The sequence below is a fragment of the Gavia stellata genome, chromosome 14 (assembly GCF_030936135.1).
Source record: "Gavia stellata isolate bGavSte3 chromosome 14, bGavSte3.hap2, whole genome shotgun sequence".
NCBI classification, from domain to species: domain Eukaryota; kingdom Metazoa; phylum Chordata; class Aves; order Gaviiformes; family Gaviidae; genus Gavia; species Gavia stellata.
Window position 1 is genome coordinate 20653124 of NC_082607.1, and position 115552 is coordinate 20768675.

The window sequence follows — 115552 nt, forward strand, 5'->3', positions numbered from 1 at the left end:
GGGCTTGGCTCTCAGTCTGTACCATGTGCAAAGGGCTGGACCATCTTTCTGTCCTACATTCTTCTTCTGGCCACTAAAGCTCTAATTATGTACTCCAACTCTTATGCCTAAAGAAAACCAAAAACAGATTTCCACAGTTCTCCATCTTAATTTAAGTGACAATACTTGGGCTGGTATTATTGTCTTTGAACTTCGTATTATATTTCAGGGAACTGAATTCCCAGAAGCAGCAAACATTTGCAAATAATTGATGAGAATTTAAAAAAAACCCCAAACTCACAACAACAACAACAAAAACCCCAAACAACTTACTCTCAGGCCTTAGCTCCCAGAATCGCAACTATCTAACCTGGCAAGTTTATGGTCACAGCCACAGAGCTCAAATAAATTGCTTAAGAACATTCTACAAATCAGAAATCAACTACAAAAATAATTCAGGATAGTTTGAAGTCTGGGGGATGTGAGGGATGCTACCACCTTTCTAAGGTGCTATTTCAAGAGGGGGAGTGGGGAGAGTATCTGAACTTACTCTGGTCAGAATGCTCCTGTGTGTCAATTCTTCTCCTCTTCCTTCCCACCACAGGTTAGAGATGTATCTCGCCTTCCTTGAGTTATCTACAGCAATAAAGACAAATGCAGGTTGTCCTGATGTCAGATCATTTCTCTCTCTCTCCCCCTCGCCTCACTCGTCTCCCCCCCACCCCAAAATAAATTAGATGGTCCTTCAAGGAGGAGAAATGCTGCTCTAATGCCTTCACTCATGGGAATGTGGAGAGTATTCAGGAGTGTTCTTCTACCTTGTTGTCATTCTTGCACCCATTAAAAAGCCTCCTAACCACACTCAGGGTAATCTACCCATAAGCGTAAGCACCATCTCTACCAGCAGAATCTTACACGGCAAAGCGATAGGAAAAAGAATCAGTTTATTCTTGATATTTCAACCACCGAAATCTTCAAATGCCAGCTCATTCTCCATCCTTTCTTAGGGCAAAAATCCAGCAATAAATTTTGTGTACATCACTGTAACGACTTTGAGTCAAATCCTGATGCTGCTGGAGTCAATGGAAAAAGTCCTATGCCTTCAGCCAGGGGCTCCCCCATCCGGAACTGGGCCATAGAGTCCCGTAGTGACTGTGTTATCCAGTTTCAATAAAACAAAACTCCACTTAAATGAGCTGTTCAAAATGGCTCACTGATACTACGCCATTTTTAGCAATTTCCTTTTTCTTAAGGGCTAATTTCTTGTTAATTATGTCCCTCAAAAAAGAAGTCACAAGGCATCTCACATGGCAGATGGCCTCCCAAGACAAGGCAAATAGACTTGCTTTCCCCCACAAACCAGTTCGTCAAATTCAAGTGCAGAACAACTCGTCAATTATACAAAGATAGCTCAGGGACAAAAAAAAAATTAAATAGTTTGGCTAATTTGGGTGGGATATAGATTATTTCATGATAACTGGCATTGTTGCTTATTAAAAATTCCCTACGAGCTAACTAACATTCTAAACTGAGCCTATATGCAAGATATGCTTGTTTTTAAAATAGCCCCTGGGTGATAAGGTTTTCAGTTGTCACTGCCTAATTCATAGAGATAGGTCTTTAATGACCTCATTCCCCCACCCTTTCTCCCCTTCTATCTGCCGGCCTGGAACGTGAGTCCTTCCAGGATTACCACCCCGTTACACAACAGCCAGTCTCGCAGCAATGCACAGAACACGGTCATAAAGCACAGCACATGAAATCAAGCTGCTACCTGCCTCGCCCTGGGCTCCACGGGGCCGTGCTCGCCAAGGGGAATGCTGACAAGGAGGAGGCTTCTCCTGCCAGGCTGTTAACCACCCCTCTCCAGGCCCCCTCTGCCATCCTGGGCGAACGACTGAGTGCGTGTCGTAGAGCGGGGCTCGGGCTCCCAGGGCTGCCCAGCCCGGCTGCTAGCTGCTTTCCACCCACCCAGGAGACAACGAGCTCTGGAGCTGAAGTCCCATCACCATCTGGGGAACTAGCAGCAACCTGCTTTTGCGGGAACCCAAGCCCACCCTTTTAAAACACAACAGAAGTCTCTTTTTCTTGTTGGAAAGTCCACAGTAAAGAATATAAATGCAGTTTCTATACAATAGCGTGGTGGTTTGAGCACTGAGGATGGAGGACCACAGCTGAGCCCCTCCTCTCCTGGGGTGTTCACCTCGCAGGATACGGCCTAACCTCGCTGAGACGGACAGCAGGCACCCGGCTCCCGCTCCAAGGTTTATTTTTGACGCAGCTCCCAGTTTTTGACCCTCAGTTGAACATCGAAGCTCCCAAACTAAGAACCACACTCCCTCCTCCGTTCTCGAGTTCGCAGGACGCAGTAGCACAGCTTCCTCTGCTCTGCACCCAACAGATTTACCTCTGGTTCGGCTGACGCTCGTAACGTACGGCTGTGCTGAGGAAACACCAGGCACGGCTTGGCAGCCGCTCTTTCCAGGGCTCCCTACGCTGTCATGTGATACAGAGCGAGCCCTGCACAGAGTAGCGAGGGCTAAGAAACACGGTCTTAAAAATACCATACCCCAGTTCGGAGACCCTCTGCTGCTCTGTAAAGAGAAAGGGACCACTCCAGGGGAGAGACAGAAGAGAGAGGAATGGGGAAAAAAACCCCAAACAGCTCTACGGGTCAGCCGTTTTTATATTTTTTGGTTTATTTCCCTGACCGTATACAATTACAGTTTTGCTTTTTATCTTTTCCAGCCTCTGAGCTGAGCTCCCCAGCACTTCACAACAGCTCCACAGCTGACCCCAAGGTTTCTACAGCACCATGGCAATCCCCTTTGTATCAGCAGGAGTACAGGAGGTCTCACATCTCTCAGCTTTCAACCACTGAGCTTTAAACTCTTTCTCTGACCCTCTCTTTTTCCAATGAGATTCCTATTTCGATCGGAAAAGGATTTCAGCAGAACAGTGAAGACAAGCGAGTGCAGGACCCCTTTTCAATCAGGCTCTACTCGCAGACTCCCCTCCTCAGCCTGATAACAGCAGCATTTCATTTTTACTTACAGTTAATACTCAGAGATGCTTCCCCTTGTCAGAGCCAGCAAGAGTACGGCTAAATCACATTCAACAGAGTGGCAAATACCAGCTCCTGGCGTTATAAGCAGCCTCAAATTAAAGGGACATTCACTTGAAATCCAGTTCTTCACTAAAGCATTAAAATGAGCTTCAAGTATTATTTCCACTACCCAATAGTCCTTCTTTACACTCACATTTTCCTGTCTTGAACTTTCTTTTCCCCAGCTGCTACATAGATCCACAACAAATACGACTGACTAACTGTCCAGACAGGCGTGTGAGGGAAAATTACACCCTCGCTACATTAAATTCATGCAATAAGCACACAAAAACTCACAGAAGAAGCCATCTCTTCTCAGCCCATTTGTGTTACTGTGTGTAACTAAGCGACACACAGGGTAAAAAGTCAGAGAGAGAAGTTACTGCAGCTGTTAAGCCAACTGCACCCCTCAGCAGCGAGCTAGCTTGCATGCGAAAGCATCCCTCCCACTCCCATCCCTGCAGGAAGGGCGCAGGGACGGCGCGGAGCTGGGTTTGCCTTAACAAAAACCAGCACTTTCAGTCCCAAAGACAAACTGTGAAAAAAACCCAACCAGTGACTTTCAGTCCCAAGCAGCTGCAGCGAACTCTGTGTTCTAGGTGAAACTCCTCTTCAGGGAAGAGGCTTGGCATGCTGTAACACATAAATTTTGTCACGCACCCCACTTTGCTGTTCCAATTGCAGGACTCAAAGGAATTTCCATGCACAGCACCTGGACTAAAAGGGCAAAGTCCATTTCTAGCCAGTACTTAAGGCCACAGTTGAACACAGCTTTGACTGTGACGCTGCTTCTTCCAGCAAGTGAATCCTGAGATAAAACTGCCGAAGCTCAGGCACACCCCAACCTTGGGACCACATTCCTGCTGTTCCAGGAGCCCCCATCTGGGAAACCATGGAGGGATGCCAGAAAGGATACAGACAGCATATGCTGTGCTCTGGGGTAGCATCCCGGTTTTAAGTTTATTACCCATTTGCAGGTACCAAGCTTGCTTTTGTTTCATGCGAACAGTAGCCTTACCAATAATAATAACCACCAACACCTGGTTCTTGGGTTTCTCTTTTGCAACGGCAGTTGTGTGCCTGTCTTGACAATGCACAAAAACCTCCCAACTCTAAACTCTGTTCTTTCAATACTCACTTATCACCAAACCTCAAAGCCACTGTTTGGACTGCGACAGCAAAACAGGGACTCAAGTATTTAACTGTTTGCAAACATAGTTTAGTATTTTCCCAAACATCTCTTTCTCCAAACACGTAGCTTGCTTCAGAGCAATTAAATCAGTGAGTGCTTCCAAAAAAGCAGCCCTGCAGCCAAAAGCTTTAAATTACTCTGAACTGGTTTTCTGTAAAACTAATTAAAGGCACTTCCAGGGCTCCAGCTGGAAAAGGTTATTGACTTCTCTTCCTGTGCAGAATGATCACAGGTCCTTACAGAGCAGTGACTTCGCAAATTTGTATTGAGTGCGGGGGAATTTAAAGCAGTTGAAAAGCTTCCACTTCATGTATGCTGTGGTTTCACGATCTTGGCTGTTCCACTGCTACTGGTGCATCAGAAGCATCACTGCTCATAACACAGAGCATCGCTACTGCAGAAATTTATTCATTCGAACTCTTTAAACAGTTCAACACGCTAACTGTGCTGGGAGTCTTTATGCTGGATTGGGTATCCTCTCTTCTTCCGCATAAGCCAATATAAAAGTATAAAGTCAGTGTTTAATCTGTTTTGTGTGGATGTGCAATTGCATTAGTAAAAGCATATTCAATTTGGATCAAATTTGCTGCCCAGGATAATTTAATAGCACCCGGTCCAGCATTAACGACCGTGGGCTTCTCAGTTGCTTTGGATGGCAGTGCTCTCCCTGCTTGGATGAAATATCAAGTTTTATTGCATGCTCTGGGAAAACCATGATTGTGCAGCATTAGCCTGTCTTTCATCCAGGTTTTGGATTTTTCAACAAAATAAGGTTAATTTGACTATTTTATGGCCTTTGTAACTCTGTACTTTAATAGGCATACAAAGGTTTCTCTGTCTAGCTCAGCTCAAGAATTGGCTAAGGGAAGGCGACACAAGCACTTGTTTTCTCACAGAAACAGGAAGGTGCCAACATCATTCTGCTGTGCAGTTTTGCCATCCTTAGCATTAAAATTGAGAGAGGAAAACTCACATATTTTCATCTGAGAATATCTGCCCATATCCTATCACTTCTGAGCAGAAATGCAGGGGAGGCTAACTGGACTCCAGGAACAGGACTGGCCACAGCCTGTTTGATTTCATGGATGGCATCAAGGACTGGCAGAATCATCTGGCTATAAACCAAAGCTTTACTACAATAAAATTAATCACAACACTTGTACTGCAACATCATGGTGCTTAACCAGGCTTTTCTTTCAGGTCTCACTGGGACAGAGAGACTTTCTATAGCACTTTAGCTGAGAGCCAGAATGCAGTTGGTGCTGCAAAGCCTGTGTTGAAGCAACTCGGCTCGGGAGAGTGAGTGTTGGTTCAGGACCAAGCTTGCCGTTCCCATGAGCCCGGGAGCTGAGCAGGAGCTCTGCCAGGAACCCTGTCACAGAATCACAGAATCATTAAGGTTGGAAAAGACCTGTAAGATCATCAAGTCCAACCATCAACCCAACCCCACCATGCCCACTGAACCATGTCCCGCAGTGCCACATCTACATGTTCCTTGAACACCTCCAGTGACGGTGACTCCACTACTTCCTTGGGCAGCCTCTTCCAGTGCTTCACCACTCTCTCAGGATAGAAATTTTTCCTAATATCCAGCCTAAACCTCCCCTGGCACAACTTGAGGCCATTTCCTCTCGTTCTATCACTTGTCACTTGGGAGAAGAGACCAACACCCACCTCACCACAACCCCCTTTCAGGTAGTTGTAGAGAGCGATGAGGTCTCCCCTCAGCCTCCTCTTCTCCAGACTGAACAACCCCAGCTCCCTCAGCCGCTCCTCATCAGACTTGTGCTCCAGACCCCTCACCAGCTTCATCGCCCTTCCCTGGACACGCTCCAGCACCTCAATGTTCTTCTTGTAGTGAGGGGCCCAAAACTGAACACAGTTCACTGATTTTCACAGCTTATTCTCTCTCCCACCTCTCTTCTAGTTGATTCCTGGTGAGATAAAACACAAGCCCACTCTTACCCCTCAGGAAGGGAGTGCTGGAGTCAGGGCTCATGCCCGGCAAATGCTCTGCAGCCCTTTGGGGTGTGAGGTGCTGGCTAACTGCGGGCTGCAGCCCCCCATCCCAGAGCGAGAAGCACAGCTGCTCCAGCGTTCGGGGGCATGAATCGATGGGGCTGGGGCTGGACAGGTAGAGCAAAGAGCAGCTGAGAAAAGCTGCACTTACGGGTGATTATGCCCAAGGGGGAAGGACTCCATCTGGCATGAGCAGAAGTGGGCTGAATTTGTAGGGCTGATGGTTGGGGGGTGTGTGATCTTTTCAGCTTGAAAACCAGGTGAAATCAACACACGTGTGTACATGGGATTACTCAGCAGTACAATGCTGATTTCATGGTCAAAGTCCTGGCAGAACACCCTCAGAGAGGATAAACTCTGGCTTTACTCCCTCTCTCCCCTCCTTGCCTTTTCTGTGAGAGTTTATCCCAGTGTAGTTGCCTGTGAAATAGCTATTAACCATTTTCTCTCTCCCCTTGGGCAAAGGCAAAGATGTAAAAAGGAATGGAGCCAGCAGCAGCGCAGACTTTTGCCTCCAGCTGATCAGTTTGCAGGTGAAACCTTCTATAGCTAAAATGCTTAAAGATCATTGTGAGCAGAGACAAAAACCCAGGGCTCCTTTCCTTCGATTCAACTAAATGCTGTAAGGACCAAGCTACCGGGGACTGAGCTCAGCCACACTCCCAGCTCACCTTCCCCCTGCCATGCACACCCACAGCTGGAAGGGCTGCGGCTGGGTGCCAAGGTCGGTCCCTCGAGGGGAGCCCGGCAGCCTGACTCTGCTCACACCGAATGGAGAATTACTTCTCAGCGAGTGGTCTCAGGCAGAGGCTACTGCTGTCAAAAAGCAGCACATGCTGCCTTGCTGCCTGCAACCAAACTAGAGAAGTGGGGGGTTTTGCTGCTGTGTTTTGTGTGGCTCTAGATCCTGTCCATCTGTAACAAGCAAACTGCTGGAAGGCCTCTTGCACCAAGACCGAGGGGCTCAGCCAGAGGCAGAACTTGTTTGGAAGCCACAACTGGAAATCCACAGTGCACTGAGCAGCTCTGTTGTACTGAACATGTACTAAGTTAAGGGCACTAAGTTAAGTCCACAAGCTATAGGCATATATAGCACTTAACAGTTTAGGCATTAAGCAGTAGCTTGAGTCAAGTTTTTTTAGACTACATCTTAGCCTTAAGGCCCCAGCTTTTTGCCTCTGTCCCCACTGCATATGCTCAAGTCCCTTGCTAGATCCCAGCCAGCATTCAGAAATCCCAAACTCTCTGTACATCCGGACTCTGAGGGTCTCTGACTCCTAGAGCAGCCAGGGTGACAGTACAAGAACGAATATACAGCGCTACAGATCAACGTGCGCACATTTGCCTGCAGCTGACACGCAAGGTTAAAATGCTTTTCTAAACAACCGTGCACCAGTACTGTAGCACATGTACCTTTTCAACAGGATTCCGAAGCAAGTACTCCGGGTGGTCATTTCTGTTTCAGGACAGCAATTGCCACTTGCTCATTTTATGCTGCCACTTTGTTTCTCTAGTGAAAGGAGTCCTGTTTCGGGCTGTGTATAATGCACGGGATCCAACCTTAGCTCAGCTTGATCCTTTAGCTAAACTAATATAATTACTTTCTTTTTAGTGAAGACACAAAGTGGCTATGGAACCCATTTTTAAGGGTATGCAGGCAGACAGGATTTTCCAAAGTCCACAGGTGTCTGCATACTTCAAAAAACTTGACCTTCAGTGGCTTCCACTATAGCCTCAAGACCAGGCAGATTTGCAGCTAACTACAGAGAGGCACAATTCCAGTTTTGAATTTTAAAAAAAGTAATTTAGTATTGTAGATGCCAATTGCCACAATTAACATCAATCCAAGTCAAGAGATCTGTAACAAGCTCTAAAGAAAACGCTAACAGCAACGTCGGTTGATTTGTTCAAGCTAAGCTTTCGTGCTGAAACCATGGGAAACAACTTTCTTCAGAATTCCAGTATCCCTCCATTCTGCCTTTTCATAAAAGTTAGTTTAAAAAAGTCAGTGTTTGCAAATTAATGGGTAGCTCCCTATCAGGCCACTCCATTATTTTATGTATCCACTTATCTATTATTTTAGACACAGTGTAAAAATCTCTCCTTCACAAGAACAACAACAATAACAAAAAAGTAAAATACCCACTTCAATTTCACAATGAAAGAATCCCCAGCGAGAACTGACAGTATCTTGGAAGATCAGAGACAGTATGGAGAATGGAATTATATGAGCACTGAGATCAAATCACACTTTATCAGTCTGGCCCCTTTATTCGGTATAACTGTTAATGATGCCTGTAGAGAGGAGACTAGCATTAGACTGGTTGTCCCAGAAGAAATGAGAGCAACCATGCTTCTGCAATAAATCACAATGAGCAATTGGCTCAGAGTTAGCATACAGTCGAGATGTGACTTTCTGAAAGAAACGTACATCACTGCAGCAGACGAAAGCATTTCCTTGCTGTGCTGGCTGAAGTGCTCATTACTAGTAATACAGGGAGTCTTCATCCTGATGATAAAGGTGCAAATCAAGTAAATACCAGTTTACAGGCTGCCTCTGGCACTTACCTGGCTGAGGTCCGTCCCTGCTCTGAGGCACGTCAAACTCCACAATGACTTCTGCAAACAAAGATCCCTTCGGCTTCTTAACCTGAAACTCTTTGGGCTGTACCAAGATCACATCACCAGGGGGGAGTGTTTCGGGATGACCCTTCCAGTGGTGAGTCACAGGGACACCAGGAAATTTTCTGAGCTGACCCAAAATGCGGAGCCTTGTTTACTCCCGGTAAACCGTTTGTTAGCTGCGATTGTGGCTGCAACTGTGAATGAACTTTTAAAGAAGGAGAGGAGGCAAGGCTGTTTGGCAAGAGTTGCAGGCATTTTTTTGTATGGAAAACAGGGCAGAATAATGTGCACCATGAAAAAAGTTATATTCCTTATTAGGCTGCACGCTGTTCCTCGCTTGAATAAAGCCAGTGTCAATGCCTCTGCCTCAGCGTGTCCCTTCCGATAACGGCCCGTCCAGGCCGGAGAGGAAAGTCGCACAGGGCTTCTGTGGGGCTCACAGCTGGATGGGGTTGCGAAGACCAGGAGATGCAGCAAAACCCAATGGGTGGCTTTGCGCCCTTGACTCCGAGCACCGCGACGAGCCTGTAGCAGCCTCAGGGACAGCTCTCGCACGCTGCCGGGTACTTCCTCCTGGCTTGACTGTTCACAGTCTAGAACTCCTGATTTTGCTGTTCCTGTTTCACCTGTGGAGGGGATAACAACCTGGATGACGAAGAAGCCCTGTCTGGGAGAGCCGCAGAAGAGACTCCAGAGGTCCCCAGCCTCAGCCCCAAGGAGGCTGAGCTGCTCCTGGGCTCTGCACCACTGCCAACCAGCTCTCTTGATCTCCGATCCATCACGGACCTGCCCATGCTCACTCAAGCACACATCCTGTCTTGCTCCTCTCCCTGTGCTAGTAAAGGAAGATATATTGCTCCATGGGGGGTAACGACATAGTTTAGACCTCAGAAAATAAAACAATTCTCTCTGCTGTGGCAAAATAAAAAATAGGACAAAAATAAATTCTCATGAAGAAATGGTTTTGGTGAAACAAACTTCCCTCCATACTCTGCTCAGCCCCAGTTTCACTTTGGATAAAAGCTAAACATTTGGATTAATTTGACATGAAATTTTTCTTATTTGAGGATTGTAACACCTTTATTTTACTGTTATGTGGCTTTTATTTATATTTTAGTAAATGTAGTCCAATTTTTGGACAAGCACCATTTCAAAATACATTACAAAATTTCATTTGTATCAGTAGTTTTAAATATTCTCCCCAATTTGCTTCCTCCATTTAGTCCTCCTTATTTTAGCAAAACTGGTCTAAGTTTACAAATAGGTCCATTCATTCTCCCAAACCTTGCTATTTAGCAAATCTCCTATTTGCCTAAAGGAGTTTGGATCTCAGGGGATGAGTTACATCCAGAAAATACCCTGAAGATGAAGTGTTAAGTAGTATCATAAATTTCTGTACTGCAAGGTTCGCTGCAGGACTGTTTGCTCTCCTAAAAGGACTTACGCGACTTCCTTTTGAAGGAATGCTGAAATTTGGACAGAAAGTCCCTGGAAGCTGCCACTACAGTTTTAACATTTAATGAGTAAAAAAGCCCTACATACTAAAGCCATGTGTTTTCAATTCATGACTGAGTAAGTAGACCAGAGTTTAAATCATAATAAAAAGCTGACGTCCGCCTATATATACCACGTGCACTGTGATTCATCTGCGCAGTTGAGGAAAGAACATGAAAAATCCCATACGAGTACAACAAAATTCTACTTTTTGCGAGCTGATAATAAATATTGACAGCTTATATAGACGTGTCCTCACAGTAGCTGCCTTTGATCCAATGTGGAACAAAACCATGAGAACTTTTTCATATGAGTATTAAATCTGGTGGTGTAATCCAAGAATTTTATGCAATTTGTCCGGGCTGAGGAGGAGCTCTTGCTGGAAGTCTTGTCAGAAACAGGAATTCCTTTAGACAGGCAGCAAGATCAGCCACACAGGCAGCAACCAAGGGCAATCAGACAGCTCTGGTCTCACTGCAGAACCATAGCAGAAAAAGCTTGTAATTCAGAGGGGCTATTCAAAGAGACATGCCCATGTATACTGCTGTGGTCTGGGAAGAGGTCTCACTTATTGTGGACAGTTTAACCTTCCAACATAGTACCTGAAATCCTTGGATGTTCCCAGGAGCCTTTAGCCTCCCTGTCGGAGGTGTCCTGAGCATCATCGCATGCTCCTCCAGACTGGTTGACATCAGTGACTGTGTGGCATCTCGAGGTGTCCCTGATTTCCCCATTGCTGTCTTGCACAGCCTGCTAACACCCCTCAGAGCAGTGACCCACCACACTCTCCTCTGCTCTACGCTTGCTGCTTTCCAAACCTGACTCATGCCTGCACCCTCAGCAGGCAAACAAGGGCCCAGAGCTGGCCCTTTGTGTAAAGACACATCACAAGTCAGCAACAGAACTTGCTCCTTCACAAGGCAGTGACTCCCACACATCTGTGCATTCAGCACCTAGCTCTGCCCCTGTGCTCAAAACCCATCCATACCTCCGTAAATACATGCCCTCCCCTACAAGGGGACACCTTGCCATCTGCACAATCCTGCATCCACAAGCAACTCCAACACCCCTCCATCCTCGAATCCAGGCACAGGAACCTCTCCTCACCCCCCTGCAGCACACTGGCCTTCCCAAGGCAGTCCAGCCCCGGCTGCAGCACGTGGCCTCATCAGTGCTTTGCCAGCTGTGCCTAATGCAGAATCACCCACAGCTGCAGAGAGGGCACGGCCCTGTGCTACAACCGGGCAGTTTATTACATGGCTGCCAGAGACTACAAGGGGCTGTTTTGACCCAGGCAGCGTCCTCTGGCTCTGCCTTCCTGCGGGGCCATCAGCAGAAGGTTTGATAGCAGGACACGCAGAACAGCTATGGGCTTACCAAGGCAACGGGCAGCACTTCTGAACAGTTATTGCAGTGGTTAAGAGGTGTCCCAAATAAGGATGCTAGTGGGTATCAGCATTAATTGTGGCTACTAGACTAAATGAACTGTAGTGACCAGACAAGAAGCTGTTCCTTTGGGAGCAACTTGACCCTCCATTCCAAGCAGTAAAAGTGGCACATTTCCCATTTGCATCTGGTTCAGCTCTGCTGGGGCTGCCATATCTCTGAGGTCTGAACAAGGCAAATGCTAGCAAGATCATAACAAGCCTGAACAACGCCCAAAGCTGGTGGTAGCAGCAGAATTTGAAGAGGCTATGGTCCAAAGCCACCCCATTTTATTCATTCAGTATCTGCAGCATCCTGCTATCTAGAACCAAGCATTGATCCTCTCTTCCCACCCAACCCTGATCCATGAGAGCTACTCTTATGGAAACGCTCTCTTCACAAAGAAGGATGTGACAGCAGGGTCTTCTTCACGCCAAAGGACTTTTTGGTTTCACAGTTCAGTCCAGTTCCAGATTGCTTTGCTCCAACAGCTGTTCTCATGCCTGTCCGAAGAGCTATTACCGCAAGGTGTCTAGGTGCCTTTGCCCCACTCGTGACTATTTATCACAGAAACCTGCAACCTGCCCATCACTTTGCAAACACACTCCACTCTCAGGTTCTCCTGTACCACCAGAGCTACATTCATCTATTATTCACTTAATTTCATGGGGCAATTTGTTAATAAAACATTAGGTGGTTTCCAGCAGAGATTCGACTTAAATCCTACATGTTTACTCTACCCCTTCTAATTTAAGCAGTTTTGTGCAGAGAAGAGCCCAAGAGGCAGAATCTGAAAACTAACCAAGATTCACAAAAAAACTTTCAGAGTTGTGTATCCAGCCGAGGTCTGATTCTGCTCAACAACAGCATTTTGAATCTGGATCACTCACCCCTTGTATCTGGAGATTTTGATAAAAGTGTCCTTCCTACTTTCTTCTGTAGCATAAATGACAGGAGAGATTGGAGTAGGGGATCAGTCCCAGACTGATGGTTTGCTGGCAGTAAACCTTCTTCTGCACAGCACTGAGTAAAAGGAGGAAACCCCCTAAAACAGGGAGTAGGGAAGGGGCTGTGCTTTGCCCCTGGCTACAGCTGTCAGAGAAGCTTTTTGCCCTCTGAGGGTACAGGGCAGGATTTATCCCCCAACCGCCTTAACCGCAATCACAAGAAGAATTTCTAAACCTTGAGAAATAAAAGGCCCAGTGCTTCAACTCAGAGATGACAATGATTTTAACAGAAGTAGCGAAAAACAAGGCAGCATTGCCATCTCTCAGGTTCCCTGGAGGAGCAAGGCTTGAGGCGGGTGTTCGGAATTATTTTTCAGGAAGGCCAGTCATGGGGGGAAAGGAGACTGAGCAGGGGCAGGGGAACACGGCTCCAGAGCAGACAGAGCCTGAGGGAATGGCCCCAGGGCGTCCCTGAGCAGACAGGAACCTGGCTTGCCTACGGCCCGTCAGGGCCCAGCTCTCCCCCAGGGCCCAGCGACGAGAGTTGCTCAGCACCCTGAGAAAACCATCTTTCCGCTCACCCACGGAGCGCCGTCGCTGCCTCCTGCAACCCCCTGCAAGACCCCAAAGAGAGGCACAGCCTATTGAGTGCACCCACAGCACCTCTCCCAGCGGGAAAGGCCTGGCGGGAATGTCTCCTCGGCGGAGGCGAGGGCACGTGGCGCCTGCTGAGCGCCCCGGCTGGAGGCAGGATGATGGAGGGTGAGCTGAGGAGGCTTCCCTTCAGCTCTCTGTGGGTGGGTGGCTGGTGGGAAGGGCATCCCACACCTTCCCAGCAGGAAACCCTGAGCAGCTGTGAGTAAACCAAGGCCGTGGCTTGCGGCTCCATCACCTTCCTGCTGCCCGACAGCGCTCGGTGCCGGGGCTCCAAGAGGAGTCCCTTCGGCAGCCTGACCCCAGCCCCTGCCACGGAGGGCGTTCTGCCAGGGCGGCCCCCCAGCCGGGGCTCGGGGAGAGCTCCGCGGCCCATGAGTGCCCCGGCCGGGAGGCGAATCTCGGGGCGGGAACGGCACGGCCGCCTCCCGGATCGGGGCCCTTGGCCGGCCGGCGCCGCCGCGGACCGCTAGGTGGCGGCCTCGCCCAACGGTGCGCGAGCGGCGGGCGCCAGGCGAGGAGGCCCCGCCCCGTCCCTCCCGGGGCACCGCCCGCCGCCATCTTGCTGCTGGCAGCGCAGGGGCGGTGGGGAGCGCCGGGCGTCTTCGGGGGAACGGCGGAGCTGCTGGCACCGAGTTCCAGGGATCCGCTTCTTTTGCGTGGTGGTCCCTTGGGCGCGGCGGACAGTGCCAGCCGCCTGCCTTGTGAAGGGCCAGGAGAGCCCCCGGCCTGTGGCCCTTGAGTTCACCTCAGCCTGGGCCTGGGGCGCGGGCGTGTCCCGCGACAGCAGGCCGTGCCCAGCAGTGTGCCGAGAGGAAGAGGCTGGGTCCTCTTCCACAGCCGACTGTGACCTCCGAGAAGGCGGGTTTGCCTTCCTGTGGTCCCGTGGATGAGGCAGGTTTTTTCCCCACGAGTGACACGGCAGATGTTGGCTCGGGGGTGTGGAGCTCGTGCTGGCAGGGAGGGCCCTGCGGAAAGGCAGCGAGGCAGATGTCTTTAGAGGCACACAGGAAAAGTGATATGCTGCCATGTACCATTTGTGTAGGCAGACGTCAATCATGCCGAAAAACACACATGAAGCGAGAACTCCCTGAGGAGCTTACAGAAGACAGGAGTTTCCTTCTCTTTGAATTGCCTTTTGTATTCTGAGTGTTGTGTAAACATTAAATATTTAAAACATTGCCCGTAGCACTCTTGTTTCTCGCTGGGATTTGGATAAAGCCATTCCTGTCTCAGGGTCATGAGAAAAGCTGTCAGGCTGAACTACTTTCCCTTCTCCATCTGAGCAGCTGAGACCTCTAGGAGCAGTGCCCCTCCGAAACAGGCTTAAATCAAAGCCTTGGTTAGCATTAGGAGGAGTTGGAAGGGGATTCGGTCACATTTGCTCTGTCACTCATGTTCTGTGGGATGATGCTGTTGCAGGAACACCATCTGAGCCTCTCCTGAGCGTGCGGTGCAGTGCTGCACTCCCGGGCAACAGGCCCAGGGCAGCGCGCTTTAGTTTTCCCAGTTAGGACACTTGCCCTAGCAATGCTCACTGCAATTCACATCTGCTTTGCAGCCCGTGAGGTTTTACCTTGAACACTTGACCAGATAATGACTTCTTTTTACTGTCTTGTGCAGTTTCACATCTCAGCTCTGCTACTGATTGTGCTGGTGATTTCAGGTGCTGGTATCTCTTAGCAGCTATTCTAGTTTCACATGTGAAACTCTTTACACAAAAGTGTGTGGAGTAGTGATTATCCTTCCTGCCGGTACCTGAAATCCAAAGAAATTCTAAGCCTGCTTTGGGCATCTGCCCTGTGTCTTGGCTGTGGCCCTAGGTGACTCCCCAGGTCACACAGGAACTTGTGGCCACATCAGGAGTTGAAACCAGCTCTCCTGGGCTGTAGCCTGCTGGTCTAATCACTCTTCTCCTAGTGCTGTTGCCTGACATTTTAAAAAGTCACAGCTGATCTACTTTTCTGACCAGCAGCAGAGTATCTTGAGTCATTTAGATTTAAAGATCTAAGGATATTAAGGGCAGACTTGTTTTTCTGTATCTAAATCTGTGTCAAGGGGACAGAAGGGTGTTTTTTAGTTTCTCCTTTAATGGAATAAGCCATGAGGGGGATGCTGTACTTGCCCATGTGTGCCTGGGAGCTTGTCCCACGGTGCTCTGTCATGAGACACTAGCATGAGGAAATTGTCCTTTCAAAGGAGCTATGAAGAGGGCACAGGAGGACACGTTTGCCCTTATTTTCAAGTTCTCTAGCACATAACTGCACTGCCTCCCCTTTCGGTTCCCCTCCCCACCCAAAGGACGACCTATTCATTGCAGAGCTACAAAAGCTTGGCCTCGTCTCACTGCGTTTGGCTCGTCTTCCTGCTGCATGTGCACAGTAGTACATGGGTGGGCGACCTCATTTGAGAGTTGATTTCATTATAGATCAAGTGTGTTCCTCCCCTCACGTATCTCATAGTTATCTTCTTCCCTGATGAGGACTTCTTAATTAAAGCATGAACAATTTGTGACAGAACAGCATCTTCCAAAGATTTTCTTTCCTGGGTGCACAAATGCATTGTTCTCCAAAGGCCAGGCTGGGAATCTGTGAATTTAAAATCAAGGTTTTATTGCTGTAGATTTATTGCGTCCTGCTGTAGGTGCTGGTCACCTTTCTAGGCAGTATAGCAAGAACCATAATTTACAGACTGATTACAGATTTGGCTGTGTATGCATCTTCAATGGGAATTTTTCTGGTTGTTACAGTCAGGCTGCTGTACTGTGCTAAGACAAGCTTAGGTTGGCTTTGCCACGTCATTTTTCAGCAAATCTGGGGCCATACATGTCGGAGAATGGCATCTTTGTCCCCCTCCTGTCCCCAAAAAGAGCAACTGAGTTCCCCAGTTCCACCAGCAATTGAAAACCCGAGGAGATCATAGTGCTTGTGTGAAGAAGGTCTTTCTGGTTGCTCTAGTGCTCTCTTCCAAAAGCCTCGGCAGTCTTACCATGATCCTACCCTGCGTCCCAAAGGCACCGAGGTCACATCAGTGCAGTGCTGCAGCAACCGGCTTTGCAAGGGAGCTGTGCTGCCTTCAGGACCCAAGCTAGTGTCTAGAGAGCAGCGAGCAGCCAGCCTGCGGTGACAACCTCTGAGAGCAACTTTTTAAATCGCAGGATTTTATGACATACGGTGAAAGGGTGTACCTGAGAAAGTGGCCAAACTCATGATTTGTTGCCCTGGGCTCAAGAAGACCAAGATCTGAACACAGATGCTGAACGTCATTTCCAGTGATCTAAAATCCTCCTCAGTCTCCACATACCACTAAAAGCAGTAAACCTGCTGTGAAACCTCAGTGGTGTGAGTGGCAGCCTCTGTCACCGAACTGACATGTTGCGGGGGACCTTTGGAGATAGCCTTTTTCTCCTCAGCTCCGGTTGCCTTCCTGGCTGTCACTGTCTCACGGTGACTAGAAGAATAGAGGTTTAACCAGCTTAATGGCACTTCCTGTGACTGTATGTGGGTGCTAAAAGCACACTCTGAACACTCAAATTAGAAGATGACACACGCATCGTGGACGGAGCGCAGTTGTCAGAAGAAACAACTCAAGTCTTTTCCAAACAGCTGTTCGGCTGCCAACACTCGTTTGGGTGCACCAACTGTGGGAAGACCTATGCTTAAAATAAATGAGTTTCCAGCACAAGCAAGCAGCGGATTTGACTTATTTAGCATCCTTTACTAGCTCTCACATTTACTGCCACCTTGCACCACACTGGTGGCCTGGCTGGTGGACTCTGCCCTGAGCAAAGCAGGAGAGAGAAGGTGCTTCTCTGTCCTTGGGAGAAGGTGCTTCTCTGCAATGGCAAACCACTCCAGTAAAACCCAGCTGTAGCTGGTGGCCTAGACACCGGAGTTTGGACAGGAGTGGGGAGGGGGTGTCACCGCCAGGCCAGCACCGTGTCTCCTTCAGTGAGAGGTGCTTCCCTGAAGGCTTTGCAGGCTCCGATTATCCCGCTGGTTTCAGGCTGTGAGCACATCACTGTAACTGTGTTCCTGATCGCTGCTTATACTGTCCAAAGATAAACATATTTTGCAAGATCTTTCCTGCTTTTCACCCCCAGACACATCAGTGGAGTTTGGGGCACTCAGTGCCTTACTACCCTACAGTGTAACCCCGGAAAAGCAATGTAAACCGAACCAAAATGTTTGCATCGTTTAATACACGCAGATTAGGGAGAAGTGGAGTCACGGTCATTGTGAAGTGGACTGTTTCTGGGATATCAGGGCGAACCGATTTATGTAAAACATTAATGGGAATTTTAGAATTCGGTAGACCTACTTGAGAATAAAAAATACAGATTAACAATGAATGATTATTGTTCTTTTCAGTGGCAAAGGTGTGTATATGGTGATTGAAGTCATGCTCCATAAAACATGACTCCTGCTCCCTTACACATGCACAGACAGTTGATAATCTTATCGAGGCTTAACACAAGGAGCCCAGTTGTTTGATGCATCGTACAGAGCCCAGGTGAGTATTCCTCATATTAACAAGACTGCAAATACAGAGCTGAGTGCCTACAATTTTAAGTCACTGGAGTTCTTTTGGGGGGCTGTAAAAGTAAGCCTTTTTGATTTGGTGCTTTATTTAAAAAAACCCAAACAGCTGTACTATGACTCTTTTTCCAGCGGACATCTGGACAGTCACATCTGTTTGCAGGTGTGCAGGGCCTGCATTATGGTAAAGGCGATACTTGCACGGAAAACTATACCTTTGAAGATTAGGTGTATTTGAGAGAGGCTGGGGTGGGGGAGCAGATGGCTGCAGTGGAGGACAAGGTACAGAGCTCAGACTGCAGGAGAAACCATGTAAATGACCTAGATTTGTTGACTTTTAAAGGTGCTTTATTTCCAGAAAAAGGTAAGATTAAATATCACCACATAAACCCTGAGCCATAGAGTTGATGCTACAACTGTGTTCAGCATTTCACAGAGCTAAGCTGACAGAGCCCAGTAAATGTCCTGTTACACATGGATCTGGCTGCCATATTCTGGGCTGCAATTCAAAGCCAGCAACCACAGAAAACTTGGATTATTTGCAGCTGAAAAGCCTGACGGGCAAAAAGTATGGTTTTTTGATTGGAACCAGGTTGTACAGCAAGCAATGGCTGAGCACCAAGTAATGGCGATTCAGTCAAGAGACCGACCAGCCAAAGGGTTTCCAACCAGGCCAAAACATTTATTTCAGTCCAAACAACCGACACCGCATAGGGCCAGGGCACTTGAACCTAGAGCTTTTGGAAACAAACACTGTTCTGCTGCTCTGATGAAGCAACATACTCAGGGATACCTGATGTTCATTTCTGTATAATCTGGGCTGAGTTAGCAGGAAAGCTGGACTTCGAAACTTAATTTTGCTCTCATTTACATGTCTGTAAATCTGTGGTGATTTCATATGTGTCAGTGGGATTCACACTAAGACAGCAGCATCATTTCCACTGGTTTGCAGTGTTGGATGTTGGTGCCACACTGTCACCATCTAGGTTTCCTCTTAACACTCTCTAGAGTACCTGGAGTGGCTGTGACTGATAGATGCACACAGCGGGTTGAGGGTTTTACATCTGCTATGTTCAGAACATTTTCATAGGCAGGAGCACTACCTCTTATGTTTTTAATTGACCTCATCTAATACGTAGCCCCTAGAAAAGACACCAGTGTGCTTTGGTTGCTCTTGGGGTGCATGAAGACACAAGCAGAATATTTTCTAAAGTACTTGTTCTGCTTTTCTGATAACATTTGCTTCAGTTTCAGTTCATGCACATTCAGATAAAGGCTGTTCTTAGGGGTTTTTTTCCTTCTACTGGTTTTATTCTGGGAACTGCAATCTCTTCAGTGTGGTCTTTCACTGCAAACAGAACCATACTGTATGTGCTGCTTCTGGCCTGTCCAAGCATGGCACGATAATCACAAGTGGTTGTCAGTAATTGACCAAGTGGGACGACGTGTTGGTCGCCCTGATGCTCTTTACCTGTTGGCATAGCATCTCCTCTGGACCTAGAGGGCAAATAGCACAGCCCTCTCCGGGCTGACGAGCAGTGACCACAGGGAAAAAAGGATAAAGAGCTCCATCCGAGCATGAAACATTGGGAAGAGCCTGAGCTCTTTCACAGCAGCCCAGTCTACAGCAGGGATTGCCAGAGCTGACTCACCACATTCACTTTTAATTCTGCAGATGTAAAGCAGAAACAAACAGAAAAGTGGCTTGTACTATATAATTAAATGAGGAGGTCTAAGCCTTATTAACATTTTTCAGGGCTTACAAGGAAGAATGTTATTGTCCTCACTGTGGTTCTGACAGGGTAGCTGTGAAAGAAGAACTTGGACCTTGTTCAGGCCTGTGCGGGAAGGCAGCACAAACACAGCATATCTCTCAAATCTCACCAAACTTCCCAAAGCTATTGTGAGACCAAACAGGCCTTGCCCAGGCCCTGGATGCCAAGGCAGAGTTCAGATGGGGGCCAGATCTTGCTGTTTGGAATCCACGGTTTTGACTGAAGTGCTGCACGTAGTGAAAGAGCTGCCCTTACCCGCACTGTATCTCCTACAGTGGGACCCACACTGAGCTCATCCCTTTAGTCAAAAGGGTGGGTCTTATACAGGTTGGGCTGTTTTCAGTCAGGGAGATGTGGGTCTTAATTTAGGGCCATCAAATTTCCTCCCCAGCCTTTCTTCTGCGTTTGTACAAGTGGGATTGTTTTGGGAAAGTTGATGAATCAAAATGAACGAGTACCGCTCTAACTCACAAGTCATAGTCAACACACACTTGCCAAATAAAAGCATCGGAAAGGTTTTTATCGGCCTAAATATTGAAACCAAATTTTATTTTTTGAAAATGACATTACACACATCTTGCAAATGTACATTTAGATGAGAAAACAATGAATAACAAATATTGAGAGCAAAGCTATAAAGTGGACAGGTTCTCTGCTGCATGGCATTGCATTACAAGAATACTCAGACCTGGGATGGTTATTACAAGTAGTAAAAACAGTTCACAACACCTCACGAAAATGGAATTTTTTTCTAGAAAGTCAAATCTTCTAACAAAAGGAAATTCTGCTAAGGGAGAAGAGGCGTGGGGGATAGACATGTGGATCTAGGTACATTTTGTGGTTTTGTGGCAGGGTTTTGTGGGGGTTTAAGTCCATTTCTTATAAAATCCATCTTTGTGAGTGACCCCCTCTTTTCCAAGACTTTGACTATTTTCTGTCCTCCATTGCCAACAGAACCACCGCTATTAAACAATAAGCCCTGTGTACTCAACTCAGAGCTTGGGAGTGTGGAGAAGGAGCTGTCTACAGAACCCCTAACAACGTAATTCCTATATACCATCCCCCACCCCCTTCCGCTGTATATCCAGGAAAATCAAAAAGTGTGTGCAAACTCCGCAAATCAGGGGCCGCGGGACTAGTCCCATGCAGAACAACCAGGTGTGGAAGCCACGGCCAATACACCATGTGCCACATGCCTCAGCTGCAATGGATCAGCAAGATCTCATCGTTTACCAGTAACGCAAACTTCCAAAGATTCAACTTGTTCCCCAGTTCAAGCAGAGGCAACAGGTGACTGATCTCCATCTGTTTTACCTTGAAAGTTAGAGTCTAATCAGAGTGCCAAGGCAAGGCGCTGTGGGAAAGAAGTTCCCCGAGAGAACCTGTTGAGAACTGCTTTTCAAATCTCGTTGTATATCATTTTATTTATGCCCAAATCTGTACTTTACAACCACGAGAGAGACAAAGACAGAATAAGAGAGAGGGAGAGAGAGAATCTTTCCAGGAGGAAAGGAAGAGCTAATTAAGAAGAGAGAGGTACAGGACCATGCATTTACTCTCAAAAGCTTGTTCACGAGCAAGCTAAGATTTCTAACACTACAACCACTCATCTACATCTGTTTGCTAAGTAACTGAGTTCTACCTACAACTAGGGAGCAGAAGGGGTTTTTTATTTTCTTCCCCCTCCCTTTAAAACGTCAATAAAAGTGTTTTCTGTACAAGTTGAATGGCACAAAAGGTGGTTAAAATGCTAAATAACTCACCACAAATGGAGAATGCAAAATCAGTTCAAAACATGCATGGACTGTGTACAGGTAAGCAAGGAATCATTGGCATAAAGCTGCAATATATTACAAGATGATACAGTTGAGATCTTTTGGAATAACCTCTGCTTGTTCTGTCCCTTTAAGAGAACTTCACATAAAAATTCAGCGTAAAGGGAATTCAAGGTATATATCCAAGCAGAAAGTTAACTATGGGCAACATTATTTGTCTGCAGAGAAAAGCATTTCCCCTCCCCTTCCATGCACTCCCCAAGGTACAAAAGTCAACATGATTAGCATTGCTGCAGGCTTGCCAAAAAGAAAGGTTAGATAGATCTGTTTTAGGAGAACAAAAGCACCATTTAAATTAATAGCTCTTTGTACAATGTCATTAATTAAATACCTTATTATTTAAACAAAAACAAACTGAAATTTACCAATCCCAACAAAATAACAACTGAACCCTTACCACCCACGTGTCCTCCAAGGTTATGTACACAGAGTTTAAAGTATACCAGCTAAACTTTAAACCCAGCTGCCCCTCCAACCCCCGCCCACTGAATGACAATAGAAAATACATCGTGGCCCCTCAGTTATATTATATTGCAGCTTTGTTATTAATGATGAAATCATACAAACTCAATGAATGACCTAAGACAGTAATCCATGATCAGGTTCCAGTTCAGCTGCATATCTCCCTCCCTCAACACAACTTCTCGGCAGATTTGCAGCTCGGAGTGAGCCGCGGAGCGCAGGGCCATGAGCGAAGGCAGTTCATGCTTTTCAGAGAAGAGTGGCCTGAAGAACTCAGGCGATGAGAGCCACTAACCCCAGCTTGTGATTATATTTGATTAAGAAAATAGGCAAAGGCTAGTAACAGCAAAGTCAGCAAGCTGATACTCCTTTCCTGTGCTTCTAGACTAGACAGTGTCATAAAATAGAGAGTATCACGGAGGGGAATGTGTCATCATTTCAGAGACTAGAAGGAGATTTGGCTAGACAGGTTTCCCCTTTCTAAAAGACCCTGGGTGTCTTCTAAAGTGATAATCACAGCTGTACTAGTACTGCCACGGTGGTAAAGCTGCTTGGATCACGCATCATTTAAATAAGAAGCAAACTAACAACAGTTTTACATGTCAGAATTCAGCATGTAATTATAACTCACAGGCTTTCTTGTTCTTACATTCAATACTTCTGCTTCACCTTATCTATAAACACCAATTAGCAGTGCAATTAATTCCCTAGACATTCTTCTTTTTAAGGGGATGCATCATTAGACATCACACTAAATCTGGAAAAAACTCTTCTGTTGTAAAAAGGGGGGGAAAAAAAGGAAAAAAAGCTGTGTGTTCTGCAACCCCTCAGTGACTGTGGTCAGCATAAGAGGGAGACAGAATATCAACCGCCACCTGCGAAGGGAAGTGAATTAAAAACCCATCCATATCTGCTGTGCAATGGTTGGAAGCAGATGGAGAAGAGCAGCCGTGCTGGAATTTAAGAAGAAACCCCAAAACAGAAAATCCCCCAAACACAAACCCAGAAAACAAACACCACCACCACCCCCCCCCCCCCCCTCCAAAATGTTTCACAGGGATTCTCTGAAGGTAAAATTCTTCATTTCAAGAACTGGGCCTGGACCTCAGCTCGGGGTCCATTTGGTCCATTACAGACATTTCCGAAGCTTGACTCTGCACATCGGCTTCTCAGAGACTCGGGGGTTCAGAACCAGGGTTTGGTTCAGGTCCATCCCGACCAAGCGCCACCGAGGCGTTTCATTCTGACTGCACATGCCAGGTGAATCACTTTGCTCTGCAACAACCCCGTTGTTCAAATGTGACTCAAATTAATCTCGATTTCCTATCTATAACTGTTGCAAATAGAAATGGAAGAACCAGCTTGGATAAAAATCAAAAGCAGCCTTGAGTTTAGATGAGTCACCTAAAATGAACTGAACCTTTCTTTTTTTATTTTCTGAGACATTTGGTGATATTTTTCTCTAAAAACCAAGCCAATCATAAATCTCTATTCTGGTTGGTACTAGCTGGGACTAGAGTAGAAAAATACTGGATGAAATAGAAATGCTCTTTCTAGTTCCATAAACCCGCTGGGCTCAGGGCATGTCTATTGGTAGACTGAAGTGAGAGTAAAGTGAGATAAAGCCAACACTCTTTAGAACCAGAAAATATAGAGGAGACCCTAATTTGCTAAAGTTCCTTATTTAATTTTCAATTCTAAAAGTTTTAAGATATTTCAACAAAGAAAACTATTTCAGCTTTATCATTAACTACAATAAAACTATACAAAATATCTCCCGTATATAACTTACTATTAGAGGTTCATACAAGAGATCACCTTATAGCTGGGGTCAGTGAGGTTTTCTTTGCAAAGTCTGCAGCTGTCACCCAGGAAACTGAATCTGCACTTAAGTAATCAATCACAGAAGAATTATTGACAGTCATCAATCTTTGAAATAGGAGACCAACCTTGGACCAAATGGATTCAGCCCCCTTAATTACAGAGGAGCTTCTGCCTCTTTAAAGCAGCAGAGAATTAGGTGTATTGGGTTTCACTTGTATTATACTGAGCATCCGAGAATCTACAGAAACAAAGAGGTGCAATCTTTATGCAAAAAAAAAAAATAAATCCAAGACTAAACAGCAAAAAAATGTGTTCAGATAAGTCAGTTGTTTTGCCTTTTAGGATTAAATTCACAAGCACTGTAACTCCACTGAATTTAGAAAAAAGATATCATGAGAAAAGTGGTGTTAAACACAGATCCCCTTGTTCAGCATGGACTTCCCATTGATTTATTGAATGCAGCAGCTCTCACATACGTGGCTAGGCGTTCTGTGGACAAGATCATTGTCAGCCCCTCTGCCTGCACAGCAGATTAAGGTAACCTCCTCCAGGAGCCTTTCACCCTGGTGCAAGTGGGTTGCTACTTTTTCCAGAGTTTGCTGGGCTCCATGGGAATTGATGGGAGGTTCCGAGATGCCCTCATTATTCTCTTGCACATGTCTTGCAATTCCCCAGTGTGTCAGGCCTGTCCTTCTCCGAGCCAGGGCATACTGATGAATTTCTACTTCTGATCTGATAGGGAGGAATAAAAATAAAACCAAACCACAGGTTGGTGCTGTCGTTCAATAAAGGGCTGGACCTTCCCTTCCCTCTTTTCGGGATGACACATGCTGGCAGAAGAGTAAAACAGGAGCAGGGGAGGAACTTCAAACCAAGTTCTCCTGCCTGCGGCCAAGCGTGACCTTATTTCTGCCATCGGCAGTGGGACGCACACTGTTGTGGCAGACAGCCTGCATCCTGGCTTAGATACCTGCAGGGGTAATAACTCTCTCAACATGCAGCCAGGAACCCCTGCTGCTTTTCTGTCCAGAACCAAGCTGTAGATCCGCAGCTAGCCCCAGCCTCCCCTTTTGTTTCTCCCTGGAATTTCTTGGCTTTTGTCTTTTATTATTCCCGCACATCAATGGCACTGACGTTTCCAGTGCTCTCCCTTCCATTTGATGTTCTGGGAAGTTCAAGCTCATTTCATTACTCAGTAAATATCTCCTAACAAATGCCCCCTACCATTTCTCTTAGAAACAAGTCTTTTTTCTTTGTTTCCCATGACACTGGCCATCATGGCATCTTTCTCTAATGATGCCAACTTTCTTTTTTCAGCTGACAGACTCTAATTACTGCAAAGATTTGTTAATTCTCTTTGGGCATCCTCCTTCTTCAGTTGTTTGAGTGATAAACTGTCCAACCTAGGGAAGCTCTAAACTGGCTCCAGAGTCCTGAGTTACAGTTCGTTGAGATATAGAGCAAGAGCCAGAATAGGTTAGTTCAACTAAGTGCATTAAGCGATGAAGCTGAAAGGCAGTTCTTTCCCATGAAGCCATCTGGCCATGAACACTTTCTAAACAAGAAAGCTTTCAACAACAGGCCCACTGTTTTCTTGGTAGAAGGCCACTGAAATCATTAGACTTATTCATCGCTTACAAATACAAGGCCCACATTTTGAATGGTAACACGAATTGCCCCCAATATGTACACGTACATGTAACAAAAAAAGGGGCAGCAGGGATCTGTATTCAGGCCAGGGGTGGCAACTCCAGATGAGAGAATTGGGTTGCTGGATGTGGATATGGCCTTGCTCTCAGGGGTGCTGCTGGCTCCTCCATGGGTTTTGAGGGAACTAAAAATGATGTGTCTTTCACCATCAGTAAAATAATGATGCAATTTTACAGCATAGTTTTCAGAGAGCCAGAGTTCCTGAAAAGACTTGCCAAAGACAATGGACCATAGTTTGCGTCCATAAGGTTTTCAGACTTTGCTAAGTAATGAATAAATCTTAAGAGCAAGCTCTTCCATAGCTCTTTGTATCAGCTTATCTCAAAGCACCGTACAGATCGAGGTGAGTACTGTGATCAGCTCTTTATGCATTGGGACACCATGGCACAAGGAGAACTGATCTGTCCACAGTTATGCCAAAGACCAATAGCTCTGAAATCCCGATGGCTCTGAAATCCCACTGCTGAATCCACTAGGTTTGATTCTCATTTGCTCAGAAGCTCCTCTATCAGCTGAAAAACGGTGTCAGCATTTTTAACCTCTCTAAACGGAGCGTCCTGAGGGATGGATAGTGGTCTGTGACCCCAAAGCTCTGCATTTTCACCTGCAGACATAGGACTCATACCCTACCCTGCAACTGGGATTCTGTCAGAGCAGCTATGCAATGGCATTGCTGAAAGCAAGCCTGTCCATCCACCCACTTACAATCTCTGAGCATCTCCCCTCTCCCTATTAAAACACCTTTTTTGTCAGCTTGGACCCAGACCTTCAGACAAACATTGAATGACTAGATCTGTTCTGGAGGAAGCAAAACAAAACAAAATGAGGGGTCTATACACATTGCTGGCCCCAGCCTTTCACCTGGAGGCACCCAGAATGAGAGACACCAGATCTCAAGCCAGGAGCAAAGAAGGAGGGTGAAGAATATCTGAACGACAGACTCGAGAACCAATGCAGCAGAACCCAACCCAGTTCACTCCACGATCAGTGAGGAGTGGCTGCACTGTGAGACACAAGACTCCGCTTTAACATTTCCTGAGATACCATGGAGAGGCCTGCTCAGATTCATACGGATGGGACAGAGGCATCAGCCAGAAGAAATCTGTGATTCTGGAGACAGTAATTTTCAAGAGCCCATCTGAAGCGAGATGGGCTAAATATCTCAAGAATCTAAGTCTGTCCTGTCCCCTTTTGTCAAGGCCATTTTTGCCTAGGCCTTGTTGGGCACATGTATAGTCCCGCTTCTGAAGGCCAAAGCATGTTGGAAGGCACTTAAAGTCTTAACCTTCTTGGTCCCATTACAACAGTGTGGTGTTTCAGCTGGATCTCTTCTGGGTGTCTTGTGTAAAGCACTAATCCTGTTGCATGGACTGACCTCAATCTTTATCTAGATAGACAGAAAAAGATCGTCATCTTGTGCCATCCATTTGCTTCTACAAAGAACCTCACCAGTCCCAAATACTATTCCAGCCTGCTTCCATCAGCAACCAGAAAAATAACTTTCAGCCTAAATCACCACTAGAAAAAAGAAGCTGTTTTGTTCTGTCTTGGTCATGATCAGCACCTCATCTGTGCTAAATGCACCTCTATATAGCTTTTCTCTGGTTGTCGATTGTCTTAGCTTGAGGAGACACTTTCTGGACTAACTTTATACCTACTTCACTTGGCTATTTTTTCTTCCTCTCCCTAAAAGTGATTCTGCCTCTACTACAGTAAAAGACAACTCTCCAATTGCCTTGAATGGAGGTGGGGTACCACTGAAGTCAGTGACAAAATACACTCATGTGCTCTCACTGCAATAAAGAAGTCTCATATGGAAAAGTCCATACCGTGCCCCTGCAGAGAGGATGCAACTCCCAGGGATGGCTGTCGCTGGAACAGCGTCTGTGTAGGGATTCAGCATGGCGATACAGAGCAATTTCACAAGATGTTCTGTGAGTTAGCAAGAAGACTAGCACTGACCTCAAAGGCATGAAAAAAGCAAACACAAGGCATCCAAGAAAATGTCATCAGTATCCATATGGATAAGGAGAAACTAACACTTTTATTTTGTTATTTCCTATTAAAAATGCCTGGCTGTAACATTGTTTTGCTGTTTGCCACAATTTTTGGTCCTAGCTCCCTTTTTTCCCTTCAAAAGTACTGTTCTAGCAAATGAGAGAGAAATAACAGCTCGACTGCGTGTGCGATTTTTTGCATGCATACGTGTGTGTCAGCTAAGTGAAAAAGAGAGATGTGGAAGTTGTTTTCTAAGCAGAATTATTTTTCTGTTGCCTATGAAAATAACACAATTAGTATTTCTAGCTCCTGAGAAGACTGCAAATAATGTGCAGATGTAGGAAACACAGACAATGGTAGGCAAAAGCTATTTCCATCTCCCACTACAGAGTGGACCAAGGTAAAATCCCTTTACCAAACTCTTTCAAAATTACTTCAAGGTGTAGAGTCTTGGTTGGCTGTTTAGCTGGTGGACCTGAACTAGCTCCAAATCTTATAACAGATGAGGCTTTAACCCAGAAACTTCAGGATTATAAATGCTTTACAAGTGACAAGAATCCTGAAGCTGAAGATTTTGCTGCATTGCCCTGATCTTCTACTCTCAAACCATCACTGGCATGTGTGAATACTAAATACATCAGCCTATGCTTGGAGGATTGCTCTAATTCCTTCCTAATGATTGTGTGTCTGGAACAGGTACTTCTACTGTATATGCAAATTTGCTAAAATATACTGGATACTGAATAAAGGCAGATTTTGAAGAATCAAAGCCCTACTACTTTAAGAGTCTCTCCAATTTGTTTTTAAATACTGTATTGTTTTAAAACAATATAGTCTTAGCGATTCAATTAGTCTCTGAAAACACTAAAGGCAGCCTCATGAGGGAAATTAGACAGGGTTTTTATAGTAGAATTAATATGGCAAATCCTCATATCCTGTGGAGTTTTATGTGCTTGTAAAAGTAGAAAAAATATAAAAGGTAAACTCTGGAGTATATAGTGGAATTACCATCGTCTGCTCCAGGATCTCATAGGGTCTGGAATTATTATAGTATATTGAAAGTAATTACTAATTCTTTCCAGTTCAGGAAAGCTTTCTGACCAAACCCAAGCTTGTATCTCATGAAAAATCAACAGGAATAAAGCACGTGCTAAAATTTAAGCATGTCTAAGTTCTTCCCTGAATCAGGGCTGTCCCTATATTTAAATGACTAAGGTACGATGCCTGTGCATTGTTTCTCTTTGTATTCAAATCTACGTTAGGGATCCTACAAAGCCAAAGATAACTAGTTTTGAATGTAGGTAACATTCCACATGCATTTCTGTACAAGAACTCATGCAATATTGGCATTAATACAGACTTAACTATATGTTACAGCTGAAACACTCACTGACTTCTCCTACTGCCCAGGCAATTCCACCTAGAAAACTGCTTTTTAAAACTTGGGAGTTTGACCTCATACCCCGTTTTCTTTGTGGCTTCTACTGGTTTGAATGGCTATTTTTCCCACTAAACAATTTTTTGCTTCTTCTTTCAGGCCTTTTCAAGGTCCCCCTAATTCCCTGAAGGAATTGCTGGGCTCAGCCCCACCCCAGGGTGATCCTCATGCAAACAAAACTCCACTCCCAAGGGAGCGCTTGCAGGATCGGGTTTTAGATGTGTCACTAGGTGCAGCTCAGGAAGGCGGCCTCAGTGATTCCTTAGCACGCTCCACCAGGAAGAGCATCTTCCAATAACCAAACACTACTTGGGGCAGGAAGGAAAGGAACCACTTCTCAGCAGCTACCTCAGCAACCATCCGTCCAAAGGTTCATTCACCCCTTGGGATCTTGCTTTATCTTACACCAGCTGAACTCACGGGTACCGGATGAAAGCACATCTCAGACTCCTTTCCTACCACCATCAGCTCTAGCACTTCAGTCTGCTTATGGATATCAAAGATTTAGGTTTTCCTGGCGGATCCGTGGTGAGTGTCAAGTACTGAATAGCAAGAGAACCTAGATGTGATTTCATGACTGGTCTCTTGGTTTAACAGAGGCTCAGAGGAAAAGTGGCAGGACATGCTAACCCTGACTATGACAAGAATGGCCGGTGTCACTGAAGTGACAACACCTTTGACTGGAGTCCAAGTCCATCATCTCTAACAGGCAGGGTCATGACTACTAGTCAGGATCCCTGGAAAGGCAGAGACTTGGGGAAGGACTCTGAGATTTCCACCAACAGAACAGAGGAGAGGGTAAAAGCATGTCAAATTATCTGTCCCACTAAAGCTTTTACTGAGAAAAAAGCTCTGATGAATAATATTGTTAGCATAACCATGGCCTTTGACATCCTTATGCTTAAAGTCCTATTTTCTCATGACTGGTGTCTACAGTAGCACCCACAGGATTAAACAGCCAAAAATTAGCAGCCATAACCAAATCTGCACCCAGAATACTTCAGCACCTTCTGGTAGAGGATCTGAAAGCACTTTACAAATGTTAACCAACATTTGGCCTCACAACCCCCAGTGAGGTAGAACAGTATTGTCCCTGTAGGGACAGATAGACGGATTGAGGCACAGGGTTACTAAGAGACCTGCTCCCGTTCAGACCCGAAATTTAGCAATGCCAAGGGCTGAATGAAGGTGTCCTGACTACTGCACCTATGCTTTGTCCACACTACCGTCCTTTTCCCCAGAAACCTTCCACGTGAGCCCTTAGCCTTTGAACTAAAACCAGGATTCTATATATACACAGTAGGCGAAACAATCATTTAGCAGTTGCGTAGTCAGAGAGTTATTGAATTAAATGAAGATATTTGTGGGAACAAATGATTTCTTGTGCAAAACTCTGGGTGTAAATGATCATGCACTAAGACTACTGGGTGCAAATTTGGTGTGTGACAACTCTGACCCCTTTACAATTCCCAGTCCTGGCCTCTCTCAGATAAATCTTTTTTTTAAGTTGCATTATATGTATCATCACATGAACCTCTAAAGATGCAGCCTGCACAGATTGTTTCATACCAGCAATGCAAACAAACAAAATGTGGAGTGGCTTTGGGAACAACCCAGCATTCATGTAGCATCAAACATCACAACATTATAATTCATTCTAATCACAAGGGGTTGCAAGGCAATAGGGAATAGGTGTGTATGTTGAAAAAAAGGCAAATAGAGCAACAAAGAAAGATTTGATTGCACAGATTTCATTTAGGTAAAGTTCTGTAATAATCAATTTCATCGAAAGCTTATTCTGTGAGAAAGAGAGGCAATGCCAGCTAGCCTATGACAAAGCTTCGGTGTAGTAAAACCCACCAGCCCTGCGTGAATAGATGAACTTTGCATTCTGTAGGAGTCATTACTGATTAATAAAAGCAAGAGGTTTCTCTAAATACAGTGAGTTTGTTTTTGTCAGATAGAAGAGTTTCTTAAAATATGGGTTTTTGAACACCACAAAATTCCATTTGTTAGGTAAGTAGAGAATCTGGCCATAGTTAAGAATACTGAAGTGTAAAAAACCAAATGTGTAGTCTTAAACATTACAAAAACTATCAAAACATTCAATATTTTGAATTGACCTTTTTTCCCCCCTACATGTGTCTGTGTTGGCAGTGACGACAAGATTTCTAAACTGAGTTGTTGTTATTATTGTTCTGCAGTTGTTGGTTGGTTTTTTTTGTACATTTTTCTGAATGTGTTTTTTAAACAAAAGAAAATTACCAGCTTTTATAAAAAAGAAGGAGCTTGAATCCTTACTCCCAAAACACAGATACAAGGTTTTCCTTTATAAAAAGTGTATTGATTTTTTGCTATAAAAAGTGACCTATAGGGTGTCAAACCTGAAAACAAATTTTCACAGTGTTTTCAGTGTTGGCTGTTCACAAGGCATTACTGTTACAAACAGAGATAGAGAGATACCATAGGGTAGATACAACAATTTGTTACCAGCTAGCAGTATCTTTGGATCATATGTGAAAGGTGTTCTACTCCAGATAACTCAGCTGTCTTACATATTTTTTGCTTAATCATTAAAAAAAAACCCAAACAAACAACCAACCCAATATTTGAATCACTATTGTACTAACCTTACTTAGCATCTTACACAATCGTTCCTAATCTCATCCAAGCTTCTGCTAGCATGTTAAGCATCAAACCAGTAAGTCATTTCCCTTCCTGCCCTCCAGCAATAAAAACAATACTAGTTAGTATGCAGGTGCTAAAATCAGGGTGGCAAATGAGGAGCAGGTGAGCTGGCAAACGCTGGCAGCTTGGACAGGTGGAGAATATCATTTGCTCTACTTGAGCTTGCAAATTGGTCAGCAAGCGATCCATTTGCACACTTCCAGGGGGAGCTACTTTACTATCACTAGAAAAATTACATAGTTGCAGCGGAAGAGGAAATAATAGAAGAAAATGGGAAATGCACAGGATCATTGGCATATTGGCCCCTAATTGCTCGCAATGTCCATTTTGCATCCCTATAACTTGGAAGAATGGTATCCCTCTATCTCTATAGACTGGTAGGTGTTGATTTGTGGCACGGAGGATAAATCACAGAAAAAAAATGACATGTAACTGTGTCCTTTGTCTGATTTGAAAGCACCAGTCACCTATCTGCTTATTTTGGCAGAAGTACTCTACTGTATCTTAAACATAGCTTGCAATATGGACATTTAGCTTCGTGTCGCTTTACATGGAATCTCCAAGGGAGTCAGAGTCGTCCAAAGACAGAGGCAGATACAAGTCCTGTAGGAAGAAAGAAGAAGATGTTAACTCACACAATCAGCTTCCACCTTTGGTCATGCGTAAGGAAGCAGTCAAATGGTCCAGTTCCGCGCAGTTCGTAGGGACGGGGTGGAAGACTCGTGCGCTGGTCACTGGATGGGCTGACCAGTTGTCCAGGTAGTTCAAGGCTAAAATCAAGGCAGGTTACTTGCACAGTGGAGCAGGAGAATCTTGGTACCAGAAGAAAGATGACTGTTCCGTGATAAGTTTGAGAAGTATTTTTTTATCGCTTCTGGATCAATGTGTCCATTCTAGCACATGCATGACAGAGCAGGACCTTTCCTTAAACAGGTCTCTCTGAACCTAAGTCCATAATAAAGAGCTTTACCTTGATTTGTCAGCTACCCTTAGGACAAATCTCTAGGAAAATCACGGATTCCATGATTTATTCTTTATTTTAAGTCATTTCTGATCGATTAGAAGGGTTAAGAAAATAATCACAAGTTTATTATTTGGATCAAATGCTGAATGTAAAGCTTTTCCAGGGTCCCCTTCTGGGGTAGCCATCTTATTGCACTTCCTTAAAGTTCTGCATGGAACTAGGTACACAAATCGGCTCAAGGGCTAAAGCTCTCCTTGGACCTTTTTGAACTCTGACCCACACAGGTAATAACTGTGAGCAAAATGAAGAAAAGCCCAAATACACAGAAAGGAAATTCACAACAATCTTGATATAAGAAGAGGTAAAATAGGACTTTGTGGTGAACTCAACCTAAGCATTTATCGTTTGAGCTTTAGAGGGAAAAAAGAAAGGAGATTTCATCATAAGCAGGAAATTGCTCCTGGGAGGAAGACAATGATGCATGAATATTCTGGTAGCCTAAAATGCTACATTTGTGTTTGCTGATTGGCTTAAGTTAGTGGAGAAACTCACAGATGGATTGCCTTTGCCCTCGGCAGTGACCATCTATTACAAATGTTCTAGGGGCTTCACGGGAAAGGTCATAAATCAGGCAGCTGAAAACATACATAAAACATTAAAGAAGGTGAGTTTTACTTGTCTTTACCAGGAAGCAAATCCTCATCATCCTGAATGAGATAGCGTTTGGGAAGTATTTTAGATCCCTGAAGCAAAGGATGCAGTTTACAGCATTACTTTTGCTGGAATACACACAAGCATTTGTTGAATTCAGACTGTGGGCCAGATCCTGTTCTCAATTATAAATTAATAATAAATCTGGACCCATTGTGTTAAAATTGGTGCGATTCCTCAGACTTAGGCTGAGCAGCTGAGATCAGAGTGAAGTCCTGAGGAAAACATAGATTTCATTTGGATTCGGCTATGCCTTTGTTAAAAAAAGTCAAATAAAGCTGAGTAACTACAGCCTCTCCATATGTTGGGAACATTGTAAAGATCTGACTTTCGAGAAGCCAAAAGTCCACCTCAGGCTCTCCCAGTACCATTCAACCCCATGTCCAAAGGTATGCAGTCCGAAGTCTTACATGTAGGTGTAATCCAAAGCCCATTGGACTTTTGGGAATTCTTCCCATTGACTTCTCCGTGCTTTGTTTCACCGTCATGACAACTGTAGCCCACCTGCTGCTACCACTCCTCACTTTGAGAGAAAACATAATCCTCAAACAGAGTGAGTTCAGCCTGTGCAATCTAGACCGCAGTGGATTACATGTGGCTGGCTGACTGCAAAACCTCACCTCTATCAGAATTTTTTAATTACTCTTCCAGAATTTCAAGTCAATGCTTTCAAAGTCATACTTGGGCTGAGAGGTACGTTCTGATTACTAATGAGAAATCCCACTGACCTCCTCTCACACTTACATTTATGCCCAAGTTCCAATTTCTGTATCAAGTAAAGCCTGTTGGAAGCAACACTGTGGTTATTCCAGAAATGAGAAAGCCCATGGAAATGATAATCTGGACTCAGCGCAAAATGGCACTGAATAACAGGAACATAAAAAGCTGTGAGTGCTGATAATACCTTTTAAATAAATCAACACATGAATTATCGATGAGCCAGCACAGGTTTACTGATCTCTACTAGGATGCTGTGCTACCTGTTAGACACGCTGTTTGTTACCAGGAAAAAACAGCTACTGTACCAGAACACAATTACTACACCAGCTGTAAAAAATCACTTATTTCATGTAAAACAGAGCATGGCCTTAAATAATTAAAAAAATTTATTCTTGAGAAGCATCATGAAAGTGATGTTTTAGAGCTTCAGTAACGTTTGCATTTCTTCTGCTGTTTAATGGACCAGATTTGCCAACACTTAAGGCTTTTCAAGAGAGGAGGTTTTATATGAAGATCAATAACTTGTGAACTTTTTCAAATAGTGATACAAGCTCAGGGTTAAGTTATCTCTTCTGATCCCTATGGATGGTCTCCAGCACACATTAATAACTCCAGTGGAAGAAAACAGGCCAATGATTTGTTGTTCATCGTCTTGCTAGAGCCCGAAGTGACAACCCTTTTAGGTAATGGGCAAAATTCTCCACTGTTTCAACATAGGGAGTTGTTCTTCCAGAGAATATGGCCATGACTTAAATGTCGTACAAATCTGAGTAGAGTAAGGAAGAAACAGATGTAGTAAGGTATAAGAAACATAATACCTTGTGCTTACGGAGGCTCCCTGGGCTGGTAGGTGTGGAGATCGGGGACTGCTTTGATTTGGGTGTAGACAGCTGACTGCTTGAGGTCCCATTTGCTGTCGGAAGACAAGACAGAAGCTAGCAATCAGACAAGCAAGACATCTCCTTTGGGGAGATGGAAGGTATCCAAACATTTTACACAGAAATGCTGTAGTTTATTCATGTTAGGCAGGAGAAAAAAACCCAAGCAAGCAGCATGGATATTCACCCAACTTAAGGCTTTCAGCTGTTCAGGATAATTGACTGTAAAATACAGTGAAATACAAAATATATTGAAGGAGCAATATTTTACACTACAAATATTCACCAAATTGATCTAAGATATACATCACCAGAAAAACAGAAAGACAATTCCTATGTTCTCAAACAGTTTAATACAATTGAAACCACATGGCATTTAAGGGCATGAGTGGAACCCAGAGGCTGCAGATATCCTGGATCCTACACGAGAAATGGTAGATGTCAAATATACACATTACAAATTAGACAAACAGCTGCCTGGAATTCCCTGGATGTAGTTAGCTGTGGATGGCATTAAACGACCAAAAGAGCCCTTCTGAAGCCCTGGTGTAAGCGGAGGGTGGCATGTCCCTGTCCACCTCTCCGGGGAGAGGCCAGAGCTCCACGGTCTGCACCAGAGAAATGAACGTGGTCTATCAGGGGGAGGAACAGGAGAATCCCATCAAGTGACGATCCTCTTGCAAAGATCAAAATCTGGCCGTTTGGGTTGCTTTGTTTGTTCATGTTGCTTTGAAGAAAACATAGTTATTCTCCGTTTAAAATAATATGATTCATTTAAACCAAATGGATTTTGGGAGGGTCGTTCGTTGAGGCCTTCACAGACCTGGCTTTTAGTTAAAGTGAAGGGCCCCAGGTCTATGTCAGGCCAAGCCATTATGCATTTATTGGACTAAAAAGGAATCAAAGTAAATAGCATACTATGCAGAAAAATGAAGGGAAACAAAATGGAATAAGGATAAATTAATTCTTTCCTACCACTGATGTTCTTTGAAGTAAGCTAATGTCTTTGATAATTGCCAGGTGTCACAATACGTGTTTCAAAAGGACATACTTACACGTAGTGAACTTGGTCATTCACAGGTTGTGTATCAACTCCAGGGATACAGACCCTCTTGTTACCAGGGGCTGTAAACACATAGCTCCATCAGCACAAGCAGCATTACTTGAGGGAAGGAAATTCAAACTCATGCTGGCTGTGTCCAAGTATATTATTGTTTCTGGCTTTTTCGTTTTGCAATCCAAGCAGCAGCAAGCTGAAGGCCTTATGAGCTTTAAACTACATATCCCAATCAAGTCTACAGAAAGTGACATTTCCAAAACCTACTCCAGATGTTAACATATTCAGCACAAGCCACAAAACTAAGCCCCAAATATTTTGATTGTCATTTCCTTAAACGGCAATACTGTTGCCAGCCCTCCAGGTAACTATACAAATCCCTCCTCCTTTTAATGAAAGCATTTTTAATTGTGTTGAGGTTTCACACAGAGAGAGAAAGACAAGCATATAATGATTCAGGCTTGTTGTCCTGCTCTCTGAGTGCCCAACATCTCTCTATACCATTACTCTAACTGTAAAGGCGTACACACAGGAGGATGGATGATTTCAACTTATGGGACGTATGCTTTCAACCGCAACAGCTGAATATGCAAATCAGTTACTTTAAATTAAGCAAGTAGTTGAGCGTCTGGAGGAGACCTAAGAAGCGTATAAAGTATCATACAGTAAGAGGAAGGTGTGCGAGGGTTCTATTTTTAAGAGCAAAACCAGCATAACTCTTGCTTTAACACCTTATACAGCCTCATTCCTCTTCTCTGTTATCTTGTGAGAAAGAGGGGGGCAGTTAAGGTTCGTGGTATCACTGGCCCAAATGCAGAAGTCATACGTGTGAATTCAAGTAAGCGTAAAGAAACATGTGCTCTAAGCCACAGGACAAAGGAGGAGCTGCCGGTGTGTTACAGCAGCTCAGACTCAACAGACCCGTGGTGATGTGGGCCCTCTGTCTTCATAGCCATCGTTTCTATGCAGAAGGCGCTACTGGGAAGAGGAGGCTATTCATCACAGACGGCTTTTTCCCATTACAAACGCACCTTGCTGAGGAAATAGGTATTTCTTAAAAGGTGGTAGAAATAAGGATTTACAGATAATTGAGGAACAGAGTGACCCTCCACCTCCCCATTCCACTCAGACCATTCTTTATTGGTGGGGGGAAAAAAATAGTTATGGAAACCCCAGCGGTCCCTGCGCTGTGACGTGCCACTTTTCACTTTGCTCCAGTTCTACAAAGTGAGCTGCCCTCGAGGCTGGTGGGAAGAAAAGTAGAGTTCACTAACTGTATGTCATATAATGAAGGCAGTTTGGGGAAAAAAAAACTTGGATCTATGATTTTTTTTACCAAGTGACTTTGGGTTTTCTAGTAAAGAAAATGTGGGTTACAATAGTACTAATATAATCTGTATTAGCTAGAACCCATCTGTAACTTCTAAAATACCTCTTTCTTTCTTTATTTCCAATTGTCACTGATCCTGAGGCAGGAAGTAATCCTTCCTAAGATAAAGAATGATACTTAACAACTCTACAAAGAACCCAAATTTCCCTTCCACAAACAGGAAGACTGGAAGAACGGCTAACAGTCGGTGTGCAGCAAATAGATGTAATTGCTGCAGGGAAGGACATAAGTTCCCTAATACAATGAGACTTTTAAGTGCTACAGCAGGGATGTTAATATTTTATGAGCACCAATGACAAAACAGATGTGACACCCAAATCAGAAATCCAATGAGACAGATGTATATCATAACAAATACTCACAAATTGTTTTGCAGCAGGAGCAACAATTAAGAAGCCCAGTTTAATTTTCTTTGTCTCTGATAATGAAGAATAGTATTCATAACCAAACTTGCATGCATTTCTTTTGAACCCAAATGAAAGAAAATAACAAGAGGCGAAGAGCAGATCCCAGGCGGTGTATAACACTGCTGCTCCACTAAAATCTGCTGACGACTTGTGGCAGCTAAGGATCTCACATAAGCTCAGCTATTGGAAACCATTCTTTATAACCAGCTTTCATTTTAATTCATTTGGGCTTTTTCCACTGTGTTATTGTTTGAGTATTATGTCTTATTTTATGTCATTGTATTTGCTTTGCAACCTCAATTTACCATAAAGCCCCTTTATGCATATGGCACATCCTTTAATTGCATGAACATGTGCGCTACCTTGTTTCATAGGATCCTTACCCCCTTCAGTGCACAAGACCATTTGTACTCGGGAGATAAATCAGGCTTGTCCAGCAAATGAGAGGGAGGGTGGAGAATATAGCATAATATCATGTTTGAGATGGCTATGAGAGATCCAGGTAAACTGAATTCTCTGCCTGCTTCTCCCACAGATATTTTAGCCAAACTTCTCATATGCAATTGTTCCTTAAGTGTTGCTCAGGTTTGCTTGGATGACTGGGACTCTGGATCTGAATTTCCAGCAATGATAAGCACTGAGACCTGTAAATGAGGTTCATGAGGTCCATCTTTTGAACTCACATTTCTATCAATGAACAGAACTGGAAAAAGCAGGGCCCAAGGATCACAGTGAGTGCTCAAAAAGTGTGGAGATACCTCTTTTTCTATCAATTTGGAAAATAAGGTTAATACTCCTTGCTCCATTGGGGTTCCCAGGGTTCTGCAGATGAGCTCCTATTTTGAGAAGCACACGCTCATATATCACAAGAGTCGAGAGAAAGGACCATGAAATACATGGATAGTTTTGTCTCCAGGTCAGGGTTTGAAGTGTCACCGAGAAAATAGAGAGAGGCAACAACCAGAACAAGGACAGCATAAAGGAAATGTAGAAATAGCAACTCATTTAGTGAGCACAAGCCATCCTGCCCTCCAGGACAGAGGAGCCTGTGGGAAAAATAGAGACTCCATTGTAGTGTTTATTCAGGAGGGGAAGAATTCAGATTGCAAAGGCATCCTTTGCTCAGACACCTCCCAACTTCCAAGCACTCAGTTCTGCAGTGTTGGCACCCTTTTCTCATCACGTTTGGTGAGGGTGATCTCTCTGCTGGGTGCGTACCGTGGACTGTCAGCTAGCAGAACGTAAGTAAGTGCAAGTGGGATAACAAGCTGCTCTATCTTGTGTGCAATCCAAAAGACATCTGCTGCCTTTTTAACACATTCATATGTAATGACCCTGGGGAGCTAGATCTGCAGTCAGGACAGACTGACGTTCTGTGTCTGTTTTGCTGATTGCTGCTGCCTTGTGAATATGCTTTTGTCCCTCTATCCAAACCCTTCCATTAGAGGACTGAGAAGTTGAAGTCCTGCAGCAGTGCCGCAGAGCCCTGTCCGTAGGCTGCCTGAGCCGAACCAAGGCAAAGCTGGGGAAAGACTTTTTCAAATTTCAGCTCAGGTACCTGTGGCTTTGTGCTGCAAAGGACTAAGATCATGCTGGTTTTAAAAATCATAAACTCTCCTATCACAGCACGTGTATATATACAACTGAACCCTTGCTTGTTATGTGAATTACTGTAAGATAAATTCATATTTTTAGAACAAAGAAGCAATGGCAAATGACATCATTCTTTTCTCCCCTGTATTTCTCCCCTGAGATTCAGCTCTGTCTTTTGTTTGGTTTGACTTCTTATTGGAGTGGTCTGTTAAAGAAATTTTGCCAAACTTCTTCCTGACCCTACCCCACTTAAATCTCATGGACCATAGCAGCAGCACAGAGACTTACCTCCTTACGCCCAGTTCTCCTCTGTCGTGTTAGCAGGAGGAATCGGACGGTATACTGCAGGTGTAGTTCAGTCTGGATTTTATTGCTCTAAGCTATGTCATTTAGCAAAGCTGACTTCATAGAAAGAAGAATAGAAGCTAGAAATAACCATAGAAGCTTTGCAACTCCAATTCTGTGCTCTACATTGGGATCAGATATATTTGGGTCATCCCCAGTAGAGATCTTATTTTTTAAAGCACTAAGTCTGACAGGGACTCACAAGCTCCCTAGGAGACCTGCTTCAGTGATTAAGATGCTTATAATTGAAAAGTGTTCCTAATAGCTGATCTCTATATCGCTTATTAAAGATTAAATGAATGACCTCTCCTATCCCAGATAAACACACAGGAAAACTGATCCTTATCCTCTTTTTAATACTTCATATGCATTTGAAGACTGTTAAATTGTCTCTTCTCGATCTTCCTTTTTTCTAAGCTGAATCAGCCCACTTCCTTCAACATTTCTGAACCATAGGAAATTTCTTCTGGATTTTCTCTAGTTTGCTTGTGTCTTTCTTAGCATGTTCAGTCCATACTAAAACACAACCCGAGCTCAACTAAGGCCAGATAAAGACACCAATTTCTTCCAGTCTCAATTCATACCTGATATATGAGAAACTAGTTCAGCTCTACTAACTAACATTTGGGAGACAGAGAAGAGAAAGGCACTTGGATACATTCTTGTAGAGGGAGAAGTAAAATCCTGCTGTAATTTGCTAATCCCACCTTGCTGGAAGCAACATTTTGGGGGAGTTAGGTGGAGGATGTAGATGAAAGACTGCATCACAGCTCCAGCACCAAAGAGATGGGAAACCAAAGGATATATTGGAAGCCCAGTGGGAACAGCTGGCAAAGCAGCCAGTCAGACTGAACCAAGAGGTGAAAACAGCCCCATGATGGAATGATCAGCACGGTGGCTGGAGGAGTAGCTGGATCAAAACAGAAATACACTGGCATTGGTATATATATGGGTTGGAGGTTAATGAGAGAAGGAAGAAAGGATTGTCAGACACTGGAACAGGCTGCCCAGGGAGGTGGTGGAGTCACTATCCCTGGAGGTCTTTAAATGTGGATGAGGCGCTTAGGGACATGGTTTAGTGGTGGACTTAGCAGGGTTAGGTTTACAGTTGGACTTGATGATCTTAGAGGTCTTTTCCAACCTAAACGATTCTATGATTCCCCTTGGGAATGTAAGGACTGTGGTCTGTTATCATCTGCTTATAGCAAGACACTTCTTCATTCTTCATTCTTTCATTTAATTTTCATTCATTCATTCATTTAATTTTCACTCATTCATTTAAATGACTGTATGGTAAATAAAGAGATAAAAGTACCGTGCCAAGAAAACAGTGTTTAACATGTTTCTGTGGATTAGCTACCTCATTTTTTGAATATCCTTGAAGCTGAAGGGCTCTGGCTGCCTAGAGGGAATTGAGCTTTTCACAGTGAGGCCATGACACATCTAGGCAGGAGGCAAATTACCTCCGGCAGAAGGTAGCAATTCAACCAGGGAACTCGAATCGCTGCAGCTGGGAGCTGGCACTCTGTGCACTTGCACTTCTGTGCACAGCCTTTTGTGCTGACATTTTTTAATGAAGTATTTTGTTTATGTGTTCTTTGTTGCTCCGTGTTAATCCTTGTTATTTTGGAATGGGAACTGACAACTCACTTAGGCGGCTCACTACCAGGACTGCTGTAACAAGAGTCAAAGAACACATTACAGTTCACATCTAGCTGGTGATAGGAGCAATTAAATGGCTTAGAAGCTGCTTCCTTTTCAGTGCTAGATTTACAGACTTGCTACATATATTTCCTTCTGTATTCTGCTGTTGTTCTGACAGAGGTGGCCCCAGAGACCACAGTCAGGAGCAAAGCTTTGGGTGCTGTCGGGGGAAACTGGACTCCAGCCAGCAGTACGCTCTCTCTGTGCCTCTCCCAGAAAGCTAGTTATACCTGGATCTATGTTTCTCATTGAGAAGTAGATCACTAAATCCATAGGCAAAACCAGAAGGAGCAAAGGATATCAAAGATGAATGGAGATCACCTGGCACAGAAAGCACATCCCTACATAGAAAGCTTCCAGGCTGACAAATGAGCTGAGATGGGAATCTACGCAGTCTATGATGACGGCTAACACAGCATCAGGCCACACAGTTGTATTCAGTCACCTGCACAGCCTGACAGTTTACCGCAGCAGGACTGAATGTGCTAGAGAGTGTGCAGGTTGCTGGAACAGTCTCTGATCCACTGGAGTGTGGACAGTGGCCTTTGCTAGAGCTTGGCTTGCCTCCGTTGGAAGGTCTGGAGCACATGTCTTTTGTCTCTGGCAATCTGTGAGACAACAGCTTTGGTTTTAGCAATATTGTTCTCCAAATGCTTTCAGAATATACAAAAAGCCCCAAATAAAGAGCCTCGAAGCTCTTTCCCGTGCATGATTCCATGGGTAGTTTACAGAGCTCTGTATACAGATTGGTTATCACTGTCTTGGACGATCCATTGGGAAAGAAGGCATGAACAGCTTAAATGATGCACTCAAAGCCACGGAGTGAGTCAGTGGAGGAGACTGGAATAAAGCACAAGTCCCTGAGTACACCAGCCTGTGTGGAGGATAGCTGCTGCTCGGGCACAAAGCATTTCCACAGCTTTGAATGAGAAGTGTTTTATTTATGCTGACACATAAAGATCAGAAGTGTTCCTACAGTGAGTGGAAGGGAAAGCGGATGCAATGTTTGCATGCTGTCAACATTACATCATCAGAATTAGCGCTGGCAAGCTCTGCTGAAGCAGTTTTTTCCATTCTCTCTGGGCTATAACAGTGACTTACTACTTTTGTGCACTATCTGCTGGCAGCATCGAAGCTCTTGCCAAGGAGCGAGGCATGGTTGTGCGTACACAATCTGCTTTAAGCCTTAGCTGCCTCTGTGGGCAATGCATGCGGACCACTCTCCACAGGTAAATCCACTGCATTCTCATTTTTGCTGCTTATAAATAATGTACCGTTTTCCCATGTGCTGTAACAGGGAAATGGAATAATTAGGGTGAGAAACGGAAGAAAATAACATCCTTTTCTGTAACTGCGGTGTGCTTGTAACGAGGAGGGTTCAGACTTGAAGCATGGAGCAGCATGGAGATTTACTTCAGAATCTGCATTTACATCAGTGCCCAGATATGTCACAAGGGCCTTAAACACTGCGGTGGAAAAAACAATACAGAAACCTACATGGAAAAGAACTGAAAAAACCCAGAAACTAGTAACATCGACTCAAGGAAACTCCAAGTTCTGATATGACAATCACAGCAGAGTGAAAGACAGAAAATACAGAAGGTACCAATGGGTAGGAGATCAAACACAAAGCAGAAATATTTAATATACTTGAAATAAAACTTCTTTTAAATCCTTTCCAAATGAAATAGGTGAGAATGCTGAAAAAAAAATGGGTCAGATCATCTTTTATTAATCAGGCTTCATTCAGCATTCCTTGCCTTTTTGATGTGATAACTTCAAAATCCAGCTAAGCCTGTTGATTGTTTATGTAAATATTGACTCTCAAGTAATGTGTAGACCCACTTTCTCTATTACAAATTCAAGGGACAAGAACACAAGAGGGTATTCTTCTTTTCTCTCTGTCCTAAGAAAACAACTGTCTTTGATTACCTTTCCAGTGCTCAGAGAGTTCAGTCATTTTTTATTCTCATTAAGCAGGAGAGGCTGCCATTTTCTCCTGTACTGAAATCACAGGAAAGTACGAAAGGCCCTTGTCTAGATGGATTAAAGAAACCTGATTTGTCCTTCATTACTGGCTTTAACTCCAGGAGCTGGCTATTGTTCAGAATTTCTGGTTATTTTAATCTCCTTCTGAAAGGCTCTGCTAACGGTGTTCATTAAACTTCATCAGATGACTCACCATTTTGTTCCTGTGACTCATTCAATCAGTTAAAATCAGGAACACAATAGTTGCTGTTTCACATTAGACTATATGTTCATGCAGTAAAGTCTAGTTCTGATGGTAATTAGCATCTGAAGCTTATGGAGAAGGTTTAAATGCTGTCTCACAACTTATGCATGAGGACTCCCAGATCATTGAATGGGAGTTGTTTGGGTTTTTTTAAATCAACAACATATTTTCCATCATGCCTTCAATGTACCTATGCAACTTTACCATGCATTTGGGATTGTAAAAGCTTTTTAGATTATAGCAAGCCTGAGTTTAAGAACAGCCAACACTGGAACTTTGTAGGGTAACTCTGAATGCAGAGTCATCTTACAGAGAAATAACTTTTTTAAAATCACAGTGTCTTGGCATGTGCCAACCAATTTCACATTGTCTCTTTAAGCAGCTGAAGAACATCAAGAGACCCTAAACAAATTAAGTGCTTCCTGGGGAAAATCTTTCTGAATACTGTCAGGAGAATTTTATGTCCAGTAATCCAGTATCTACTGGTGGTCAACTGTTGTGTGGTGTTCACATGCAATATGCAATGTGTTACCATGAAGGTGAAAAGCAATTTCTGTTTTATATCACCTGTGTTAATACTGTGGGTCACTTGAATTTAAGCTATGAAGCTCTCCTGGAATCCTGAAGTGCTTATTTGGTGATTTGGCCATTTTAGTGAAAGGCCATGTCTGGTCTCTTTTGGAAAAAAACCAGGCAGACAGATGACACACCTCTCTCCATCATGACTCTAAAAACTATCGATTACCAGAAGTGTGATATTCAGCCCGGCCTTTAATTTATAGGCTCTGCAGCTCTCCAGGTGTGCTACACCGCCAATCCAGCTCCTACTGAAGAGGGAGGGAGGCATTTCAAATGGTGCAAGCTGCTGCAGCAAATCAGGATTCCCATTTTCCTTCTCTTCTATTACTGAATGAATGTCTCAGTATCACTGCAATAAACCCATCACCAGTTCACCAATTGCAAGGTCATTGGTCTTCTTTAAATAATGATTAGAAGAGGACACTTCTGACCTGTACAATAATTTAACATTTGCATTGCACAGGAGGTTATTCTAAATCAGTCTGTATCTATACGGAATATATGGGAGCACTGAGGGCCTTGATTTCCTCCCTGTGAAATGGAAACATCTCCTTTTAAAATTTCGTTAGGGCAGGAGGTTGTGAGACTGTGGGTGATACGACCTAAAGCCACAACTGCACTTCACCGACCGGAGAATTCCTGTCCAATAGTTATTAAGTGCCCCTGTACACTAGCACCAGCTTCTTGTTTTTAAAAAATGCCAAAGTTTCATATGCAAACAGCCAAGGTCAGTGTATCCAAAACCACACCGTACGTGTTTTCTTCTTGAGCACAGTTAATATTCAGACATCAGAAAACAATCACTCACCATCTTGATGGTTACCTGAATCGGCTGGAGACTTGCTCCGGCGCATGGGGGCTGGACTCTTTGCTGAGCTCTTCTGAGGGGTGGGAGATGACTTACTGCCCGTGGCAGTCGCGGGGCTCCCTTTCATCACCCGGCACTCTAAGGAGACAGACAGCAATCGTGGTTATGTCCCTACCTGCTCTCGCTGCCTGTGGACACCAGGCATGAAACACCCATGGGCAGCTTAGTGCTTTGTCTCCAAAGAGCTGTAGAAAACATCAACGGCAAGGGAAAAGCTGGTATCTCCACCTTTTCTCCAGAGCAGGAAGGAGACTTTTTAGGGGGAGGGCAAAAAGAACAGCTTTGCTCCGTTAGAGGAAGCGCTGAGACAGTGTACGTCAAGATCAGGCTGGCTCCCTAGCAGGGCCCATCTCCGTACCTGTGTCCTACCAAAGATTTTCTGCCCTTCCCCTTGCCTTGGTTCTCACCAGCTAGTGAGCACAATGAAAATGGTCAACACTGACGGAGGGAAGAATCAGGTCAAAAAAACAATTGCTGTAACCCTTCCATGAAGACCTAGTAGTAGGAATGAGGAGTGCAATTTATGCAGGTGCAGAAAGCCAGCAAACAGCTCATGGCATGACATAAAAGTCTCTAAGTGGCAGATGGGACATCTGCCCCAGGAGGCTTTCACCCAGCCTGAATCAACCTCTTCTGCGGTTTCAACAAACTGCAACTTTTCAGATGCGGAAAGCAAAGAAGACAAAATGGTTTTACAAAACACATCCTCTGTCCTGGCCACTCATCCCTTTCAGAAAGCTTTGTATAAACAAGTCTAGTAGATTTATGTATTTAAGGACATGAGCAGATGAGAACCCCAACTGTGTTTTCTTAAAAAATAAATAGGCCAGGAAGAGTGGAAAATGTAAACACGATCTACAGTGTCCTGCAGAAGGGAACTGAAATGCTAACAAACCTCTGTGTGTCCCAGGATTTCAGGCATGCCAGATCTTCAAAACCAGGGTTTATTTACATTGAGAGCTAACAGAAAAAGCACTTTCCACCCCTCAAGTTATTAACTTAACCCACTTAAGAAGGTGGCAATAAAAAGGGGATTTCCTTTGTCAAATTCTAACTGGTCTCACCTCATCTCCTACAAAGATTGTCCTCACCAAGATGTGAAAAACAGGTCTTTTTTTACAAACGTGAATTAGATGTTCCACAGACAGACAATTTTTTATGGAAAAGTTCAGCTCAGCGTGCATGGGCTGAACTGAGGGATCCCTTGAGTGGATTCCCTAATGGGAATCAACTAAGGCAGCACATAGTAGATAAATAATTGGTCAACCGAAAACAAGCTGTCTGACCTAAATGTATGTGTTATTTACTTACATATCAGTATATCTATGAAAATGTAATTGCCTTAAATCTTTCCCCAGGCTTTCCTCATTCTCAGACAGTCAAGAGTCAGTGTCGTCTTCTTCCAGATGGTTTGCAAGAGAGTTTGCTGTTGGGTCATGCAGTACAAGAACATGAAGAGAGGATGCCCTGTGCTCCAGGGATATTGCATGGCAATAATTAAACCTACAATGAGTTTATTCTCTCTCCTGCTAAATGGATTTTGGAAACTGTAAATCAGGGATAGAACAAGTGGTGTGGTTTTATTTCAAAGGTACTTGACTTCTCACAGATGATGCCCCAGAAAGGCTTGTAGGGTTCCAGCACTGATATAGCCCCAATTTTTTATACATGAAGAGCAGTAATGACTCAGGGGGGGAGGTGTGGCAGGTAGGCTATCCCTCCTCGATACTAAAGAATATAGTGTTTGATGAGACACTGTGAAAGAGCCACTAGGGAGAGCGTGCAAATAACTGCTCCTGGTGTTAACCAGCCAGGCCAAAACATGGGGAAAAATCATCTTCAGTCACTGCAGAAGTAATATTTTTCAAGGCTCTTACATATAGCTGTTTAACAAAAACAGCGCAACATTTTGATCTTAGAGCAAGATTCGTTTGCCGAGCCATAGGCACCAAATGCTACGTGAGATACACTAGCGTTCAGCCTCCCCGGAGCAGAGTGGGTCTCCTGGTGCCCCTGTGTGATATCTGTCAATCACGTATCACGTGGGTATCTCAGAAACCAAGGGGGTCTCAAAGGGTGTCAGACATCTGTGTTTAGTCACCTGAATTACTCCCTAAAAAAATAAACCTAAAAAGTTAAAATACTTTACGTTGTGTCTTTTTCAAGAGTTTTCAAATGAATTTTCTTCCCAGGGGGAGTAATTCCTTGAAAAGAAACTCAGCTTTGCATTTTCCAGCACAGAAAGGCTGACTGAGGAATTCCTCCAGCTCAGCCGCTGGCAAGTGTCACTACACCCAAGGCAATCACTGAGCACTTGCACATCTTGAGACAAGGTTCTAAAGGTGGAGACCTGACTGTGCTGAAGTTAGTGTAAACAGGCCTCTAAACATCCCCGGGGGCATGACATTTCTGTGGGCTGATGCTGAAACCAGTGGGTACGAATGAGACAGTGCAACGTCATCTGGAAGGTGCTCAGCAGCAGGGATTACAGGGCGGAAGCTGTGGTGGGCGGTCAGGAGCAAAAAGATGACATAATCCTCTCTTATGCTATTTCTCATTTTGTTTCCTGATGTCCTGCCAGAGTGAACATAATAACCAGCAATCCAAGTGCATGTCATCCAAACAGGCAAGAAGAAGTACCCCATGACAGAGGAGATTTTAATAAGTGACATTCAGCTGCAAGACCTCAGGACTCAGTTCTCCTTGCAGCATCTGACTCATAACAAGGAAGGATGATGGGTGTATAATGGGAAAATGCTGCGGGCTAATAGCTCCTCATCTGCTTCTTGAGAGGTGCAGGGCACCCCTACTCCCCTGAAAATACCACTGAGAGCTGCAGTTACTCGGTGCCTTCTCAAGAGCAGGCTTGGCTTATTTTTGTTAGAGAAATCCAGCTGGAAAAATCAGTAGTAACCAGGAGTGTAGGCAGAGCGCTGGGCTTCCCATCAAGTTGTTCTGCTAGGATTGCATCCAAACTGTTTTACAGTGTGGAACTCCCTGTGGAGCTGACTCAACCGCCGAGTGTTAAAAAAAATATGAAGCTCAGGTTACAGATCACTTCCCCAGCCTGACACAGGCTTTATTCTCTGCCTGCAAAGTTTCAGCTGAACCTTGGAAACTTTCTTTGAATTACCCAAGACCATCAAGTGGGTTCATCTGGAGTACACAGGTCAGAAGTACCAGCATCAACTAAAATCAAGCTTGCAAAGGAGTCATAAAAATACAGTGTTTGAAGATTAGAGGCTGCTTGACTTCCTGGTGTACAGCAAAAGTCTGCTTTGGTCTTCAACACCCAGCCAGTTTGTAGCATTTAAGACAGTATGGGGCTCCTGTTCCTTATACAGGATACCTAGAGCTTTGGGAAATGAGCCTGAATGTTAGGAGGCCACATTTTCTTCTAGTCTAAATGGTCAAAGTGACATTAATTTACTCTTGCTGCACTCACTGGCACCAGCAGACAGCCTGTGCTGTTGGTGTATGCCGTTGCCAGGTGGGGTAGGTGGTAACTCCTACATACAGGCTCTGTATATTCTGTGAAATCAAAGATTTCATGCCTTAATTGATCATAGAGACTCACATTATTAAAGATCCATGCTTGCAGTTGTAACAGGGACAAATAATGGGGCTGTCCCAGTCCCCCCCCTAAAAAGGGAATTATTGCCCTGCTTTTTGAATCAGCGGAAGAAAGCAGTGGGGAGAGTGATTTTTCTTTTAACTGCGCTTGTTCCCGTTTTTTAATATTCACATGTGTACATAAGGACAAGAGTCCTTCTACTGTTTAGTTCTCAAGAAAAATGTATCTTATCTGACTGCAACCGGATAAAATTGAAAGGATATACACTACCAGATTTTGCAGTCAATGTCAAATGGCGTAGAGTCCATCTATTCTGACTAGGGCTACCTCAGTCAGTATTTGCCCGATTATAACATCCACTGACTGTACAAGTATCACAAAAGGATGTTAAATTCCATGTACTAGGTCTTAAAAAACAGTACAAAAACATGCAGCATTATTATCTGATACAAGCAACTGAATGGAAATCAAATAAAAACAGCAAATGGAGAGCAGTGTGTGTTTGTTACCGCTTTCATCCAGAGAAAAGTCATCCTGTGCATAACGGAATTTTTCTGGACCACAGGCGATAAACACATCATCATCCCCAAAGAAATCGTGGAGACAGGTCACCTACAGAGAGAGCAAAGTCATTCATTTTATTTTTAATTGGCAACATTCTGATGTGACTTAGTTTTAATTTGAACAGGAGGGAGCTGCCTCTCTGCTGCTGCCCCCATCCCAAGCCTGGGAAGCCTGCTGCACAACACACAGCTTCTCTGGGCAAGTCAAGTGTAAAAGTGTAATTAAAAAAAAGAGAAAAAAAAAATCCCAACTACCTTGCAAATTCTATGAGTTATGGCATTTCCAATCCATTCAGCAGCTGACAGAATACATTCATCACCCTAATGAATGACACAGGCATTCCTGAGCTACTCTAAAATAAGAAGGGGGGGTGTCCCCATGCCACGTCGGGAGGCAAGGCTGTGACACCGCGGCCCATGCTGATGAGTATCTTCGTACCAACAGAGCCTAAAAACTCAAAGAACCACTAAGATGGCAAGGAGCTGTTGGGCACAGCACGGGTGCAGAAACGTGCCTCTTCCTGAGGAGGCGATCTTGACGCTAGGTTTTAAAGCCAAAAGGTTTATCTGCGCCATTGAGGGGGAGACCCAAAGTATCGCTGGACGCCCTTCCCACCCAAGGATCATTTAAATCCACAGGTTTCCTCCAGATGTTGTCTCTCCTTCTCCCTGCTTTTGCCACCCAGACACAGGATGATAAAGCACTGTTCCTCACTGCAGAGCTGCCCATCCCACAGGTCGAGTGGTGGGGAAGGCGGTTACCGAGTGGGAAAGGCACAAGCCAGGGGAGGGGAGGCGTGCGGCAGCAAAGAGTGTGGACGCTCTGCCCTAGAATGGCTCTGCGGGAAAAGGAAAAGCAATAGCTTTCAGTCACCTAAAGCTAAGACCCCTGTCTGGGGACACCACAAAAGCAGGATGTAGCAAGCTGTTTGAGATAAAGGGAAGACATGGTCATGCTGGCTAATGGCTCTTGCTTCTCTTTTTTGCTATCCTAAACAGGAGGAAATTATATCTTGCAGTACCTGGAGCTCCACACCCGTGCCTTGCCTTGCAGCATCGGATAGAAGCAAAGCACAAGATGTGGGAGCTCCAGAGATTTAATCAGAGACCTGATATCTTAGAGTTTGGAAATCTGAAAATGCATGGCAGGTCGCTGGAAGCTTGCTATCAGGAGAAAAGTTTAAAATGCCATCGCGCTGGGAACTAGTCGCCATATCCAACTGGCAGAGATCTGTAACTCTCCCTACTACTCTACTGAAGACCTGTTGTTTTAACAATATTTTTAACAAAATCAAGAGGTGAAGAACCAATATTCATCACAAAAGACAAGCAAAACGCCTGATGAGGTACAGGAACAAAGAAAATGAAGGAAGTTCTAAAGACTTTGAAAACATGTCCTAGTGATAAATCTTATTCAAAGGGTGGGCTGACTGTTGGGACACAAGGGCACATCAGGCTTGCGTCTTTCTCTTCTGTCCTCCTACTTCTCTGTAATTAGCTGGGAGATGAAGTACAGGATGAAATTACCATCTGCCACTGTCCTCCCAGCTGGCTGAGGAATATCATCTCACTGACTGGTGGACAACTCAGCTCTCTATACAGCTAGAGGATCCTATTTAATTGTTTCCCATAGTGTGGGGCATTACAAACTTTCTAGGGATATCTGAGTGACCTGGGACAATAGCGATGCCTGTGGTTGACTTCTACTCTTTTTCTGCAATATAATATACGTGAAGGCGTTGTTCCTGAGTTACTATGTTTTGATTTGTTTGAAATAGGACTCAGATTTCTTATGTTGTGTTAGGAAATGTTCTTGTGGAGCATGCAAGTACATGGAATGGATATTCTCTAGGCCTCTTGGCTGCAGACACCTACTTCATACTTGCATGCTATTGCAAGGAAATGGGCCACCGCATGCTGTCCAAAGTTGCCATCATAACGAGAACTGAAGCCCCATGAAGATGTTCTGGGACATGTTAAGACCTCGTGTTCTGTGCTGCCTTTCTAAAGTAATGGGCCTGGCTCTGCTGCAGCTCACTTTCAGCTGGAGCACGCTGCGGGAGGTTCAACCTCTCATCCCTGTCTTCTGCCATCTGGCATTAAATACTGACAAATGAAAGGATATACAGGTTTTGCTCTGACTGAAAAAGACTGTGGCTGCAGTCTCATTAGACGTTGCCTGTCCAGATCCCAGCCCACATGGGTGTGGGAGACAGTAAGACACTGAGCCCAGCAGACTCCAGGTGTCTGCTGAGGACATTTATGGCTTTGCTCATTTTAGTGGGAATATCAAGAAGGGCTGAAAAGCAACACATTCCTACAGAATGTCTCTCCGCTTAATACCACTAGCACTTCAAGCAGGTCATACCTTTCCACCTGCAGGTACTTAGGGGCAGGAGACCTTAGTACCACTTGCCTTCCCCTCTACCACTTGTGCAGGGGGTTGGCCAGCAAAGCTGAGAGCACTGCTGTGCATCTTTGGTACCAGCCAGGACAGTATTGCTGGTGACCATTCAGAATCCACTTTTCTAGGTGCTGCGGTGTGAATAATTAGCCATTCAGATCTTTACACAGTTACCAGTGAAATAATTGATGCGATTACACAGCAACAAGATAACTGTGCCTATGGTAACTCCACTGGAACCAGTGGTAATCACACAGTAACTCATGATAATGGTATTGTTTATCTCCACGTACCTAAAGTTAATCCGCATAATCTCAGTGCAACAACTAGTGGAAAATGTGCTCATCATTGCTCTTTAGAGAGATCCATAAACACCCAGACTTGTCATCAGTATCTTGTAGAAAATTGCCTTTTATTCAGGCTCCTGGCAAGCTGATAGGTGCTCTTCTGAGGCAAAGAAAGATGATGCTCTCCCATCTTCAGAAAATGCTTTGAAAACTCATATGAAGTGGAAAGTAACACTGTTATTTTGAAGATGAGAAAAACACTATCGAGAAAATGTTGAAGGCCCAACTTCAAAGCCTTTGTGTAGCTATTCAAGAGGCGAGTGTTCAGCACAGCCCCTGCCTCCAAAGGCTAGAGGGACAACAAAGTACCGCTATCCAATTGACTTTGCCTAGAACTTCAGCCTGAGCTCCTGACATCCCAGCCATATACTGACTAAGTACTGGGTCAGGAGGAGAAAAAAATGCTCATCTGCAGACACACCAGAGTGGAACATCTCCAGCACCAGCCAGCCTGGTGCAGCCTACCAGCCACACATCTGAGCACCCGGGTGAGGCCAGGGTAAACGTGGTTTTTTTAAAGTTCCATTTTTTCAGGAGACTATTCCAAGCAACTGCAAGATTGGCACTGATATTTATAATGGAGGTATCGGGCTGACAGCTGATGCCCAGTGTTTTGGCATCTCTGGGCACTGGGTCTTTACAGAGGGTAGATGCACTGCAAGGGACTGGTAAGAGCACTGGAGATAACCGTGGGGAAACTTACTGGGGACAGAGCTGAATTTCCATATCTACTGATCCATTTGAGCTGGACTGTGAAAAGTTAATTTCAAGCTCTAATAAATCAGCTATAAGGAAGGCTTTTGGCTATCTTAATAGGGCTCAGTATTTCACACTGGTTAATATAATGTATAATTAAAGCACTGCCTAAGAGTGCCAGCCCTGGTTAAGATGCCAAACATTAGTGAAAAGCTTGCTTTTCACATTGGCATGACTTTCAAAATGGAGCAAGCTGAAATCTGCTATGGCTTTGATCAAAGGTAAAATTTTCTTTGCAAACTTGAGTGAATTCCAATTTCTGTTTGCTTAAAATTAGGTGCAAAATAGTTAATGTTACCTATAGAGAATTCTCCCACAGCAAAGATGATATTTCAAACCAGAGCTTGGTATTACAGTCCTCGCCCTGAGGATGTGTGGCACTGATTCATTTGCAAATAATTGGGTTTGGCTCAACACAAAAGTTCCCATTTGAATGCTAAGTACTATACTTATGCCATGGAAAAGACTCATGGGTTGCTTAGCTCACCCTTCAGTACAGAAACCACTGCGCAGTTAAACGTAGGGCAAAGCTAGATCACAACGTAAGGGTTCAAAAATTTCCCAGCCTTTTAGATGAAATCAGAAAGAACCCACGCGTACTTTTATTGTGTCCAGGTCATAAGTCAAAGGGCGTCTTTTGTCCTTGAACTCCCCACAACCACCACAAGCAAAAAGAAACTCCAGGCAACCAAGAAAGCCTTCAGATCAATGGCCCAAACGTGATGGAAAACTACCAGCACACACAAGGATAGAAACCTGATCATGTGTCAAGCAGAGATACTTGCAATTCACTTTGCTGCATTCTTGTCCCTTCAGATAGAAGGTTATTATGTGTATTTGATAATTATGAACAACTGGCTGGATGAGTACTGAAGGCTGGTAAAGAAATTAGATAATCTACCTGTTGAGGTCCTAATATTCAGGAAACAGTAACTTCTGTATTTGCTATATTTGTTCCCTTTTTTTTCCTGTTGTAACTTCCACTATTAAGAACTCACCACAACATGGTAGAAAAGCCAGCCAAAAACCAACCCCACTCTCATTAAATAGTGCAAACCATCGCAAAATTCCGAAAATAACAGGTGTCACATGTTATGCAGTTTTAGCTATGTTGCTTATGTTCACCATGTGTGTGGTATTTTCTATTTACCTTTTGTTTATTAAACTTCAATCCTTGATCATTACTGTATGTCCCTGAAACATGCCCTGTATGTCTACATAAAGTCGCTGGAGTAAACTGTCTTTGTGAAAACACGCGACTTAAGTACTGGATCTTACAGCACCAGAGCCAGCTTGCCTGAGTGGTGCATAGAAAGAGAAAACCACCAGAAACACCAGGAGAAAGCCCTAGACATGCTCATCCCTGAAGGACGTAAAGCTAAAGAGGACGCAAGCTGGGAAGCGGGACCATGGGCTGCTCTGCTGGGATAGCTGGTTCCAGACCTTATTAGCCAGTATGGAACGTTTCAGGGTTGTTCTTGACAAGCAAGGTCAAACCTCTACCCTGCATTAATTGTTTTAGGGGTTTTTAGTGACTCCAGAATAACCTTATAAGTCTTCTTATCTCCATTCTTCAAAAGCCTTTTTTCCTCATGTTTTCTCAGTTTTAAAAAAAAAAAGTACAAGTCTCCCCCCAAGCAGTCTGGACTGTTTTGAAAGTATATGGTCTGCTTTGGCTTGCTCTAATCTACTATTCTAATTGCATCCAATAATTAACCTGGAACACCATGAAAACCCTGAAAGAAAGTCCACATCAACAAAAATTGACCCCAGCTGATAACCTGAAAATCATTGGTTTTAAATGCTGCATTTTGCTCTTAGCTATAAATTTATTAAAGCACAAGACAAAACCCAATAGTAGCCTGCTAGTGCAAGGACCTGTGCTGCTACCTGAAAATGGTGATTTTGTTGGTGGCTGTTATCACGCACCCTTAGCAATGACACTGGAAAACATCAAATTAGTAAGATTTTGTCTTTTAAGTTCACAAGCTTTTTAACAAAAATTAAACTAGTGTCTATAATCACAGTAGACAGGATAAATAGCATTGATTTCCAAGATATATGTGCATGCCTTTGTTTAAAGGAGGATAATACTTAATTTGAAATTCAGGATTAAAAAGACAATATTGACTTAAAAAGGATCGTACTGCATGAAATATTTTGAAAATATTATGAAATAATATTAATAATATATAATGAAATATTATGAAAATACCTTTCTCTCCAATTCCTGTAGCTTAAGCAATTCCAATGAAGGAAGTTAAATCTTCACACTCCAGTCAATGAGGCACAAATTTATTTCCTACAAAGTAATTATTTCTAATAGATTTGATGGTAACATTTTTCTTTGTGTCAAGGTTTGATTTTTTAAAAACTTATATATATATAATATGGAAGAAGTAGAAGGTGGTAGAGATTAACAGATTTCAGGGAGTACAAAACTGTTTGCAATTCCTAGGTTTTCATTAAGCGTGGTTTATTTTCTCGTTAAATGAAATCCTTCTCTGCTTATATTGTCCCTGAGAGGACAATATAGCTAGGATTTCCAAGAGGGGATTTCTGCAGTGACAGTCCATTGGCGTCTGCTGCAGCGATTTTAATTGCAGAAAGGGAAGATACGGCCTTCTGAGAGATGCTGAGCCTCCGTGTTCATTTTAATACAGTGGTTGTAGAACTAAGCACTTTTCAGGATTTTGACAAAATGGAGCTTGCCTCAAGCGTCTCTCTGGATGTGAGCTCACAGTTCGCTGAAATGTCTGTGATGCTACAGATATTCTGAGTTCACCTGGAAAAGGAGCGGTAAATATGCAGGATATATACCTGCACAGCTGTGAATAACCGGCTATTTCTACCATCCTCCAGGAGGCAGCAGCAGTATTTAAAAATTGTCATTCATTAATAAATAAAATAATTTAAAAATATTAGAAATCAAAAGCCTGAAGACTTAAGCCTTAGTCTGAATCACCTACCAGCGCAGAACCTCCTGCGCTTTAAAAGGGTGTTATGATTAACCAGCTCCTTTTGTTCCCTTCCAGCCTCTGCAGAATGACAGAGTTCGCTGTGTCTGCATGGCTAATGGGTTGCCCTCACTGTCACTCTCTACAGCTACAAGTACGAACATCGTCACAGCAGTAACACAGGCTCCAGCCACATTTTGGTTGCTTTCACTGCTGGATCGAGCTCCACAGCTCCTATGGCTGGCACTTCAGCAGGAGGCCTCTGGTAGCCTGGATTGGCCATCGCTGTTTGCCAAGAAGATAACGGAGCATGTCTCTGAAGAGGAATACATCACCAGGAGAGTTAACGGAACTGTCTTTTTCACCTTGCTGAGATATGTCTTTATCAGAGGTTCCTACTTTTAGCTCATGGAGCCAGGTGAGGCTGAATGATAAATGGTCAGACACCAGAGCTAGTGATTATTCAGAACAGTGATTTATGTACACAGTCCTGCTTCCAGACTTCCCGCCTCTTCCTCATGTCATGGAAGGAGGAAAGACCTCTGCCTAAATGGCCAGCAGAGGTCTGGCAACAGAGATTTGGAATAACAGCACCGCAGGTCCAATCTGAGGGCTGAACGTCTTCCATCTTGGGGACTGTCACCTTCAACCAACTCCTTGACTCTGCGCGTGTCTTAGGATAAGTGAGGGTCAGCATAAGGCTTCTTCCTCTGCTTCTCTCTCCCTTAGGCATAATGACTTTGTTAACTGTTGTCTCTGTAATATCCCTCCTCTTCAAGAATTTAGACAGCAGAACAGAAAGCGATACCAGAACATAGGTAGCTTCAAACCATTCCCTAAGTTTCTGTAGATCTAATGGTTGTACTCAAAGAGAAGAGATTTTCATTTGCTTTCTTCAAATCATCATACTTCTTCAGCTTGTATGCTTCCAGAGTACAGAGCAGAGGAAAAACTGTCTTCAGAAACAGCTTCCTTTAGGGCCAAAAAGACCACGGAAGACCATTTGCATACCGTACACACATAAAGCCTATCAAGAGCAGAATTGAATTAAGATATACTCGTATTTTCTAAGCTGCTTTGATAAATGCTATAAAATTGAACACATCCAAACATCTGCTAGCTAAAGACAATTAACGTATTTTAGATGCCTGCTCTTGTCCTTTCTCTTTCAGCACTAGATGCTAGATGGAGCTAAGGAAGTCAGACTAGCAGCTAGACAGGCACTGAGAGTTAATTGATCTGAGAATGTAACTAAAATCTGTTTAAACTCTGTTTTAACTCAAACCAGATATCTCATGGACTTATTTCTACTCCAGCACCTGTACCCCAAGTCAAATTGGCAGTGGTATGTTTATTTCAGGTCTCAGAAGCCAGAGTCCTAAATCACAAAGGCAACTGTGCTTTACAATTAATCCGTTGGGTGTTTGCAATCAATAAAGCACGGTACAGAAACCAAACACATCCAGACTTGTCCACAGGAAGACTCAGCAAGGTCATGCGCCGGAGCGAATACTGGGAGTTAATGAACATGCGGAGTAGACTTTAAATGAACTGGTTTCTCTTCTCTGACAAGCTCTTCACCATATTTCCAGAAAGAAAAAGATTTCAGAAGACTTAAGGGGATATGATGGAAAATAAAGATGTTGATACTGGAATGCACAGCACTTAATACTTTTTTTTTTTTAACAGTCTGAAGACTGCAAGCCCAAAGCAGACACTGAATTGATTTACATTTTATTAGATCCTGGTTTCCTGCATTTAAAAAGAAGAGATGTTTGGATTCAATTATTTCTTTAAAGTACGCACACACCCACTCAATAAATTCCACATTTGCATTCACAGAAAGAAAATTACTTATCCGCTTGTATGAAAAAATACTGCTTAAAATGGATAAGCAATAGTAAGATGAGCAGAAAAAGCACAGATGTTGACATTCAAAAATGGATCAGGAGCACTCCCGCATGCCCAGCCCATGCCATAGAAGTATGTGCACTTACGCTTTGGGGACCCCTTCTCTGAGCTACCCAGCAGTAAGGGGAGGGGACTCTGTCATCTGCTCTTCCACCTCTGCTCTCCTATGCTGCCAAACATCTACACGGAAACCTGGCAAGACCATGGTTGTGCTGTCCTCTCACTGCTGTGTTTGGAGTGAGCCATCATGAAGGGTAGGAAAAATCATCTCTACCATCTAGGTTTCAGGGCCCATAATCTGACCTCTCAATAGAAGCATGCAGTGAGATTTCCATTCTTTAAAACTTTATTCAGAGATCTCAACTTTTTCTTGTATTCATGGAGAGCCATGGCTTACATTTAAGCCATGACTGAAACAATCAAATTCCACTCTTCTGTAGAGATTTTTTTCTTCCTTTCTCACCTTCAGAAGAGAAAATTCTGGGCATGTCAGCATGATCAAGTATTTTCTTTGATGCAAGAGGGAATTTTCACACCTTTTTATTGATGAAAAATGCAGATCCTCTTAATTAGGGTGTATAACTACAGTAGGTTGATTATGAGTGCTTTATGTCCACTTGGACTATTTTGTTATAATGAGACTAAACCAGAGTAGGGACACCAGCTTCTGACCAATATGCATTATTTCTATAATAAGTATTTGTGGTGCTTATCTAAGTGGAATAAGAAATATTCATGCATGTATGAGCACAGCAGCTTGTAAGACTTCATGCATGAAGAAACGCTGCTCTCAAAAGGGCTGCAGCGCAAGGTGCCTGTTTATTTAAGTATTGGAAATGGGTAAGTTTGAAATAGAATAGAATAAAAAGCAAGGGGGAGGAAGGTCAATAGGCAAGCTACCCAGCAGGAATGTTAAAGCTGAATTTAATGTATCTGGTGAATTAGTGGTGCTTCCAAACCGTGTGAAATCCAATTAGCCTCTGGAAGAAAGGTTAGTTTGTTATCCCCATTCCCTGTACATATGGAGGGGACTATGAAACAAATATTCAGGCTGTTGATTTTTTTAGAAGAAAGGCTTGTTCTTGCAATCATGAGGGTATTAGGCTGAGAATAAATGTGCTGTGCAGTTAGGGGGCATAAGGAGCACAGCCAGCTCCACCAAGATACAAAAGATTACCCTTTCTCCAGTCAGAAAACCATAAAACCAGAAACTCTAGGTGACAGATTAAGACTATGAAAGGAAAGATTTCTAGCACAAATTGCCCCAAAACAGGTAGCACCTAAGAATTCAGAGGACCGTCAAACCATTCTTCCTAATTGTCCCCCTTCGTCACTCTTGAGAGGAAACAGTAGTTCTGGACTACAAAAGAGCATCAGAGACTTTGGAAGCAGCATGACTATATGGCCAAGGTCAAGCAACGCTACTTGAAACGGGAGTCTTGAAAGTAGAGGCACAGGGAGCCTATCAACCTATTCAAGGTCAGGCTGAAGAATCAATGGGTTGGAATTTCCAGTTAATGGGATTTCCAGCAACAAGCTCCTGAAACCAATAGCCGTTGCTGATCCAATTGTGCATAACTTCATAAAAGAGAAAGGCTCTTGTTCAGCTTTGTGTGAGTTTTTCTTTAACTGTAACAATGGTACTGATGGTGATGGAGAGGCACTGGTAAGTAGATCCTCACTCTGGTTAAAACACAAGCAAACAAAACCCCCTGTGCCAGGACTGAATGGTTTGGTGCATGCCTACAAGCAACCCCTTCCACCTTCAGGGAGCACAGAAAGAATATTGCCATTAGCCGACCAACAGGCCCAGAAGGGTGAAAAGCTACACCAAGCTCCCTTACTACTTGTAAGGAAGCTCTAAGGGGCTGGAGGAGACCAATGGCCACACGCTGACTTTGTCTCACAGCCGGTCCCTGCTTCCCCCATGGAGCCCTTATGTCTGTACCCCATGCCACAGCACCTCCCTGGTGCATGAGAAGGTCAGAACCAGCATCCCCACAGCCACCCCTCTGCCTGCTGACTTGCGGTTGGGGAAGGTGGTGGGGAAGGGGGGAAGTAAAACTGTAGCTGTCAGAACTGCTCTCATCCCCACATGCAGTGTGTGTTGTCTCCTTAAAAGACTAAGCCGACATCTCTGCTTTCCTTACCCACTAGAAGAGTGCCCTGGGAGACTCTTTCCCTCCTCAGTAAGTGTTCCTGGCTCCTGCTCTTTCTTTTATCAGTCAGCATTATGTACAAATACTTCCTCCAGTTAATTACTTCATGGTCAGATGCTCTTTACAACTACCTGAAAGGGGGTTGTGGTGAGGTGGGAGTTGGTCTCTTCTCCCATGTAACTAGCGACAGGACTAGAGGAAATGGCCTCAAGTTGCGCCAGGGGAGGTTCAGGCTGGATATTAGGAAAAATGTCTTTCCCGAGAGAGTGGTGAAGCACTGGCAGAGGCTGCCCAGGGAGGTGGTGGAGTCACCGTCACTGAAGGTGTTCAAAAAACGTGTAGACATGGCACTACAGGACATGGTTTAGTGGGCATGGTGGTGTTGGGTTGATGGTTGGACTTGATGATCTTACAGGTCTTTTCCAACCTTAACAATTCTGTGATTCTGTGGTCAAGAACTTAAATCTCAGCCCAAACATTTCAAAGGACAGTACACTGGCCAGCTACCAAAGAGCTCCCTTTGTACTTTCACCCACCTGGGTACGGTTACGGGCTTCAGCCCGGTACAGCAGTGGCAGTGGCCAAATATGAGCCCTCACAGGGAGACAAAACTGATTTATTCATGCATCTCCATTTTCCAGGGATAAGTCCACTGTCTTGCAACCCACCCATTCTGCCTAACTGCTGCCCAGCATGTAAGCGTGGAAGCAGAGGGCAGCATGCCTGCACAGCGCTTTCGGGCAGAATAAAGTTCTGGCAAAATGAAGAGTTGCATGAAATAGCAGGATTTGTTCCTACAGCCTCTTTGTGATGTGGTGTAAAGAGACATAAGAGAGGAAATTCTGTCTTCGATAATCTCTCAGACTGACAAAGGAAATTATATTAAATATGAGCAGATTTGGTTTCCATGTAACAAGTGGATGTGTTTTACTCACTGAGGCAGCATCTCTTTAAGAAATGTAGTTACTTGACATTGTTGTGAGTCCTGCTGACATCAGTAACTTCCTTCCAAAATAAGTGCTAGGGAAAAATCAATGTCAGACTTGCCATTATTATTAGTGCTTCAGGAGAGCTTGAGGACACTTCAGTTTAAGTCAGGCATCAGCAAAGACTTTGAAGGCAGCACGTTTCGAACTGGCCGTCTCTGCCTTAGCACAGCAGCACACTAACACACTTCACCACGGATAACCTTGTCTTCCGTGGCATTTGTGGTAGACAGCATATGTTAATTAGGATTATGGCAATGTATTATCACAATTTTTCCTGGGGAAGATGCACTCTAGCTCAGTTGTAATTAAAAACCTTTTCTGACCAGACAAGACTATTCTGTCAATTCAGCTTATGCACATATTGGTATCTCAGCCTGCACTGGTTTTATTCAGGGTCTAGGTCTCCGGTTGGAGACACAGCCTTTCAAACATCTCTGCCATTTTCATCATGTCTAAAGATACTTCTTCTATTAATTAATTCTTGGATGTGTCACTGAGCTCATATTTTGCACAGGTCCCCCTCTGTTTTGTTCAACATCTGCAAAATCCAAACCACTTTCTCATCAAAGGAGATGTCGAAAAGCTAGCTTTTTTTCAACTTTAATGGAAAAAAGACACAAGTGTTCAACCTTCAAGTCATCCTTCCTAATACGCATCGCCAAACCTGACAATCAACAAACTGTCCTGTCCTCCAACAGTGTAACTTCATTTGCAGCCTGTGGAGCCAAGTCAGCCTAATTCTTGAAGAAGATGAGAAGATGCAACCGGTTCTGTATCTAATTAGCACTGGCTTTGCATTTCACCCCACTCATAGCATCAAAGCTGTTGCTTAATTGCTAAAATATTCTGTAAAGGCTCCTAAAGGCATTTTGACTAGTTAAATTTCAATGTTTGCAAGGATCTTTATTACGCTGTTAAATCTGGAGATTAATGGGAATTAAAAATGGTGTCCTCTAAAAATTAAATTGTAACAGATGCTACATTAAATCTAAAGGAAAGTAACAATTGCCATCAAGCTGTTCTTTCAAGGAGTTAAAATTTCTTCCTTAATTATAATTCTGAACATGCTTTTTGTGTTTTGGGAGACTTCCTGAATTTTCAGCAAATGCATATGCCCTCCCTATCGGAACAATTTTGTTTTCACCCTAATTTCTGTTAATCTTTGAATAAAGCTATTAATTTTTTTCTAATTAACAGGTCTTTTCAATTCAGCTGACAGCTAACAGAGTACTGGAAAATTCAGCATTATGTCCTGAGCTAAACCATATTAGGGTAGAAATTAACAATGTTAAGCAGGCTGTGAGATAAAAATACTTTGCACAGAACACTCAGCGAGGCTGCTGAAATGAATGTCCCAAAGCCTCTCACATAAAAATGCCCCTTTTTTATTTTTTATTTTTAAGTTTGAAATATAACCCATCCCTTCCATGTCTACAGGACCAATGACAAGTTCTAGCTTAGCATGCAGTAATATTAATGGAATAATTGATGCAGGAATACTGAAATAGATGATGTGTAAAATGGCAGGCTGCATAATTGTCTGGAGTGAGTTCAAGCATTTCTGCAGTGAAAAATAGTCCTGTTTTATAATCCGATCACGTCTCCTTGCTGCTGTGTAGCAAGCAAATTTCATTTGGAGATGATCCCAAGATGCAGTTGATTTACTAGGGGGATTCCAAAAGGCAGAAGGTTAAAGCCTTCTTGCCCCAACTAAATAGCACCTGGGAGAGGTATTAAAGGGTCCACACTAATTTTGGGAGTATCATTCAAATTACATCATTATAATAAATGTATAGCACATCAGAGTGAATCTTTGCCATTGAGCAGTGGTAGAAGAGTACCTGATTTTAAAAAAAAAATCCTTTTTAATACTTTACCTTTCTTTTTGAAATATAAAGTATTATGTGATGGAAGAAGGGGGAACAGAAAGAAGAGGAGTTTTAAAAATTATGATGCAATTAATTTCTGCTTCTGTGAAACATGCAAGAATCATTATATTTGGATGGCATTTCTCATAAAATGAGTTGTAGACTACTGAAGCAATTAAAAACTAATTGCGATGAGATTCCCCCAAGAAATATATAAGAGAAACAGGAGACAGCCAGAGACTTACAAGCAGACCTGTATCTGTTTCTTTCCCAGTCTCTAAGAAATAGCAAGTTCCACTTCTACGCATGCAGAGGTGACTCTGCGAGCTCACAGATCAGCCAGCTGCAGCTGGCTGCACACATTCACACTCCCTTTGTGCACTGTCTCCAGGATAATTGGGTATTGCTTTTCTTCTTTGAACCACAGAAATAACACATCTGGATTTTTTCCTCCTTTCTCCATTGCTGCATGGGTTCATCAGCTCTTCACCTATCCTTCGCTCTCCATCTCTTCCCCAGCCCTCACCCCTCCAGACTGACTATGTCACTTCCATGATAAATGGATCCTTTCTGCTGGCGTGAAGAACACGAGCCTGGCATCTGCCCACCCAGGGCTTCTCTCTGCTGCCGCTGACACTAACAGGAACCGGACTGAGCTATTCATTCGCAACGGCACTCTGGTGAGAGGCAATAATGAGCACAGATAGCACCTTGCAGTAGTCTTCAACCTTCCAGGGACAGATGTTGTAGATTCTTTCCTCCCCCGACCCTTCCTGCTGATCCACACCTCTGCGGAAAATAAAGTATTTCTTGTTCCTTGCAGATTTTGAGTCAGCTTCTGATCTCACTTACGCACCCAACAACCCTGGGTCAAAGCACCAGTTCCGAGTCCTCATTGTGTCTGTAGAGATCAGTAACTTTGCAACTACAGTCAAAACAAAAGGATGTTAAAAAACCCTTTGTTAGGTTCAGCAAAGCTGATACCTTAATATCCGTTAAAAGATGCAGGTGTTTTCTTTGTTTTGTTGCTGTGGGTTTGTTTTTTTTTTTAATTTTGTTGTGGATGCCAAGAAAGAACCAAGGCTTGCTGTCTGTTCGTGGTGGAAACGCTGCTCATACATAAACACATATGTAGACACTGCCTAAAGACTGAACATACAGTTATGAAAAGAAATGTAAAAAAAAGGGCCAAATCTGTATTGGCGTACAAGCCTCTTGGTACAAAACTACTCGAGTCAAAAGAATTATACAAAGCATCGATCTGACTTACTCCTTGATTATACTGACAGCACTTCTAAAACTTTGTATTTTTCTTTTTTTCCCCTCAAATGTTTTAGAACTTCCCTTTGCTCCCTTCCCCTTTCATCTCAGATCATTTTTGACAGGTAATCCAGCAACATCAGCCTCTCCTGTGGAGATCTTCTCTATTCCCACCATGGTATGCTTTCAATTTGCTCCAGCACTCTAATAAACATCTAGTGCAGACAGTGCAGGCTGAGCTTTTTTAAGAAACGTTGGATGTCGGCAATTCCAGTTGGGTTCAATAAGAACTACAGAAACACAGCATCTCTGAAGCATGGGATAGCAGGAGTAAGTGGAGAGAAGTAATTGTAACAAGACCAGTGCTATGTTTTCACTGGTGTCTCTGAGGAAATACTGTTCAGTCCAGAATATGTATTTCCATAGGGAAAGTGGTGCTAGAGTTCACTAGCATATCACTGTACTAAACCAACTGCCCTTTTTCTTTCCCTTATTTTTTCCTCTCTACCAAGAGGCAGTAAAGCATCTGTGGCCAAATAAGGCAACGCATGTACAACCTTTAAAAAAAATGAAAAAAATCGTATCCTGACAATTAGCATGCTGGTGCAGTCAATTCTTGGAACATCAAATTTACTATGATACTTGCACACTAGAATGATTTAACAAGCATTTTGCTTTTGCTGTGCTGTCTTGAACTCAAACATGCCGAAGTAATTTTAAAAACTTGACACTGTTTTTCCTTTGTAGTCCAGGCTAAATATTTTGTTTCTTTCCCCAAGAGAATACATAATCCACACCATTGTACTGGTTTTGTTCCAAGGCAGCTTTTTTGGATAAAAGAAAAAACTAGCTCTGGCTGCCTAGAAGAAAATTAGCCTTAGCTAACGAATGGTATATTTTTCTCTGCAACTGCTTTTCACTTCTTTGAAATACCTAGGCAAGCATTAAATTCTTTTATCCAAGCTGACTTGTATGTAAAAAGTTTTACTGAGAAGTATGCTGTCCATTTTCCCTAGTCATTGGATCTGGTCCTGCAGATCCAGCCACCGTCCCTCTAGTGTGTCGCATTAAGTCACAGTTTTTATTTGGTTGAGTTCTGAGTGTGGAAATCACTGCTGTGGCACACACAACGTCTTTTGTACGGGGCTCTTGCCAAGCGCAGGACCATGCTCCTCAGGAGCCACGTGTTACTGGGAGAGCAGTGGGCAGCTCTCCAACGCAGAGCTTTCTGGTAGTCGTACGCAAACCGAACTCTTCTGGTTACTACTAGTTTAGCGAGATGCTATTTTGCATCCAAACTTCCTTTGCTGGAAGCAAACCCAGGCTATATCGGTGTACAATTATTTAAGGACTATCAGGTGTTCATATAACTAAGCATTATAGCACAATAAGAGATTGACTCATAAGAAAAAATGGGTTTTTATGTTATTCTGGCTACTAAATGTAGCATTTAAGCCAGCGGTTGGCAGATAAAGTTTCCAGTCTTTTCCTGAACAGATTTTTCTTCTCTTCAGGTTGTAAATGGAAATCTGGGAAGTCTTATCTTATGGCCTGAGCCTTTGTTTGTGTTTGTCTTTAAGATGCCCAGCTCACCTATACTGAATTAAAAATAAAGCGTCAATATTGTAAGCTTTTCCACCGTGCTCCAGTGGCGCACTCCCATTCTGCCTTCAACGGCCACATCTGAAGAGACCCTAGGGGTGCTTATTCAGTCCTTTGCATCTCCTCTAATACTCATGTGGGATGTCTCATCCACTGCAATGCCAGAATTTGGTCTTTGAACCTGGTTAGTACTACATGGTTAGTACTACACCCAATGAGACACATGGGCAGGTCCGAGCCCTAGATACACTATCAATGCTTGATAGCTGCTCGAATAATGTATGTGGTGCAGAATTTAAACAATGTGATATATGTACTTTTAAATGAATAAGACAACGAGATACAAAGAGCAGTAGTATTACGTATTGTGGTGCCTGGGGTATAATAGTAAGCCATGTGAAAAATGCTGCCATTCAATATAGAATTTCCTTGTACTAGATTTAAATTTGCATGTGCTGATGAGAACTTGGCCCTTTTTTTAACAGGTAGCATCATACCAACACACAAGAAAAGGCATCCTATTTAAATTGTATATGTATTCATTTTATTGTCATTTCCCACTCACGGTTATAGCCACTAATAAGATGACTATTACTCTCTTGTTTGTGTGTACAGACCAGCTTGCCATTTGAGGGTTAATGAATGATAGCAAGTGGAAGCATGAAAATAAAATTAGCAATGCCCAGAGCAACCCACTTTATCAAACTCACCAGTTTATAGGATTAGCAATGGATTCAGTGCAAATCTCTGCTATGGGTATTATAGGAAAGATTTATGCCAATTAGCAGTAACAGTGCAGATTATTTGGGAAGAACATTGACAACAGTTAAAAGCTCCTTCTACTTTTAAACTATGTTGTTAGGACATCCATTTCAAGCATTCACGTCCACCTATAAGACTATTTTTACTCATCTCCCAAGTGCTATTTAATTTCTTACGTGTATTCATGGCATTATTTCCTGAGGCAGTGAAGAAGACTAAATCATTCCTTTTCTAAGCTAAGTCTTGCAGTAGCTGCTCTCTACCTCTTTGGATTCAGGTCAGGTTGCTCTCAGCAGAATCCAACATGTATTACATTCTTCACTCCTCTATAGCCGATGTGATTCTGATCACCCAGAGCTCAGTGGGAAAATTCCCCATTGACTTCCGCACGCGTTGGATCAGGCCCTAAATCCCCATCACAATCAAGAGACCTGAAGGAAGGAAAGAATTACAGTCATCTATTGGTAGACGCCACTTGGCCAGTGGAAGACTTTGCCCTGTCTCCACCAGAGGAATATTGCTGATAGCGTATAGCTCCAAGCTTCTGCAACGGGCAGATCTTCTGTGGGCATCAGGACAGCAAAGTCCATATATGAACTTCATTGGTAATCTGATTAGAAATGACAACTTTATGGAAGGTAGACTTTTCCAATATACTCTCATGCCTACAAGACAGGGACAAGGCTGAAGCCAGTGCCGTTGTAGACTAAAACACCTCTTGGAAAATCAAGTTTGATGCATTTCTTTGGGGGGAGGACCTTTTGCTCTGCTCCTCTACAACCAAGTTCTAATAAATTACTGAAGTTCCAAGACGGTAGCCTCTCATCTCTGCACAACGGCTTGTCTGGAGCCATGGGGGATGTGTGAAATGGTACCACTCTGCAGCACCTGCAGAGTTTGGTCTATGTCCACACATGCATGTGTTACAGATACACTAATAGATACCCTCTGCTACAACTGTGGCAATTACATTGAAGCAAATTGTGTGCAGACATAATTACATCCCTAATAAAGATTAACTTAAATTAAATGCTTTTAATTACAATTTACACAGCCTTTGGCTATTGTGCGGACAGTATTCTGACATTTATGCCTCACCAAAAATGAGATTTATACTTTGCTGTGTCCAAGCTGACCGTAATTATTTGCTGGATATTTGACGTCAGATGCTGCTGACATTGCAAAATGTTTCAGTGCCGTAAACCAGAGTGCAGAAGGATTGGAGATTGAAGCTTTGCCAGTCACTTTCAAGAGCCGTTTGCTCAAACTCCTCAGATAACACTCCATCTGCCTTCATGATTGCAAGTGCTTCTACCTGCCTGCTCCAGCTTTCTCCAAAAGCAGAGAGAATGTTGCTTTTTATTTCAGTAGGAGCACGTGGAGGCCTGCATATCTGTGCAATTTGCCGAAGTCCCTTCTTCTCAATGTTAAATCAGGAGAAAAACAACTATGGGAGCTCAGCTTACATATTAGATCCAAATTTGAAAAATTAATTCCAAGGGATCCTTAGAGGCAACATCTTCATTATTCAGAAAAATCTTGGCATGTAAACTCCACCTACCAGCATTCAAAAGGAATGAGTGATCAAAGTCAGATTACAAATTCATTAGTGAGTAATCTGTCTGGAAAACCTTCCCTGATGCTTTGCAGGAATATGACAGTAATATAATTAATAGTAATAGTTACAATAGGATTATGGCCAAAACCATAAACAGTTACTAAGAAACACGACCACAGAAGCCTTGGAGTTTCATTCGCAAAGAGATCTTGTTTGGTGGAGATGTATTCAGAGCTCTGTGTCTTCTGAATCACTACGGCCACTGTGCTAAAGACCTTTGCAAGCCTTAACATCACGCTTGAAGAGTTGGTAATAAGAGACCTTAGCATTGGTGTTTCATTGCACTCCCAGAATTCCAGTGTCTTGGCAGGATCCTAAGTTATTGTCTCTGTTATGCCCTGTGCAAATCTTTGGTAAAACCGAAGATGACGTAAGGCAGGGTTAGAACTGGGCCCAGGGCTTCTCCTTTTGGGGTCTGCCTCGTTCTTTCTACAGTGTTCTCTTAATGTGTTGGAATGGGAATGAGTTACAGAAAATATTTCATCTCTCCTCCCTTCTTTCTGTAAAAGACTGTCACAGAAAAGACTATCACTTTGTACACACATGCGACGTACTCCACTTCCAGGCTGGACATCCCTGTGGCTTGAAGCCTGCATCAGCACGTCGTCCTTCCCCAGGAGGCCGTGACAGCTCCCTGCCTGCCCTCCTCTTGAAGGGGAAATCAAAAGGTGCTAAATACCCCTTTAAAGCATAGTCCCAACATAGAGAAGGAGTGTTTTGTGCAGTAAGACACAGTGTGGAAGCTCTCCAACATCTGCACTGGGCCAACATGCAATGGGGCTTCTCCATAAGCCAAAGTTACAGCCTGCCAGATTTGTTTCAGTTGAGAGTAATGCTTATCCCACTCAGTATTCATTCAAATACATATTTCATCATGTTAATACATATTTTATTGCACTTTTTGTACCAATTCCTCTAGCATTTTGCTTTTGCAATGGTGCCTAATAACCCATGATTGCATATAGCCCTGTGTGCATGTTTGTGACTTTTGCGATTCCCTCCTGTCCCTAGGAGGGACTGATCTTTCCGGACTCCTATTCTTGCTATGCACTGCTTCCAGTTTAGTTCTTTCTTCTTGGGTTTCCCAGACCACGTGTTCTCCATTATAACAAGAGTTACTCCATACCACGTCTTCCCAGCTCCACTCAAGCCATTCCTACAAACTTACACCATTCAGCTTTTCTAGATAGAACATCTACCCATATAAACCCGGTCTTGTAACTTCTGCTTTCACCTGTGGTCCTCCTAGTTGGAGTTAAGTTTTATTCATAGAAATGCAGATTATTATTTGGTAAAATACTAAGAAAAATGCATATTTGCATAAAAGATAAACCAAAGCTCACTGTCAACCTTTTTCTGAGCTTCTATTTCTGACATAAGAGACTGGCTCATGGGCTGGCCATTGCTAGCAGCGCACCATACTCTGAAAAATTAGCCAATGGAAACCATGAACATTTGTGAGGCACATTATTTCAAACATGTTATTTGACGTGCTAAAGAAGTCTCCTAGCTTTTGAGAGCTCTGCAAGAAGTATATATAGCATAGTCTGATGATTCAGCTGTCTCATTCCACAGTCCAAGCTAATCCTATAAAGAGCTATCTGAAAATACATTAAAAGTGCATGTCTGCAGAGCTGTACATCTGTATGTATGTTTATACACTTATGTACATGTACATAAAGATAATTTCACATCTTGAAAAAACATACAATATAATATTTTACAGTACTACAGAGGAAATGATGAAATGGTTTCACGATCAGATCTTCAAGGACAAGAAGTTAAAGCAGCTATTTAAGTTGCTATGCTGTCAAATTAGTTCCTACAAGGAAGTGCTTCACTGTCTACAGTAATCACTAGTGGCTTTAATGACTCATGTTAGGATTTAAAGCTTTTGAAAAAAGCTCCATGAATGTATTAAAGTCATTAAAAACAGTATATGTGCAGAGTTATGTTTTTTTAATCAAATTCCATTTATCTTTTTGCACTCAAACTTAACACACGAATTTTAGTCTGTTTCCCTAAGAGAAATCTAATATACAAATTTCATATGTATTTATTTTTAGCAGTACAAAATGCATCCTCTTCCCAACACCCTTCAGGATAGATTTACACACACTAATTAAAAATCCGCACACGTACGCACATATATATATATATCTGCTTCTATGTAAGGGGAAAAGTTACCATCTTTGCGGTCACCTAACCATGCCCAGGGAAACACAAGAGAGAAGAGCACTATTGACATTTCTTCAATGTTAAGTGATTCAGGCATGACTGGGCCACTGGGAAAGGCAACTTCCAAACGCGAGGGCCCTCGATGTAAAGTTATCACTGAGGTATCAGATCTAGGAAGCATTCAGGGCACCTGGCTGATCCTAGCTGGTTCCTCAGCACCCGAGGAGCCATCTCTAAGGAACTCATGCCCCAAACTATCTGCAGTTTTGCAAATCCAAGTCAATACCCCGATTTGCACTCCAAATGTAGTGGAGATGAAAAAAAAGAAAAAAAATTATATATAACAAAAAAAGGTATGCAAGTGTGCAACGGTGCTGCTGCTCATACTAACAAGCGATGGCCTTGCACTTTTTTTTTCTCCTGGACGTTCCCTAAGCGGAACACAAGACAACAAAGACCAAATTCACAGGTTACAAAGGGATGGATTAACATACTGAGACCTGGTTCACCAGAAGCAGATGGCCACAGAAGTCCCTTGGGACTGCATATCACAGAGACTGAACCTCTTGAGCAAAGCAAGGAACAAAGCCCTTGCTGCTGTGACAAGCGCACACCGAGCACAGGTCGAGATTCCTTCCACGACCCTGCTATAGACCAGGATCTTGTCTGAACATGCTTCAGCCAGTTTGCTCTTTGGCCAGCAAAGCGCAGACACTAAACTGACTGAATTTAGCTAAAATAAAGCATTTCACTCTCTCACTGAAGATAATACAACCCAGTTTGTTCCCCACCATCCACTGCTACATCCTAATCTACACAGCACTAAGGAAGACTGACACAAAGAAAGTTCCAGAGATCTATCATGAACAGGCAGGGATGCAGACCCTGAGCAGCCGTACCCTCTCCCCACCCCTTGCGGGTGAGCAGGCAGTGCCTCGGTGAGTACCAGCCTGGGGCGGGTGGGGTGCAGACATCCAACCCTTCCCGCTGCCAGCAGACTTGACCAGGAGGGTCAGGATATTCCCTGTGCTTCCAGGTGCTCCCAGTAACAGGTAAGACCATTTATCTAATTGGTAAAAAAGCTTGAAAAGCATCTTCTAGCACTCTTCTATAATAAACAGTAAGCTTCAATGTTTGCAAAGGATGCTGAAAAAGCACTACTGACTCCATTTTAGCTAATTCCCTTCTCCTTTCTCCTGCTCTTTCAAGTTGTTATGTTCCCTGTGACAGCCTAATGATGAGGGAAAGAGGCTCTCCTACCTAGCCACGCTTGGGCTAAGCAATGACCCCAAGCCTAGGTCACCAGCCTGTTTGCTGCCCTCTTCTTTCATCTTGTATTACTCTCCATGCACACCTCTCCCACAAGGAATTCTTTGTTCATTTTGAGGCTGTGAAAAAAAATCAAGTTGTTTCAGCTGTTCACACCTACAGACCTGTTTCCACCTCACAGTTCTCCAGGGATAAGGGAAGATTAATTGAGCTCTCCCCAAAGTCCTTACTTTGATAAATGAAATTTGCCCACATGCTTTGTCCAGGAAGGGCAATTTTGAACGGGTACGGAATGCACATAGTGTAGCAGTTAAGCACAATGCAGTTGGGAGTTTAGTTTAATTGACAAGGAAAAATAGAAATAAACCTTCCAAGTACTGTGGGGAACAAGGCTACATTAGTGGGGGAAGTGAGAAAGGTGTGGGAAAGGATCACTCAACTGGGGAGGGGGAGATGGGGAATGCTGAAGTCATCTCTCAGCTGTCGTACCTGCCGGGCGTCCTCGACAAGCCATGCAGACTGAGGGTGTGGGGCAAAGACTGATCAATGAGGGAAGGGCACTTGGTCACTTTGAAGATCAGTGTGTGCATTTCCTACCCGTAAAATGAGGACCGTAACACATCCTTCCTTTGTCATGTATCTGAGCTGCACTGGTAACATGCTTTCTGAGGACGCAGCATTATCTCCGGCATCCAACACCAAGATCTCTTTAATGCTGTTCTCCAAATGTACTCGATTTCCCTGGATTTTGGTCCCAACTCGCCCTTGAATAACTTAACCAAGCATGAGGTGCCTAAAGAATTCTTATGCTTGACTAATTGCTTGTTTTGGAAGGTGCTCTTTTTACCCCCAAATTAAAAGGTATGCTTAGCCAAAGTAATCCTATTTTGTTGAGGCGTAAATCCATTTATGCAAATTACCACCCAGCTTTTGAGGGCTGGAAAACTTGTGTCCTATATCGGACTGAATCGCTAGTACGGACTGAATCGCCATTTCATCAACATTTCCTGAATTTCCCACTCTAAAGTCCTGCAGCGGAGAGTCTGTCTTTCTCTGTCAGTGTCCTTACATTAAAATTTTTAATCTTTTATGCCGCCTACTGGGACAATCTGAAAAAGGAGCCCGGAATAACCACAGTAATCACAACAATTCTAAACTTTGAACTTAAATCCATCCATTTGGCACCTGTGATTACTGAATTTGAGCCCAGTTTGACTCCACCCTTATTTTGACACAGATTTGCTGTAACACTTCTTTTGCCATATGCCAGTTCAATTACAAATACTCTTTCTCTGCACTGCTGCCTTCCAGATGCACTAAACTTCCCTCCTGCAGACTACAAGAACGTTACTTGGCTCCTTTTCCACTGCGTTCTTTTTATTCCGTTACATCAGGCAAATAAACAAGAGCAATTTGCATTAAGTTAGTATATCACATACAAACCCCCCACACCCTTTCTTTCTTCTGGGCAGATTAAAAAAAAAAAAAAAAAAAAGTGTCCAGACCTCACGCACTGGTAACTGTAACTTGCAAACGTAAATATTCATATCCTTTCCTATTCTAGGGGAGAAAGAGAGGGACAGAAAGCAAGAGGAGTTATTATAACATCTCCCCATGAGGCAAATGTTGGTTGTCTAATATAACTGAATTACATTATTGGTGTTCAAGGGCCTAATCCTGTCTGAGCTTACTTTTCAGTCCACCAATTTTATATAAATGCTGGAGTAAAAGGGAGGAGAATCTGGCCAAATACACTAAGCTAGGTGAATAAGGCACTGGCTATTTCCCTCCTACAGATTATTTTTGTAATTTCCAAGATCCAGTAGCTTTGTTATGATTCATCCTGTGAGAATTCTTAGAGCAGCACAGATCCATAGACACCGAGGTCAAGCAAAAAGGCACCGCTTACTTTCCTTACTCCTCCGTGTGCAAAGCCCTGGCAGAGCAGTGCAGGGTACTTCACGTAAGTCCCTTCAGACTTGAGAACTGTAGCAAGCAAATGCAGGTGACCTATTTGATAAGGCTGAAATAACACTCAAACTGGATACCTCTTATAACCAAGCAAATGAACTTTTCAAGCTTACTGATGCCCCACCTGTGCAAAACAACAAGATAAACTTCTCTAGTTTAGCACACATGCACTGGCCGCACTGGATTTAGACCACCTGCCTTCTAGGACAATTTTCTAAAGCCCCTTTGCCCCCGCTGGATGTGTTTCTAAGCACAGCTACCTACTAAACAAGACATCTCATAAGCATTTACATTTGCAAGAAGGAAGCAACATATCCCCCAAGTACCCTTTCCCTCACCTGTGCTGATATGTTTTACTTTTAAGAGACTGCCTATCGGGGTATGCAAAAATGCATCCTTCCTTAACCCGTCTCCCTCCATAGCCGCACGTGGAAGCTGTTGTTCATCACCTATCAGCCAAGCATACTAATGTGAACTGGTGAAGCATCTTGGCAATGGCCTCTGTGAACTAAGGCTGTCTCCAGAGCAATGCTACCATAGCAAGGCAGAAGGGCCCTATACTCACTTTCCTTCTGGTTTGCTGTAGCTCTGGGGAGCCCACAGCAGCAGAGCTGCTCTCAGACCACATTGCCTGCAGCCCCAGGCTTTGTTCAGTCATTGACACCAACACAAAGTGAGCGCAGACTGCAAAGGAAGACAGAAAATCAGGGGCTTTATGGCCAGTTGAGCAATAAACAAGCACCTCCGCTAATAGGATTAAATCTCTTGCTAGATTACAAGTGTGTCAAGTTTACAAATAATCAGATTGGGGCCAAGCCCTCAATTTGCAGCGCTTGATGCTACAGGTGACAGCTAGCTCTGGGGCAAGCACACTGAGCCTTTTGGTACACGCATATTCGCATTTGGAAGTTCAAGATAGCACCCCAGTCAACCATTTTCCTATTTTCCTTTCAGCACATTCAGTGGATTTCTACCTCACCCCCTCAGATCAGGTTCAATTTGCCTGTCACTTGCTACCAGGCTGATGACACGTGCTTGCTAATGGCCTCCGCACAGCGGACAAGCCAAGTGCAACACGGAGCAGATGTCTTCTCAGTAAGTAAAAGAAAAAGTTTGCAAATGACCTCCGTAGGAATGGAGGAAACCTAGAATCAGGAGCCTGTTTTGTCTTCTGCGGCGTAAACAGACAAATGGTTGGACTGATAAAGCCCGGTTCTGCTTACCAGATTCTCTGACGAGCTTTGGAGACCTCGGTATTGCCTCACTGGTCCAGCCTGCCTGTTTACTACAGTTCTGTAAACACCCTGTAAATTACTGAGCCAAAGTAGAATCTTTAAAGCTACTTCTCTTACCCCACGCTGATGTAGCAGAGGAAAAGGGGCTGTATCCTGGGCTAGGGAAAGCTCTGAACAGCAGGAGCTTGGACGGCTAACGGTCCCTCTCTGACATGTGCAAACAGAATAAACCCAAGAGAATTAAGAAAGCACCTCTAAGGAAAATTTCCCTTCTAAGGCGAACAGCAGAAGTTATTTCTTGGAGCTCCTTTCTCTCCTGTTAAATGCAGCTCATTGGCCACAGCCCAAGCAGCTCAGCTTTTCCACTGAGCTGAAGCAATTGCTTGAACAAAGGATTTGCTGGGAGCGCGGTTACATCATTGCTGCCGGCTCTGGCAGGCTGCGGAGGAGGATGTGTGACCTCCATATCAACAGAGATGCTGGCTGGTGAGTACCAGGCAGGCTGACTGCACTAAGCTCCTCTTCTGCTGAGGGAGGTGGGCTACCAGGATGCTTAGAAATCATTCTGACCTGCTCAGGTCAGATAAATTAGGAGGGATTTTTTCTTCTGCATATTTTTTTCTTTCCTCTGCAGCAATGAAGAGGACAAACACCAAACCTCCTGCTTGGAGCTGCCTCAGATATTGGGTGTTATTTGGCAGGGAGAAAATAGTAAAGATTGTTTCACAAGGTGGTAATTTGGTGCCTAAGTGGATAAAATAGCAGGTTTGCCCTAAGAGGAAATTGGGTAATTGCTGAGACTGGTAGAACAATGCTCCCATTAACAGTATCGTGTTCAAAATCCTCTGAACAGCCTTTTCCAAATACATTTTTAAACTGTCAGCTCTTAAGCAAGGGACAGAAGTAACACTGTTAGGAAGGACAAGGGCAAGCAATAAGAACTACATTACTTTGATTTTAAAAGCAGCTTTAAGAACAGATTATCAGCTAGTGTAAATCAATAAATCTGCACTGGTTTTAATAGAGCTTTCCAGGCTTCTAGCAGTTCTTACTCTGCAAATAGCACCTCAGACCTTCCCATCTACAGCATCTCAAAATCTCGCTTTGGGGATACTCTATTGTCAGGAAGGATCTATTCTTCTAACAGGTTTCTTGCAAACATAACCCAAAATGTGACAGCCAAGCAACTCCCATACCAGCCCTGTTAATGGATTTCTGCAAGTTCAAGACCCTGCATGCACTGGGTTTTGGGAATATGTTTGTTCTGAGTGCTGTCAGAAATAGCATCTCTGCCACTGTGCCAACTCAGGGAGAATTACATGGGTGCTACCCACAAGTAATTCTTCTACAGCTCTCCACTGAGAGTTCAGCATCTTCCTCCCAACCATCCAGCTAAAAGGAGGAAAGGGGATAAAAACCTAGAGTATCATGGCTAGTTGTTGCAAATCCACTTAACTGGTAATTGATGGTAGCTGAGGATCCAGCCTCCTGTGTCTCACATTAAGCCTAGCCCTGTTAGCAGCACAGAAATAGCGAGCCTTCTCAGGCAGGAGTTCAAATATTGAGGTGTGGTGCCCAAATAACAGCAGCCAGAGCCAATGTGACCTGACATCAGCATTACTGATGTGCAAGGACCGGGGGAATCCCGCACCCCCAGCTCGGCAGGAGAGAGCCGAAGCAGATGAGAGAACGATGAGGGCAAGGTGAAGACCCTCTCTGCACCATCTGGCAGGCACAAGAAGAGATGCACTCTGGGTCCCACAAAATGGTGCGGCAGTGGTTATTGGAATATCTGCTGCCCCGGTGATCCCAGAGGCATGGCACCTGCCTCGGGTGTAACACCCTTGGGAGCTGCTGTCAGTGCACACACCACCATCGATCCCCCAGTGAGGATGGTGCCTGAAACTGCTTTATACTGAGAGCAAGGCCAAGGGCCATATGCTGACAATCTGGCTCACCACACCCCCCCTTTACTCTTCCTACTGCAGCGTAGCCTGATGGAAACAATAAAAACCTTGAGGCTATTTATGTTTATTGTGTTCATTTTCCACATTTCTGTCCAGAAAAGCAACGCCAGGCAATACTGAGGAGCTGCTGCAATTTGATCTATGCTAGTACACCCGCAAACACACACATTCAGTCATGCATTACCTGCAATCTCCTTTATATTAATAAGCACTTGCAACTGGTATAACTTTTCATTTGACAGGTAAGGTAGGAAGCTTTAGCCTGGCTGCAGCAGACTCCAGCTATTCGTTCTGTGAGTTTGTTAAGAAAGCCTGGCCGGTGGCTGAATTAAGACGCTACGCTTGTGCGCAGAGTAACCGTTACAACTGCAGCAATAGGGATGTTCCCAGTCTGGGGCCAAGGACTCGGTTTGCAAAGCATCAAGGAGCTTAGTCTCTCCCTAAGCTTACAGGTCTGACAGGGTATTTTCTCTCTTGCGGATACCATTTAAAATCTGGTACAATCACATAGGGAAGAAACAACAGTCATATACTTTTCTGCAATCAACAAGATATTTTATGTTCTCACTATTAATGAATACGTTTAGTGGGCATGGTGGTGTTGGGTTGATGGTTGGACTTGATGATCCTACAGGTCTTTTCCAACCTTAGTGATTCTGTGATTCCGTGATTCTGTAGTTATATGTGAGAACAAGGAGAAAGTGCTAAGACAGCACAAAGCAATGCAGAACAACATTGGCGAAGTGCTTGCTGGGGAATCAGAGCTGGAAAGGCAGGGAGAGAGTGAACCCTGCTCCGTTCCCTCTCCCTCCATGTGCTGGCTGACGAGGCAGGTTGGACACAGGAACTGAAGCTCTGTTCAAGACATGATCCAGTGAGGCTGGAAGAAACCTCTGGGTTTTGTCATTTCTGCCTGAACTGCAATGAGATACTTTTTCCTTCCTTGTAATTTTTATAATAAATTATTTCAAACTCTTGGCTTAGGTATGTGGTAAAGATGTAAAATGGTGAGTGTGGAGATAAACACAGTCTGCTTAGGCACTTTTAGTACAAGAAAATGCCGTTACAGCGCATCAAAACCAGGAAATATCAGAATTGCTTTAGTCAGGCTGCAAAAATGACATGCAATTACCAAAACCATTAGAAAAATCCAGTAAAGGCTGCATTTGCAGGGGATCCACACAGAGACTTGACTATTGCCACAGCTTCCTCTAGATTTCTCAGGGGTTCCTCAATGTCACAAGCTGAACCCAGCCAGGACAGGGACATCTGCATGAGGGGACAGCCCTTCTGTGGGGCCGAATGCACACAGGTCACTAACTCCATGCTAGAGAGGAGTAAATAACAAAAAAAAGTAGCTCTTGGGGATACTGTGACCTTTGCTGTTACAGATGCGTTTATTCTAAATGACAGAAGCATTCAAATAACTGGGTAACAGTTTCCCCTCCAAAACTGCATTTCTTGCTACATCAGACATTGCTGACTCTTAAATTATAGTTTGTCATAAAGTAGATTTTCCAGTCCTTGCTCCACAGGAGCTAGCTGGGACAGTGATATCATTCCTAAGGAAAAGCCACAAGTGCCTAAGTGAGCTACAGTCAAATTTGATTAAAAACAACGCAAGTATTTAGAGTTACAAAGAACGAAACTTTCCACAGCCAGCTGGCCTGGGGAAAAAAAAATAATCAAGGCTTAGTTTGTGCAGACTCTCTTGTGTAGTAGCAGATTTGACTCAGCGCACTGGCATTTTGGATGCAAATGCTCAAAGGGTGGCACTAGTAGAATAGACTCTGCAGAGAATAGATATAAAGGCCTGACTGTTGAAGAGCCTCATTCGTGCACCGGTGAGAAGCAAGTCCAAACTGAAGTGTCTAGTAACAACGGGGCAGACAAAGAGCAGCCAAGAGGGACTGGAGCTGCAACAAGAGAGCAGGGCACGGAATAACAAGCTTCTGCAGTGAGAAATAAACTACAACAAAAGGCTGGTTTGGAAAAGCTTTGGCAGGGGAAATAACAGGACACATGTACACAGATTTCTTCCAAATGGCCAGCTAACCACTGTTGCTTGTAAAGCTGTGCACACATAGTGTTCTGTGTTAGCGGTTAATCCGCAGCTGATTAAGATCCACCCTGCCTGTGCGTGCATGAGGAGGCATCTAGCAAACAGACTGGGGGAATGAGGCGTAATAACAGCACGTGCAGTTGCGTGATTTGCACTCACAATTTTCTTCACACCCAGGAGCACAAGAGATACAAACACGGTCCTTCTGAGTCTGAGAAAAGAAACCTCTGTGTGTAATGCAATTACTTCTCAGCCGCGATGTGAAACACAGTGGTGCATCCTTCTTTTCAGAGGTGGCAATTCAGGAACAGTGCTGGTCTTCCCCTTTGCCATGGAAGGCCCTGAATACATTGGAATATCAGACTGAGGTCGTGGCCTGTGGAAGTCTTCCACAGACTTCAGTGGGCTTTGGATGAGGCTCTGCAGCTGGGTAAGAAATACGTATCCATGACTGAGAGATTAATATGTATCTATATAGAAAAGGATGAGTTCAAGGCACTGCCCAGGCCCCCTTGTGTGCTATACTTCAGCCTTTTTAATACTTCTTTGAGTTGACATAATAATGTAAATTACAGGTTTATTCAGAATGACAGCACACACACTGATTGACATTTCTTCCAACTCGAGCAGTGGAAGCCCAGCACACTATGAGGAGCGGTGCCAAGCTGCGAGGCATAACCTGGATCGCTGCAGGGGTCAGGAGGGAATCTTTTTCCTCCCGTTCCTGTAGACTCAACTATATCACGCAGGGAGAATTTCCAGCTAAAGCAAAAAGAGATGGCCAAGGCCAGGGGCAAAATTAAGGACTCGGTAGGCTAATGATCTCATTTGGTGTGGCAAATCCTCTGAAATCCACTGACAATTTAGGAACGTAATCCCCTCACTTTTATTAGTGACATGCTTCAGTCTTCCATACGAATCGGAGACTACAGTTTCCCTATCACCACAAACTTATATATAGTGATTTTTCTCAAAATAGGATGCATTCGTCAAACTGCCTAGTAGAAATGTCTTTGCCGCTGAACATAGCGAGGATTAAGGTGTGAAATTCCTATTAGGGCAAGGGGATTAGGCTGTTGCATTTACATAAGGATTTGACACAGAGGATCAGTTCATCATCGGTGCACGCAGGCTGATGCACAGCCTCTGTGCAGGGCTAATAGCTGATGTTTCAGAAGAGAGGGAGGCTCCTCTTTCACAAATGCACTTACATCTTTTTGCATGATGCTGCTTGGAGACACCAATTCCTCCTTGATCCCTTCAGTGATGACTCTAAACCCTAAAGCATGAGCTATGGGATTGGCCCTATTATTGTCTCGATACATTTACATCTGAAGTAGTAAACTGGAAAGTAATTGATGAGAAAAACTGTTAGAATTGGGAATCAACAAAATCTATGTAAATACCATGCACACAAAAATATCTGGGAAGCACCAGCTCAGGGATGAAAACTATGCCAGAAGTACCTGGATTAGAGTGACAAAATGTTTTCAGACCAAAAAAGAGACTATAGCTCAAGCACATGTTTTTTAACAAAGAAATACCACCTGGGCTGCTGTCTCTTCACTGAAAAGGTTCATGTAATAAGGCCCTGTGCAGGCCTTTGGGCATTAAAAAAAGGTCCAAGACCCCAGAGTGCCTCCTATAACACCTGCTATTGCAGCTCATGAATGTGAGACACTAAAATTCAGAGTCCTCATTTTCACAATCAGATCAGAAGATCACACCAACTCAGTCAATTCCCTCAGCAGCTCTGCATGCGAGATTTAGCACTGTGTTAGGCGGGTACATTTCCACTTCAGTTCACCTTATTCAAACTTCCTTGACTTTAGCCATAGGAACAGAATGGCCCAAACTCTCAAAAGGTAGTTTTATTTCTCTGTACACATCAGGGCTTTTGATCAGGGAAGAAAACGCCCAAACCAATAACACCTTCTGCTCTTGAGTTTAACAGCAGATCCTTTCGTATATTCATATATCATGTTAGCGTGCATTTCATCAGTGAATTGTAAATACTCGGTGTTAAGGTTTACTTGTTTGGTTACTGTGTAGCACCTTGCATAATTAAACCACCCAAAATCATAAAATTAACAACTGATTAGAATTGATATATTATGATTTATACCTGAAATAAGAAAAAAGTCTTGCAAAAGCAGAGCTTACAGCTTCAGTAATTTAGGAATATAGTCACTGCTCACTATTAAATACAATAGTGTTAGTAAGAAGAAACCAGCTGCGGGCATGGCCGGTTTCCTTGCTTTTCCTCTGTTCGTGGTTAACGCTGCTCCTCAAACTCTGCAAAGCACCTCCACACAAGCTAACTTGCAGGGAGATATTCACGTGCTTCAATGTTTGATGCACCTGAGTTGGCACGCTCAGCGCTTGGTAGCACCGAGACCCAACACGTGACTGATGCTGGCACTGGCTTGAGAAGTCCTGCGAGTCCAGAAGCACAAGCCGAGCAGCACTGATGTCCCCTGTCACCTTTTCCTCTGTACATTCTTGTGCCCCAGTCCAGCCAGTCTGACCCTAAGTAGAAATCAGCTGGAACACAAGTAGAAATCAGCTGGAACACCAAATAACTTAGGAAAACACGTACATAGGAGCAGAAAGGAGAAACCAGGAGTTCATAAAACTGAGGCCTGTGCCCACATCATTAAATCACAACGCTTTCACCCCTAGAAGTTATTCGTTGTTTTTATCTTGCACAAAATCTGAGGAGTGGTGTATCCCTCAGAGGTAGAGGAAAGTCATTAATAGCTATTCCATAGACATGACCTGTGCAGCGTATGATTATTACAAAGAATGAACAGGCAGGCAGTCACGCATTGGATTAAGGAACAATGATTCGTAAATGCAAAACCCAGTCTCACATGTTGCTTTTATATAGGACCTGGTAAGAGCCTGCCTGAACCAGAAGTGGAAATCATGCCTTTTAATTTTATTCCCATATTTCTGAAATAACAGGCTGCTTCTGGTGCACACTGGCACTTCCCTGACTCGGGGAGGAAAAGGTGGATGGTAAAGAAGCCATAAATAGTATGTGCTGGTGCTCCCTTTTCTACTATGTTGACTGTGATTCAGCTCCCTGCGATTAACAGGAACAAGAGAAAGACAAATAAAATTATCCCAGCTGTTTGTGGCCGACAGACCTGGCCTCCCAGCTGAGAGCTCTTTGTACTGCTGAGAGCGTCACCAAGCAACCAGCCCTTGCAGCTGCCAGACTACAAAAAAGAAGTGAAAGCATGACTTATGGAAAGGAAGCGCATGTGAAGGGGATAAAGGTTGGAACTCAATCAATCTCCGCTTTGTCTCCTGCCTAACTATGGCACCAGATACAAGAAGAGATCACCCTCAATGGATCTCACCCGCTGAGGGGGCAGAACCCGGACACTTATTTTGTTTTGGAAGCCAGACCCTTGGAGTACTAAACCCAGGTATCTTCTACACAGTATCGGGATGCAATGACAAGAAGAGGGATTGAGTCTGTTATGATGCTATTGAGATTTAGTAGTTTTCATCAATCTTAGGCTGGTGGTCCAAAAAGCAGCAGAAGGTGGTCCGTAACACAGCTGCCAGAATGACTGTCTTGTCCCAGTTGTAAGTCAAATCCACATATAAGTCAAGTGGAGGTGAAAAAAGATTGTCTGATAATTGAAACAGTATGGCAAGGAAAGCAAAGCAAACAGGCAAATCCCCATACACACAAGCAGGGAATGAATAAAATGGGAAGGGAAAAAATGGAGAGATAAATGAGCATTCAAACTGTGCTCTATGTTTTACTGGTTGGTATAGCAATGCTAGCTGTTAGAGAACTGTCAGAAATGGGTAATAGGCATTCTTCCTACAGAATCTAGGCAGTCCTTGGAAAAAGAAGGGTTGAGAAACCCTGACCAATATCATCCCTGGCCTGTATCACCCCTCCAGGTCTTGGCAGTACGAGTAAGTCTTACAAGTGAGTCATCTTCTGTTTTACCAAAAAACAGCTAAGACAAAGATGCATGAAAACTTTTCAAACTTAAAGACAAATTGACAAACTCATTTCAGCCTTCTTATGAGTTTAAGTGTGTCAAGGCACACCTGACTGAAAACACCAAATTAATTGCCTTAACCTAGGTCATACACTGCAGCTGAATCTAGGTTTGATGCCAGGAGCCCCGAGACCTGCTCTTGCTGCTTGAATACCCGAAGCACACTGCCTCTCATCTGCGACATAAGATCTTTCCTGCAGCAACTACCTCCTCCTGTTCTTGAGAGAAAGAAAGTCTTTGCTGAGCTATGCTTAGAAGAAAAAAACAAGTTGGTTTTCACCGGCATTAAACATTACGAGATCTGTAAATTAGTGCTTAGCGTATCCACTTGCGGCCCAACTTGATTTTTCCTTGTTTACTGTCCATTTTACACTAAATTGAAGACTTCACACATGCAACTGGAAACAACCCAAACAATGAATGTCAGGATCAGATGGCATTTTTTCCAGCATCTGTTTTCTGGAAGAAAAAACATTCTGCAGAAACAGTGTAATATGGAGCAGTTCTGCGCTGTTTGGCACTAAATCACTACCTGCTGCCAACAGCAGTGCAAAAACTTCATGAAGAAGCTCATGGTATGAATAAAAGTTCAAGGAAAAGTAGACATTTCAAAAGCTGTTCTCCATTTTAAAACTGCAAGAAATGCCAAGATTGTAAAGAACTCTGTTGCTTTACGATGCTAAAAATAACATTCACCACCAACTCTACGAGACTCTGAGACAAAATTCAGCCAGCCTTATGGCTTTCATTTTGACTGCGGAACGTACACATCACTTTACAACCCTCTGTGACTAGAGTTGTCTAAAATGAAGGAAATCCCCAGTACCATTTACTCTCAAAGTATTAAAATTCACTAGAAGCAAAAAGATGCCTCAATTTTCAGCTGGTATTAGGAAATGTAAGTTCTTGTTTCTAATCCATTATGAAGGGCTTTCAAGTAGGCAAGAATAACATTCTTAACTCCTAATGTTGGCTATCTAACTCCACTCTTTGATATGCTTAATTTACATGTAATCCTGCAGCCTGCCAGCAGTTGATAAGGTTCCTGATATGTGCACATGTGAGAAAGAGAAGTTTAGTCCTCTTACTGCCTTTCTGGAGAGCTGAGCCCCATGATGGAAGGCTGCTCAGTTTTAAGGTTTCAAACAGATTTTTGATTCTCTGCATTTGTCCCCAAATAACTTATCTGCTAGGTTTAAAATTCTTGACAAAGTTGAAATGGCTCTTGTAAATGCTAGGTGATATGCAAAAAGGGTGAAGAGCGTAATTTTTCTCTCCACTCCAATGATACTATTTTGCAGATGTAAAGACAGTGCAAAAGTCAGACATATCAAAGAAGTGGTTGACAGACATTACAAATCCTGAGTTAATGGCTATACAACACACCTGACTGAAGAATGGACAAGTACACACACGTTAAGAGCAAGACTTTTACAAGCACTATATTTTGCGCCTCTAACGTAAAGAGTAGGATCACTCTATGCCGTTTTGACAAACCCATTTCAGATCTTCCCCATGCAGTGGGATGACATGTGTCACCTGTCTATAGAAAGTTAGGGTATTCTCCCTCTGTAGAGCTACACCTATAGCTTCTCTCAACATCTCTGCATAACTAGACACCTTGGACCTCCAAAGGAAGTTAACTTACTGGGTGCCAGGTCATCCCAATACCCCAGCCACAGGCAAACTCCCAGTTTCATACTTGCAGGCACAAAACCATACCAAGACTTACCAGCCATGGAGAGCCACGTAAGCCTGGGTGATTTAGCACTAAACACTCCATAGCATACACACTCTGACCATTTCTAACCTACTTTGTGTTTCACCGAAGTCCCAGTTATAACATACTGCATTAACAAGCACGGCATGAGCTACCCCACCCCTTCTAGCTGCTTCAAGAGAAAATGGGAGAGTTGCAGAGGGCTGCAGTGCAGCACAGTCACTAGAGAAACTTATTTGCTTCCATATTCCGAGTCACATTTGTGAATGTGGAGAGGTGAAGTGGAAGAGTAAATGGAATACAGCAATATTTTAAAAAGCTGTTCCTTTCTGTCTGAAATTTGAATGCATACCATATGCTTTAGCACATTGTTTTGATTCCATGCTAAGATATTCTTTACTGGCCTGCCTCATCAAGACCAATCCTCTCTGCAGAACAGTTATTTTTAAATTAAAAGATAAGTATAAGAGTAATTTCTACCAGTGTGTGCTGCTTTGCACTTATGATCGTCCATTACACTTCCTATTCATCTCAGTAAGTCTCTCACTTGTCTCCCAACTTTATTACAATAATTCTTTCATCGTCTTCACCAAGTACTTCCACCTCCAGATCACTCAAGACAGTAAACGCTGCTTGCATCTTGATACTTAATTTTTACTCTGATAAAAAGTTATTTCTACCCTGGTTTCTTCTTCTAAACCTGTTTCCCACCTGTGATAGTATTTTCCCTTCTTATCACTATTTCAGGTTCTTTAACCTGTTCTTGAAGAAGCCTTTCCTCATGACTTTTTGAAGTCCAAATGTCCACTTGCTCTCCCCTAGCCATGATTTTTTTTGTTCTATTATTCTATACTAATAGATCATCAAAGTGAAAGGTTTTCTTGCAGGAGTTACGTTTATTCATACCTTGTTACGCCATGTTGTGTATTTCATGGTTTACCTTTCATTTCAGTTGATTTATCTAGCACAGAAGCTGGGTTTCCTAGGGTATTTTCACCATCAGACATACAGAGGAGAACAGGTACCCCCATTAGTCACCATTCCTGGCCTCTCCGTTTCTCTTTCAGCAATATTATGGGCATGAGGGAGTGAGGAAGGGCACGAGAGATTATGTCGAGAGCACAGGGGTACAGCAATAGCTTGAAGAAATGCTTCTTTCACAGAAGCATGCACACACCACAAGATGTTTTCCTAAACCAATTATTCTTTCCTGTTCAGAGAACCTGAATAAAAGACGGACATCTGTAGCCATAAGCTGTTCTCCCAGTAGCACAGTTAGCATGGCTAGATGTTTCATGCGGTGGCTTGAACTGGTCCACCACAAGCAGGGAGCGACGTCCACAGCAAGGCACTAGCTGTGGGCCCTGGCAGCCGCAGGGGACCGAGTACCAGATAAGCAGCACAGAGCAGATGGTGAGGGCAGGGGAGCGCGAGGAAGGAGCCTGGTGTCCTGCTCTCCCCTGCTGCCCTCCAGGCTCGCTGGCTGCATAATTATTCCTGTGGAGCCAATAAAGCTCGTTGTGTTCATTGTCGTCCAGATAACAGAGCTCAGACCTGGAGGACTGAAGGACTGACCTCTCACGCCAATTCTGACTGAAGTGAAATCCCCTGGAAAAATCCTTCTAATGAATGATGTGTATTATCTCATCTTCCCCATGTCTGGTTTTTGTCCATTTTGTTCATAACTAACTCCCCCATTTGGGGAAAAAAAAAAGAAAAAAGAATTAGTAAAAATCTGGCTATATCTTACACCACTCTAGTTGAAAAATCCTTGATCTGAAGTATTTTTCAAGACAAAAAATAAGAGAAAATCATCATGAGCCAATACATACTAATTTATTATTTATTTTAGATTATGTGGATAATTTAAAAACTGTTAATGACAATGAGATTCCCGTTTATCTCAAAGACCAATTTAAAAGTAAGCAAACATTTTCAAAATGCAGCTAAAGACTCCAGTAAAATGCCTTTGGTTTATTAGAGTAAGGGAAGAAAAAACAGTGACACGACTCAAGGATTTGACTGTCAGAGCACAACAGTCCCTGGGATCCTTTAACTAAAAGGAGAGTTTAGATTGCTTAGACAGCAAGTTAAGTTGCAGAGTTGTGTTCTGCAACACTTGGTAAAATGTATTTATACAGATAGATACACATGCATATACTCACACACACCCTGCTTGCTGTTGACCAGGAAACTAGAAATATGTCTATTAATTCAGAAAGGACTGGCTGTATGTTCACAGGGGAGAGGGTGTGTCTTATGGCTTGGAGCAGTGAATGCTCTGGTTATTAGCCTTGCTTATTTTTCCCTATTCAGTTTGAATTCAGAGCTAAGCAAATCTCCAGGAGCAGGCCTGGAATTCCAGCTCCGTATGCTAATCGATTTGCCGCAGCCTGAGAAGCCCTGAACACAAGCTGGAATAGCTTTCATGGCTTGTCTTTGCACTTCCCCACATATGCAGGCTGACCTTAGCCAATTCTGAAAATCTGGATGGATTAGATCCAACTTTTTTTCTCCTCGACTCCTTTAGACATACTTTTATTACACACATTTCTGTGCCAATATATTTTTTCATCCCTGGCAGACCTGAGGGTGGATGGAAGCCGTTATCCTCTGCACATGAGCAAAGCTATCACTCGTTCCCTTACTGTCCTATGACATCCCATTCAAAAGACAGGATGAGGAGGCTATTTGACAACCTCTCACACTCAGTCTGGGCCCTTTGCAACATGGATTCATTTCCTTAGCACTTAAGCTCCATCAAGATGCACATAGTACATACAAAAAAGAATAATCACCGGTTCAGTTCCGTGTGCAGTTTCAGGGACAAGAAAGAAGGAAATACTGTTGTGCTGGATGATAGCTCTATCACACTATCTCTTACCAGCCTCTGTTATTAGGCTGCGTGCCTTTACCCACATCTAGTGCAGGCCCTTCCTAAAGAAAAGTGTAAGTATGAGCTGTGTCATAACTTCAGAGTCACAGAATCATCAAGGTTGGAAAAGACCTGTAAGATCATCAAGTCCAACCACCAACCCAACCCCACCATGCCCACTGAACCATGTCCTGCAGTGCCACATCTACATGTTCCTTGAACACCTCCAGTGACGGTGACTCCACCACCTCCCTGGGCAGCCTCTTCCAATGCTTCACCACTCTCTCAGGAAAGAAATTTTTCCTAATATCCAGCCTGAACCTCCCCTGGCGCAACTTGGGGCCATTTCCTCTCGTTCTATCGCTAGTTACATGGGAGAAGAGACCAACTCCCACCTCACCACAACCCCCTTTCAGGTAGTTGTAGAGAGCAACTTACCTGCTACTGAGTGAAAACGGCCTTTTGATCAAAGGCCAGTAAGAGCTGAGAAGGGAAGGGCAGAACTGGTTTCAGGCTGACATGAAGAGGTGGAACTTGCAACAAGATGTAGAATATGGCACAAACCGCCATCAGATTCTCAAGGTGTCTCGCGCTGGGTGAACTCAGGGCAGTATTCACATGCTCTGTGAGCTGCTGCAGGTGGGGAGATGTGAGCAAACGTACTATACATGATGCCACTCACAGCCTAAGAGTAAGGACCCTGGCGCACCAGAATAAGCAAGACATTTCCCCATTACAAACAGGGATAATACACATATTTGATTATTCTACATGATCAAAAGAAATAAGATGCTTAGAGTCCACGCATTGAGGGTAGACGCTTGCTCAGAATACATTCAGCGTAACTTGCTCCCTCTCAGAGCTGAAGGGACTCCCATTCACACCGGTGGGATTTCTACTTGAGCACCAAAAAGGAACCAGAAAATTAGTTTCATGTGATGATACAAACTAGCAATGGAAAAAACTACAAGGCTTTCTTGGCGGGTCTCAGCTCCTGAGCAGCCTAATTTCCCTTGCTCATTTTCAGCCCATTTATTCCTAGATAAACCCTCTGGCACCACAGTGAATAATCCTCATCTCTCCTGGGATTCAGAGTGAAAAGGGAACACATCACTCTGTATGACAGAAAGAACTGCCAAAATAAAGATGCTAGTGAGGATTGAATTTTTAGCATACGTCTCGTTTGGGGTGTGAATAGCACCAGGATTCAGTAATAGGGGCCGTGTACTTCTAGGTCATCTGTGACACAAGTAGCAGGTGTTCATGTGGATCTTGGTCAGTACATGTCTACTAGCAAGGCTTGTGTTTCTAGAAAATCAACAATTATAAGCAAGCAGCCCTGTAACTCTGGAACCTGCTTCTGGACTTGGAGCCTCACTGCCTTAAGTGGACAATGGATTCACCACAGCTTCAACCAGTACTTGCAGGTCAACAAAATGCCAATGAATACACAGCACCAAAGTCCTGCTGCATGGCATGCAGGAGCACGACACCTCCTCCAGAACCTGAGGCTGAGGCAAAGCCATGGCAAAACATCCGCCAAAATTTGCAAGCTGATGGTCTCCTCTGCTGTCTCCCCTTGCTCCACACATGCCTTGGGGAGCTGATCGGAGACCGCGCTGGTGGCAAGCAGGTCAGTCTCAATGCTCACAGGAGAACAGATTTGATCAAGGCTTTAGCTGCTGAGATGAGACTGCTTCTGCTTTAGTAAGTGCAGGAATTAGGATTCAAAGTGTTCCAGACAGGCCCCTTTTCACCCAGCTTCTGGGGCCCACAGACCTAAATAAACAGAAATTAATAAGCATATTTCTGAATAACATCTCAGAAAGTCTTCTAAATATTTTATTGTAAGTACTTAGATGCACATTCATGGAAGCTTGGCTTATTCATTCTAGCGAATGATAAAATCCTTAAGGGATACCTGCGGACTAATTGGTTTTGTCTGTGTTAGTGTCTAGTTGTTGCATGAATCAGGCAATGCTGAATTTCCAGCTTAGACTAAGAGCTCCCTAAAGATAGAAAACTAGGCTGTGTTGTCTGGCGGTTAAGTGGTTTGGGTTCAGAAGTTCTTCAGCCCATACATTATTACTACCCTTCCTTGCATGACACATGGCTGCTAGAGAGGAATAATCTCATGCAAACACCCTAAGTCAGAGTAGTCTGCAAAAGCAATGAGAAGGAGTGATGCTGGGAGTTAATCCTCACCCTGAGCAATCTATCAGGGGAGGAGGCTATGGGCAAAGACCCTGCCTGCACAATTCCTCTACCAGTGCTTGCGATCCAGACCTGTCCTCTTGGTATAAAAATGGGAGATTTATGCAAGGCCTGCCAAATCTCAGCAGTTAACAAGAAGCATTGAAAAAAAGATGCAAAACAGATACAGTTTTATTGTTACGGCTTTATGCAGCAGGGAGGGAAGATGGGTCTTGCCTCTCCCTGTTAGCACTGGCTGCTGCGGAGCCTTTTGCAGGAGACAGGGTACTAAGCACACTTGCACCCATCTCCTGTTCTTCCCTCCCATTTGCTTTGTGGCTAGATCCCAGCTTTACAGGAGTGCATGAAACTGCTTTGTTCTGGAGTTACTTCAATGCAGTTTTTCAATACCCAAAAGGGCAGTCAATTACAAAGTCTCAGAAGGACAAGGAGTTTCTGACATCCTGCCCTATTACATGTGTAATAATGCAAACCAATTTGCTTTCTTTGTAACCTTGAACCTCACGCCTCAGGGTGTAAGTTAACTATCTCCAGGGCTGTAGAGGGAATATTTTCCCTCTGATCTTTCAGCAATGCAGATGTTACTATGTATGTCATGGAGGTATTCACCTTCTTGAGCATCAATTACAAATTACAGCCATTGGAGGCATTTGTGTATTTTGGTACAAACCTTGTTCTATGTCACATTGATACAATTTCATTAATATGATTAATAGAGTTACACTATCCTGGCAGAGTTTGGTCTGCTGCTATCATTGACACCCGAGCAATGAAATTTTTAATAGTTTATTTCCAAATAACAGCTTAAAATCAGTGTACCAGGTCCAAAGTTTGGTTGGTTTCTGTAGTGCAACTTGTATGGATGCATCTAAGGTGGTTTTTTACTAGTACTGCAGTACTAGGAGCTGCTTTATCAACTACTTGCACGAGGAGAGGTTTAGACTAGATATTAGGAAAAATTTCTTTCCTGAGAGAGTGGTCAAGCATTGGAACAGGCTGCCCAGGGAAGTGGTGGAATCACCATTACTGGAGGTGTTCAAAAAAATGTGTAGATGTGGCACTGCAGGACATGGTTTAGTGGGCATGGGGGTGTTGGGTTGATCGTTGGACTTGATGATCTTAAAGGTCTTTTCCAATCGTAATGATTCTCTGCAATTGTGTGATACTTTGTTGGCTTTGATCCCAAAGTCCCAACCTTTAACCTCTTGTGAGGTTAGTCATCCTGCTTCTCCCTCTGCAGCTGCTGCCCTTCCTCAATGCAAGTCATCTAAAAGGAAAGGGCAAGTTCTCTGGACAGGACAGTGGGCTGGCCTCCTAGGCATTTGCATCAGCTTTGCAAACAGGAAGAGGAACTTCACTCATCACCTGCCACATGAAATCCTTATCAAAGCAAAGACTGCTAGAGGGGACCATTTTATTAAGACTAGAAATTCTTTAGGGAGCACAGTCACAAATGCCCTGACATAGGAAAAATGTATGTAATTTCATCTGATGAGACAGCTAACACTCAGATGGAACAGAAGCACTTTGTCTGGGCTAGGTAAAAGCCCATGAATAGCACATGTGTGTCTTCTCCCTGTGCTTGAAGATTTCAAAGTCCAGAAGAGATCATTGCATGCTCTTATGGCTAAAAACACATTGAGTTCCCTGCTTGTTGACCAGAATATCTTTATGTGGAACTGAAGTGTACGAGCTCTCCCTCCTCTCAACAGCACCTTATCCTGCTTATTTGGTGATGCTAATTGATGGGTCACAGAATGGGATATTTAGTTAATTGAGACATGGCAATATATCAGCTGGAGAAAAAGCAGAAGGAATTCCATACCACAGAAAACATCTTCATGCTAAAGTACAACTGAACATGCCTGATGAATTTCTGGTCACTCCAGAGTATCACCCACTCAGCCAATCACAAAAAGAAGGGACTGATTTTTGTTACTACATCTCTTCATATACTTACTGAACAACTCACAGACTTTGGAATACAAGACAGCAAGAAAAGAGAAGTTCCATCTGTACAGAAGACATTAGCTTTTAGAGGTCACTTCTTAAAAGCAGGAATGAATGCAGACAGACACCACTTGCAAAGCAAGGTGCAGAAAGCCGACGATAGGCACTGGGCTGTCAGTGATGAAATAGCCTCCTCTTTTCCAGAAAAACACCTACTTATTTACACCATCGTGAGAGAGAAGTTCAAGCACACACAGGACAGTAAATCTACACAACATTTGCAAAGTCTAGTTCAGATTACTGCATTCAAAATATCTGAATGCAACTTTATCCATAGTCTCAGATTTTGTTTTCTAATTTCGTTTCTTAATGACATGAGGCAGAAACTGTCTTCATGTGTTTATAAAGCAGCCAGTGCTCCCAGGAATCCAGACTTATTTGGGACGCTGGATATAACTAAGAGTTTATAAAAAGAGAAAGAATCTACTAAAACAACTGTTTTCCAACACGATCCACAGATCAGACCAAATTCAGTCCTGCATATGTATATATTAATTATATATTACACATCTCAACACAACAGCAGTTGTAGTCACGAAAGCAAGTGCTGAATTTGATCCACTGTAGTGTTTAATGCACTGAATATTCTTTGACCTATACCATTTCCCATATGACCATGAAAGTTCAAAAGTTAAATCTCTTTTGTGATTCTCTGTCACGACTCATTTTTGGTCAACAATTTGAAACCCCTTTTGAGTTCTGGGTGTTCATCAAGAGGTGATGATATGCTCCAAGGAGGGAAGGAGCTTGAGTACAGACAGACAAGGCATTAGAAATATGTGCAAGACCAAGTTAAATAAAGTACTTAAACACAAGATGCTAATTTAGCAGTTTCAAAAGGGCCATATTTCTACAGACAACTCAAGACATAAAAATAAACAAAATTTCCTTGAAAAACCTAACCTCACTGTTGTTTTGAGTGTTACATGTATTCAAACACACCCCATTCAGCTCTCAATTAACTGCTTTCTCACTCCAAATGCAGCAGGTCTGCCGTGCATAGAAATGTAATTATTTACACACCACTCTATCATTGCTGCTACTGTCTGTACTTCTAAAGCATCTTGATTACTCTACTGATGAGCACCATGGAAATGCCTGTAAATAAAATAATCATCTCCCTTCATTAAGTTACAGCTTATGGACTGAGGAAGGATGATTTTCCTTTGTACGTTCCTTTTGTAAATTTTATCATTTCACAACAGAGGGAGTAACGTGCCTCTGATGACACTCAAAGAGACAGACTGTCAGGATTCTTGTCAGTATTTCAGCTGAGCAGCTTGCATTTTTGCATGAATATTTTCTCCTGAAAATAAAGAACTATTTGTCAGAATTAGGCATTCAAGAATCTCTTTCTAATGTCAGAATCAGACATGCAAAAACCTCTAATATCCTGCCAGAAGGTCAGAATTTACGGAGCAGTATGTCATGGAAACCCTAACGACAAACACTGCACCCACAGCAGAAGCTTCTAGCACTAGCTTCAACACTAAGAACACACATAGGTGCACAATTTCAAATAAACTTTGATTAAAAAAACAAACATGGGAGGAAACATTCCAATAAAAACAAACCCTTGGTGAACCAGGTTTGCTCTTCAGGAAGCTTCAACAGTAATTGATGCCGCCAACAAATATCAAACATTCCATTATTGTCAAATCACAAAATTTCACTCTCTTTAATAACTGCAATACTCTGTGTACATTTGCATACAGTGAAACTCCCAGCGGTGTCTCTAACACACAGTGAAATATTGCGTTTCATAAAATGGTGAATTATAAAGCCAGCAAAACAAGTTAAATGTGATATCTTTACTCAGACTTTACTGAAATCACGTTTCTGCAATAAAAACTGATGGTGAAGTTGTCAGGTTGCCCCAGTCGAAACAGTGCTGAATTAAGGCACCAGTCACTCACAGTACAGCTGTTAGAGCCTGACATGAGGAAAACAAGGTTGCCTTGTATTTTTTGATCCATGAAGAGTCATGTATGGTGTGGTGTCTGCTATGGACAACAGTTTGCAGTAGTAATTGCTAAATTACATAGATCTTTGTGCCCCTTGCTCAGCTGTAGCCCCATGCAAGGCAGCCACTCCAACAACAGTCTACCCCACAGCAGCACTACTCTAGGCAATCTGGAACTTGACAGCAAGCAGCATTTCCCAAATCCCCACTTAGGAATTAACACGATTTCACAGGCTGGTCCAGTCAGCAGGCCACAAGCTCAGCTCCGTTTATGGGCTGATTTGGTCTTACTCTCCAGTCAGAGGTGGAGGGGGAAACACCACTTACTCCTGTAACTAGCTAAAAGGCGGAGAAGAAAACAGTTTGATGGAAGCTCATGGGGCATCCCTGTTTCCACACACCGTCCAAAGAAAGATCTCACCTCCAAAATGCTGGCTGTTCTCAAAGAACTGAGGCAATTTACAGGTTCAGATTAAGATCCTCATTTACAACTGTGAGAGCAGCAGGACTCTGTCTCACCATGAGTAGGTAGCTGCTTTCAGGCCAGATCCATCTATTAAACACTTTGTAAAGCTGCTGCGATTCAAAACACATGGTCCTATGCTCATGTATGATTTCCTCAGTGAGGATGGGTCACTTGACTCTCTCCTTCCCCCAGCCACTTCCAAGGTTTCCAGTACACCACTCCCTGTATCACTGCTTATTTACAGCATGCTACTGCATCTATAGACAGTCTGCCTGGAAAGTCACCCACTCACATATAAACTATACATCTTGTGAAGACAAAGTGCTGGGTTGAGACAAGTGGAAAGAAAAGCTTTGAGAGGTAGGTGACATTTTTGTATATCTGAAGCTAGAAGCAGCCACTAATTAATGTGCAGGATACAGAGGCTGGGACAAAGCAAGAATATCAGACAGGTTAGAGTGACGTGCTACTTTCGGCTCCCAGACACTGCACCTGGACTGTGCAGGACACTTTATGAGCCCATATTTGGGGTTGGAAGGATGAATGTTTTCATATGTAAAGTCTACATGTTAGCTGGATGCATTGCCTAGACTTGGCACGGTATTTCAAGAGCCAGTATTTGAATAATCTTCTCCAGAAATAGGAAGGAGAGTTAATTTAAAGCAACAGCGTCAATCCCTAGAATAGCCAGCGTCGAACCCCCACACAAGAGTTGTGCTGCCTCACTCCAGAATCTGGAGCAAGAAAAATAGTGACAAAAATAAGATCATCCCTCAGTTACAGAAGACACAGAACCGTTAAATCAAGCTCAGAATTGTCCCTGAAGAATCCAGCTCTTCCCAGTCCCCAAAGTTATCCTCCACATTCCTTTAAGGGTTTTCATAGATACAGTAATATGAAATGGCTTATTGCTACGTAGCTGCTAACAAGAGACAGATGTTTCCTTCAGTTCCAGGAAAATGTAGACATGAAGCACATTATGATGACCCACTAAATATTTTTGACCCAAATGCCTTTCTGCATCTTATCTCTTCGTACATTTAGTCAAGAAAATGCAACACAGTCCCATGCTTTTCCTGTTAATTACTGAGCTAGCTAGAAGAGCATGCTTGTATCAATTACTTTATCTTAGCAAGCCTTCATCTGAGGGCAAGGAAAGTCAAGCAACACATTTTCACTTAGTGAATCCAAAGCTCGAGAGTTCTTGCAATTACTTCAGAGCCAAATCAACTGGTGGCTGTGAGCCGAACTCCCCATGTTATTTATTTAGCTAGTCCGGAAGACAGGCACTGCACGCTGGCGTGCAGGACGGAGCATCTGTTTCACTCAGACGGTTGGCTACATTCTTTACTTGATATTAATATCAGTGAAAATTTAGTAACTTAACCACTGGCACGAGAAGTCTGACTTCTAAGAGAACAGATGGCAGTGATCATCTCAGGTTAATTTTAGGCTTCAAAAATTGTTCTGAGTCAGCAAAGCCTCAAGATAAGAGAAAGAAAAAGACATAACATCTGTAAAATCTCCTACCTGTTTCCCATCCAAGGTATACAGCTTTTTGACCACTCCCGTCTCCAATTTTATAGCTTCAGTGATATCAGTGAGAACTTGCTCAAACGAATGGGCAGTCTTCTTGTTCAAGAGCACACGGACCGCCTTCCGGGGCTTCACCCCACTGCGGATGATGGTTACCAGCTTGGGACGCACAAAATCTTTGTTCTCCTTTGCCTGGGCGCTGTTGCTGCTGGCCAGAGACTGAGGTGCTTTCTGGTTGGCAGATGTCTTCACATTGACAGACCAGTTGGGATTGACGTTCTTGGTGTATTCTACCTTCTTGAAGAAGTTGTCAGATGAGCAGACGTAACTCTCCCCTTTTGAAAGAAATGAACACCAGTCTAATTCTCCAGTTATTACAGTAAGGCTGATGAAAAACAGATGCTATACATTTCCCCCGTTAGTCATGTAAATCATTCATCATTGTTTTCATTAGCGCTTCCATGACAGCTTTTTATTAAAACATTGTCTTATTTTAATTTTATATTTATGCTTATTTAAAATATGACTAGTATTTCCCCAAAGTAAGCAAGTCATCCATAGCTTGCATCATCAAATACATACTACCACTCAGTCACATGAACCAGAGGTTAAAAAAGGTTGAGAGTTATAAAGGTATTTAGGCACCTGAAGATAAAACTAAGCTGCCTAAAAGCTCCTAAACACCAAATTCATTTAATCACCTAAATTATTTTGTAAATTTGCTGGCTTCTTCTTCATTTTTACAGATTTAACTACTACTTCAGTCTGTCATCCCCTGCAAGAGGATATCACCATTCATCCACAAAGTACCTTTTGTGTCATGCCCAAAAAATAATGAAAATCTGGTACTGAATAGTCTCTACCTAAAGCAGCTTTGATAAATCTAGCAGGCATAAGAAATATGCATCATTATAGCATCAGTGGTTTATTAGAGGACAGACCTAGTGACAGTTGAGATAAAACACTACACCAAATACCAGTGCTCGCTTTTATATGGCTGGTACCAACCAAAAATACATTAAACCCAAATTTAGACGTGGTAGAGAAGGGTTACTCAGTCTTGTTAGCAATTCACAAAAAAGCCTTTCGCTATCCCATCCAAAATACATTTCAAGCTTTGTCTGTAATTTACAGGATCCTGTCTACCTAAGGTTTTAAGAGCACCTTAAAGGATTTGTAGGATCTTCTTTTGCGCCGGCAAATCTGATGGATGCTAGAAGAGTTATTACTAGACTGAGACTGTAAAACAGTATCCCTTAAGAAATGTAGCTGACTAGTCTGAAATGACTCAGGCTGTTGAGCACTTGAGGGTGCACTGAAAAAACATCAGTCATTGCTAGAGGAAGCAGCTTTTGCCTCACCATTAGATAAAATTTTCATAGGAACTGAAGGCATAACATGGGTACCTGTAGAATCTTACGGAGTTTCTTTTGGTGTTTTATTGGGCTGATCTTACAGAATGAAGTTCTTCAAATGTTATGATAGGGTTGAAATTGAAATATAGATTTAACTATTTTGAATAAGAAATAAAGAAAAATCCTTCTTCATCCAAACAGACTGGCTGCATTTGCTTATCTGTTCCCTGCTGCGAACTCCAAGGCCTGGACATCTTTGAAGATCCTACCCAACATCTGAGTCTGACTTTCCATTACAGGATCTCTAGGACAGCATTTGACATCCAACTGGCAAAGGTATAAATATGGATTTGCAAACAGCCCACTGATTTCCACAGAATTTTAAGGTCCAGGCACGTAACGTATCCAGTATAGTGTTCATATAGTCATCCTTCTGCTGACCAAATTGCATTTTTGATGGAGACAATCCCTTCGTAGAACTTATGATGAGACCACTCACAGGTACACAAACAGAGGCAATGCTAGGAATAAGTGATTGGAATACGATTCTCAGTCCTGTCCCAGGCTTCCCTGTGGAAGCTCCTGACCTCACCTGCACCTCTGCTTCCCTGCCTGAAAAACAGAAGTAGCAATATCTGCCACGGAAGTGTTGCAAGGCTTGACTTTCATCTGTGTTTGTGTAATACTTTGGGACGGAAGATGCCACAATGAAAGAAAGTATATATTTGTGCTGTGTTCTGTAAACACGGGAGGTGTTGGAGCATATTTTCCATTAATAAGTTCCATGTTTTAAAGTAAGTGGAAGAGATTATTGGTCTGTTTGGTAGAGTACTATTACTCTTAGGTCCATCTGAATCGTCTGAAATTCTTCACAGCACATTGTAGCTGTCTAGTGTCTTTACAATAGGATACACTGAAGGAAATGATGTTACTTACGAAGGCAATACTCCTCTCCTAGGCTTTGTTTCCACAGATGTGGTATTTGGTAGTTGTGCATGTATATACACTGCCCTTTCAAATTATGCTCACAGTCACAAGTGGAAAATGTAGTCTGCCATTTCTCACTTTGTTTCATTTAACCCAAACCCTAGCAAATATTTTATTGAGTTCTAAAACTGGACAGAAATTTGCTTGGAGTGACACTTCAGAATAGCAGTTCAGAATAGCAGCTCTTCTCAGCATCATTTCTGCAGTTACAGCAGTATAGCTCCAGGGAAGAGGAGCTTTTCTTTCCTTCTTCCCTGACCTAAAGAGGTAACCTGAAGCTTTAACTTAAAGATCACTTCAACTGATGTCTTCCCAAACTCAGTTTATGACCCTCAAATAATAGCAAAATTATCATTCAAGTTCCTCAGTAAGGCTCGTCCCTTCTACCATTTGCTAGCCAGGAACATGTGCTATTCTACTTCCCATAGCTGAGTTCTACCCAAACCTTACCACGAGGTGGTAGCAGGATTGGGCAAGCATGGGCTGAAGACCTGCGAACTTTCCAGCTTTGAACATGCGTATTGTGGCCAGAAGATCACAAAAGAGAGAAATCTTATGGGGAATAGTGCTACCATAGAAAGAGGAGTGGTTTCTTGGTTTCTCTGCTACATCTGTCTATGCTGAGCCGATAATGAGAAGCCAAGGTGTACAACTGTGCCAGTCAAGTATAACTGATAGACACAGCATGGTTGAAGAAGACATGCACAGCATATCAGAAGGAAAGGGGAGGAAGTGGATATGAGATTTTGTCAAAAGCAAAAGAAACAACTCCAAGAAGTATATTGCTCCCCAGCCCTAAGCACAAAGATCTGTGCACAAATATTTTCAGGAACACGTCTTTAGACAGCATGAAGCTGTGTACATGTGCAGAGATCCAACTATAAGCCATGAGAAGGTATGATGAACAGCCATGTCATTACTTCCAAACAAAACCCTCAATGGGAGCCCCAAAGAGACATACTCATGCATTGGGGGAGAAAAGCTTTTGTAAGAGTGAGAAGCATCATCCTGACAGAATCCAATCTGCTGCTGAACACCACACTACATTCATGACACCAATGGTGCTAAGGACAGCATTTTCTTTAGTGCAGTGACAGGTCAGTACAAGATGCCTTTTCTGCACTGCGAAGCCAAAGCCCTGCAGGATGATGTGCAGTTGTCATCAAGCCAACGTGCTCCAGAGGTGTCACAATTTCTATCATGCCACCAAACCAGCCAAGGCATTTATTTATTCCTTCTGTCCTGCCCTTAGCAATAGATGGACTGACTGTAGACCTTTGACCTTAAGTCACGATCAGCATATTTGCCATTTGAAGCCATGGCTTGTATCACACTGAATTACTCTGGCTACAAGTGCATTACACATTACTGTGCTACCAATTTGATAGAAGCACATTCAGCTCCTAAAGAAGGGATGATCTCAGCAAAGATAAGGTTTGCCTTAGAGAAGGTTTCTTAGAGAAACTCTAAGCTCAAGATGAGTGCTAATCCTTCAACCCTCTTACAGCAGCTCCTTGTGACAATACTGAAAATGACAGGCTGCGCTTTCGGAAAAAGTTATCCTTTCTCAGCATGCACCAGCAAGTTTTCAAGCATAATGAACTGCAGGCAGAAGTCTTGCGAGAAAAATCGGGAAAGCTGGATTGAGGCCATTTTGAAAGTATTACTGCTAACAGTTATTCCAAAAACAGTCTCTGTAGGCTGCAGTCAATTATTTTGGTTGTTAGCTCTGCTGTCGCAAAGTTGAGATTGTGCTACTGTGCCCAGCTTTCATGTTTTATGGGATTTACTATGACTTCAAATAGGAATTAAGTAGACTTAACACCTTGCAGAGTTCATTACATATGGTGTTAAAGTAGGTCTTTAGCTTCAAATGCATGAACTTCCTGCTACTTTATGCATTAAAAGGATCTTTCTCTGCCTCAAGACCTACTCCACCATGGCAAAATGAACTCTGGAAAAGCTTCCTTCCTTTGGCTTTTCCACAGGGAGCTCTCCCATGAGAAAGAAGCACCTCTTGTTCTGCAGAAAAAGTGAAAGAAATGCATGATTACCAAATCACCTTCAAAACCACATGATGCCCATAAAGAATTGATGGGACCACACCAGCCCTAGTGTGACAGCCAAGCTGAGCAAATAAAACAGAACCACAAGGATAACTTTTGTTCTACAGGATGTAATTAGCCAAGCTGTCAGGACAACAGCCATAGAAAACAATGCCACAGGTTACCAAGACTTCAGTATTGGACTACATGAATTTTCCAGGCAAACTGGAACACACACGCATTGAGTGGAGATTTCAATATACTTCCTATAAACCCCTCAGTCCCAGCACACACCAGGCTCTGTACAGCGCCAGGGTGGAGCCCCTCCTATGATTACTTTGAACACTCCTGGACAAGATTTTGGAAAAGATTCCCCAGGGCATGACAGGATACAAAAAGCTTGGAAACACTTTCTGGAATATCTCACACAGCCCAAGAACATTCGCAATGAAATCCCACGGAGCAAAACAAAATCCTACTCAGCTTTTTCTAGTGTTTAATCTGAGGCAAGAACAAATTTCAGACAAGTAACCCAGCACAGGACAAGGGCATAAATCCACCCTCGGATGGGCCCTCCGACCACAACGCAAGGTGGGCTGTGCCCTGCCTGAGCATACCAGGAGCTTAGAAGGGAGGAGCTCTACAGCTTCAACTAAATGTTGAGTCTCTCAAGTTCTAATTTTAATCTATATCCGCATTTCTGCCTTTACTAACCATGTCTAATCCATGCTATATTTGTATTTGATGGGTTTATTTCCACATGTATTCCTGACCGTACACAGCAAAGGACACTTAATTCACATGAAATCAGCCACTGACTAGAAGCAGGTCCAAAGTCCACTTATAATAAAAAACCTGAGAGATGCAAGTACCTCCAAACCACTGACCAGCCCCTGAAAAAGGCTCAGGAAGGGAATGAACGCACTTGAACAAGAAAGCTCGGAGCTCTGACTTCCATCTTTGTCTCATCTACGGACTTAGGACAAACAAGTCAGACTGCTTTTCTGCATCTCAGCTCCTCATCAGTAATAACACCTTCTTCTACCTTGACATGTTCAGACCATGATCTGCCTGGGCAGGCGCTCTCTCTTCTTACAGATTTAAATGGTGCCTTGCACAGTAAGATGCCCCATTTGGTTGGCACCTCTAAATACATTGCGAGAAACATCTAATCTTTACAAGCGGGGAATTCGGCTTCTGGGGAAGTGTCAGTCCCTCCCTCCAGAGGAAACAAACCAGTCTCCACCAGGACTGAGGTTAAGTCGGAGCTGCAATAGCTTCAGCAGCCAGGAGTCTTCCTTGTGCCTTTCCCTCACTATCAAGTTGCACCTCACTGTCCCTTTCATTATGTCAAGAAACTGCTAGTGGGGCCATGTGGGAAAGCAGCAAAAATTATGGAGTGGACTAAAAAAGTCTTTTGTCCCACCAAAGTGCTCATTTGTGGGACGATGGGGACAGCAAGTTGCAACCTGAGTTTGGAACACGTGGCCAAGAACACCATTTCTTAAGCCATCTTTGCTGCTGAAGTCAATGCATAACATCAGCTTCCACCTTTATCCAGCCCTCCATTCAAAGAAAAAGAGCGATCACAGCTGAGGCAGGGAAAATTTGCCATCTCATCACAATAGGTCTACAAGAACATAGAGGCTCAAAGTGAACCAAGGAACAAGCCACCCCATCCAGATGTCAAAGGCAACTAGATTTTAGTAGAAATTTGGATGACAATGTGAGCTGCTCTACTATCAGCTTGAGCAAGGCTGGAAAAGATGGCACGTGACTTTTTTAGTAGTGTTTATATTCAAGTTTTCTCACAGCACAAGGCACAGAATTAACTGTTACAGCAGTGGCTCACCAATAATCTATAAAGGCAGCTTCATACCTTGACTTCCTCAAGCCCTGGTCGCTAGAACCTATTATAATATGAAAGGAAATAAAGATCACCTGGTGCTCTTTTCCAAAAGATTCACTTATTGACTAAAACAACCATGATAGATAGTAGCACTTGGGCCCAATATCCACTCCTGACTCAGACAAGACAGTACACAAGTGGGAGATGCTGTCAGCAATTTACCTGTAGACAGGATCAGCTGCGCAGGAATAGGATGCTGTAATGCATTAAAAACCAACATACATATTAAGGAGGAATACAATCCTAATCAATGACAGCTGTGCATTATTTACAAATACATTAAAACTGAATGCTGAAAATAGGGAAGCAAGATTAAGACAATGACTACAGTGATGGAAGATGGCCATTATGAGTGAAAGGAGGGAGGAAAAAAATGATTAGACAGGTGGATTGAGAGAAGGTTGTTGGGAGACATGGGCATAGACAGCTCTCTGCTACAGAAGGCAGTATGGAAAAAAGCAGCCAGGGACAGGTGAGGAAGAACTCAGCAGGCAGCAAAAAGCACCTACGTGCCAGAGTCCTGGTGGGCTTCCAAAATGTGAGGCATTAGGGTTCAGTACAGGAAAGGATCAAGAGGCACATCCCAACTGGCAGCTAGGAGGGATGTTATCAAAGAGCAAGAGAGACTTCACTTGTTCCCTCTTGGACAGGCTGGGAAGTAAAGCATCCATCCAGAACCTTATGAGAACGACCCTGAATGCCAGGGAAGAAAAGACTACCAACTCTGGGTCTGGAAACCAAAAGGGTTATTTCCAAGTCCCATTTAATTAGCAGCACAGCAAGTGGGTTTTGTTTACCTGAAATGTCTGCCTCAAGGATATTGGTATCGTGCAATATCATTCTCTACTCTCCAGAAGTACATTCAGACCACACCATATAGGCACATTTTTAAATCACGCAGAAGTAATCAAGTCCTTAGAACATGATGTGAAATATTATCAGTAATTCACCAGCTTTTGCAATCAAAGTACCAAGATGAGCCTCTCTGATGACTTCTTTTCCTGGGTTCTACTTGTTTATTGCAAATTACAATAATTAATCAGTCACATTGTAGCAACTAGAACTGGTTTAGTTACCCTCAGTCTCCAACCAGAAAGCTAATTTATATGACAAACATACACTGTTTGTTTATGTACTGTTCTTGTACATCACAGCACAATTACTCTAAAGTTTTGTTTTTCCATGCATGTACCTAGTCTACAGTTATACAAACACCCAAGGCTAATAGCATAGTTTACGACAAGGTTGGTTACAACCGTGGTATTATAAATCAAAAGTAATGTCTTTCCCAGATTGCTTTTCTACAACAGATGCGTAGGTCATCCCTAGAAATATGGGAATATTGTTATCATTAAACCATCAATAACAGCATACATATCTACTTCTGCATTTTCAAACACTGGATTCCTTTGTTTTCACTCTGCTCAGATTATATTTTCCTAGCTGATGCTCTGCTGAGGAAAAAACCATACAGACAATCCCATTTTTGTTTTAGTGCCACTTCTTCAGTGCTGTTTCCAGATACCATTTTGGCAGAACAAAGCCAGAACCCAAATGCCAGCATCTCAGGCCTGTACCTTAACCAGTAAAAAAATATTTTCAAGAACTAGACACCTTCTTACCTGCCGTAAAACCCAGTATAAAGCAGGTATAACAACTAAAGGTTTCTTAACTTCACTGACAAAAAGCAGGAAGGAGAATAAAGAACTGCATTTTCTCCTGCGGAGTTATTCCTGAAGATTTACATAAAACCTAGGACAAGCAGGACTGAGAGCTGCCGTTAGAGAAAGGCTGTGGCCATATTAAGAGATCAGAATGAAACATGGCAGAATCTCTAAAATTAAGGGAGGCCACACCTCCGTTTGACAGCTGTAACTGGGCTGAGAATAACTCCACTAGGACTGCATCATCTCTCTGAACGGCGGCAGTTTCTTCCCAGTAAAACTCCTCTGTGGAAACCAATATTTATTCAGTGTGCTTGTCCCCACAAAGTATTTTGGGGAAATGAGTATCCCACTTGACAGATAAGGAATTCTGGGGAGAGATGCTTTAGTCAAGGTCACACAATGACTCACTGCTGAGGCTGCCCCTGCAGTTCAGTGGCTCACACACTCACATCCATTGTCTTTTATTAAAATGCAGAAGCTTTGTGGCTTTTCTATAGTTACCAAATTGGCCAGGTCATCTGCTTGGAGGAAAACATCAAGGAGCAGGGAAGAGCAACTCCCCTCTTGCAACAGAGCAATCGGGATATTGCAGGTCCAAACAAAGAACGGAATATCTGAATTGCTCCGGGAAGAGGAAAATGGGGTGGCTGTAGGTGTCCTCTGTGCACCCCACTTAGGCTGCGCTGCCATCAGAGCTTGCTGACAGCCATGTCTTGGGCAAGGAGGCAGGACTGGCCATGTAGCAATTTCATCCTGGGGGTCCTCCTGGCACTCCCAGAGAAAGGCAGCACCCATGGCGGCAGCCCACTGCTGCAGAGACAGCTCCCCCAGCACAGACAAGGCTGGCAGCTGAGCTCCACAGGAGCAAGCCTGCTCCCAGGCCACCCCCTCCAGACAGAAGGACTGATTTTTGCCTCATCCTTCATCCCACAGACCAAGTGACACTCAGTGGAAGAGGCACACCAACACCCTCTCTAGCTAGATACAGGGATACACTCAGACCTGCGCTGAGCATCCCCTGCACACTCAGAACTGCCTTCCCACACCCCCCCGCAGACCAACCACAGCAACCCACCTCACCACACACAGGCCCTGCAGAAACATTCCCCAAATACACCCCCTTACACACACACCCCCATCTGAACATCTCAATACACCTCCCTTCAATACAGACCCTGCATGAACCACATTCAGCCGCAGCACATGAACTCCCAAGGCCCCCTCCACACACATCGCTATGCAAGAACCCCCCCCAGCACTCCCCCTTACACACACAGCCCAGCACACCTCCGCACGCTCCCTGAGCACAAACCCCAACGCACACCCTGTGCATGAACCCCCTCAAGGAATCCCAACACCTCTTCCGCAATTAACCCTCCTTACGCCTTCCTACACATACACATATAAAACCCCAGATTTCACCAAATGCAACCTCCCCAAAACACCCTTCTCCATACACACACCTTGTTCATTAACTCCCCCCTCTAAACACACTGTGTGAACTCCCAACACACCCCTCCACACACTCCCCAAACACTGTAAAAACCCCTGACACCCCGCCTTCCATACACCCACTGCACGCACCCCAAACACCCCACACACACTCAAGTCCCTGCACAGCCCTGACCACACCCCTCTACGCACACATTGTGCATGAACCCCTCAGAACACCCCCATACACAGAGTGCATAAATCCCTCCCGCCTCCATTACACACGCACAAATCCCCCAGCACCCCTCGCTTTTCCATTCATACCCATCCACCCCAGAGCCAACACCACTTCACTCCTCAGCCACCCCCTGCACCCATCTGGGACTGCCCCCCCCCCCCCCAGACAGATGTGGGGACGCCCTCGGACTGCCCCCCAGCAACAGACACAGCCATGTCTAGCCAAGAGTAAGACACACCCCTCTGGCTCCACATCTGCACCAGATCAAGCGTGCTGGGGGACACCCCAGGGGTGTCAGCCACTGCACTGCCACCCTCTCTGACACCTCTCCGGAGGGCAAGGCGAACAGGCAGGTTCAGCACAGAGGGGCAGAAGCATCCCCACGCCCCGAGGAAATGTGACCTTCACAGCAGACCCAAGTGATGCAGCCCCCTTCCCACCCCGCCTCCTCACTGCACCAGGCAGCGATGCTAATTACCTTCCTCCAGCTCATCCATGCTCCCAATCTTCCGCGACCCATCAATGGTGTAAATGTAACGGACTCCCTGAGGCAGATTAATGTTGTCGGACAGGGACCGGGTCAGGTCAGCCAGGAGAGCATCAAAACTTCGGAAGCGGTCAGAGGACACGGCATATACAATCCCCTTGAAGTAGCGGTCCCCGTTGCGATAGAAACGCACCTTCTTGGCTTTCTTCTCATTACTGAGTGCCTGTAAGGTCCTGGTTCTGTAGAAGCTACAGTGAGCACTGTGAGTGGGGCTGGGCAACCCGTTCATCCGTGAGCCTCGCATGTTTCTGGACGCCTTGTCTCTTTCGTCAAAGTGTCCAAAATCAAGTTCCATAGTTTGGTGAACCCTAAAGATCTGAAGCTGAGCAGCAAGGAGATGGGGAGAGAAGGAGTGCAAAGGGACTGGTTAGAGCCAAGCACAGCCACAGACCAGAGAGAAAACCAACACTAATGCAAGAGCTGTGTCTGAAGCAGGACAGATGTATTTGGGAAGCGCCCCCTCCCCTGACCCAGATTCGTATCGATTCTGGGGACTGAGGGTAGGAGGGATCCTCGCATTTTGAAAGGGATCCAACTACTGGGGGCAGGGAACACATTTCTAGAGAGCTGCCTGCTCCTGCACCTGGGAGGTTTCAAAGTGCAGTAAACTGGGACTTGGGGCCAAAGGGATACATGGCAAGCACAACTCAGCCCCAAAACACTCATCCAAACACCAGTTGGCAATGAATTAAACCTCTGAGCCCTGTGAGGTTTCCTTTGGCAACAGAAAACAAGGAGATCCCAGTAAGTCAGCCCTTCAATCTGTCGAATCACGGAAGGAACCAGAGCATCTGAATGTTTAACATTAGAATAAACTGGCATTTATGAAAGAATGGTCACAGGGGAATAAGCAGTTTCTTTGTGACAGCCTGTTCAATAAGGGTTAGGAATGAGATCCAGCCCACCCTTCCCCCTATCTGCAGCCCCCTCCTAGCCCATCAATCAATTCCCAGGACCAGCCTACATCTCTAAGAAGAAATGACTGGAAAGAAAAATCTGTCATTGAAACGAGGCTTCGATAAGCTCTTTTCAGCCTGAGTCTCTCTGAATTGCATTTCTGCTCCAGTTTAATGAGGAGGAGAAAATAAAGGGGCTATTTCTACCCCCCTTCCAGCCTTAAGTGATTTAATTGCTGGAAGTGCCCCTGCCCAAGGGACACAACGCCCCTGCTAGCCCACCTTTCATTGTTCCGAGCACGGGGGGCTCCCAGCGCAAGCGACTTAGCCCAGAAAAGCTGAGACTTGAGCTGACACCCAGCAAGCAGGAATTTCTGCATGGTCTCTAGTTTACGTTCAAGCACAACCTTCCTCCCGCACCAAACCCCAACACAAAAGGAGGAGGAACCCCCAACCCTGCAACAGAAAGACCCTTCCACTCCCCCAGCATAACCAGGAATATGCAACTCATGTATGTTGCTTGCATCTTAATACAGGGCAGAAAGGGGATTCACACCAGCACTTGGCAGCCAGGTATAAATCTAGGAGAAGCTGTTGCTATCTCTTCCCCACTCCTTACATTTGCCAGAATGAAGCTCCTTCCCTGTATTTTACAATGTCAACGTGACCTGTGCAAGAAAAATCATTGTCCCCGGTCTGCAATAAAGCAGAAGATGACAATGCAGGCAATCTGCACAGAAACCCTAAGTTGGGAAAATTTCCCCACGATGCCAGTTGGGGTAGATTCAATCTGGTGTCATGCAGCGAACAATGAAACATCCAAGCAACTTCGGGAATGAATCGGAGGATGCAGGAGGGTTTGATTTTTAAAATGAACTGCAGATGCTGTAAGGTACTACGAGTAAGATTCCTCCCTTCTATCTGACATCTGTTACTTTTCTGCATGCAAGTCACTCAAAAAAGCTCTACTCACCGGTTTTCAGTGCGCAGGGTGGAGATGCTGAGAGAAAGAAAACCAGGCTCACTCTGCCTTTGTTGTCTGAGCTCCAAGCAAGAAATTCCTGCCAGGGTGGATGAGACGCCTCCTAGGTCCTAGTGCCTTGTTCCACCCCTCCACGGTAACTTTGCCTCAGTGGTTTTTACTCGCATCATCAGTCGCCTGCTTGTAGTCTTCTCTGTATTTGAGAAAAAAAAGGGTGTGTTCATTCCAGCTCTGGATATGTTAACAGATGGGTAAACAAAAAATTTAAAGGGGCAGGTTTTGGGGTGATGTTCTGAAGGATGCAAATTTCCCCTTGGCTCCAGCTTCACCAAGAAAGCATCTGGCCCCACTGCAAAAAAGAGCTTAATCGGACTGATGCACCAATATTGTAAGATTATCAGCACAGGGAGGTCATGGCTACAATCCTATAGTGTGCTACAATGCTGGCACAAAACTGTTATGTGTTAGGAAACCAACTAAGAAAAAAGTTGACCAGTGGAACTGGGCACAGTCCTGCTCCTGTACTGGTTTTACACAGCATTCATGGTTTACACTGGCAAGCAGAAAGAGAGAATTCACTTGGTGGTTCCGCATGCGGTGCCCCTGAATAATTTTTCTCCGTTAATGTTGGACACAAGCCAAAGCCAGAGCTCTGAATACCAGTTCATTCAAATCCCCAAGAGGTTCAGGATGGAGTCATTCGACACAAGCTTAACCCAACAGATTCAAGCTGGCTCATATCCCAAACTAAGGGAAGTTTATTTTCTGATTCCATGGCAGGAGGACTCAGCTGTTACAAAATTGTAGTGGGCTCTTTCACTTTGACAGCAAAAACTTTCACCTGCTTTCTGGATGGAGATTTCTATCCTGCAGTTAGGAAAGGAACAGCATCACTAACCCCACTCCTAATCCTGCTGGTGCTGGCCCCATTTTTATTTTAGAAAAGAACAGGATTTGGAAATGGGAGGGTCTTCCCATCTGTAGAAGGAAATCTTTCCTAACAACACTGTCTGTTTTGAATGAAAACATCAGATTTTGGCACATCACAGCAGTATCACATTTACACAGAAAAAGTTAGTATTTATTCCAGCTTTGTCTGCCCTGAACATGATAGTCCAGGCAACACTGACACAAACCCACTGAAAGCTCATCTTTTTTTTTTGCCAGCAACTTTCACACATGACATTTGTCAAAAGTTTCTTCTTCCTTGAAACCATCCTTTTACTCAAAGGCTCTCATGCATCCTCCGCTAAAGCTGTTGGCTGCTCCCTTATGCACTTGGTGGGATCACTACAGAGGAGGCCACAGATCTGTTCTCCTTCCTCAAGAATTAACACTTGAGAGGACCACAGGAAAGAGCAGGGTCTGTGCTCTCCAGGGCATATTTAAGTAGGTCTCTGGATGCAGATGCAAGAGGTAGGTGGGTCTTTAAGCCCTCTCCTTCCCATTAGATCCCATTCCAAATTAGATAATACCTGACCGTTCATTACCATGTGTGTAATCTGTCCAGGATTAACAATTCTTCCCTATAGCACAATATGGCTGTAAATACAAATTTATTTATATTTTTAAAATGTGCCAAAGATACAAATCATGATGCACATGCTAAGTACAGTAACAGCAAGAACAGAGAAAAGGAAACCAAATTCAGTCTTCAGTGGTGCACAGAGCTTTGACAGAGAAGAGGCAGACTGTTTGGGATGATGTCTAAGGATCTGGATACTACCCCCCCAGGGTAACCCAGCAGGATGATGTAAACCCATGCAGTCAGTAGAATTGTACAACAACTTATTCATCTCTCAAGTTTGACTTGTATGGAGAGTTCCGAGGACAGCAAAGGGCCTCAAACAGCATTAGCAGATGGTTCTTGACTTCTTTCCACATCTGAGACCATACCCGCTGGTGAGAAAATGAAGCATGTCTATATGAACATGTCTGCTCAGGACACTGCCGGAAGCTTTGTGGAACACGGGCACTGCCTTTTAAAAGCAGAATTACTCCAGCAAGAGACCTGGTATTTGTTCCTGACTGAAGGATAAGGTTTCTGTAGCCAATGATGGTAATGTTCATCTTGAGTAAGACCTCAAGTTATTCCTAAAGGTACTCAAATCACCTTCAGTACAGCTGTCCTCCTTTAATCCTGCCACAAGGCAAGAAGGATCTCAGCAGCCAGAGCATCATTGGAGGTGAACAGCCCCGGAGCCAGACTGATTTCACATGTTCCTAGTGGAACCGCACCATATTCACTTCTCTACGAATGAGAACAGGATCAACTCATACAACAGACATTGGCTGGGCTACGCAATAAGGCATAGAATAAACAGCTCTTTCCTGATGGATGCAAGGGCCTGCTGCTGACTACTTTTCTGTTGGTCAGGCACAAAAGCTTCTTCACTGGCCTTAAGGAGTTAATACTAGTCAAAACCTATTTACGTCAGAAGACGCTCACCCTCTGAGACACCATAATCTAAACCATTTCAGGCAGCATATGAGTGATTGAGAATTGGAAAAAGAATTCTTCCCATCAATAATTTCATCTGGCTAAAAAGGAAAGGTAAATTTAGCTCTTCAGATTAAATTATCTGCTTTAAATCAGGTGAATCATCTTTCCTCCAGGAAGCTACCATTTAGACTTTTGCCTGTGTAACTAAATCCATATAAAGACATGTTTGTTGACATTGCTGAGCAACTGTGATACTTTGGAAAGGGACAGACTGCAGGTAAAAGGGATTTTGTGGCTGCTTTGTGCTAACTTCTTCACAAACACCTAGAAAATTCTGTTTCTAGCATCATTAAGAGTTGCAGTCTAAGTACTCGATATCAATGCCCAGTTGCTTTGCTATACATCATCCTTATTCTATAAAAAAATTGCATCCAAGAGCACAGCATGTTCTCTGATCAGGATGTAAGTTAGGGTGATAAGTAGTTGAGATTGGGCTACACCACAGATGAGAATTCTGGAAAAATTTAAATCAAGTGACCACTGCTTTTGAAAGACTTGGATCAACATTTTCAAGTCAGTCTATTTAGATGCACATGTTTAATTACATTTCTTATTTTAACCTCTGTTCTTCTAAACTGCTTTGAAAATGTCAGCCCTGATCACTTCTTTCAAAGCTTTGCTTGATGTGAACTTGCACACCAAAACCCTATTTCGGGGCTCTGCCAAGTGTGCCAAGGCACTCAAAACCAAAAGCCCATAAAGCCAATGGCTCAGTCTTGACCCTATAGAGCAACAGGCTTTAAACCTGAATCTTCAAAAGAGCTGACAGTTCAAAGAATTATCCTATATCAGACTATAGAGTTAAGTCTCTTCTGCATGATACTATGAGCTAATAAGCGACGGGGACTTGGCAGACTTTCACCACATAACATTTGTTTCCTTTGGAGATTTATTTTTACAGGGACCACACACATCTGAAAGTCTTTTAAATACCAATGCTAGTAAGCCAAAGCCAGCTCAGCTGCTGGGGAGAGAAGGGTGGAGGAATACCTCCATAGCATACTTTCACCACTCCAAGCCTTGTAATCATCTGCAGAGGCTGTTCAGACCGTGAAGTCAGAGGGCTGGACCCTTCTACAGTCCAAATCACTGGAAACCAGGGGAGCAGCAGGGACAAAGTTTTCAGTCTGGGGAAAGAGGGTGGGAACAGAAGCTGGGCTCCAAGGCCACCTCCACAGCTGGCCAACATGGGGCTCCTCACCTGCGCTCCACAGCACCAGTATCTCTTGGGTCACACCTCCAGACCCCAGAGGCTGTGCTGAGTCAGTGCATTGGTGCACCCTTGGCAGATCCCCTCAATCTCAGCAGATTACTTTGGCTCCAGATAAACTCCTGCTGAAATCTGGGAGAAAGAGGCCTTTACATCCTCTGAGGGATTAACAGGAAGCAGGTTGTAAGTGAAAAGGCCATTTCCTGTGCTAATAAGCCCTTTAAGTATCTGGAAACAATGCAGCTCATAATGAGTTATTTGACGAACTCACTCAAGACATTCCCAGCACATCCAGATAGGAGAAAACATTAAAACACACAACAGTCATCCAAAAGAAAAATACCTTTTGCACTAGATTTCTTCTGGCTCATCCCCTCCCTCCTACAAGCAAATCACCACAATCAAGAAATCTTTCCCAGCTGCAAACAAATTCCCAGATAACAGAAAATGAAGCACCCCCACCCCAGTACTCACCCCATGATATCTTGGGTAAATCCTGCCAGACACAGCGAGTTCCACAAGCCAAATTCTGGTGGCAGTTCAGTGGCAGCATTTTCCCTTAACAGCAATTTGCAAGGCTTGCAGAAAGCCATGGTAACATCTGTCACATGCATTGCCTGTACCCTGGAGGACATGCAGTACCTCCCAGAGGTTATCAGTACATTTTTGCTGACCAAATTATGTATTATATATGGTCTGCAAGTCCCAGCCAAGGTCATGACAAATGGAACCACAAGGAATCCACACATCTCTTTTCTCTGAGGTTGTCCATGGGCTGCATCATAGTAGTTAGGAGAATTTAATAACTTCTTGATAATTTCATTTTCTACAGTAATTCTAACTGAATACATGATTGCCAGCCTCTCTTGAAATGCCTGCTGAGTGTAACACTAGTTTGAAGGACTTTCCTGACGGGATATTAAATGATGGAAAGGAAAATCCCAAAGCCATCATGGGGGATCATGTCACATTCAAGCTGGAAATCCAAGATGTTTCCTTTCAAACATGGATCCTCTCTGTCACTCTGAAAGCAGTGACAGTGAAGTCAGGTGGCACTGGGGGAGCATTTGTAAAAGATACCCAGACAGCCCATCTTATAAACTTAGAAATCACAATAGGCTATTTCAGAAATTGTTTTCCACAAGAGAATTCCACTCAGTACACTCAGCCGATGTCATCCAAGACCAAGCCCAACAGAGGCTGCAGGATTAGCCATATAAGTGTCCTAGGCAAATACCTTCTCATTATCAATTAGTGAATGCATGTAATCTACAAAACTAGCATTTTAAATGGAAAACGAAAAGGTGCCTTCAGTAGCCTTAGGAAACAAAGAGCTTTTGAGCTCTGATACTCACCATGACATAGGACAACAACTAGAGGTCACAAGAGGGCAAATTACACCAACCTGGAGTTCTCATAGCCTGTCTCAGGCTCATTTTGAACTTTAATATTACAAGCATTTATCAGGTCCATGCACCCCAACACATTGCCCATAGGTAGTCTCAATTCAGGACCACACCGTCTTCAGAGCACACACCCCTTACTGGTAGAAGGCTCACACTCTGGTACAGCCTGTGTTTGTGCCAACACATCTGGCCTCTGGCAGCAGAGCACAGGTACTGGAAAACTCCCACAGTAGCTATAAGGCTCTGAGGAAACCTGTCTCTTGGCAGGAGATGAGTAATCACTATTTAGAATGTGGATTCTAGCTGAGCTCAGCTGTTGTGTAGAAGCTTTGAGCTGTCAGCTACATAGTAGGAATAATTGTCATTCAGCTTGCTCACCTCCTTCTACCAGCAGAAACAGCTGAGAGATAGATGCAGCTCACAGGCTTTTACACTCTCCAGGAAAGAAGAAAGCAGAGTGGGGAAAGAGTGCTTTTGTGCTGGTGTTTTGTTTTCAGGGGATGGTTCAAATCTGGTTTATCCTAAAAATTCAGAGAACAGTAATACATGGTGATTTTTTTCATGGCTGCAGATACAGTTTAGCTATTTTGCTACTGTTCTTCAGGCAGACATATCATTTATCTAGGATAAACTATTGATAACCATTGCTTTGCATCTGTATGGAAATTCAAAGGTAGATACAGCAATGAAAAAAGTAATTTAGCTATATTAAAAGAACTTATCTGCTCAAAGTCTCATGCAAATTAGAATACACAAGTACACTGAGACACTATTGTTTAAACATCAATGAACTGATATTTCTTGTTTGCATAGCTGCAGTCTCTCATTCTAGAAAGATGCAGACTTATCGTAGTTGGGCAGAATGGAAAACCAGTAAAATACACTATAGTAAAATGTCAGCACTGACATATTCAGTCCCCTTTCTCCAGCAAGGAGAGCCCACACTGCAAACACTACCCTAAACTAAACCAAATCTGATTCTTCTCCCAGAATTACTAGCAAGCTTTGAAAGCCTAGGTCTTGCATGCAGCAGCCAGCAAAACCCTGTTTGTTTCTAGTACAAGGCACCCTTGCACACTGCAAGCATGGGAAGGAAGCAGGTTCCAAACACATGCTGACATGCAAAGCTCTGTCCCTAGCAGCTATTGATGTATCCAGGGATTTTTAAATACCTCCTGAGAACCTAGAGCTATGCATCTGTTCTATCTTTAAAGCAAAGGTTACAGTATGGAAACATTTCAAGATACTCTGCCTTCTAAGTAGCTCTATTTCAAGTACTGAAACTCTGATCTGAACTTCTGCAGCTCTTCCCCTGTTCCCTCCATGCATACTAGAGTTGTGCTGACAAGCGAGAGATGGCTTCAGGCAGAAGTTCTCCTCCTTGTCTACAGTGTGACCATCAAGAGACAAGCACAGGGCATCCTCCTGCTCCATTATGTCCCTGAACAGACTCGCTGGAGGGAAGTACCAGAAATTCCAGAGTTCTGATTCTGATGCTGTTTTATCTTCCGATTATGCAGGTTCTGTTCTTTAGGAAACCCTCCCAATGTAAGATAAAAAATTATTACACACTGCTCACAGACTTATTTGTTCTTCCTCACTGGATGAAATTCCCAGCCTGGAAAACTTTGTGAACCACAGTATAATTGAACAGGAGAATAAGAACCATACCAGAACATCAGGACTAGTATCCCAAAGTTTGGAACAAGAACCAGATCAGAAGAAACTCCTGGTCTCATCTGAAGGTGCTGTCAACTATATTTCTGATTCAATGAGCTCTCATAAAGGCTACCCTATATCAGCTATGTAAACACTCAAATTGCACAAGGATAGTAGGAGCTCAGGCACCAGATAAAGCAGGTTTCCATTTTAGACTCAATTCTAAGCAGTTATTGGTCACCACAGAGCTAGAGCCAAAAAGCAGCTACTTGCAAGCCACAAGGAAATATGGATGTTTCCTGTGACCTCAAACTCCAGAGAAAGAAGCCCTAGAGCCACTTACTGATGAGTGTGTAAATGGGACCTGCTCTCCCTTCATTGTGAATTTGAGGATGGTCTTTACCATTTTTACCATGCATGGGGGCAAGTGGCTCAAGTCAGAGAACCAACTGATGAAATGCTGTGGTAATGCAAAAAAAAGTCAGGTTCAATCCTGGCTAGCTGCAAGGAAAGGATATCAGTAGCAGATTGGCTTTACCAAGGGCCATATGGGCTATAATCACAGTCCTCTCTTCCATTAGCAGAATGTCACCATCCCACCTTTATACCATGGGATAATGGTATATTATTATATAATTGCCACAGCCACTACTTTTGTCTGTCTCCTGCTTTATTCTAACCACCAGAGAAAGGCAGATCAGCTGACTGCAGCCCCACTACAGAAACAGGGTACAGCCATAAATACTAACAGGCCATTGTTTTGTGCTTTGTACCCGTGAAGTGCTTTGCTGCTCCAACTTAAAGTTTCATCCTGCCTCCAAATAGAAATCCAAACTGCTTGTTAGATTAGGGGACTTCCACTCACTAGGCAACCCAACAAATATTTTCAGTTTGATCTTTACAGTTATTAACCCTGAAAGCACATGAAGCATTCTGCTCAAATACCTCTTACTCAAGATTAATTCAAGGCCCACACCACAACATGGATATCCTTTGCATGTCTCCTGAGCATGATTTGTTTCATTGTGGTCACCCTGCAACAATCCAGCACTACTGACTGGCCCAAATCTCCGTTTTGTGGGCTAAGTCTGTAGACATAACCCTGGAAGAGAATTATGAAAGGCAGAGCTTCTCACTTTTAGCCCACACAAGCCTAGTCATCTCCAGGCTGGTAATGCCAGAGATCCTCTCATTCTCTTCTTTGTGGCACTCTTCCCTCACTTCACTTTGGGATATCCATTTTAGGCCTCCTTCCCTGCCTCTTCCATAGGGTGTGAAAGGGGGACCTGCAG

At 43.6% G+C, this 115552-nt stretch overlaps 1 protein-coding gene across 2 annotated transcripts; it reads right to left on the reverse strand.

The window, feature by feature from the left end:
• Nucleotides 1–32226: 32226 nt before the first annotated feature.
• Nucleotides 32227–105902, reverse strand: DCX (doublecortin). 2 transcript variants are annotated; one of them, XM_059824446.1, is made up of 6 exons: nucleotides 105536–105902; nucleotides 95420–95760; nucleotides 49242–49344; nucleotides 45114–45236; nucleotides 34923–35017; nucleotides 32227–32312 (listed from the first exon to the last, which is right to left on the reverse strand). In XM_059824446.1, exons 1-6 carry the CDS (start codon nucleotides 105897–105899, stop codon nucleotides 32256–32258), a joined length of 1083 nt encoding a protein of 360 aa, XP_059680429.1. In that variant the 5' UTR covers nucleotides 105900–105902; the 3' UTR covers nucleotides 32227–32255. The 2 variants fall into 2 exon arrangements, with proteins under 2 accessions (XP_059680429.1, XP_059680428.1); XM_059824445.1 differs by having other exon boundaries at nucleotides 45099–45236; nucleotides 105536–105899.
• Nucleotides 105903–115552: the final 9650 nt, after the last annotated feature.

Bases quoted from the DNA above. Each gene is read 5' to 3' on its own strand.
- DCX (XM_059824445.1), bottom strand. From the start codon at position 105,899: ATGGAACTTGATTTTGGACACTTTGACGAAAGAGACAAGGCGTCCAGA. The intron at 45,237-49,241 runs GTAACAAACACA...CTGTCTCCTTAG, and splicing joins CTTTTCTCTGGATGAAAGCG to AGTGCCGGGTGATGAAAGGG. The intron at 35,018-45,098 runs GTGAGTGATTGT...GTCTTCCGACAG, and splicing joins TTCAGGTAACCATCAAGATG to CAAATGGGACCTCAAGCAGT.